Source organism: Arachis stenosperma, chromosome 9 (assembly GCF_014773155.1).
Source record: "Arachis stenosperma cultivar V10309 chromosome 9, arast.V10309.gnm1.PFL2, whole genome shotgun sequence".
In the NCBI taxonomy this organism is placed as follows: Eukaryota; Viridiplantae; Streptophyta; class Magnoliopsida; order Fabales; family Fabaceae; genus Arachis; species Arachis stenosperma.
The window spans coordinates 162,440,290-162,584,468 of NC_080385.1; the positions used below are offsets into that span (position 1 = coordinate 162,440,290).

General features: G+C 30.8%; 11 protein-coding genes and 1 long non-coding RNA gene across 23 annotated transcripts; 8 read left to right on the plus strand and 4 right to left on the minus strand.

Moving 5' to 3' along the window:
* The first annotated feature begins 9,836 nt into the window (after positions 1 to 9,836).
* Positions 9,837 to 13,057, plus strand: LOC130948024 (spliceosome-associated protein 49). 2 transcript variants are annotated; one of them, XM_057876736.1, is made up of 5 exons: positions 9,837 to 10,062; positions 11,018 to 11,141; positions 11,832 to 12,043; positions 12,365 to 12,527; positions 12,666 to 13,057. In XM_057876736.1, exons 2-5 carry the CDS (start codon positions 11,108 to 11,110, stop codon positions 12,794 to 12,796), a joined length of 540 nt encoding a protein of 179 aa, XP_057732719.1. In that variant the 5' UTR covers positions 9,837 to 10,062; positions 11,018 to 11,107; the 3' UTR covers positions 12,797 to 13,057. The 2 variants fall into 2 exon arrangements, with proteins under 2 accessions (XP_057732719.1, XP_057732720.1); XM_057876737.1 differs by having other exon boundaries at positions 12,380 to 12,527.
* Positions 13,058 to 42,164: 29,107 nt separating this feature from the next.
* Positions 42,165 to 46,187, plus strand: LOC130948518 (probable alkaline/neutral invertase D). Of its 2 annotated transcripts, none has more exons than XM_057877268.1 (5): positions 42,165 to 42,545; positions 43,117 to 43,583; positions 43,700 to 44,131; positions 44,429 to 44,990; positions 45,677 to 46,187. In XM_057877268.1, exons 2-5 carry the CDS (start codon positions 43,206 to 43,208, stop codon positions 45,970 to 45,972), a joined length of 1,668 nt encoding a protein of 555 aa, XP_057733251.1. In that variant the 5' UTR covers positions 42,165 to 42,545; positions 43,117 to 43,205; the 3' UTR covers positions 45,973 to 46,187. The 2 variants fall into 2 exon arrangements, with proteins under 2 accessions (XP_057733251.1, XP_057733250.1); XM_057877267.1 differs by having other exon boundaries at positions 42,167 to 42,545; positions 43,152 to 43,583.
* An 8,257-nt stretch (positions 46,188 to 54,444) lies between these two features.
* On the plus strand, positions 54,445 to 55,551 carry LOC130948083 (glycine-rich cell wall structural protein 2-like). Its single transcript, XM_057876788.1, has one exon. The coding sequence runs from the start codon at positions 54,603 to 54,605 to the stop codon at positions 55,044 to 55,046; it is 444 nt and encodes a 147-aa protein (XP_057732771.1). The 5' UTR covers positions 54,445 to 54,602; the 3' UTR covers positions 55,047 to 55,551.
* A 4,982-nt stretch (positions 55,552 to 60,533) lies between these two features.
* LOC130950731 (glutamyl-tRNA(Gln) amidotransferase subunit C, chloroplastic/mitochondrial-like) lies at positions 60,534 to 62,624 on the minus strand. The gene is made up of 5 exons (XM_057879292.1): positions 62,314 to 62,624; positions 62,186 to 62,226; positions 61,735 to 61,790; positions 60,838 to 60,886; positions 60,534 to 60,740 (listed from the first exon to the last, which is right to left on the minus strand). Exons 1-5 carry the CDS (start codon positions 62,533 to 62,535, stop codon positions 60,665 to 60,667), a joined length of 444 nt encoding a protein of 147 aa, XP_057735275.1. The 5' UTR covers positions 62,536 to 62,624; the 3' UTR covers positions 60,534 to 60,664.
* Positions 62,618 to 67,874, plus strand: LOC130950730 (protein GET4). Its single transcript, XM_057879291.1, has 12 exons — positions 62,618 to 62,837; positions 63,620 to 63,699; positions 64,532 to 64,610; positions 64,996 to 65,077; positions 65,272 to 65,422; positions 65,545 to 65,635; positions 66,283 to 66,366; positions 66,539 to 66,585; positions 66,777 to 66,905; positions 67,054 to 67,138; positions 67,420 to 67,497; positions 67,585 to 67,874. The coding sequence occupies exons 1-12, from the start codon at positions 62,790 to 62,792 to the stop codon at positions 67,603 to 67,605; spliced, it is 975 nt and encodes a 324-aa protein (XP_057735274.1). The 5' UTR covers positions 62,618 to 62,789; the 3' UTR covers positions 67,606 to 67,874.
* A 301-nt stretch (positions 67,875 to 68,175) lies between these two features.
* LOC130951929 (uncharacterized) lies at positions 68,176 to 71,336 on the minus strand. 3 transcript variants are annotated; one of them, XM_057880679.1, is made up of 5 exons: positions 71,058 to 71,336; positions 70,593 to 70,643; positions 69,409 to 69,679; positions 68,609 to 68,951; positions 68,177 to 68,453 (listed from the first exon to the last, which is right to left on the minus strand). In XM_057880679.1, the coding sequence occupies exons 3-5, from the start codon at positions 69,555 to 69,557 to the stop codon at positions 68,388 to 68,390; spliced, it is 558 nt and encodes a 185-aa protein (XP_057736662.1). In that variant the 5' UTR covers positions 69,558 to 69,679; positions 70,593 to 70,643; positions 71,058 to 71,336; the 3' UTR covers positions 68,177 to 68,387. The 3 variants fall into 3 exon arrangements, with proteins under 3 accessions (XP_057736663.1, XP_057736662.1, XP_057736661.1); XM_057880680.1 differs by lacking the exon at positions 70,593 to 70,643 and having other exon boundaries at positions 68,176 to 68,453; positions 69,409 to 69,585; XM_057880678.1 differs by lacking the exon at positions 70,593 to 70,643 and having other exon boundaries at positions 71,058 to 71,335.
* Positions 71,337 to 80,668: 9,332 nt separating this feature from the next.
* Positions 80,669 to 82,127, plus strand: LOC130950590 (uncharacterized). Its single transcript, XR_009073642.1, has 3 exons — positions 80,669 to 80,986; positions 81,399 to 81,470; positions 81,778 to 82,127. It is a non-coding gene; the product is annotated as an uncharacterized LOC130950590 (long non-coding RNA).
* Positions 82,128 to 83,159: 1,032 nt separating this feature from the next.
* Positions 83,160 to 90,443, plus strand: LOC130950588 (pentatricopeptide repeat-containing protein At2g16880-like). 8 transcript variants are annotated; one of them, XM_057879140.1, is made up of 6 exons: positions 83,160 to 85,580; positions 85,918 to 85,977; positions 86,620 to 86,635; positions 86,763 to 87,306; positions 88,344 to 88,422; positions 89,561 to 90,443. In XM_057879140.1, exon 1 carries the CDS (start codon positions 83,184 to 83,186, stop codon positions 85,482 to 85,484), a length of 2,301 nt encoding a protein of 766 aa, XP_057735123.1. In that variant the 5' UTR covers positions 83,160 to 83,183; the 3' UTR covers positions 85,485 to 85,580; positions 85,918 to 85,977; positions 86,620 to 86,635; positions 86,763 to 87,306; positions 88,344 to 88,422; positions 89,561 to 90,443. The 8 variants fall into 8 exon arrangements, with proteins under 8 accessions (XP_057735123.1, XP_057735118.1, XP_057735119.1 ...); XM_057879135.1 differs by having other exon boundaries at positions 85,915 to 86,635; XM_057879136.1 differs by having other exon boundaries at positions 85,918 to 86,635.
* Positions 86,790 to 87,182, plus strand: LOC130950381 (ATP-dependent 6-phosphofructokinase 2-like). Its single transcript, XM_057878879.1, has one exon. The coding sequence runs from the start codon at positions 86,790 to 86,792 to the stop codon at positions 87,180 to 87,182; it is 393 nt and encodes a 130-aa protein (XP_057734862.1).
* A 42,348-nt stretch (positions 90,444 to 132,791) lies between the features above and the next one.
* LOC130951277 (LOB domain-containing protein 1-like) lies at positions 132,792 to 134,854 on the plus strand. Its single transcript, XM_057879926.1, has 2 exons — positions 132,792 to 133,192; positions 134,255 to 134,854. Exons 1-2 carry the CDS (start codon positions 132,875 to 132,877, stop codon positions 134,627 to 134,629), a joined length of 693 nt encoding a protein of 230 aa, XP_057735909.1. The 5' UTR covers positions 132,792 to 132,874; the 3' UTR covers positions 134,630 to 134,854.
* A 2,276-nt stretch (positions 134,855 to 137,130) lies between these two features.
* Positions 137,131 to 137,598, minus strand: LOC130950382 (uncharacterized). Its single transcript, XM_057878880.1, has one exon. The coding sequence runs from the start codon at positions 137,596 to 137,598 to the stop codon at positions 137,131 to 137,133; it is 468 nt and encodes a 155-aa protein (XP_057734863.1).
* Positions 137,599 to 137,784: 186 nt separating this feature from the next.
* On the minus strand, positions 137,785 to 139,842 carry LOC130950383 (uncharacterized). Its single transcript, XM_057878881.1, has 4 exons — positions 139,558 to 139,842; positions 138,821 to 139,065; positions 138,574 to 138,724; positions 137,785 to 138,450 (listed from the first exon to the last, which is right to left on the minus strand). The coding sequence occupies exons 1-4, from the start codon at positions 139,840 to 139,842 to the stop codon at positions 137,785 to 137,787; spliced, it is 1,347 nt and encodes a 448-aa protein (XP_057734864.1).
* Positions 139,843 to 144,179: the final 4,337 nt, after the last annotated feature.

The following is a 144,179-nucleotide window of genomic DNA, read 5'->3' on the forward strand; positions in this document are numbered from 1 at the left end:
TTTTAAAAGAAAAAATCAATTTTAGGTACATAAAAATTCAAACCGTGTTACATTTATTTTTGTGGTTTGGAATAGAAATCCATTAAATCCAACTCATAACTAGATAGATTCAAATTGAAAATCAAACGAATAAGCTTCGTTTGGAAACATCAAAAAGTTATTTTTTATTTTTGATTTATAAAAAATTATATTAACAGTGTTTCGTATAATTTTTTAGATAAATTTTTAACTTTTTAAAAAGTTATTTAAGAACTTTTAAAAAAGTTAAAAAATATGACTTCTCCTATTTTCAAAAACTATTTTATCACTTATATTTAAAGCACAACTTTAAAACAAGGGCTTCTAAATGGCTGGAAATAACCCGAGCTGAACCGAACTAGACCAAACTTAAGCTCGGCTCACCAAAATTGAGCTTGGCTCATTAACAATCGAGCCTATTTCTTAAACTCAAGCTCGACTCATCGAAAACTCACGAACTGGCTCAAATAATAGAAACATAAACACAAAATCTATAATTTTATATCAATAAATTATAACTTATATATTTTAAAAAATATTTAAAAAGAACAATTTTATATATTATTTATCTATCAATAAATATAAATTTTTTATTTATATCCTATATCAAAATTATATGTAATAAATAAATATAAAATTTTAAATAATTGAGATTATTAATATATATAATTATATATTACTATATATAATTATATATTACTATTTCATATGTATATATATAATATTAAAAGTATAAACTAAATGTATATAGGATATGTGTATTATATATATATATATAATCGAGCCAGCTCACGAGCTAATAAGCTGAGTTTATCCAAACTCAAGCTCGACTCATTTAATTTCTGAGTTTAATTCCAAACTCAAACTTGGCTCACCAGCTCACAAGCTTAGCTTATCGAGCTATTAACGAGCCAAGCTCGAGCTGTCTCATGAGCTGGCTTGACTCACTTCCAGCCCTAAGTCTTCTATAATAACTTTCCAACACAAAATAACTTATTTAAAAGTTGTTATTAATAAAAGTCCTTATATTTTAAACTCCTTTTTCAAAAGAACTTATTTAAGAAGTTTAGCCAAACTGGCCCTAAGTATATGTTTGGATCACCGTTTAATTTTGTAAATTTGATTTTGATAAAAAAATATATTTGTGTTAAGATGATCTATGTTTGATAATTTTTATATAAAAATAAATTATAATAAAATAAATATTGTTTGGATTATATTATTTAAAATTATTTTTAGATAAAAAATTATTAAAATAGACATCAACTTAAATAACTTTTGTATATTATCTTATTATTTTAATTTAGATATTTAAATAAATCTTATTAATTAATTTTATAATAAAATTAATATTTACTCACTAAAATAAAAATAACATAAAAATTGATAAAATATATTTTTAATTAAAACTAAAAAAAATATAAATTTTAGAGAGTACTAAAAATAATAAAACAATTAAATATGTACTTTGATAATGATTGAAATAAATTAGAAAACTAATGAGTTATAATTCAAATGATCTATAGTATCCTCATATTCACCTTAAGAGGTCGCGAATTTTCAGATAAATAACTCACTGACTCGCTTAAATAATCGTAGCTTTAATAAGTGTTAATAAAGTTTAAATTTTGTCTTTTATATATAATAATTTATTGATTAGTATTAGACTTTTAAATAGAATTTAAAATTTATGTTACATTAATCAATAATTTGTCAAATTAAAAACGTTGAAAAATAATTTGTATTTTTCTCTTTGCTAATCTATGAATTTCAATTTCCTTTAACTATTATTAGCCCTGCTTTTTCTTTTGTTTTATTTTGGTTGAACTAAGTTGGTATAGCTAATGCTGCTTTTAATTTTCTAATTTTCATTGATTTTTCGTTCGAGAACTCATACTTTATAATTTTATTATGTCGTTGATTATTTTGTGGAGTAAATAGCCATTTTTAATTATAAAAGATTTGAATGTTGACAAAACTAATTATAAAAAATTGAAATTAAAATTATATCCATATAAGATAAGTTTCGTTCAACAAAAATGACCAATTATTAAATTTTTGTTTATAATTCTATAAAGAGTAATTACTCAAATTAGTTCCTAAGATTTTTAAAATCGAAAATTTTAGTCTCCTAACTTTGAAATACACAAAAAACTATCCCAATTTTAACTCCGACAGACAAATCAATCTCTAGCAATATTTTTCCGTCAATAACAAACGAAAAACACTGATGTGGAGCCCTAGACTAGCACACGGAACAGTTAGTTGTCCAGGTGTGCAAAAAGATAAATTAGTCCTTAGGCTTAAACTGCGTCGTTTTAGAAATTGGCCCATGTACATTCTGTGTATTTTCCTTTTTTGAAAATCAAAAGACTCAAAACCTACCCTTTCTTCTTTAATTTCCACGGAGAACTGTAACCCCTCTTCAACGTCAAACCTCAGATAATTGCTCACATCATCGCCATCATCCTATTTCATCCGTTTCACCTTCAACCTTCGTCACCCACATTTAACCGTGTCATCCCCAACGTCACCATTCCGTTCATCGCCGTTATCGTTAGCGTCGAGTAAGATGCAACGAACAAGTGGATGTGACCACTGGAGACTTTCATTGAAAAAGGTTAGAAACTCGTTATTTATTCTTGGCTACCATTATAGTAGTAGTGATAAGTATTTTATTATTTGGACTAGTGTTTAAAAATTTGTGATGAAATATTGTAATAGTTTATTCATTTTCTCTATTTTGGTTATTATTATGACATAAAACAAAAAAAAATGAACAAGAAAGTAGGAATTTTTATTAAATGTTGTAGTGGTGCTTGTTTTTAATAAATTATTATGTATTATGTTTAGTGATGGAGAATTTCGTGGTTTCTATATTCCACCATGGTTGAGTCTGACTCTATATTTGAGTATGAGTCAAAAATTTTAGTGACATCAAAAAACTCTGAAGATGAAAGAGAGAAGTATGAGTTTTCACAATACAATAAAGCATTAGGGTTTGGAAAGGTTCACTTTGAGTTGGGCATGGAATTTGCAACAATTGAGTCCTTCAAGAATGCTTTGAAGGACCATGTGATATTTGAGGGGAGAAAGATTAGGTATATAAAAAATGATCAAATTAAAGGAGAGTTAGATGTGATTGTGAACACGGGATTGAGAGGATTAAGAAGTCAAGAGAATCCAATAAAGACAAGGATGCATCTAAAGAGATAAAAGAGTCTAGCAAGGACAATGGTAAAGATGCAATTGATGGTGACTTTGGAAATGTTGAAGAGCTTGCAATTGTAGAGGAGGGACATGTAGAGGTGGAAGTGAAGAAACTGCTAAAGAGACAAATAATTCAACCATTGTAGTATCCGAGACAACTCAGGCTATCAATCCAAATCCTTGTCCATGGCTTATCTATTGTGCTTGGGATAATCAACATAAGTCATACCAGATCAAGATTTGTGTCCCTAATCATACATGTAGCAGAGAGTTTGGGAGTAATATAGCTAATCAGAAGTGGTTTGCCAAGAAGTTAAAAAATAGGCTATTTACTCAACCACACATGACATTGAATGAAGCCTATGAACACATAAAAATTGACTATAATATGATGATTAATGGGAAGATGATTTATAGAGCACTTAGAGAAGTCAGAGAGTGTGTTATTAGAAATGAGAAAGCACAATATAGCAAGATGAGACATTACCTTCTTGAGATTTTGAGGAGTAATCCTGGTAGTACTGCACTATTGGGTGTAACACCAATACCTAAATCTCTTCCGATATTCAACAATCTATACATATATCTAGACGCTTGCAAGAGAGGCTTTAAAGCCAATTGTAGGAAGCTGATTGGGCTTGACGGGTGCTTCCTGAAGGGTTATTTTAGTGGACAACTCTTGTCAGCCGAAGGACAAGATGCAAATAATCACTTTTATGTGATTGCATATGCGGTGGTTGATAGTGAGACAGAAGATAATTGGAAGTGGTTTCATATCTTACTGCAAGTGAACCTTAGAAAACATTACATTCATGGCTGGAATTTCATATTTAATCAGCAAAAGGTCCATTTACTTAATTTTGTTTTAATCCTTATTTAAATTAATAAACAGCATGTTAATCCTCATTTTAAATTAATAAACAACATTTTAATAAAATGGAGATGTTTGAATTTGGTTTGTGTGTATATGTGGTCGACGGTTATTTTACGTACATGCTGCAATGTAATATCTGTTTCTCTGTGTATATAAGATGTAAAATATATTATATCTAGGTAAATAGTGACGTTTAGATATTGTATGGAGCATGGAAAACTTGAATTTTGTTATTCTTGCAATATTTCTTTTATTTTTGAAGATGGGTTGTAATTGTTTTTTTTTAGCCTTGGTTGTATATTTGGTTCTGTTATAACCTTTGAATATTTCATCTTGTTTTCTTTTTTGATCTAAGTTAAATTAATCTTGAGATAGCTGACTCATTATGTAAGATATTAAATTATCTTGTTAATTATTGACAGGGAGATTGAGAAGCTAAAGCTTACTGATATGACTTGTTAAAATAAAAATTTGATATAGTGAATACAAATTTAACCTCTTTGAAATGTGTACTTGTTAAAAAAAATTGATATAGTAAATACAACTTTAGCCTCTTATATTAAAATGTGTACCTGTTAAAATAAATAATTGATATGGTGAATATAACTCCAGTCTCTTATATTGAAATGTGTATGGCCCACGCTCCAAGTGACTTATCAATAAACATGTTTTATTATGTTGTGTTCAATAAATATGTTGTACATTGTTGTCACTGTTTTGTGTAGGGCCTGTTACCAGCTTTAAAGGAGGTGATGCCGCATGCACATCACCGGAACTGTGTCAGACACATTTGAAAGAATATCAGTAACAGATTCAAGGACAAGCGAGTCAAGAACATGGTTTAGAAATGTGCAAAGTGCAAAACTGTTGCAGAGTTCAAGGCAAGCATGGAGAGATTGCGGAGAGTGAATGAAGAGGCATGAGTGTACCTTATGAAATTCTACCCTGCATGCTGGACAAAATACCATTTTAGCTAGGACCTAAGGCTGACAATCTAACCAACAATATTTGCGAAGTTTGGAATGTAAAGATAGTCAACTACCGAGCCAAACCGATTCTCACAATGTGTGAGGAGCTTCTGTGTTACGTTATGAGATGAATGACAAAGTACAAACAGGTGTTACACACATTTGGAGGTACTGACTTGGCTCTTACGCAGCAGAAAAGACTAGACGATATCATCAAGGAGGTGAAGTATTGGCACCCAATGTGGGTTGGTGATGACGAGAGGAGAGTATTCGAAGTCCAATGAGGTACAAAGAAGCTGTCTGTGAACTTGGCTCAAAACAAGTGTACATGTAACGTGTGGCAATTGACTAGTAAAAATCTCCAATAATATACTATATTACAATTGTGATAATTGCATATGTTTGTAACAAATTCTCAAATAATGTTAAATTGCAGGTATTCCATGCGTTCATACTTTAGCTGCTATTGCTAAGAGGGGTGACAGGCCTGAAGACTATCTATATCCATTACTGAAAATTGGTGCAACAAGGACCACATACCAATGCTACATCCAACCAGTGAATTCAGAAGAATATTGGGACAAGATTGAAGTTATTCACCCAATTCCACCTAAATTGAAGAGATCTGTTGGAAGACCAGTGAAGAGAAGAAGGAATGAGCCATCTGAGAATGAGACAAGTGGTTCAAAGGTAAAAAAGACATTTCGAGTTACATGTTCTAAATGTGGAGAGACTGGACATAACCAGAAAACATGCAAAGGTCCTCCCGTTCTAAATAGAAGATCAACCAACTCAAGAAGAAGTACAAATGCTCAGTCAACTACTAGAACCACTAACCAAGTAGCAGAAGAGATGCATGTCTCACAATCAGCACCCCAAATGCAGGTAAACCACCATAAATAATGTACTAAGTTTTTATCGCGGGGGCTAAATTGGGTTTTTAATGCTTCCATAGGGACTTAGTTGGATATTTAAAAAATCATTAGGGACTTATATGTCTTTTTTTAAATTTCACTAGGATTGACTTGGAATTATATTTGGCTAATTTTTTTATTATTTTAGAATATAGTTGATCATCCTAATCCAACTCAGCCCGCAACTAATGCACCAGGTTTTGTGTCTAGTATAGTGAGTAAAATTGGAGTTAAAGATCTGTAATTTGTGTTACTGCACTGTTTGGTTTGTTAACATAGCTTTGTTTACTCTTTGCATATGCTATCTCCTTTATCACAGGGTGCAGCAAATTTTGGAGCAACAATTTCCTAAAGTGCAAGGGTCGAGCAGCCTATCATTAGACCACATTATCTAGCACCAGTCCAGTCTAATACTCCACCTCCTATTCCACCACCTAGACCATGTCAAGGCGTCTTGGCAGAAACAATTGCAGCAGCAAGTAAGGGTACTATATCAAGGATGTTCCAGTTTATTCCCAATTACGAGTTCAAGCATCTAAGACAGAAGTGACTGAAGACAAATGATTATGCTTTTTGATGTAATAGTTTGGTTTGTATTTTGGTTAACTCCCTGCTCATCTACTTCTCCGTGTTTTGTCTACATCCAATACCCATTACGGTAGAGGTGAAATATTATATCCAAAGGTCTTAACCACTTAGTTAGCCCATACTTATAGCACGGACACCTACATATCTCTTGAGACCTAAACAGTTTTATGTTGAAGACATATGCAACAAACGCGCCAACCCCCTCAAAGAATTCAAGTTCTAAACTCCTCGACCACTGTTGTCCCTATCATATATTCACAAACGATAACTTGGAATCATCTTGCAACAAACATCCTAGAATTCATCCAAAAATACAACTTCTTAAAATTTTTAGAAAATTCAGCAGGGTGTCTCCTATAATTAGAATCTCCAACCAAATTCAATTTTCGTTTTCTCACAAACCAAACATGTTTTAAACAATAAAAACAAAATTTTGTCAGAACTTTTCCTTAATATAGAGACATCCACCGAATAAATTTAACAGTTTTCACAGAGAAACAACTGCAACATAAATTAGAGCAAACACGAACTCAATAACACATTAAATCCTAACTGTTCTAGTGCGCAACCCCTTATAACTCCATAATTTTCCAGCAAAGAAGGATTTCGGGAAGGCGTCTCTACACGAACTTCTCCCACTTCCGTCTTAAAACGCTATCCTAGGTAAAGTAAGTTCGGCATAAAACTTAAAAGTTGATTATATTTAGAGATAGAAAACTTACCTGAAACACGGATATACAGAATACTAAAGAAGCAAACTCCAATTGAACTTAGAGAAATAACACCGTCCTAATAAAAAAACTTATTAAATTCACAAGGCAAAACTAATTCGTCAAACTAAACAAAGTCTTCCAACAGCTTGAGTACCATTAATCTCACCCTACTTAACCTTACTTAGCTTAATTTAATTTATATTTATATTATTAACATAAGAAATCCCAATCACAAACTTTATTACACTAATTTAATCAATAATTTGATAATAAAATACCTAACAAAATTCTAAACGCACAAAAAAATTAGAGAAAAAAAAACTAAAAAATCAAACCCTAATCACAAATATCATTAAACTAATTTAGTCAATAATATGATAAAATACCTAACAAAATCATAAACTCACAAAAAAATCTAAAAAAAAAAACTATACCAAATCCTAATCATAAATTTCATTATACTAATTTAATCAATAATTTCATAAACTACTTAATAAATTGCGTAAATGCAGCGTTTCACTAAATCAATATACCAGCGGCTGAATCCGACGGAAGATCCACAGGTAAAGTTGACTCCACTGAAATAAGATTTCGTATCACTAATTACCGTTAGATTTAGTGTTCGAACATAAAATTTTACGTTAAGTAATTCGGAAAACTAATCCTAGCTTGTATCCAACGCAAAATCGCCGCTAAATTCGATGCTAATAATCGTCACTAAATCTGACGGTATTTAGCGTGTTTCTTGTAGTGTGGTTACATTAGATATGACTATAACTTTGTCAAATTTTTGTACGTAGGAGTTAAATATATGACTAATGAGATTGAAAACTAGTTAATTATGAGTAAGCTACTGTTTTTATCCACAAAAATTTTAAATGCTGATAAATCTATCTACGAAACAACGAAATTGAGTTGTACCCATGAAAGATCAGTTCCGTACAACAAAACTATTTAAACCCTACAAAATTACCTAAAAACTCCTAATTACCCTTCTTAGCCTAACCATCCTAATCCCTAACCCTTTATGGCTTTACCATAATTGAAATTCTTCCCCACCAACTCTCTTCCTCATCTACCACAACTGCTAGTACCACCGTTACCACAATCACTGCCGTCACCTCCTCCTTACCACTACCATCCTCCCCTTTTCTTCATTGGCAAAGTCTTAGCTTCTCTAAAAAATTTATCCTCATGGACAAAGAAATCGAAGACAAAACTCATCGATGAAAATGGATCTATTGTAGTTGGATGCTATGGGAAAAAATCCTCACTCCTGAAGCTGATTTAGCTCAGAAGAGCCTCAATGAAGGTGAAGAGGTGCTGTTGAAACTCCTGAAAGCATTAAAATTTTCAAGATGTTTGAGCCTTGGCTACAGAAAGAAAAAGCAATTTGAGATCAAAAGGAAGCTTTTAAAGGCTATTGAGATGCTTTTGGCAGGTCCAACAGCAATGCAATTAGTGCCGCTAAGAAATTGACTTCCATGGAGATAGGAGGTGGATAAGGAGGAGCTCGGGTTGATAAGGGCTCCCACCTCAACTCCTCTTTCGCTGTCGTTCGCCACTCCCTTTACCATGACAATTCCTTCCTCTTCGACACCAGCTCTACCCTCCTATCGCATTCTACTACAAATTCTTTGTCGTTGGAGTCAGCCATAGCCTTGTTTGCATCACTATCAGCCATTATTATCATTCTCTCGTCTTCTACAACCTTTTTCTCTGTCACTATGTTAGCTTCTTGTGACCTTGTCACTACCACTCTCTCTATAGTCTATACTGTCATTATTGCTATCTCTTTTTATCTTCTCAATCAAGATTACAAAGTTGTTAGACTCTCTTGCATGGTTGATAATGAAAATTATCAAATTAAAAAAAGTTTTATAATATGTAGGTCTTTGATTGAATTAGTCTTTAATAATTTTATGAAATTAATTATATTGTTTCTAGTATTTGCAGTGAGGATAGAGAGAAAGATAAGAAGTGAGAGAAATTATGGTTAGAAAAAGAGTAATTTAAAAATTTTAAGTAGTTTTTCAGGGTTTAGATAGTTTTGTTATTTGGAACCCATCTTTCAAAAATACAACTTTAATTTTATTTTTTCATAGGTAAATTTATAAGCGTTTAAAACTATTATAAATAAAAATGGTAGTTTATTCAAATAATTATTAGATTAATGAATCATATTTGGTAAATAGTAGTACTGAAAAATGAAAACTGAATTTCTAAAATATACTGTATATAAAACCAGTTTTAAAATTATATTTTTTATTAAAAATGGTTATAAAATTAGTTTTAATTTTTTAAATCAATTTTAAACTGATTTATTTTTTAAAATTCAGTTTTAGTTTGGTTTACGAAAAGGTGACTTCGTATACTAGAAAATATTTACTTAATTATTAACGGTTAAAAAATTAAAAGAAAGATAAAATTGAATTAATTTATTTTTTAAAAGTAAAATTAAATAAATTAAATCTTAAAGATAATTAAAAAAATAAAAAAAATAAAAAAACAAAACAACACAGAGACGGAAAAAAGGGAATGTCACGCTGGAAGAGGAAACAGGTCCACGCTCACGTCGCTTCTAGAATAATCTGGTCCTCACTGATTCTTCCTCTTCCAACCTAAGTCACGTGTCTAAAAAATTCCGAACCCTAACCCTATTGCCTAATCCCTAATTCCCCAATCCCTTCGAATTTCTTCTTCAGCTTATGTAAGTTCATTGCCGCAACCAGCAATCGCACCCCTGAATCTCCGAATGCTGTTTCGCCCTTCAACTGGTACGCAAGCTTCTTTACAATTATTCACTGTTTAGCTCAATTTGGCACTTACTTAGCTGCTTTATATTATAATTATATTGCTGTTACGCCAAGGAAAATTTGTAGGAATAGCTTTTGTGATGATTGTTGTTATTTCATTTTTTAGCATATGTGAGAAAGTTAGACTCGGCAAGACTATTAAATTAGCTTCAGTACTCCCTTTTTCTTTTTCTGCACTTTCTCTTCTTCATATAGATTGTTATAGACTTATAGGTTGTTTAAGAGCAAGTATATGAGATGTGGCATTTTGTTATTGAATTTTGCTTGGTTATTTTTTCTTCAATACTCTGTTTTCTTAACTTAAAGGAGAAATCTCACTCAAGATTGTAGTTTGTTTGTAGACTTTAGGAATGAAAATATGACTTAGAATCCAAGTTGTTATTATCAGGTAGGGTACCAATCTATAGTGAATTAACATAGATTGAGGGAGGAATGAAATGTATTTGCTTATTTAACCTTGTTAGGTTCCTAAGTATTGAAATTTCTGGCCTCAGAATGATTAAAACATATTGTAGACCTATAAATAAAGCCTTTTTCTTAGAGCTTTGTGATTTGTAGTTTGTACCCTGAGATCTTGTCAGGGTAATTTAATAATCACCTACTAGTAAAAGAAGGGTTGAAAGAAACTCTCATAATCTAGATTCAGAATTTCGTTTATTCTTCCTGTATTTGATGTGCTTACTTAAAAATAAAATTTAAAGGGGAAAAAAACCTTTTTCTCCCATAATTTTTATGAGAATAGATTGCAGAAATTCTATTAATGTTATATGCAACGTTATTTATTTACTTGAACTTCAGTGTGCTGCCTGCAATGATCAAACTCTTTGTTTACTTTACTGATTGCTAAAATCTTGAATACAACTTAAGTCTCTATTAAGAATTTGGTGTTCCCTTTTTTATTTATTTTTTCCTCCAGGTTGTGTGGTATTATTTTGCTGCTGGTTCACTTGTGCTAAATTTTGAGGTTCCCGTGTGCCAGGGCTTGGCATTATATTTAGATACAGTTATGTCCGGCAATACTAATTGCACTGTTTACATAGGTGAGCTCACTAATTTTCCTTCTCTTCAATCTCTTCTGCATCTTTGCACCCAATCTGTTGTGAAATAGGTTGCCTGAGTGTGGCTTTTTGAAAATGTAATTCTTGATTAAAGTGAGATAACTTTTCCATTTGGAAATACATGGGACTTGTGTGTCATTTATGTACTCAACAATAATGCATTTGGCAGGAGATTTTGTTGGGTTTGTGTCACTGTGGAAAATTAACTGACAGTTGGTTAGAAGCTTGCTTGTTCAAATGCCCTTCATAGTTGTTTACATCTTGATATGTTTCTCTTTTGATGAGTGGATGATTTGTTTTACGAAGTTTTTTTCTGACACTTTCCTATAAAATGCATTATATCTCCTTTCTCTTTTAGTTTGTTAAGTTATTAATCTATGTAGAAAAGTCAATCAATTAATGCAAATGATTCTATAATAAACATGCTTCCCAAATTATGTTTGGATGATCTGTTGTGCAATACAGTGTGACAATGGAAAATTATTTCTGTTATTCATAGTTACACTCAACATCTACAGTCGTGTGCCATGTTTATGCACTTTTCCATTCAATCTTGTCTGTCATATATGCTTTTTCTGTTCTGGATAGTTAGGTTTGATTGATGCTGTTTATATGTTTTTTTGTTTTACTAAAATGAGTTTTTAACATAACAATGTCTACTATTTGACTCAGGTAATCTGGATGAGAGGGTCACAGACAGAGTCTTGTATGATATTTTAATTCAAGCAGGACGAGTGGTAGATTTACATATTCCTAAAGATAAGGAATCAGAAAAACCAAAAGGCTTTGCCTTTGCAGAATATGAAACTGAGGAGATTGCGGATTATGCTGTCAAGCTTTTCTCAGGCCTTGTAACACTCTACAACAGAACACTGAAGTTTGCGGTGCGTTCTTGACATCTATGGTTTACATGTGTGGTGCCCTGGATGTTCTCAATCGCTATTAGCAATCATTAAATGTAAATTTGGCTTTGTTTTTTTCGAAAGTTCACGACTCTATTATGTATCAGCATAGTATAGGCTGTAGCTGGATATAATTTATGCTTTTTGGATGCATCCATTTCTGATACTATTCTTTGGGCCATCATATAACATGTTTGAATAGTTTTGTACATAGACTGGTGAACCATGCAGTAAAATAATAAATTCAAATTTTATAATGTAGTTATTTGTCCTGGTGTCGGGCTATGTTAATAATTTGCACAGTCTACTAAAAAACAGATATCTGGGAGAGACAAAACCCCTAACGGTTCTGCCGGAGTTACACCAACATCAAATTCTTCTCAAAGATCAAGGCCTTATCCAGTGCCGTTTAATAACTCAGAATCTGATAAGCTATCGGCACATGACCGTTTTTCGGATTATGCAGGTAACACATGCTTTCCCTCACTCTCATTGGTTTCTTGTCAGCATTGTCGTTTCAGTCGCTAGAAGTTATCTATTGGAATTTAATAATTTGCTTCCTGAACAATTGATTTTGTATTTAATTTTTCGCACCCAACGCCAGCTCCTCGTCGCCGTGTAACTGACCTACCTAGTGGGCATGGATCTTACAACAGTGGCCATGATTTTGAGTTCAGCCGTAGAGCTTTTGGGGCAACATTGGACAGCATAAGTGGTTCTAGGTCTCGCCGCTAGGATAGAAGCTAATCCCTTTAACCCATCTTAGTAGCTTGCTAATATCTTAAAAGATCAGTGAGAGATTAAGATTTCCTTAAACAAGTAGTCTTATATCTTAGTGGAATGTAAATGGGATTGTTCAATTATATATTGGAATGCAGATGCTTTAAGCACTGCCATTGTTGTAGCTGTTGTACCTATGTACTTTATCCTGGTGGAATTAGTGCTTATGAAATTGGATGATTTTAATACCATACCTTCTGGAAGAATAGTTCTGAAGATTACTGGTTTCCTGTGAATGAATGAATGACCTGGGCATTTGCTTGATTAGGGAAACTATCCAGTGTTTCCTTTAATATAGCTTGATGTATTCAATTGAAATTGATGTGTGGTATGGTTTATACCTCGATCAAGGTCCAATGAATGGTCATCTGCTATATTATTATACACTATTAGTATGATATGGTATGTTTCAGATTTTTGAAATAAAAGTTAGTCATATATTTAATTGAATGAGTATACATAGTTCTAGGAAGCAAAGTAACCTCTCTAGGTGGAATCCACCACCTTTTTCTTTATCTAAAGATTTGCAATGTTTCCTAAGATATTTTTTTTAACAATCAATACTTTTTAGCAATTGCAGTGCCCCTTGATCATTGTTTATGACTTTATGTGCAATCAGTGAGTTGGGCTGCGCATCATTGACCCCTTACATTTGGTGGGCTAATTTTTTTTATTATTGGTTGATATTTGGTGAAATTATTGCAGAAAATGGAGGTAGTGATTACTGCAGAAAGTGAAAATAATTTTTTTTTTTTCGAAAAGCAGAAAATGGAGGGGGCGAATTGATGTATTGTGAAGGCGATTTCATGTATAATAGGGGCGATTTGTAAGAAAAAACAAAAAATTCAAATGTGAGCAGGTATAAATAAGTTAGGGGACATTTTTTATATTGGATTGGTAATGGTGTTTTTCTTTATCATAGATTGTTGAGTTGTTAATATTAAATGTGGTACTATTTAATTTTGGACCATTTAATTTTTTCCTAACTTGTTAATTATAACCTGCTCATATTCAAATTTTTTATTTTTTTTCACAAATGGTCTCCACCATACATGAAATCGCCTCATCATAGTCAAGTTGCTCCCTCATTTTTTGCTTTTTTATTTTCGTCTTTTTGTTGCTTTCTACAAATCACCCATAGCATTTTCTTCATGCCTCCAATAACAATGCATTATACCAAATGCCAACCAATATTAAAAAAAAGGTCGACATTTGGTTAGTTTGGGTAACAAAAATATCCGGTCGTATTTGGCAGATGAAACCCAATTAGGTTAGAGATTCTCCCCCTAGAAATTCTCGGGAATCTGGGTACCTTTTATTCTTTTTATATTTTAATATAAAAGTAAAAATTCGGCTATTTTTTTTAATATTAAAAAATTTTGGTGTAGTATTCAATTATTGAATTTGTGATTTTTTTAAAATTATGAGATTGGACAATATACTCCATGTTTATTGACAATATGTCTTTTTAGTATTGTATATTTTAATACGCTCCCAGTGTATTGTCCCGCTCCCATAATTAAAAAAAACAAGAAAACCTTTCCACTATTTTAATTTTTTAAATTTCAAAATAAAGAATAAAAGAAGTTGGATTAAATTATAGTTGATTTTTTAGATTTTTTCTTTTAAAAAATACTACAAAATTTAATAACTGAGTATTACACCATAATTTCACCCTATCTAAAAAAATAAACGGTAAAATCCACCTAGTGAAACTGCAATTGAGATTTATGTTCTCGTCATTAGATGATGGTAAGTTAATAAGATATACTTAGCCTCCTGCAAATATTATTAAAAACATGTGCAAAAGCAGGAGAAATTAATGAGGTAAAGAAAATGGTAGAGAAATATGCAGTCTACGTTCGACATTTGGATTTGTATCTAAATCAAAATGACCTTCCCTAGTTAACGGCTATTGCATAACTAAGCAAACCGACGCATGCCTATGAAAGAAGAACAATAATGTTTTGTTAAGATTTCTTTTTAATAAATGACTTCTAAGACTTTGAGAATTGCACTATTTTTTTTTTTTTTGTTGGCGACAAATACCATCCCCAATTCCCATCAATTCCTCATTATTTCTAAAGTGATGTTATTAAAAGTTAATTTTGTTTCTTGACACCCCAAAAAGAAAAGTAATAAATAAAGTTAATTTTGTTTACATAGTTTATAGTTCTATTATTTTTAAAGAGAAAGTCTAAAATTCAGTATTTTTATTAAAATTTAGGTAGTATTTAATCAATAAAAAAATAAATAATTTTATATTATTAAATATGATTTTATATTATTAAAAATATTAATAATAACTAATTAATAGTTATAAATAATAAAACCTTTGAGAGTTGAGACAGAAGACAAAGTGGCTAATGTTTTTTTTAAGAATAAAATTGATTTTATATGCATCATTGAAGGTAAAAAAAGTGTCCTAGTTTTGCGGGATTGGAATTTTTTTTCCCACTTGAACGGATAAAGTGGGATCTTTTATTATATATTTTATGAATGAGGTAAAAAAAATATAAAAAAATATTAAAAAGTTAAAAATTACATTTTACATCTTCCATTAAAAAAAAATTATGAGGGTACATTCCCAGATGAAAAGAAAAAAGAAGGGTGTTGAACGACCAGGGTATGTGCCAAAATTTGGTCAATGGTCTTTTTATGGCAGGCCATTTTAGCTGGAGAAAATACCTTAGATGGAAAATAAAGAAAGGGAACATAGAAAATAGAACCTTGCAACATACACAATCAGACCCTACCTTATCTGAAGCTAAAAATATTCTACCTACTCCAACAAGAGAAATAATAATATTAGGAAAAAAGACAGATAGGTCTTTCATTTTTTAAATTTTTGACAAATATATTCTTCACAAAATTTAAATATAAAAAGTCCCTGACTTTAATAAACGGAGGATAATTTAGTCCTTCCGTCTATTTGCCTCTCATACACCAAACGGAGCTGGCTGATGTGGCTGAAACGGTGTTTAGGTGTCTGTTACGGTGCCACGCTGGAAGGAGAATAAAGTTCAAAGGACAAATAAGTCCTTGACGTCATTTTGCAAATAAAGTTCGAAGGACAAATAAGTCCTTGAGATTTTTTTTTTCATTATGCTTCTATTATGTTTCTATTATGAGAATTTAGTTTATAAAATTATGTTTATATTTTGAAATCTAGTTAACTTGTTGTATTCTGCAATTTAAATTATTTGTATTAAAATTGCAGAAATTAGACTTATTCTGATTTTACTTTTTTTCTTAAATTGTATTAGTTCAGTTTTAGTGTATTTGTGTATTATATTAGAATTTGTTAAATTGCATTAGTTTATTTTTCATCATATCAGTGGCATTAGTTAGCATCAGTTCATTTATGCATCAAGTTAGCATTAGTTCATTTGTGCATCATTCATGTATTAAGTATATTAGAATTAGTATTTTTATCCATAATAACATTACGAGAATAATTTTTTTTAAATTATAGTTCATTTTATTCTAACAGTATAAATTATGCATGACACAAAAGATTTATAAAATCAAACTACTTTTACAAAAAAGTCGTAAGTTGACAAAAATTTATGACTAAGAAGACCAAGATATCCGCAGATAAAAAATTTAATAATAAGATTTTTAGTTATTATTTTTATATGAAAAAGTCTATTTTTTTAATTAATAATTAATTTTAACATTCGTTATCTAAAATTTAAAATAATTTAATGTGTATACTTTTACATTTAAAATATTTTAATTGTAAAAAAATATCAAATGACATATTTTGATTTGTCAAATTACTAATATAAAATATAATTATATATAAAGTAAAAATAGTAGAGAGGTAAATGAGAGAATTTAGGAAAGGAGTTTATTAATTTTGAAAAAAAAAATTCTCAAGGACCTATTTGTCCTTCAAACTTTACTTGTAAAATGACGTCAAAAACTTATTTGTCCTTCGAACTTTATTTTCCTTCCAGCGTGGCACCGTAACGGACACCTGGATGCCGTTTCAGCCACGTCAGCCAGTTCTGTTTGGTGTATGAGAGGCAAATAGACGGAAGGACTAAATTGTCCTCTATTTCTTAAAGTCATAGACTTTTTTGTATTTAAATTTTGTCAGAAATATATTTGTCAAAAATTTAAAAAGTCAAGACCTATATGTTTTTTTTTCATAATATTATTATTATTATATAGTAACTACAAACTAATAAATAAGCATGAATCTTAGTTGACAAAGAGTTATACTAGTTTAACCAGATGTTTAAGTTTAATAAGTTCTACAAATGTACAATTATATTAAAAATTCAACGGTTAAATCCAAAACTTAACACTTAAATGTCATCTTTTTTATATCATGATAATTAATTATAATTAAAAATAAACTAACAAATTAATTATCGACTTAGCAAAAGTGTGGTAGTTAGATAATTAATTAATAATAAATTTTGAAAAATATAGTAATTAGTAATTGAGCTACGACTAAAACTGTTCCGGTTCACTAAGAACCCGGATTCGGACGCGAACCACTGACCCGAACCAAGAAGAGACCTGCACATCACCTCCTTTTTTCCAGGAATCTGGACAGTTGGTTGAAGTTTTTAAGCGAGTGGGCCTGTTCAGAAGGAGCCCACCAAAATATAAAATATAAAAAAGATGGAACCTACAATCCTAAAGATACGTCACCTTTTTAACCCTAATTAACTGCCTCTTAATATAAATACTGACTTTGACATCAGAATGTCCTTGCAGGTGGTCTTACCCACCGTCCAATCAACATTGTAGTCAGGTTTCGCCCTCCAACTCGTGTTCAAGTCCCGACTCTCCTTCGCATCTGCCCAGACACCACTTCAACCCGATCCGCGAAGAATCCGAGCAGACGAACAAAACCAATCTTATATCTAATCTTGTATGGGAATTGAGTTTATGAGTCCCACAACAAGAAATTAATGGTATAAAAATATATTGTCTAAATTTAAATATAAAATTAGAAGCCCCTTCAAGTGTGGTAGGAGGATACATCATGGTTCACATGCAAAAAGGAATAGTAGTTGCTGATGAGTCATGACAAGAAGATGCAAAACAATGAGTGATGTGAGCATTACTCAAGCAAGATCAAGATATTCAAAAAAAATGGGGTCACCTTTGTTGAACCATTCCATTCAATAGAGGTATACAACAAGTTGGGGGTAAAAGCAAAGACCTTAAGTTATATATATTATGGTTTTCAATTTTTCAAAAGTCCACTTTTTCTTAGGAGTAAAGCCTGCTTAACTTTTTCCCAAGATCTGATTTTGCACTTTCTTGAACGCTTCATTCTTCTTTAATGTGTTGAAGAATGTGGAGACATATACTTTACTTGGTAGCAGGAATTAGGTTCTCAAGGATAAGATTTACATTATCCAACTCATTGCTGACTGTGTATCTTCCATTCCCCAAAATTATAAATATAATATCATGTTTTTCTTTCAATTTTCTAATAGGTTTTGTTATCTTGTATTCTAAAATATATATTAAGTAAAATTTTTACTTTAATAAATATATTAAAAAATTAAATTTTATATATTTTTATAAAAAAATTTAATTAATAACATTAGCATGTATGTTTAAGGATACATGTTAGTTAAAATAATTTCCAATTAACATAATATTTATAATTATAATTGTGTAAAAAAATGACCGAATCATTTACTAATAAATAAATTGCCCGTATTTCATAATGCAAATTTAATTCTTATTGTTGATGTAAGACTATTTTAATAAAAGATTTTGCTATCGGTATCTCTTAAAGATATAGGTTAAAAATATTATAAAAGAAATTGTTTTAATGATATTTATTATTTTTATACATTAAAAATGTAAAAAAAAAATTGTAATAAATAATATTAAAATATTTTTTTATGATATGTTTCACTTATAGACACAAAATAACAAAATCCTTTAATAAATGATCCATATATATTTAGAAGGTCTAAAAATATATTTTGACAGATGTTAGAAATAACTAAATTTTTGTTTTTGTTGGATCTTCTTTGAAAAAATTTACACGGTCATTGTAATGTGAATATTTGGGTCTTCCTTAAAAGTGGGAACTCAGAGATGAGACATACCTACACGTTTCCAGCAAACATGGTTGGATTTTTATATTCCCCCAATTGCAAATAAAGTTTGGATAAACAACTCACGTTATGAATTTATGATTGAAGAAATTAATAAGATTTTATATCATATTTTGGGTAAAAATATTTAATTATTTTATTGCACTAACAAATATAGAATAAGAAAATAAATCATTAGATTATAATTCAGGTATTTTTTTAAATAATTTTCATCGTTTTTATGCACTGTGAAATAATATGCACAAATAAATTTATTTTAAATTTGTATAGCGACGTAAATAGGTTTTATACCAAGAATAACATTCCTACTACAAACCGTGTATTCTTTTTTAAATAATTTTCCAACTAACTTTTTTGACGAATCAACCGAAAAACTTTTGTTTATTTGATTCTTAATATTGTCAAAGTTATCATTGAATTCAAATCCTTCATAACTTTTTGTTTCAAACAAACCTTAAAAGATATAATTAAAGAATTCGCTAAAGATATTTATTAGGGGTAGCAATGTGTAGGGCACGGTAGGGTTTGGAGCCAATCCTAACTTTACCCGCAAGTTGAGAATTTCATATAAATTCAACTCTACCTTACCTGTAGGTTGAGAATATCTCAATCATAACCCTATTCATTCTTAACCCGTGGGTATCCGATCCTATCTGCAGTTACAAAAAAATACAATATTATTATATAACTTGATAATAATTTAAAATAGAAATGACTTTTATGTAAAAAAAAAATATTAAATTATCAATTAATAATCTTCTTTTAGTGGTTAAGGATTTTTTGCATTTAGTGAGAGATTTTTAATTCAACATCCACTTGAAATATATTTTTATATGAGTATATAACATATACATATATAGGATGCGGGTTGGTCGGATAGGGTTGAAGTTCAACCTGTACCTTACTCTACCTGCACGAAAACCCTACCCGTATTCTACTCTATCCGCTGCGGATCGAGTTGGCAATCCTACCCGACCGGATGGAATCGAGTTGAGTACCCACGAGTAGGGTACATATTGCCACCCCTAATATTTATTAAAGTTATTTAAAATAGAAATTATTCACCCAAAAAAAAAAAAAAAAGAGTAGATACTGTATTAGAAAAACAATCAAACCAATATATACTTTGACCGTTAATTAAACTAACTTCTTATAGGCATTGCATCAATGATAAGTAAACCTTCTTATATAGTTATATGTTTTGGATTTGTGGATAGACTAACTTACTAATAACTTTTAACTATTTGATTATATAGTAATTAATTAATAAAGGACTTCCAATATCCAAATAAACTAAAATTCCCATTTTTGACTCTTCCGAGTCGAATAATAATGAAAAAAAATTTCGCACATTTATGGGCGCAGTTTGAATAAATAATTTAATTAATATCTTTTGAAAAAAAATAAATATAAGAATTTATATTAAAAATATATTATAAATAAATTATTTTATATTTTATTTTTTTAGTTATAAAATTATTTATTTTAAAATTGAATAGCTTTTCGAATAAAAAGAATTACTTCTTTTTTTATTTTTCATAAATATTTTAAATAATTTTTAAAAAAATTATAAGTTAATTTTAAAAATTATACCAAATTATAATACGTAATTTTTTATAATTTAAAAAGAAAAAAATGTAATTTTCAGATCTTCTCAAGCAGATCTAATTCTTAAGGTGGAATCGCAACAAAGGAATTTAGACTTATTAGTCTCTATAATGTAATCTACAAGGTTATCACTTAAATTCTGGTCAACAGACTTCGTCCTCATTTCTCAGATATTGTTGGCCCTCTCCAAGGGGTGGTTATCCCAAGAAGAGGAGTTCCAAACAATATCATTATAGCATAGAAAGTTTTTCATTTCATGAAAAAGACTAAGTCGAAGAAAGGAACCTTGGCATTTAAGATTGACTTAGAGAAAGCTTATGACAAAGTCGATTAGAAGTTTCTGAATCAGACACTCGTAAAATTCAATTTTTCTATCCCTACAGTCAAATTAATCATGAGATATGTCACTTCATCCTCATTGTCGATTCTCTGGAATGGTGATAGATTGAATAGTTTTAATCCTCGTCGGGGTCTTCGGCAAGGTGATCCTATGTCACCATATTTTTTTTTTGTGTTGTGTATGGAGAGATTATCCTACTTGATTAGCCACCAAGTTGATATGGGCCGGTGGAAGCTGGTTGCTATTTCTAGAGGGGGTCCGAGAATATCACATATCATATTTCCCGATGATTTGCTTCTCTTCTGTAAAGCGGAGAAGCGTCAAGTCCAAAATATGATGGTAGAATTGGAGAGTTTCTGTAAAGCTTTTGGGATGAAGATTAATTTAGAGAAATCTAAAGTGTTATGCTCCCGTAATATTTTAACAACAAGAAAATAACTCTTTATTAGGGTGTCATCCATTAGATTTGTCCAAAACTTAAGCAAATATCTTGGGATTATTTTTAGTCATGCTAGGATGACTGGAGCATCTATCAATAAGGTTTTGGATAACATATGGGAAAGGTTAGCCAGTTGAAAATGGTGTTTGCTCAACAAAGCGGATAGGCTCTATTTGATCAATTTGGCTGTGGCTACTATTCCTACCTACCGCATGCAAGTCTCTCTATTTTCCAAAGGAATAACAAACTCTATAGCATCCATAATGAGGACTTTTCTTTGAAAAGGACATGCCAATAGTTGCGGACTAAATCTTGTTAGCCGGAAGATGTTGGTCACCCTAAAGAAGTTTGGTGGTCTGTGAATTAGAGATTCATTTTGTGTTAATGTTATTCTTTTTGGTAAGCTAGTTTGGCAATTATTTCATCATGGGTTCAGCTGCTGGCAGATAAATACCATTGTTCTTTGGGTGACGAGTTCAACCACTCAGCATCTAAAGGATCTTATGTTTGGAGGAGTCTGTTTAAAACTTGGGATATTCTGAAGGATGATTTTAAATGGTCCATTGGAGATTTGGATTAGAATTTTTGGTATTCTAAATGGAAGAAAAAGGAAAAACTTTGTAATGAGATGAATTATGTTCATATTTCTGATTCGTATCTTTGAATTTTAGATCTTTGGTCGGCTGAAAAGTGGTAGCTTGAGAAAGTTTATTCTCTTCTTCACCAGATTTTGTATGACAACATTCTCTATTATAATCCGGATGTGCAAGCGGGTTTAGTGGTAGGCTAGATTTGGTTTGAGGAGGTGTATAAAGGTTTATGATGCTCGTAATGGCTATCTTTGGCTTTGCAAGAAGGTGTTTATATGGGAGGAGAGAGGGAATTAGTTTTGGTTTTGGCGTCAACTTGTTCTAGAAAAGATTAAATTATTGGCCTGGCTTTGTCTTCGAGAAGCACTGCCCACATCTATTTTTTGTTTTAGAAGAGGCCTAACTCTTTCAGATAGTTGTCCCAGTTACTTGATTTGCCAGAAAATAGTTTCTTATTGTATTAGAAATTGTCCAAAAGCCAAGCTTGTTTGACAATCTCTGGAGATTTCCTATTACCCTTTAGATTTAAAAAATTGGTTCTTGTTCTACAGCAAAGAACATCCTTTTAGATTCTTTTATGGTCTTTGGTGGATTTAGAGAGTTAGGAATAATGCGATTTTTAATCACCAGGAGCCTTGGACACCCTTTAAAATGGCTCGTATGGCATTAGCCTTAGAGAAAGAGCTTCATAATGTTTTTGAATTGCAACGAGTTTCTATTCTATCTATGATTAGTTGCTCTTGGGTTTTTTCTTCATTGGGTACTTTTAAGATCATTGTGATGCTAGTTATCCTGGTTCTGGTGGTCGGATTGGTTTTGCTTGTGTTAATAGGGACTGAAAGAGAAACTGGCAAGGTGGCTGCTTGGGAACGATTGAGAGCTGCAATATTTTTCAAGGAGAGTTGTTTGCTATTTGGAGAGGATTTCTAATAGTTTAGAACTTTGGGCCAAGAGATGTGATTTGTGAAACAGACTGTCTGAAAACTTATAATCTTGTTACCAATTTTCATGACACTGCTAATTGTATAGATCCTTTGGTACTTAAAGTCATCGATATCATGGCTTGGAAGTAGCATGTTGATTTTCGCTTGATCTTAAAAGATACAAATATCGTAGCGAACACCCTGACAAATACAGCAATGAAATTGCACTCTCTGCATGTCGAGCTTTCAGTGCCTTAAAAGAAATTTGAGTTGAATATTCAACGAGACCGTTCTACTTCTTTTTAGTCCTTCAAAATTTTGTTTTTTCTTTTCTTTTCTGTTTGATTGTTTTTCTTTTTCAGTAATCAACAAAAAAAAATGAATTTTTAATTTTTTTTCTTTTAATCCATTTAGGCATCTCCTGTAAATATATTATTAGTGGTCTAAATTATAAGTATTTTGGTCTTTTAATTAATGATCTTAATTGGATTTAAAATCTTATAAATTGAAATTTCTTTTATAATATTTTAATAGTTGAAGTTTTAAAGGATATTTTGGAGAAAAAATTCAACTCCATAGGAAATTAAATATGGCAAAAAAAAGTTATACATAGATATTGATTAATGGACAAAATATTGAAATATGAATATAAAGATATAAAATTATGTTTGATAAATGAGATATAGATAAAAATATGTATTATAAGACATTAAATTAATATATTTTATATTATTTTATTAAAAAAATACAAACATTAGATAAAAACATAATTTATTTTTTATATTTATTATTATTATTATTAAATTTTTATAATTATATCTTTAATCATTTTGTTTTTAGACAAGTTACTTAAATAAAATGATGGAAACTAAATTTATCAGATTACTTCTAAAACTACATATTTGTTTGCAACTTTTTTTTATCTATATAAATAGCTACCAGGAGCAGCAATTTTCAAGCTAAACATAATCCGTTATAGATATTTGCGGTTTATCGTAAAAAAAATGAGTTGGGCAGAAACTGCTAGAAGTTATAACGATTTTTGAAAAAAATAACACTTTACATACAACTGCTAGCTACAGTGGTTTATGAAAAAATATTGCATAACTCTCAATATGTTGTCACTGTAGCTGTTTATGTAGAGATAACTTCTCTATATATACCAGTATCAATAATTTTTTAGCAAGATTAAAGATAATTATAATATAATTATTTATCAAATAAAAAAAAAATACTATTAAACTAAGAATCGAAGGTAGTGTTGTATGGTAACAACAATAAAATTTTTTTTGTGACTTTTAAGTTTTTTGGTGACTTAACAACAATAAGTTTAATATTGCATATTTTTTAATAAATAAAAATTTAAAATTTTTATTATCATTCAATTAAACTTATTTATCTTTTTACATGACTATGTACGACTGATTATAATTGTACACTTCTTTTATATTTATAGAACATAAAAATTAAATTTTTTTCTTGAATATTTTCAAAAGGTAATAGAAATAATTTTTAATATTTTTTTTAAATTAAATATTTTTTTATACATATTCATGGTTGTTTCTAGAATAAAAATAAAATTTTTAAATTTTACCCCAATAATTTTTTATAAGAATAAATTATTTGGATAAATTAAATTTTAGAATTTTAATATAACATATTTTCAAAGATAATTTTTAAAAATAAATTAAAATTTTATAAAACAAATAATTGAATATTGTATTCTTATTATATAGAGTGCTTAAAAAATGGTTTCTGATTTGCTAAAAAAAAATTAAAAATTAATATTTAATTTTAAAATATATAAATAAATAAATTTTTAAAATTTAAAATTTGCTATAAAAATAATGTAGACAAAAATTAGATGTCAATTCATAAGCATCATATAATTAACAATAAATAAAAAATTAAAAGAAAGTAAAATAATGCACTACTATATAACACCACTTTCGATTCTTAGTTTAATGATATTTTTTTATTTGATAAATATTTCAGCTGTCAAATATTAATTATATTATAATTATCTTTAGTCTTGCCAAAAAATATTGATAGAGGTGTATATAGAGAATTCACCTATACATAAATCACTCTAACAGATTGAGTTATGCAATGTTTTTTCATAAATCATTAAAAGCCAACAGTGATTTATATAGAGTGTAATTTTTTTCAAAAGCTGTTATACCCTCTAGCGATTCCTGTCCAGTTCACTTTTTCATGATAGCGGATTACGTTTAGTTTGAAAACCACTACACTCTGTCTATATAGATAAAGAAAAATTATAAATAAGTATGCAGTTTTAGAAAGTTGTAATATGATAAATTTGGTTTTTAATTATTTTATTTAAGTAATTTGTCCTTTATTTTTTATTATAAATTTCATGTTAAGAATAAAAAATAAATTTGTAATTGTTTGTCCTATCTTATATTCAGTTTATCACTAAATAACATATAAAAATAATAAATTTTTATCTCTATTTTTTGTATTTTATTTTTAATATCTTATTTTGTCTCATTTTTAAAATTATAGAAGCCTATGTGTGGACCGTGGGGTACATTTCTTTTTATATATAAAGGGTAGTGTTTGGTTAGTGAGTGTATACACATAAGATAAAAAAATATTTTAAAATAAATTAAAAAAATATTTATTTTCTAAAACAATTTTTTTTTATTTTATTTTCTAAAATCCGTTTTTTTTTTTTTTTGAATTGGAATAAGTTCACTTATTGCATCAACAAATTTGCAAATTTTGTTAAAGTTCGCCGATTGATGAATTTCATTGAAACTAACAAGTTCGGTGTAGCCAATTTATTTTTATTTCCGTGCAATTTAGATTGTATTTGTATATTTTTGTTCTTTTATTTAATTTACATAATTTTAAATTTTAAATTATAAAACTTTTATTTAAAATATAAATAGAATTAATTTAAATTAATAATTTAATTTAATTTGATAAAAATAAACATAATCGTATTATTGTACTCATATAGTTAATTATATTTATTCGATTTCAAAAAAAAATAATTGTTTAAAATTAGTAATTTTAAATTAAAAAATTAACATACTCATATTATTTTTAAATTAAAAATTATAAATAAAAACACTCTTATTATTATCAAATTTTAAATTTAAATAAATTTTTCGTATTATTTTTTAAAAAGAGATTTCAATGGTCAAATATGACCTTTAAATATTCCAACTAAAGAAATGGATGTATATAATCTTTTAACATGGCCTTTATATATATATATATATATATATATATATATATATACACGATACTGTTATTAATTCGAAAAAATATATACATCAATATCTTTTATTAAGATATTTAAAGGTTATATTTGACTTATAAGATCCCTTTAAAAAAAATAGCACAAGAACATTTATTTAAAATATGGAAAATATGTTTATTTAAAATTTAAAAAATTTAAATAAATCTATTCGTGTTAATTTTAAATTGATTTAAAAAATACAAGTACGTTTATTTAAATTAAAAATTTTAAAATAATAAAAGTGATTTTATTTATAATTTTGTAATCTAAATTTTAAATTAAAAAATTTATAATTTAATATTTTAAATTCTGTTAATTAAATAAAAAAATAAAAATATATTAATACGATTCAAATTGTACGAAAATAGGAACAAATTTGTCGCACCAATAGGCGAACTTATTAGTTTCAATGAAGTTTGCCAATGAAGTAGGTTAATTTTAACAAAATTTACAAGTTTGTTAATGCAGTAGGCCAACTTGTTCCAATTCTAACAAAAATGAATTTCGAAAAATAAAGATGAAAAAATTGTTTTAGAAAATGAATAAATGATCATTTTTTTTTAATTTATTTAAAAAATTTCACAAGAGAGAGATACACTGATACACATTTTTTATTTGGTTGTTAAGACACAAAATTTTAAAAGACATATTAGTATACAAATTGATCCAAATTATACATATTTAGTATATTTCTAATAAATTGAGACACAAAAATTAATATTAAGACACTGGTCATTTTATCGTTGTATCCTTGTTCTATTTTCATATTTTTATTTTTGTCCACTCCTCTCATTCATTTTTAAATCTCTTCATCTCTTCTCCCCGTCTCTTTTTCATTTCAACTTCTATCATTTTTCTCTCCATATCATTCTTTCTGTTTACCTCTTTCGAATTTTTTAAAATAATTTTTTATTTTTTTATTTTTTATTATTAATATTTACTTTTTTTAAAAAAATTGTAGTCTAAATGGTAGGGACAATTTTTTTTGCTAGTTTCTATGCGATTAAAAATAATGTCAATTAATTACTTGTTGTTTAATTAAGAAGATATATATTAAATTTGTTATTGAAATTATTAAAAATTTTGTTATATGAATAATTTTTTGTTATGAATAGAGATGAAAGATAAGAATTAGTCATAGTTTGGATAAATAGTTTAATTAAACTCTTTTTAAAAAAATAGTTTAAACAATAAATGTTTAGTGCTTATTTGGATGTTATTAAATTGATTAAAAAAAAGATATTTTTCTAATGAAAAAGGATTTTTTTATTTTTTAACGTATTTAATAAATTTCTAGTAGTAAAAACACTAGAAAAATAAAAAATATCTTTTTTTGAGAAACTACAATTTACATCTTTTTTTAAAAGATCTTTTTTAAAAAAATATTTTTAAGTAATAAATAAATAAATAAGTAGTTTTATATGGTTATACCCCCAACATAATTGATATATAAAAAGATCTTTTTATATGAAATATCCAAATATAAAATTACTTTTATTTTTCTGTAAGACATTTTGAAAAAAGATAACTAAAAAAAGATATTTTCTTAGAAGTTCACCCAAACAAGCTCTTATATTAAAAGTAACTTATAAATAAGTTATTTTGTGTTTGATTTTTTAGTTCTAAAAGTGTTTATTTTAAAGAGAAATGTGATAAAAAAATTTATTATAAGAGAAGTCATTTTTTTTTTAGTTTTTCATAAGCACTTAAATAGCTTATATTAGAAAGTTACAATTTAGTTTTAAAAATTATACCAGACATTAATATTATTACTTTTTATAAGTCAAAAACTCAAAAAAGTAACTTTTGAAATTTTTCAAACGGACCTTTAATATAGTGGTTGATAAAAAAATGGATTTGGATCTTCTAAAGTTTAAATTTTACTTTAAAAATTAAAGTGCGATCTTTCACCATTTATTTCATAGGTGGAACCAAAAATAAATATGAAAGAGAAATCATTCAAGGGTAGAAGATCACACTTTATTCTTTAAAGTAAAATTTAAATTTTAGAGAATCCAAATCCTAAAAAAATATAGATGATAATAAAGGTAGATGATGAGAATATTATTAATTTTTTAAGGTTTTATATATGTTCTTTACCAAATACAAAATATGTATATATCTTTTGTATCTATGTTTATATAATTTATATCTTTGTGTCCATATTTTACACTATACACTAATCAAACGGAGCTTTAGTGTGTGGGAAACGACCACATGTTATTATAGATGATCACTTCTTGATAAATCTTATGAAATATTATTTTGAAGAATAAATTTTTATATTTAAGTTATAATCCTAATTAAGTCCAATCAAGTATTTTAAATTTACGTACACATGTTTACAATCATCGCTTCTTCTTCTTCTCTTTCAAATTCGCGCACGCAGGTTATCTTCTTCTTATTTTAAATTCAGGCACACACGTCTTTTCTGATGTTGCATCTTCTTCTTCTTCTTTTCTTTTTTCGTTATCGTCATCACCAATAACAATAACATTTTGCTAGCATCTTTATTGGTTCTGAATTTTTCTGGTGCCATTATTAAATAATTTCAGTTTATTTCTTAGTTTATTTGAGATTCGCTCATTTGGATCCAGAAATGAATTTGATGTGTTTTTATTGATGATTGAATTTTTTTACTACTTGTTCAAATTTGAACTAATTTCATTTTATTTGTGAATTAACAGAGGCTCACTTGATGCTGTTATTAAGTATTGACCAAATTTTCATTCCTTAAAAAATTTTGATTCATTTTTTAGTTTAATTTAGGTTCATTTGATTTCGTCTCACTTGAATTTGCTGAACTTGTTCACGTGTGGTTGTTTAGTTAGTTTTTGTTCAAGTCTAAACTAATTTCAGTTTATTTATGAATTAACTGAGATTCACTTGATACTGCTGTTAAGTATTGACTAAATTTTTTATTCCTTAAAAAATTTCGGTTCATTGTTTAGTTTGATTTATGTTCATTTGGTCTCGTTTCGCTTGAATTTGTTGAACTTATTCATGTGTGATTGTTTAGTTAGTTTTTGTTCAAATCTGAACTAATTTCGGTTTATTTGTGAATTAACGAAGGCTCACTTGATGTTGTTATTAAGTATTGACTAAATTTTTTATCCCTTAAGAAATTTCAGTTTATTTCTTAGTTTAATTTAAGTTCATTTGGTTTCTTTCGATTGAACTTGTTCATATGTGATTATTTAGATAGTTTTTGTTTAAATTTGAACTGATTTTGATTCATTTGTGAATTAACTGAGGTTCACTTGATACTGTTGTTAAGTATTTGCCAAATTTTTTATTCTCTAATAAAATTCGGTTTATTTAGTTTCGTTTCACTTGAAATTCTCCACCTCATTATCTTTCGCTTCGCCTTCTTCTTTTTCTTCTTTTTTTCCTCATCTTCTCCTTCTTATTTTATTTTCTTAAAATTCTTCTTGATTTAATCTCTTGAGAGAAATAAAACTAAGAAGAAAAACACGAAAAAGAAGGAGGAGGAATACAAAGAAAGAGGGAGAGAAACACGAAGAAGTAGAAGAAGAAAGAAGAGGAGAAGAGAAACGCAGGAATGTTTACGTTGTTGGAGCGTGTATTCATGCTTCATTAATGAAACTTATTTTTGTTGGGTTTAAACCAACTTGATTAAACTTAGTTGCCAAAAAAACTTGGATGTGTAGCGCATAAATGCTAGACAACCAAGTTTTTTTTCTCAATCAAGTCAAAATTTACCTACGCGCATTTTATTCGTATGTTCTTCTTTTTCTTCCTTCTCATTTTTCTTCATTATCATCATCGTGATCACCACGATGATCATCATCATTATCACCTCCTCTTCCTACACTTTCTCTTCCTTTTCCTTCTCTTCCACCATTATCATCATCATCATTCTCCTCCTCTTCTTCCTTCTTCTTCTTCTTATTCTTCAATGTCATTGTTATCTTCTTCTTCTAAGAAAGAATAAGAAAAAATTATAATATTTTATTTTATGTATTATGTTTAAAAAATTTCGATATCAAAATTAAGAAATTTCTATGTCATGATTAAAAAATTTTGGTATTATGTCTTTTTTTTATATTTTTATATTTTGATTAAGAAATTATCATCATCATCATTCTCCTCCTTCTTCTTGTTTTCATATTATTTTTAAGTTTTCATAATTTTTATTGTTTTACTTTCTAAAAAGAATTAAAAAAAAACAAACAAAGAAGAATGAAAAAAATTACACAATTTTTTGTTTCATTTTTTATTTATCCTTTTGACAATAACTACAAAAACTTTTAAAGAAAAAATACCTAATTTTATAAAAAAATATATACATTTTGCACTAACAAAAAAAAAGAAGAATAAGAAGAAAAAAAAACTGCAGCATTAAGTTTAGAACTTAAAAAAATTTTAGTGTTAAAATAAAAAAAGTCATGTGTCAAAATTAAAAATTTTTTCCGTCACGTTTAAAAGGTTTTAGTGTTATTAACGTGAAGAAGAAGAAGTGTGTGATTTCACGTGCATGTGTACGAGTGATTTTTGTTGAGTTTGGACTAGCTTAATTAAATTTAGTTCATAAAACTACGTAGATGTGTAACAAAACTCTTGAATATATATATATATATATATATATATATATATATATATATATATATATATATATATATATATATATAGGTAAATACCAAATTCGTACCTAAAAGATTCTCACGCTAATAAAATGGTACTTAACTTTTGTTATTGACAAAATGGTCTCTGAAAGATTTTAAAATTTGATAAGCGTATCCTTGAGCTCGTCGAAGCACATCTCCGACAAGCATGATGCTGACGTGACCACCATATTTTGATGACCTAGCAAACCCCTAACCCTAATCCCTCCCTCCCTAGCGCACTCCCCCTTCCCCTCCCTAGTGCACTCTCTTGCGCTCGCACTCTCACTCTCTTGCTTTCTCCAGAAACAGTGATGACGTTTTTGATGACGAAAATGGCGGGTTAGTTATCCAAAGAGGCAATCGGCGATTCCACCATAGTTCTTTCCTCTCTTGGTGTTTTTCTTTCCCTCTCACTCCACCATGGTTCCTGCAGTAATACCCAACCCACACATGCCCATTGGAGTACTCTCGACTATTCTTCTTCTCCGAGATTCTCAAATGATCCATCCCCTCAGCACTTCAATCGCGCCACGCCTCTGCCATCTACGTGCCTCAACCTCTTGCGCTGCTCTCACTGCTAGCTGCTCTCACTGCTAGCTGCTCGATCACTGCCCTCAGCCCCTCGGTGTGGTCTTCTTTGCTCATCCACCACCAGTGCGATCTTCGCTGCCATCTTCAAGAACCATGGTGGAGTGAGAGAGAGGAAGGAAAACACTAAGAGTAGTTTCAAAAATTTAAAGTCCTAAATATTATTGCTTCAACAAAATTTCAAATGCCATCCTTAAGTTTTTGCGGTGCTAATTTCATTTAAGAATTAGAGTATTTTGACAATTTAGAGAGAGAGAGAGGGGGCTGCACGGGTAGGAGTGGAAGCTACGTTAGAAAGGGAGAGAATACGTTGAGAAGATTAGGGTTGGAGGTTTTTACCATGTTAGCAAAATACGGTGGCCATATTAGCATTATGTTCGATAGTGATGTGCTTCAACGAGTTTGGAAGCACGTTTGTCAAATTTTAAAATATTTAAAAAATTATTTTGTCAATAACAAAAATCAGATATCATTTTATTAACATCAAAATTTTTAAGATACCAATTTAGTATTTACCACTACATATATGTGGTTGGATTATATATATTGTTTGTATGTCCAACAACAAAAGGGTTAATAATTAGACATATTATTATAGATTAATCGGAAAGTGCTATGTGATGCTCTCTTGAACCTATCATAAATTACGTACCAACTCTCTCATTGATGCAACTACCTTAGATTCTTTCTTTCCTTTTCTTCTTTTTTTTTTTTTTTTCTTTTACACTTAATTATTTTCGTGAAATTAGAGATATACATTGCATATGTGTAGGACACCATTTTGTTTATTCTAAAAATGTATAGTACGTTATTGAAATGTATGTATAGTACATTATTGATTTCTTAGTTAATTAAAAACATTTTTTTTCGTCATTTTACTCTGTTTGTCAGAAGCGTTGTGATGGAGAAGCTGCAAGTCAAGTCGCCAAGTTGGAATTATATTTGGTTCAAAAAAGTTTAATTTTTTTTTTATTATTTTACGACAATATATTATATTAAAATTAAGAGCAGATAAAATCGATTTCTCTTTCCTAATATATTACACTAATATCTCTTGTGTGACCACCTTTTAAACAAATAAAGCTAATAATGATTATATATATAGTAAGTTCATATAAAACAAAAGATACCATAAAGAATATCCATTCACACTACTAATTAAAACAAAAGGGAAGAGTACAAATTAATAACAAAACGAACAATATATCCGTTCGGATTATCATAACATAAATATGTCTAAATACATTAATCATTTAATGCACTAAAGATAACGATTAATTAAAAGACGAAAGGAGTATGAAAGATTTGACCATCTGACGAAAAATCCGATCATATTATATAAATTAAAATGATCGAGGATATGATTATACAAGCAGAGTTTATATCAATAATTTTCTTTTTCCAAAAATAAATTAAAAGAAAAAGTGAAGGGTTTTATGTCAATAATATAATTTGCATGATTGCAAGAATAAAACAAAATTCCCATCACGAAAAAAAGATGATTACATAAGACATATACGAGAGGCTAAGATAAACAAGAACCGTTGAATAATTGAGAAAATCTCAAATAGATATCTTATCACTTTCACTTATTATATGATTGTCTTTTTTTTTTCTAAAAATATGTAATTACATTGCTTTATATATAAAAAAATAAATTATCTCGGACAAAAAAAAAAAAAACAAAAAATCTTTTATTTTGATAAATACTAAATACTAACAAAAAAAAAAATAACAGAAAAAAATTGAGAATTTATAAAGAACGGTACTCTATAACTTACTCATTTTTTTAGTTTTTTTGTTGTTTTTACAATTATTATTACTGCCAGCTTCTCACCTTTAAAGATCTCTAAATTTCTTGCCTTTCACAATGCTCAACACAGAGATGCAAGGAGGGTCATAGAAGATTGTTCTCTTCCAATGCATCTACTTATCGTTTGCAACCAAACTACACTCTATGATTCTATTTTGCACTATACCATTCACAAAAGGAGAGGAAGACCAAATCTCAGAAGCTGGACTGCATTGCACCAAGGTGTGAAGGATTGTTTCATTGTCATTTCTACATCTTGGTTACATTACTGAAGTATCTGAGAATCTTTAGTTGATCAAATTGAGTATAGGTAATTTTTCATGGGATGCTCTCCACAGAATTTTTTTTTACTTTGGATGGTAATTTTAACCCCCAAGTTGATTTTCAGAGCATTGAATTCGTCATCGCCGTTGGAAGGTGCTCAACTGGTGAATGAAAAAAAAAATCATAAACCACCCAATACCTCGAGGTCACATTATACTGCTTCTTCTTGTTCCAGGTCCATTCAAACTTGTCCTCGCCATCGTCGTTCAGTGGCAGGGAGAGAATTCACGAACTGAGTTCAAGAAAAAAAAAAAACTATTTCAACTAGCTCTTCATTCCATCTTTCATCCACCGTAAGTAAATCATGTACCCAATTGATGTCTTTTACTGGATTGTTGTTGTTAATGAGTCTAAAAAGATAGGGTGGGGGTAACCATGACTCCTCCCAGATACGAACATTTGTGCCAGATTCTATACTCCATCTCAAACCATTTTTTACCACTTTTCTTTTCTCCAGTAGACTTTGCCAACCTCAAGAAGGTTGGTTTTCTTTATCTGCCAAAAAGGAGTTAGTGTATTTATAATATTTTTCTTTGAGCATACACAAAAGTAGCGAATCATGTTTAATAGTAATTCGCTAAAACTGTTTACCCATCAAGACTAAGATCTGGGCTCTGAAATCCTTGAATCCTAATCAGCCGTTTTTTTTTTGGGTCTGATCATACAATCTCAACTAATTCAAGACATCTTTGTCTCCATTCCCTTCTAACTCCACCAAAATTGTCTTAGAATCCTGTATATATCTTCCACTAGAGAATTTAGAAGCTTGAAATATGAAAGCGTATATATTGAAATAGCTTTTCGACAGCTCTGATTAAAACATGTTTGCCACCTGCTGATAATAGATTCCTCTTCCAAGTTTGAACTCTTTTCTGAACTTTATTTTTTATTGCACCGAATGTTGTTCTTTTATATCTCTCAATAATAAAAGGAAGGCATAGATATTTATCTTGGGCTCCCACAAGCTCTATGTTAAGTAACTCTGTTAGCTATTGTCTTATGGCGAGTGGGGTGTTTTAAGGAAAAAAAATTGCTGATTTTTGGAGGTTAACCTTCTGTCCGCTAAGTATCTCATATTCATTGAGTAGAGATTGAATATTGTTGCATGATCCCTCATTAGTCTTTTCAAATAAGATAGAGTCGTCAGCAAAGAAAAGATAATTGACTATTGAAAATCTTATGTAAATCTAAATCCCCTGAATAGACCTGTTTTGTTCTACCTTGTATAACAGATTGGATAATCCTTCCGCACAGAATAGAAATAAATAAGGTGACAAGGGATCTCCTTGCCGGATACCCCTTGTTGGCTTAAAAAAAAGTCATAAGGTTGACCTTCCATAAGAATAAAGTAAGAAACAGTAGTGACTAGTTCTCTGATCCAAGAAATTCATCTGGTTCCAAAACCCATTCTCTCCATGATGAATCATAAAAAACTTCACTCAACTCTAACATATACTTTACTCATATCCAATTTAATAGTCATTTTCACATTCTAATCCGTACCTCTTAGTTTTTAGGTAGTGTAAGAACCAGAAATAATTAAACGATTAATTAAAATAAAATAATAAGTTTAATTGCTCAAAATAGGTTTAAAAAAGTTAAAATATGATTTTGAAAATTTATGGGCGAGATTTGAATCCAGTGAATTTTTTCGAGTGGAAAAATATAATTTTCTATAGAAAATTGCATAAAAATGCGTCGGTAAATTAGTCGGAAGTACCAACTTAAGTCTGTCTGGTACTGCGTAAAAGTAATAAAAACTGTAGAAAAATTTAGAAAAATAATTAAAATTAAAAATTAGCACTAATTCTAAAGGTTTGGCACAAAGTTGAGCCAAACGTGCTAAAAACACTAATGGATTGGGCTAGGCCCAAGTTGGACCCAAGCCCAATATATATATACAAACATAGAAGGCTATTCAGCCTCGTTTTACCCTAAAACACTAACATAACCAGCTGAGAATTGAGGGAGAGGAAGAAGAAGAATACTGTTCACATTTCACACTCTCACTCTTTTGCTTGTAACATGAGTTACGATGCTCTGATTCGCATTCCATATGCGGTCACGTTAAGCTCTCGCCGAACCCGTCAGTTTTAACTAGGATTTTCAGGTAAGATTTCGAGTTTCATACTCCATTCTTTAGTCCTAAGAATTCCGAAAATTTAAGTTTGTATTTTGAATAAATTTTGTGATTTTGGTTGTTTAGGTGCCATCCAATAGTAGGTTATTGTTGATTTGTGCCCCAAACACCATTGAAAAAGGTAAGGTTCCTCTTTACCCTTATAGATTTGTGAATTTGGTGAACTCTATGTATCAATTGTGGTAATATTGGTATGTATAGCTTGAAATTGTGATTATTGGAATTGATTGGGAGCATTAGAATTGAGTTTGGTGAATTGTTGGTGATTATAAGATTGTTGGAATCAAATTTAGTGATTTTGTGTATATTGGGAATCAGTCAATGTATGATTTCAGTTTTTTATGTAATATGTAATGTTTCATGAACCTTAGACTAATAGACCTTAGGATAGGATTGAATTGGTTGTTGATAATTGTTGAATTGATAATGTATGATGATTTTAATGATTGTGATAATTTCAATAAGATTATGATGTTGTTGTTAATGAATGATGTTGATTATTGATTTTGGGGTTAAATGATGATAATGATGAGGATTAATGATGATATAGGATGAATGATATTTATGAAGAGTTGAATTGTGCAAAAATTGTTAATATTGAACTCTTGATTTGGAAATTGTGAGTTTTGTTGAATCATGGTGGAAAGAGGTAAAAAAAATTGAGTGAAATAGGTGTGGAAGTGATTGAAGTGTAATGAAATAGTAAATTGTAGTGCGTGGTAGTGTTTGGTGATGAAATTGAGTAGGTTTTGATTGGTTTGGTTTTGAGATTTTGGAAACTAGAGGACTTTGAGGATTTTGTGTAAAACTTGAATTTTGATGAACTTTGACCAGTTATAACATAGCCTCCGGACCTTTGTTTTTTATGACATTTGATTTAAATGAAAGTTGGGTCTGAGAGCTTTTAGTCGTTCGAATAATGGATGAAAAATTTTTTAAACTGACAAACTTATGCGCGTTTGAAGTTTGGTATAAAAATATGATTTCTGCAACTTACAAAATTTTCTAAGTCTGGGAATGCATGCGTACGCAGACCTGTGCACGCAACACGAGCATTGGCCACTGCCAAGTGCTCTCGCATATGCGGGCACTAGCATGCGTACACGAGCATGTATTTTGAGGCATGCGTACGCAAGTTTTTAACATGCGATGCGAGAATTTTATTCTGTTTTGGATACTCGCATACTCAAACAGGGTCTTGCATACGCGACCATCCTTTTTCAACAATGTGCGTATGCGGGTCAAAAGTTTGCGCACACGAGACTATTGTTTTGCTGAAAAATGATTTTTTCTTTATTTTCAAGGGTTCTCTAACTTTCCAAACTTCTTTAACTTCTAGTTAAGGCTTTTAACTAGTAATTAGACTCTAAGACTAGTAAAGATAAGTTAGTGATTTAAATTGGTGATTTTCTGTTATGAGTTTTAGAAGACGAAGACTTAGATTTATGGAGTACTGAGGATGAACTAGTTGACTTGGGCACTATGACGGAGTACTATATTGATGATAAACTTGAGGACTTGAGAACTGATGATGTTTAAGGCGAGTTTGGAACTCAGAGTCGAGTAATGAATTTGTTGAGTACTGAAAGTGATCACTGAGAACTACTACTATATATTGGTTCAGCTACTTTCATCTTGATTTTTCCTTCCAACAACTTTTTTCTTTTGCTAGCTACTCTTCTAATTTTTTCTCCACCTCTAACACCTTTGGCCCACCAAAATAACCCGCTATCCTCAACTGTTCCAACCTAAGATTTAATTTTTCAATTACCTTATTAGAGTTGGATTTGTTATGTTACTGCCACTGCACTAGACGATGCCTACAACACTTCAATTTCTGTGCCAAAATATACATAGGTGAGCCATTAACTTTCATACTCCAAACTTTCGCTATCAATGTCCTTATATCTAGGGATGTCAATGGGGCAGGGCGGGGGCGGGAGATGCCTCCCTGCTCTCCATCTCCGCCCCCAGATTTACTCCCCGTCTCCGCTCCTGTTCTCCACCGTGGGGGAATATTGCTCCCCATCCCTATTTCTCACAGGTCCCTATTCCCTGCGGGATCCCATTTCCCATCTATCTGATAGTTCTAACTAATTATTAATTTTCATATGAATAGAGATGTAAGTATCCATTCTATACAAAAATAACAAGATTTTATACAAAAAATTTAAATGACAAGATGGTGACTTCTTTCGAAATGACGCAGTACGGGAACGCAACGGCGAGCCAGAGGATAGAGAAGTGGACAAGGTGAGAGATGCTGCAACAGAGAGGAGAATGGACATGACGATAAAGTTACGGAAAGGAACGCCGCAAATAGAAAGCACAACATAGTGAGGATCATGGCACGGTGAGGTGTGACGATGCAGTGAGAAGGGAGAGCGGCGAGAGGGTGACTGCAGAGAGGTTGGATGGAGTATGGACAGCGTTAGGGATTTATGAATTGAAGAAGAGTTATGCAAATGATGATTAGGAATTTTGAGTTTTTATATGTGTGTGCGTGCGTGCGTGCGTGCGTGCGTGTGCGTGTGTGTGTGCGTGTGTGTGTGTGTGTAATGACTAAAAAACATATGTGAGAAATAAACTATTAAGAATAATTCAGTAAATTTATGAACTTCGGGGATTAACGGGGATCGGACGGAGATCCCCGCTCGGGTCCCCGCGCCTGCCTCGAGGGAATTTTTTCCCCCGTCCCCATCCCCACGAGGAAAATTTCCTATAGTCGGATCCCCATTTGGGGCAGTCCCCACAGGGATCCCCGCATCTCGAAGAGTTTTGCCATCCCTGTTATATCCCCTATCTCACACCACCGCTCCTAAAATTTAAATCTTCTTTTGGTAAACTATCTTGGAGAATCTGAATCAAATATGATAGGAATGTGTTTCGAACCATTTTTCGATAATCTTCATACCACCGCATCTACATAAGTCTCCCTTCAGGCCATTCCAGCCATAAAACGATCAAGTCTCTCTCTAATTAACACCTCTCCAGCCCTCCTATTTGACCATGTGAACTACTATCCTATCATCCCAAGATCAATCAATTGATATAGTCAATAAAACCATTGAAATTTTCAATAGAAACATCAAACATCATATTTTCTCCCTCCTTTTCTCCATAATTTGTATTGCATTGAAGTTACCCAACATGATAAAGCTACCTTCAAAGTCAAGAAGAGAGTTCTTTGAATTGATTTATTCGAGTCCGCTCATTAGTGCTCAAGTAAACTCCAACCAACTCTCACTCACATTCTTATTCTCATCTTTAACCGAAGCAATTATGAAAAAAGAGGTTTGAAATAGAATATGTACCTCCACATGATCTTTCCATACCAGAGTCATTCTTCCTGATATTCCATTCGGATCTACTAATGTGAAACTTTGATATCTGCATGATCTGACTTTACGTTTCACCATTCAAGATTGGTTGGTAGTTTCATAGAGAAAAACTATTTCGGGAAAGTGAAATTGGCACATCCCTTTAAGATTGTGGATTATTAGAGTCTCCCCAAATCTCTACAGTTCCACATTAGAACTCTCATGGTGCATTGGGTGCCATTGAATGGCTGGTACCTTCCACCATCTCTTGATCCATATCTCTAACAACTCCTCCAATTTCAACTAGACTATTAATGCAGTTGTGAATAGCCCCCTTTATATCCTCCGCTGACAATTATATTGTATTACATATTATGATTGTCATTTTTAAAAAATTTAATTTTGATAGATTGATAATATAAAATATTTAAACAATTATACAATTACATATATAGTAATTAGAATATTGATTTTAACTCTTAAAATTTTTTGAAATTATAATTTTAAATTAATTAATCAATTTTATGAAATTTGTATTAGGTGTGACAATTTTATTATTTAAATCTTGTCATGATTTCATATTTTAAGTATTTAATTTATTTTTTTAATTTTGTGTAAAATCTCAATTTTTTTACTTTAATTATATCTAATTTTTGGATGATCTTTATTATTGTAGTCAATATAAAAAATAATTAATTTTAATTTACGGATGTAATATTATATAATTAAATATATGTATAAATTTTTTTTATATTATAAGTATATTAAAAGGTGAAAATTCAGGTGAAGTCGATTTACGTGAAGTTAATACCTGAGAGTCGTTAGATGATTTGACTGATTTGACTAAATTTTTATCCAACAACTTTGAAATATCAACTTCACGTAAATTCAACTTCACCTGAGTTTTCACCATATTAAATTTTTTTTTTTCAATACGCTCTTTTCAACAACAATAAAAACAAAAACAACTTCACGTAGTTATTACCACACTCCCTGATAATTTTCTTATACTGACTTACTAGCTAATAAGAGAATAAAAAGTTCGTTTGTCTTTTCATATCATTTCCTCTATTTGGATAAGTAGATCGATATATATAAGTAATAATAAGTTAATAACCTCTCTTTCAGCGAAGGAAATGTATAAGATAAGAAGAGAATTCATAGAAAGCTAAGGAAATGTATAAGATAAGAAGAGAATTCATAGAAACCGAGCTAAGGTTGATTTGAGAAATTATAATTTAATAAATGTAAGAGTAGGAGCAAGGATTCTCTACTCACGTCAAAGCTTATTTGTTTTTTGTTTTTCTTGTTAACTGATATTCTTACTTTCCTACAATTTTTGGATTCTCAATGGAATAATAAAGGACGTGTCACAGCATTCTTCGTGGCATGGTATATTCTCGGTTTATACCATATTTGGAAAACAATAATAATATTTAGAAGATAATAAAAAATTAACTTAAATAATTTAAAATTATCTTATTTAATATTTATTAATAATTATTTTTAAAATATTTGTGTAATTTAAAATATAATAAATATATAATTATGGATGTTATTTGTTTAAAATTATGAACATTATGTTATATAAATTAATTTTAAATAATATTGTCTTTCTAATAGTTGGAGAATAATTTCTATTATTTATATGCAATATCATTATATTTTAATGTCAATTAATGAATGATTGTGATCTAAATTTATTTAATAGGGACATAATAATCATAACATCATGAGACTAGTTGAGAATAATGTATTATTATTAGGAGCAATATGAAAATTGAGCTTGGACTGCTAAAATTGGTAACAAGTATATATATTAGACATGTCAAAAAATCATTTATCCAAAAGTTTATGTAAAAGTCTTTTTTGTATCTGTGTGAATTTTGTATAATTTTTTATTTATTTTATATTAACTTTTTTGTTAATAATAATAAAATTCTATATATTTTTGTGATACAAATTTTGATACCATATGTAATAAAGTTACTTATTTTAAAATTAAAAGCTTAAACTTATGAATATAAATATATATGAATAATTATATATGTTACTAATATAAGTTTATCATAATAAGGCAGTTAGACAAATTTGAAAGTCTTCTAAAATTATTAATACCCGTAAATATTGGATAAGATATTTACTAATAAAGTAATAATTACTACCAGTAGATATTTGGACAAGATATTTAATATCATTACATATTTTATACTAATATACTACTAGTAATTACTAACCAATAAATAAGATTTGGGCAAAATATTTAATATTGGTACATATTTAATACTACTAACTGTTAACGATTTTTTTTTGTTATAGCCATTTGAACTCAAAGTCATTAAGACGAAATAATTAGTAATCAAAATAAATTAGTAAAAAATAGTCAAAATTTATTATATTTAATATTTAGTAATAATTAATGAACATTAAATAAGATGAATTTTGATTATTTTTTTGTTTTTTTAATATTACTAAGATAGATATTCTTTTTCTTTTTTTTTCGGATAGTAGATTACGTAATTTTCTATAATATCGCTAGTAAAAAATATTCTTGAAATACAATTATCAGTCACAACAATATATTTATATATTTTGTAATAAAATTATTAACTATTAAAATAATCAAATTTGACATAATAATAGAATGATATTTTTTACATTTATGCGGCATAATTAATTATTAGTAACACAACAAAGACAAATGGATCTAAATAAATTTACGGTTAAATTTAAAGTAACACACAATAAATATCATTCCATATCCATCCCTGTTTAGTCAATGGGGCCTTAATTTTTCCTTTTATTATGCACTAAATGCGTATCTCTATAACTCAACTATCATATTCGAATTGTAAAAATAAATAAATTATAAAAAGAACACACACAAAAATGTACATATTTTTATGCTTTAAACATCTACAAAGCTTTGTCAAAACTCAAAAGTCAATTTTCTTTCATCTTCTGTACACAAAGAGAAGTCAATTTCCTTCATTTTTTTTATATAGGAGGAAAATTGCAAGTTGAAATGTAGCTGTCGTACCGTGGGGCGTGGCACATAGAATCAGATCAATTTAAGAAATCGACCCACCAACCCAAATTAATGAATCAATTAATTAATTAATTAATTTCCATAAAAAATTAAAAAAATTAATAATATCCCTTTCAAAATTATAAATAGACGCAGACACAAACACACATGCTCCTCGCTACCAAATCAGAAACGAAGAAACGCACGAGTCGGAAAAGAACAGAAGAGCAAAACGGTGTCGTTTTGCTGACGTGGATGATTCCCTGCCGCAACCGGCTAATACCGGTACTCCCCATTTCCCGAAAACGAAATTGTTAGAAAAGAAACGAAACTGGGTGAAACGGTCTCCGATTGGCTACTACGCTTTATCTCTCTTCAACTATTTCTCACTACTTTCTCTCTCTAAATTGCTCCTCCGCGTTATAAATACGAGCTTTCGAGCTCACGCTAAAATTTTTCCCCTCTCTGTTTCCCTTCACTCTCTTCTTCTAAATCTCCGGCAACCATTTCCCGGCGAAATCGCCGGACAATCACCGTTATTGCCACCGGAAAATCTCGCTCCGCCGCCGCCACACCTCGCTTCTCCCTCAGGTTCGAACAACGCGATTCGCTATTCTTTTTCCCGCTGGTTAAGCTTAGATCTGTGTTTTTGGTTCCTTTTCCTGCTTATCGATGAATTGCGATCCTTGAGAATTCGAATCTCCATTTAGAGACATTCCTTGTTTCGCCGTAGTTCGGTGTTCGAGTCGTGAGATGATGTTTCATTCTTCTTTCCACTTTTCTTTTGGCTTTTAGCTCTTGCATCTGGATCTGTTACTTGTTTTTCTCGTTTGTTGCTTCATTTTGTGGTTTAGTTTTTGTTTTAAGTTGTGTGAATTTGTTGATATGTTTGATAGAGTTGAAAGATTTTGCTTCATTTTTTTTTGTTATGCTAACAGCGTGTTGAGGAATTGTTTGGTTTTTCTTTAGATTTTACTCGCATTCGTGGAGCTTTAGTGTTAAGAAGAGTTATCTTTGAAATGTTATTTTAATAAATTGGATCGTGTTGATTTTGACTTCTGACTTCTGAGTGTGCTTTACGTTTCTGATGTTGTTTATTGTTTATTTTATACTCATTTGGGTGATATAAGTAATGTGCTTGTCCTGGATTTGTGTTTGACAGCTTTTCGTTTTCTCAACATTCTTGTTTGGTTGTAGATAATTTCTATTTCTGTATAATATCATTTGGCCGTTGTTGGGGAAGTAGAGAAAATGGACGGGCATATTGGACTAAAGAAAATCGGCTCTCATGCCTCCATCTCTGAGATAGATGATTTTGATCTCTCACGTCTCCTTGACAAGCCAAGGTTGAATATTGAAAGGCAGAGATCATTCGATGAGAGGTCGCTTAGCGAGCTGTCTATTGGTTTGGCGAGAGGGGGCATGGATAACTATGACACTTACTCGCCTGGGGTAAGATCTGGTTTTGACACGCCAGCCTCTTCAACACGGAATTCCTTTGAGCCTCATCCCATGGTTGCTGACGCCTGGGAATCCCTCCGGAGGTCTCTAGTCCATTTCAGAGGCCAACCTGTTGGCACAATTGCAGCTGTTGATCATCAAGCGGAGGAGGTTCTGAACTATGATCAGGTGAATTCCAAGTCTGGATTTCTTGTTATTAATTTTTGGTGTGATTATGGAGGTTTTGAAAAATGTGACTCATTTTAGCTATGGAAACTTAATTGATACACATTTTTCTTGCATAGGTCTTTGTTCGAGATTTTGTGCCAAGCGCTTTAGCCTTTCTGATGAATGGTGAACCAGATATTGTTAAGAACTTTTTGCTGAAGACCTTGCATCTTCAGGGGTGGGAAAAAAGAGTAGATCGATTTAAGCTTGGTGAAGGTGTAATGCCAGCTAGTTTCAAAGTCCTTCATGATCCTGTTAGGAAAACAGATACTCTTATTGCAGATTTTGGTGAAAGTGCAATCGGTAGAGTTGCTCCTGTTGACTCTGGATTCTGGTGGATTATCTTGCTTCGTGCATACACAAAGTCTACTGGGGATTTATCTCTGGCTGAATCACCGGATTGTCAAAAGGGAATGAAGCTTATATTGACTCTATGCCTGTCTGAGGGTTTTGATACCTTCCCAACTCTGCTTTGTGCTGACGGATGTTGCATGATTGATCGAAGAATGGTATGACATAGTTTGCAGTTTATTTGTTGCTTATGTTATATGACAATGAGAATGGTTGCTTTTTGGCTTGTTGCATTCCATTATATATTACAAAGTTGGACCTTGGCTATTTTATAGTTTAAGGTGTTCCAATTTGCAAATGCAATTTATTTTTGTTTCAGGTTTTGCCCTTATTCCTTTATTAGTTATTGTATGTAATTTCCAAGTCCTTGGGAACAAGCATTCACTTATATGTTCTGGTGATTTTTATTTTTGAAGAACCTCCATGTTTATTTATTATTTCTCCAACCTTTTTAGGGCATTTATGGGTATCCTATAGAGATTCAAGCACTTTTCTTCATGGCACTGCGATGTGCTTTATCAATGCTCAAACAAGACGATGCAGAAGGAAAAGAATGTGTAGAACGCATTGTGAAGCGTTTGCATGCTTTAAGTTATCACATGCGGAGTTACTTTTGGCTTGATTTCCAACAACTAAATGATATCTATCGGTATAAGACTGAGGAATACTCACATACTGCCGTCAACAAGTTCAACGTTATTCCTGACTCAATCCCAGAGTGGGTATTTGACTTTATGCCAACCCGTGGAGGCTACTTTATTGGAAATGTCAGTCCAGCCCGGATGGATTTTCGATGGTTTGCTTTAGGCAATTGTGTTGCAATTCTATCTTCTCTAGCTACTCCAGAGCAATCAATGGCTATCATGGATCTTATTGAAGCTCGTTGGGATGAGTTGGTTGGGGAAATGCCCCTAAAAATATCTTATCCTGCAATAGAGAGCCATGAGTGGCGAATTGTTACTGGTTGTGATCCAAAAAATACCAGATGGAGTTACCATAATGGAGGATCTTGGCCAGGTTCTTCCTCTCTCTCACTGCTTTGTTACTTGTTTAAACTTAGAGTTCAGAGTACATTTAACCGACTCTTAGTCAATATAACTTCATTAGTTATTTTAAATGTAGATTATTGTAACTTATGTTGCTACTTGATAAAATATATTCTATAGCTTTGATGTTGACCTAAATTTAGGATGAGTTTAAACTAAATTAATCTTTCATCTTTTTCGATCAACCATTTTACACACAGTTAACTTGGCTTGAAGAATTACTTGTTCTTGTTCGATAACATGAAATACTTATATTTATATGGCCAGTTCTAAAATTATGTCTTCACTCTTTACAAGAAACACTTCTGTGTAGAATATGTATATATTATCAAAAAGCAAGCTATCTATATTCCCTTTTATTTACATATCAAGTATATAACAATAACAATTTTGTTTTCTAATCCCACAAAGTGTGCTGATCATGAATTTGGCCGCAGGGCTCAGGCACAATATGCTTACAGTGGGTTTCAAACCTTGGCACAATATTTTAACTACACTGACAATATTTTTCGATGTATTCTACAGTATTTCCAGTTCTTTTTTCACTGAACGATAGTTGATACTCTGATTCTTATCCTATACCTAGAAGCATTGCTGATAATTCATACATCTGACATAAGTATTGAATTTTGGTGGCTTTCTTTTTCTCGAGTGCAGTGCTCCTGTGGCTAGTAACAGCAGCTTGCATTAAAACAGGGCGACCTCAAATAGCAAGACGTGCAATTGAGCTTGCTGAGAGTCGTTTGCTGAAGGATGGGTGGCCGGAATACTATGATGGTAAACTCGGGAGATATATTGGGAAACAGGCAAGAAAATATCAAACATGGTCTATTGCAGGTTATCTTGTAGCAAAGATGATGCTGGAGGACCCATCACACTTGGGTATGATTTCTCTTGAAGAAGACAAGCAGATGAAGCCAGTGATTAAAAGATCATCTTCTTGGACCTGCTAAAAAGACAAGACGATAGATAAATAGTACAAAGAAAAAAAAGAATAGACACTTAGAAGGTGAGAGATATTATTCTTTCAAATATACATCACTATTCTTGGCAATTTCCTTTCTCGTAGGCTTGATTAAAAGTTTGGCTTGTGTAAAATAGTTGTTGATGAGACTGGGCATCATGCTCTTTCCAAATAAGATAAAGACACTCTCATTTCATTTGCTAAGTTTTCCATGCTTCTCTCTCACTTGCGTGGGATTATTAGTAAGAGAAGAAAGATATGAAACAATCTTCATTTGTTTGATATGCTCCTCTCTCTTTGTCTTGAGAGTTATCAACAAGGTTTCGTTTAAAAAAGGCCGAGAACTGAGAACAGAATACATTATCTTCAGCTTCTTTTTTAACCAGACGAATTTAGGCGCTGTTGTTCACAAATCACATTTAGAAGAAATCCGATTTAGTGTGAAATCTCAAATCTTGACCTCAGTTAAATTTTATTGTTCTGTTTTTCATTTACCATGAATGCTATTTCGGACCACACAGTACGCAAACTCTTCCTTATAGTCTGGTTGTTTCAAAGTTGTATTTAACTATTTCTTGAAAGAATTAACTTGAAATAATTGTTTTCCAAAATCATTACGATTAAAATAATAATGATCTTTATATTCGGTTAAATATTTTAAAGCCGAAACGTGGTTTAGATAAAATAAAACAACTTTTAGAGACAAAAGATACGAGTAATTAGTAAGATTCTATTTTAAAAGTAGTTTTCTTAACATAAACAGTAACTTCAACAGTAACCTTCCCAAAAGCAATTTTTTATTTTTAATTGCTTGACAAATACCTTTAGCTACATAAAAATGTAATTAAACACGTTTGTTGCTATGCATGTCATTTTCATTGTGTCAAACTTTTGGGGGTCCAAAAGGTTAGTTATTACATGAGGAATGATAATTTTGTGAACATGTGGTGACTGAATTTCACTCATTAGTCTATGCTTTTAAAATAATCTGAAAATCATTTTTAATTTTAGTTTTCATATTCCGAAGCCACCCTCTCCACCTACATCCAGCTATGTTGCCCGAAACATTATCTGTCGTTGCACCTTTCCTCATTCTTGTGATCAATAAAATTTTTCCATTGATGCATTATAAGAAACAATACATTATTATTTATGTTTTGCTTATATAGTGGTAACAATTATCAATTGATCAGAAAGGTAGTCCCCAATTTATCAATTTTACATATTCTTGTAAGCACTGAGTGCTAACCAAATCTCTTCTTTGGAGCCGAGAGTTTTATAAATGATTGAAAAAATATATATATTTACTGTCATGACAGTTATGTTGGTTGAGACTAGAGAATTAGTTAATGAAAGGTATGAATGACATAAGATTCTGTTAGTTATTAGTTAGTTAGAATTCTGTTAGTGTCTGAACTGACAACACTTATCAACACTACAGGTATTTGTAGCCCTGGTCAGATTTAACTTTCGTAAGATTTAATGAAAACTGGATTAACGTAAATCTCACAATAGACCGTAATTAAAAATTAATGAAAACATCGACAAAATCTGCTATATTTGGGTAAAACTAACATGAAATTTTCCTGACAATGCCTTTTTCTTTTTCAATAAACTAATAAACAAGAAGAATATTAATGTAATATTTATCACATGGTTATTACTTATTAGTAGTTTATTGACAACTGGCTTGGTCCCTAGACTCAGAATATTTCACTCCAACATGTCAAATGCACTTCATTCGTAGTTCATACCCTAGATACCATTGATGTAATTCTCTCTTCTTTTTTCTCTCTCTCTCTCTCTCTCTCTCTCTCTATATATATATATATATATATATATATATATATATATATATATATATATTCACTATTAAGATAATAAGATTTGGCACAAGATATGCTAGACAAACTTTAGGGTTGTCATCCTCTTTCATTTTTTTGGGCACGTGGATATGAAGAAGAGTATGGATTGATGATACTTTGGGGGGCATAACAGTCAAATGGATGGTACCAAAGAGGCAATTAATGTGAGAGGAGTAACCCTTAAATGTTCCCATGCCCAAATTAGCATTATACTCATTCATCTTTTTTATGTTTTTTTTTTTTTTTTGTGTATTGGTATTTTTTAAGTCTGGTAAATTAAGTATGAATTTGTTGTGGGTTAAAATTCATTTTATTTAAGAGTTTATTATTGTTTAATAAATTATTTAAGTAAACTAATAAATTAACTATTAGATTAATAGTTTTTATTTTTTTATGTTAAAACTGTGAGAGACAATCCAAACTTTTTTTTTTAAATATGATACTCCCTTTTGGACAAAGTATATCTAAGTGCTCCCGTGTTTTTTAAAATTCTCTTTAAAATTTAAAATGTTTTAATTTTATTTGAGTGTTTCTAAAATAAATAAATAAATATTATTGATTTTTAATGAAAAATGTCGGTCATTATTATATATTATTATTCTTAAATTATCGTGAATTTTTTCTCTTATTATAAAAAATAATAAGGATAGAAGATAACTAAAAAAATTACACAAAAAGAGTAATATTTTTCATTACATGGAAAAGATAATCAATACTAATTTTCAATAATACCAATTAGTTCTTTATAATAGCAAACGATAAATATATATATTTTTTGTCTATAAACAATGTGATGCCATTTGAGTTCAAAAATATTGGTGCAACTTATCAAAGGCTAAATGGTGATGAATAAATTTATTCATGATTTTATTAAAAATTTTATGAAAATTTATTGAAGTATTATTATCTTTTAAATTTCTATATAATATTTATCAACTATTTTTTATTTACTCCGAATCCTATTAAAATAGGTAAAGTTTTTGTTCCAAACATTATTATTTACATGATGATCTTTTATAAATAGACGCATCATAATAGTTAACCGTTCATATATGTACTACCATTAAGTTTTACGTGATAAATTAATAGGACATAACATATTTATTGTTTGCTATTGTAGAAGACCAATGCAAATTTGTACTTTTTTTTTTCTTTAAGACTAATTAGTACAAAGTCAAAATTTTCAAGACCTAATTGACATTTTTTATTGTATCCTTTAATTTAATAGATAAAAAATTAATCTATCGTAAATCTCAACTCTATTTAAACAACTTAAACAATTACCCTGTGACAAGACACTAACTTATAATTATTTTCTTCTCCACCCATTTTTTTTTCTTTTGGGTACTACATCTCCGCTCAATTAATATTTGAAAATAGTGTGACAACATGGATAAATAAAAATGTTTGATGCACATGGCTTGGGCCAAAATATACGTTGAAGTAAAATGGGGGGTCCACTTTGGAAGTGGATTAAGGAATCTTGCATCTGGCTGGTGCACTGAGGTCTGACAAATGGGCCCAAAGTCAGTCAAAAAAGTCAAAAAATGGATCAACTTGTTAAGTGGGCTTCTCTCAAAAGTAGCCCAAACTCGTTGGCCACATGCTCCCACGTGACCAACTGCAAAGGCCATTGTTCAGTGCTGCACCAATAGTCTTACACAACAATACCCATATCTCCCAACAAAATCACATGTAGGTAATTGATCTTGATTTGTAGTTTATTATAAACTTTTTTTTTTATAAGTATTAAGTCTCGTTTATTATTAAATTTGGTTTGCTCTAAAACTTGTTAAAAAGACTATATTTTTTATAAAAATAAAAAAATAAAATAATATTTATAAAAATATTTTTTAATAAAAATTATTTATGTATAATATATCAAATTTAATGTTTATAAAAAAATTTTAAATTTTTAAAATATTTAAAATATATAGAAATATTTATAATATATATAATAAATTTAAAATATCTAATAATTTAATTAATAGTAACAAATTATTTATATATTTAAATTATGTTTTAACGGACTAAACAAGCCTAAAAGATCGTTAACGCTAATTAGTGAATTTAGACTTAATTTATTAACATATTAAGACTTTTATACTAATCTGAACATGATCCTATTTTGTAATCTAGACCAAATTAGGACAAATTATAGGTCTAATTATCTGATTTATTTCTACTCCTATAAAAAATTTTATTAAAAGCTCGTTTATCTAATACACATATCTAAAATTTTAGTTAAAATAAAAAAATTTATTTGATAAAATAATTTCGAAAACTTCCAAATTAATAAAAATTTACTATAACTAAAATATCATATCTAAAATGTGTTCAGCAATTTAAATATTTATTATATTTCCACCCTACTAGATGGCAACTTGTTATTATGAAATGCCATTTCTCGAAAAAGAAATTGACAAGCACCCATTTGGGACAGAGACATGCATGATGCGGCCAACAGTGGCAGATATTTTATTTTCAACTTTAATAACTCATATCTAATAACACTCTTTAAAAATCACGAATTAAAATAGTTTTGATGATAGAAAGAATATGTTAAACATATAATACATTAAATTCATTGATGATCTCTCTTAATTCCTTATATTAAGTGCATGGGGAGGCAGTGTATAATCAATTATACTATATGTCTATTAAAAATTACATATTCATATAGAATATATGTTAAATTATAAAATATATATAATATTTTTTATATATATTATATAAAAAGAATTGAAAAAGGGGATCAAAAAGTTGGGAAGATAGTGGCAAGTGGTGGGTTGAATCCATAATGAAACACAAATTATGCCAAACATCTCTCCACTCACAACCAAACCCAAACTGTCAGGAGCCATATACCATACTTTTGGCATTTTCCGGTCTTAGAATATCTCAATCAATATTAATTTAATTTCATTATATTATTCATGAATTAACTTATAAATATAAAATTATTTTGTTTTTTTTATGAGTGATTAATTTTTTATGTTTTTTATAATATAGCATTATATATAAAAAAGGTGAAAACTTATGTGCAGTCAACTTTACGTAAAGTTGATAATTGAGAGCTGTTAGATGAAAATTTAGTTAAATCAGTCAAATTATCTAACGGCTCTCAGTTATTAACTTCACATGAAGTTGACTACACCTGAATTTCCATCATAAAAGAATGTTATGTATAAGTAATTGATTTTGTGAATTATATATAATGATTACACTAAAATAAAGATATGTATTTTAAATTTATTGTAAACTCATAGTTTATATTTCTTTTATGTTTAATAATTACTTGATATAATTATAAAAATCATTTAGGTAATGAAAAAAAGAGTTTAACAATAATGGTACAATATTAAGTTCTTTTCAAAACATTTGAAAAAAGAGTTTAACAATAATTTTGAAACTTACCTAAAATATTTAGGACAGTGTTGAAAGTTGATAATTTATTCTAAGAAAAATATGAGAAAATAAAGGAAAGGGCAACATGCATACACATCGCGATCATGGTCATTCTGTAACGGATAAGATCCCTACAATATCACTAAATCTCAGAAGGTAAAGTCACGGAACCTTTTTTGGCATGAAAAATTGAAAGGGAACTATTATACATTCATACTAATTTCAATTTGTCTTTAAGAGAATTTAGCATTATTTAACATTATAAAATGTCATCAGCACCTACTCCATTACCATTTTAATACATTATTAATATGAACTATATATTGAGTTGGGTTACCTTCAACTTCAACATGTATAGCTTACCATAAATAACACGACACATGATTAATAGCAACAATGCTTTTTATTTGTTTTTCAAAAGATAAGGTGCCCGCGTTTTGCTGTCTCTTCTAGACAATGCTAGAAAGATAAAAAAAAGCTAAAATTTACTTTATTTAATATTTATTAATTATTCTAATAATTAATAAATATTAAATCGAACAAATTATTACTATTTTTTATTTTTTTATTATCAAACATTTTTATTTATTTTTTATTTTCTGATAAAATTAATATTGAATTAGTCCAATTAGAGAATTATATTATAAATAAGAGTATAATGTAATAATGTAGGACAAGCATAATGTGATGAAACTCTATTTTCTCTCTTTGACCCTAATTTTAGTGATTTCTCTTTTATTCTCTCTGATTATCTCTAATTCTCTCTAGTTCTTGATACAAATTCGTATCAAATGGTGCTTTCACTAAACACCATACCAAATTCTCATGGTGATTCACCATACTCAAGTTGAGATCAATTTCAAACTAATTTACAATACTTGGATTCAATTTACAAGAACGGACCAAGATGTTTGAAGAAATTCAAGCAACTTGCACCAAAATTTGTGCAACCTTGCAAAATTATCAACATCTCCAGCAGCCTCTAATATTCCAGATTCAAACCAAATCAGAAACAGAAAATTCAATCCAAATCCAGCAACAAAAAATTCATAAGCTAAAGAAAATTCAAGTCTCAGACCAAGGTCCAGTGCTAGAACCAAATTCATCAGAGGATTCATCATCGGATTTCAAGTTTCAATTTCAACTACAATAAGTAAATTCAGCAGAAACTCCAGATCAAACAACAATTCAGCAATCATTATTGTCAATTTGTAATTACAAAGATGTAGTTTCACAATTTCAGCAACAACAACCAAAATTTTGCCAAAATTCAGCAATCATAGAGGCAACAAAAGAAGAAGAATCAGTGTTCAGTTTTGTAGTTCAACTCGTAGAATCACCAGATATTCTAGATCAAGTAGGATTTCCAAATTCAATTTCAATACCTCTAATTCTAGAGCACATATAGGCGAAGGGGGTGAATCGACCACAGCCAAAGCTACCTTACGCGTTTCCAGATGCAGCAGTCGGCGAGGCTGCAATTCTACTCCGAGGTAGCGGCGCCGAGGACGGCGCCATTGCAAAGGGAGAGCAGACACTCTCAAAAGTCGAGGTTGACGAAGCAGCGACAATAGATGACGACGACGTTACCAATCTGCACAACCGTCGCGACAAAGAATTTCAGTTCTTTTAGTTCATTTTTCTAATTCTAGAAATTTCTCTTCTCTTTTTTCTGATTATCTCTAATTCTCTCTAGTTCTTAATACAAATTCGTATCATTCTCCTTCTTAATTGGTACAGGAAGCTAAGCTTATTAAGGTAACTATATATATATATATATTTGAATTTTGAATTGATATATATTTTGGGATAAAAGTTAATATGAATTAAATAATACGAATAATAATCTCAAAATTATAATTTAAGATCAATTAAACTCGAAATAAGATATGTATAATTACAGTTATATTATTAACAAGAATGAAATTATTAGAATAATTACTCATTATTTTATGAGCCAATATACTTCCAAAAAGAGATATTTTTAAGCCGGCCATAATTTTAAGTCTAATTTGGGAATTAGACGGTATTGAAGTTAAATAATATCTGTGTTAAGGAGTTGACCAATTTAAAATAATTAGTCAATAAAAAATTTAGCCACATTTTTCAAAAAAGAAAAAATGACAAAATTAATTAAATTTAATTTCGGTCGAAAAAAAATTAGTTTTCAAATTATTTGGGTTTTAGTGCAATTTTGGTATATATGAAAGAAAATACAAGCGTCAAGTATATGTGGTGAACATGAAATTAAAACCTGAAAATATCTACATGTGTAGGTTTGTAGGAAAAATAATAATAGTATTAGGCGTATGATAGATGAATCAATCAATTTACCGGTAAAGCCGGTGGTGGAATTCAAGGTCATGCTTGCGACTACTACTCATTTCTGATTATCTCCATATAATAACAATATATATAACATCATGCAATTGCCCCAATAAATTAAATATTATTTACTCATTCCTCATGCACCTTTGGAGATATCTTTTAGGGGTGAGTTAGACTATTTAATTTACATGATATATTCATATCATTAATAGTTTTAGGCATAGCATTTAAGATTTATTATAAAAAAATTAAAAATTATATTTTATTTTTTTAATTATTCTCTTAATTTCGAAATAAAGAAAATTTAAAACTTTTTATTCTTTTCATATTTTTAAAAATAACATATATATTTAAATTTTTAACTATTTAAATTTTAGAAAGATAATTAAAAAAATGAATTAGATTTTTTAAATATCTATACTTAAACATAAAAAATATTACAAATTTTACATCTTTTAAGAATAAGTGTTTTAAAATAATTTTTAGTATGAGATATTTTCATTCCTTAAACTAGTTTTTAAAATAAATTAGAACTATGCCAAATTGACAATTCTAAAATAAAATAAAAATAAAAATAAAAATTTAGATGTAGTTAATTTTACATAAAATTAATAGTTAAAAATTGTTAAATAATTTAATTAAATTGACTAAATTTTTATTTAATCATTTCTAATTATCAATTTTATGTAAAATTAACTTAACTGCACGTGAGTTTTCATCTAAAATAAAAAGAAAAAGGCAAATGGGGTGGCAATGTTGCACTAAGTCATGATCACGTTCACGGGTTTTAATTACAATGTTGTGAGTCATATCCAATTTGATGAGTTATCATCATAAGAAAACCCACTATATAAGGCATCACTCCCATGCATTGTGTCCACCCTCGTGTCAACCCTCACAAGATTCACAACACAACCCACTACTGCTTTTACTTTCCACCAAAACAATATTATTGTAAAACAAAAACCCTACTTTGGTCATAATATATTACTATATCTCAAGACAAACCCAAAACACAATGCTAAAATTCAACACTCTCAAACATTTCACTTTCTTTCTTGTTTTCTTGATTGCTTCCGCCACCGCGGCCGGAGGACGCGGCGGAAGAAAACTCTTTTGGGACATGTCAAGTGGTAGGGCACCCTCGTCAGGGACACCTAACGGTGCCTCTGGGTCGGGTCATGGTCCAAATTGGGACTACAGTTGGGGATGGGGATCCGCACCCGGGGCAGGATGGGGGTATGCCTCCGGATCGGGCCGCTCCCCAACAGGTTTGGGTAGAGGCTTTGGATATGGGTTCGGATCTGGGACTGGATCCGGATCCGGGTACGGATATGGATTCGGAAGTGGCGGAGCTCATGGAGGTGGATATGGGTCAGGAAGTGGTTCCGGTGGTGGTGCAAACAACGGTAACCGATCACCAAATTCAGTATCTCGGGACAGAACCAACCATCATGGCTAAATTGATTGGCTCCTACTATATAGTTTATAGTATATGATAGTAAAATATTTACTATATATATATATATATATATATATATATATATATATATATATATATATATATATTTTGCATGTGTGAGAGTGCTTGGTGTGTATGCATGAAAAAGCTAGTTAGCTATATGAAAGCTTTGAAATTGCTCTAAACCTAATGAAAAAATTAATATAATTTTCCAATTATCGTTTTGGGTTGATTAATTATTTTGTTTCTAATAATCTCTTAAAGAGCTATATATATAGCTAGCTAGCTATTTAGATGCTTGCAAGATTTGGGAATCATACCTTTTGACAAATTGAGCAACGTGCCACTACTACTACTAAAAGTTGTAAGATAGGTTAATGAAAATTTCTTTCTAAATTTTTTGTGGTTCATTGGATATATATGTAGTTTGATGTGCTATCAACCAAAATTCTCATTGTTATTATCAACAGAAATTAAAAAGTTAAAATAATTGGATGTTAGTTAAATGAGGCAGCCTTAATAATTATACCCTGATTATGTTAAATGTTTATGTATCAATATTTGGGTGCAGATAATAAATTGGTGACTTTTTTGGTGCCTATAAAATTGTTGTCTAGCTTACCTAAAAGTAGAGATAAAATGAAGTATGTAGAACTCATCTCTTAAATTTTGAATTTTAGGAGTAAATGTTAGGCACCATAAAAGATGCCTAGTAAATTATTCTTAGTGTTTTTTTTTAATTTTATTTTATGTTGGTCTTACCCAAAATCCGGTCTATATAGTAATAGTAAAGTCACACTGAAAAATACAATAATTTTTAATTGTTTCTTGTGGTACATATGGTGGTAGTAGCAAAGTTGTGGTTGAAATTAAAGTAGGGGTGGCAACATGTACTCTACTTGTAGGTATTCAATTTGATCTCACTCGTTCGGGTAGGATTGTCAACTCGATCTGTAGCAGATAGAGTACGGTACGAGTAGAATTTTCGTGCGGGTCGGGTTGGGTGTGGGTTGAGCTTCAACCCTACTCGACTAACCCGCACCCTATATATATAAATATGTTTTAAGTGGATGTTGAATTAAAGATCTCTCACAAAATTCAAAAAAATTTTAACCACTAAAAGAATATTATTAATTGATAATTTAATACTTTTTTTATATAAAAGTCAATTTTACTTTAAATTATTATCAAGTTATATAATAATGTTGTATTTTTTTAAAACCTGCGGGTTAAGAATGGATATGGTTAGAATTGAGATATTCATAGTCTACAGATAAAGTAGAATTAAGTTTATATAAAAATTTTAACTCATATGTAGGGTTAGAGTTGACTCTAAATCCTACTCTATCCTACCTATTGTCACCTGTAGTTGAAAGTGGTAATTTGATAATAAAACACAATTGAAAGTAAAAGTGATGGTAAAGTTTGTCAATGGATCAGAGTTCACCCTAGTTAATAATTTGGTTAGTTTTCTTAATTAAATATATAGATCCAATCTTTTTTATGTATTTAATTATTTTTATTGTAATTTTGTCGACATCAATATTTCATTATCACAGTTGTTTATTCAATCTTATTTACATATAACTCCAAAAAGTCAAAGAGGGTAAAAAAAATACTCTATCTAGGCATGCATGATGCATCCATAAGGCACATTACACTTTTATAAAATGTGGCAACGAATAATGATGATGATTATTATTATATATTATAATTTTCACAAATGTTGTGCAAACAAATTAAATTGACGATGATAATGTCCACGATGACATGCATATTACTGATATGTTTCAATATGGAATGTGAATAACTTGAATTCCCACTTACACCATGCCATTAATTAATAAGTTATATAATGCGACCAAATCTATGTTCTCATAATCAAAGTGATCAATTTTATGGTTCTCAGCATATACACGTGCATTTACACACCGTCACCACCCTCCACTATTTTTTTTTTTTCTATCCAAATTAAATATAACATAATCATCATCATAATTATTTAGTGCTACTATATGTGTTAGGGTTAAGTCACCAAAAAAAAAATATGTGTTAGGGTTATGGTAGGTAATTAATAAATTTTTAAACAATATGAACAATAGGTCTTGACTTAATTCAAGTAAAATATATTATACTTTAAATTATTTATCTAAATCTTAATATTAAAATAGCTATTCACACATCTAATAAATTAAATATCTAATATATCTATTATTCACATTATTTAATATTTTTATTATCTACCTATACTTTTCTTATGTGTTAATATGAATAATGCTTCTTTTCAAATTAACCCTTCATTTCACCTTGTTTTAGTGCATTCCCAGCACTTGTTTAATCATAAATATGAGGTGAAAATTTTCAATACATCAATCATTTATTGCACAAGTAATCTACATATATGTTAGGTTCGTTTTTGGTAAATTTTAAAAGTAATTTTTTTGAATTTTTGACTTATGAAAAGTAATATAGTATTAATATTTAGTACAATTTTTAAAATTAAATTGCAGCTTTTTAAGAAATTATTTAAAAATTTATAAAAAAATTAAAAAAAGAATAATTTCTCTCATAATACTACTATTTTTTATCATATATTTATAAAATAATTATTTTTAGAACAAAAAATTTAAATATAAAATAATTTATTTATAAATTATTTTTAATATAATTATTTATTATTTAAACTATTTTTTTAAAAAAATTTAATTAAATTATTTACCTAAACTGGACCCTCATAGGAATCAACTTTCAATTTGTGCACTATGCATAATAAGCTAAAATTAGAGATAAAATAAACGGTTCACCTATTAAAAAAAAAAACGAAAAACCCTTAGATAAGGCACATTAATTAACCGTCCAAATATAATGGACTTCAATTCCAACAAACCATGGTGGCACATAATAATTAAGCTGGCCTTGTATTGTCAAATTAAAGATACCTCAACTAGCACTTACCAAACTTTTTCAGGGTACTTATTTTTGCTGGCCTATTAAATTATATAAAAAAATTACGATTATTTTTTTATTATTATTAACAAAGCTAAGTGTTTGGAGGCTTAAAACTGCAACTTTCTTCTTTTTTATTTTTTATTTTTGAAAGAAAGTAATATTATATTAACAATGGATATTCAAGATATCCAGATTACCATGAGTACATATTTCTGATGGGATCTCTGCCAACTAAATTACATTTGGTCTAGTAAGAACTACTTGGGCTAAGGTGTGGGCCACTGCATTATTATTTCTCTTAACATGGGCAACATGAAAAGAGATAAAACTTTTTAAAAGGGCTTTTGCATTAGAAATCAAAAGTCCAAACTGATTATGTGATTATCTGAAGCCAGTAAAGCATTTAAGCCAGTAAAGCATTTCCTGTGCAGCCGAGACTTGGGTCATGGCAATTTTATTTGGCTCACTTAGAGTTACATGGAGTTCAAATCCTCATGGAAAAATCCCCGTCCAAAAAAAAAAAAAAAAAATCCTCATGGAAAAATATATAACTATACTAATATAATAATAGTTGAGGTGGATGTGTGAGTAGGGGTAAAAAAAAAGTCAGGCGGCTTGCCAGGATCTGTAGTCTGGCCTGGCCTGACTGTTATAAAATAGGCACAGACTCATACTTTTATAAAAATCTTATTATGTTAATAGACCAGGTCCAAACTCATTAATTAGCCTTATTGACCTGTCAAGCTTGTCTAGGTCTGTTAATACATAATTATATATATAAATAATTTTTTATTATTAATAAAATTATGAGATATTTTAAATTTATTATATTTAATTATAAATAGTTTTGTATATTTTAAATACTTTAAAATTTAAATTTTGTTATAAATATTAAATATGACATATTACATATAAATATATTTATTAAAAAATATTTTTTAAATAATATTTTTATTTTTGTAAAAAAAATTTATCAAACCTTTTAACAGGCTTCATGTCAAGCCAGACTGAATAACATGTCAGGCTTAGTACTTTAAAAAAAGCCTATAACAGGCTGCAGGCCAAGCTCAAGCTAATTGACTACATGACAGGCTAGGCCTGTTAAGAACAAAGCCTGGCCTGTTTTCACCCCTATGCGTGGGTTGGTATGTGTTATGTAAGACAAAAAAAAAAAGAAACATTTACTGTGAAACTAAGTTGGATTGATCTAATGGTTAGCTCACTAGTTTATTTAAGTGTGGCCAACAGCAACTCTTAAATGAAGTTCAGTATCGTAACGGATTAATCCTTAACCTGCCAGACTAAAGTTTCATTGACGAACAAGTTGTAGCCCCGGCAGAGCTGCGGTAGCTTCCGATTCCCACACTACAGTGTGTGTGAACTGAATAGCATTCACTATTCTCCTTATTCCATGTAACCATATCTTCTGCTGCTTTGATGCTTGCGTTTATGATTGCTTGCACTACTGTGTGTGTGAATGTTAAGGTGATTAGCTCTTGATTCTAATTTTGATTTGGTAAGAGTAGTTCAGAAATTTAAATTGAGTGATTGTGTGAACCGTTGAGAATTTGAATTTCATTCGGTTGAATTTGTTTTATCCAATTGTTCTCTAAGATTTTAACTGAATGCCTCATTCCAATCATTGAAAAAATGCCTTTTTCCAAAACTTTTCTACTATCTAGAATATTTTTTTAACTCTAAGATAAATTATTACCTATTTCTATAAGTAGGAAGGTCAAAAATTTAAAATATTTGCATTGATAGACCTTGTAAAATAGAGAATGAGACCAAAAAATCAACCTCTATTCCTGTTTTTCTAATATAGCCAAGTTAAAGTTCTGAAATCCTTAAAATACAAACCACCTTAATTCTTTAGTCTACAAACAATCCACCAATTAATTCACGACATCTATCTCTGTGTTTTTTTGTCCCAGAAAAGTTATATTAGATGTTCTCTAAAAATATATTGGACAACTTAAAATAGCTTAATGTATAAATAGGCACTGCAATTAACACTGTTTTTATTAAAATTTTTCTGCCACAGTACTGTAATTTTTATAAAATCTTGTCTTTAACAGTGTAACCATGTTAAGTTGGAAAAATTAGGGAGAAGATGTGATGAACTGATAAAAGATTTTAGAGAACCAAATGCATCCCTTGATGGCTTCCGATTTGGTGGACTACCATTCTATGATTATGAAAAAGCATGCTTGGAGGCACAATGGGACTATAGAGTTAATGGATCTTACAACAAGAAGCTCCTACAAGCTATGGAGAAATTAAAGAGTAGTGGTGAGTTATCAAGAAATTTAGAAGATTGGCACATAGAACATATCTAGAATGTTTCTTTCTTTTTGGAGATTAAAAAATTGCAAACAAAACCTTGAACTTATGAAAACAATCAAATGCTCTAAAAAAAACATAGTTTAGTGTCTGCTGCTAGTTTTAGCATCAATTGCTATAACTCTTGCCTTCTGAGAACTAAGGACACATATGATTGTTTTATGAGAATGAGACTAATGGCAGGACACAAACTCATGATGACAAAAATGAATGTTATATAGATTAAGAGCTAGATCATTTTCCAATAAAAAGAACCCAGAAATGCAGAGTACAAAACCATAGTCTTGTTTCCTTCTATCAAATCAAGTAGTACCTTTACAAAGTTTTTAGTCCATACTTAAGACCCTTGGAACTTTAATATACGGTTCCTCATAGCTTGGAACAGCACCAATCATCGCATCCCTGTGAAGCACAGACCGAAAACCAACACATTTGAATCAACAGTTTTTCAACTATGTCCAATTGAAACATAATGATTAATGGATAACTTCATTTTCACCTGTGATCAAATGTTTCCGGAACATTCTCGCGCAAATTGTTTTCGGTCTCTGCAGATATCGTTAGAAAAAACAAGTTTAGGAATTACCAATTATGAAGGCAAGCCAATGATCAATCCTATTTCCATTCCTAGTTTGCTCTCGTGTAAAAGAACACATACCATGGAATGAAAAATTTATTGAGAACAGGAAAACACTCTTAAATGATTGAAAAGAAAAGGATGTATTATATGAACAGCATCAATCACTCCACCATGTAAAACTAGTTGAAAAAATTGGTTAAATGACATCAATAGCATCAAACTTGCATTTCCAACAAATGAATGTAAAGTAGTAACTGCACACATGATAAATAATAGGACGCAATAGCATTATTCGATACATGTAGCCGGCCTTATCTAGTTAGTGGGATAAAGTTTTGCTGCTATTGTCGTTTAATATTAAACAGTAACAATTTATGATGGAACCGGACAACTATTAGATATCCTTTTCATCATAAACTGTAAACATGCTTTTTACATTCTAAATTAAGTCGTATTTACTCTCAATGTCTTGAATTATTAAAAGGCAATCAATTTTATTTCATTTAGTAATTACTAGGATGTTTAAGAGAATCAATTAGGATAAACCATTTCTTAAGCTGCATTTTGTTTTGCAATCCGGGTGGACAAATGATCTTTGAATGCCAAATTCTTGTACTCGGTGGCAACACCTACTTTATCACTATCGGATTTTAATCCGGCATCCATTTAACACTCAAAACTTCTATTTTTCACCACTGGATTAGATTTGGTGTTCAAAAACACCATATTTTTTGGTGTGCAAATGTTGCAACTCATCAAAGTGATAAGCATGTGAACACTAGTAGCTGAAAAGTAATGATGAAGGATATTGAGAACCTGCTCTAATGGAGGGCTCAACACTTTGGAGATCAACATCTTGAAGCTGCCCAAACCTGCAACACAAACCAATCCATATAATCAAACCAAGCAAAATTCCTCTAAGATACAAAAATGTAAAGCTTCCAATATTTGCAACAGTTGCTCAATTCCTCCTTGGGTTTTAGCTATACCATAACTGAATGTTTTGTTCCACACTTTGATGTTTTCAAATAATTTAACACATAAGAAACATAGTTTAAAGAAAAGTAGCAAATTCTCTGGCTAAACCAATGAATTGTTGAACAACCAAATTTACAAACCCTCATAATTTGAATTCAAATGAGTTATATATAACAAAGATTAAGATATCAATCAAACTAAATTCAAATTCCAACATACTAAAACCTAAATTCTAACTGATGTTATCATTGCTTTATCAACAATAGTAAGATTCCGGAAACATACTTACCAGTCAATCACCTGTTGAATCTTTGGAGCAAATTCTTCAACCTGCAAATAACAAACTAATAAAAAAAATGCCAAACTCCAAAATAGTTAAACATAAAACACATGATACCACAAAGAAAGAAAACAAACCTCATCTGGGGTGAGAGAAATTTGAGCTGTTTTTGCCAAACGAGACACATCTGGTGGTTGGAGAGAGGAACATGTGCTCTTTGATGAGAAGCTCCTGAACTTCAACAACTTCTCCTTCTTGTTATGAATGCTAAAGCTTAACCTCGGAGACCTCAAAAAGCTACCACAAAACACAGCATATGAATATGAAGCTCCCTTCACCATAGCACCAACGCCACCCATCTTCCTCCAAAATTCTCTAACCTCGCTCTATCCTCAAAAGCTTCTCCAAAATTTTCATTTTAGTCCCTCGGGTAAAAGCCAAAATTACCCCTTTGGTCCTTATATAAATAGAAAATGTTTTTTATTTTCAAAAGGGCAACTTTTTTTTATTTTTCTCAATTTTTCTCTGGTTTCCATTTGGAAAAACCGAAAAGCTCTAATTTTTCTTGAGCTCCATCAAAAAGGGGATTGCAGGAAAGAGCATCATCGTTGCCATGTCGCGGCATAGATCCAGAAGATTAGAACTACCTCCGGCTCAAGAGGTACGATACCCATCAATCTTCTCTTTTCATTTTTGGGTCCAAACTGAACAAAAGTGAAAATCTCATCCTAGTAAGTTAGCCCTTTTCATGGTTTCATCTTGTGTAGTCTAAGTGGAACGAAAAGTTTTGTTTTTTTATAATTCTAATGCTTATTGATTTTATATTGGTTTTGTTTCTTTAACAACAAAAAGAGGAAACTTTTGTTGTAACGTTTTTTCTGCTGCAGTACCCGATGTTGCATTTGGCTGAAAAATCATGTTTTTGGATGATTTTGATTTGCTTGAATCACAAAGACATTGTTTTGATTTATTATTACTATTATTATGTTATTTTTTTTTTTATTTCTAGCGAGTATGCTTTTGTTGCTACTATATAAAAGGTTTAGATTAAAAGGGAAACAGATTCTGCATAGGATGAGTTACGTTTTACTCATTTACTTCACCTTTGAATCGTTCTCTGGTTTTCTTAAGCCCTTTTATCTTCTTAGTTACTGTTGAATCCTGTGTTTGCACCATGGAGCAGTAGCACTATTCTACAGTAGTGACAATTGCACACTCTTGACGTATTTTCATGCAAAACAATTGGATAAATAAATAATACTGTGGTCCCATTGTGACTTCTTCTTATTTGCATCTTTGGTTGTTCATATTACCTCACACAGTTTCTGCAAATGTCTCTGTTTTTTTAAGGGCTAGGTTTCTTATAAGCATTGTGTTGCATATGCTCTTCTTTTATTGTCATTTTTCTTTAAGGATTTTCCTATTTCTTATGCTGAAATGCAGAATATTGAAAAATTGGAGAAAGTTATAAATGAGGGCAACTGTTATGGAGCTCAACAAATGTACAAATCGATTAGTGCCAGGTTCATACAGTTTCTAACTTTTACTTATTAGTTATTACCACTAATTGTATTCAACTCTCTTTTAAACCACGAGTAATTAGTTTTGCAGTTGTTATTCTCTTTTGTTTTCAAGTGTATACTTTATAGCAGTAGCTCATAAAGCAATCAGATAGCCAGTTGCTTATTGGTGTAGCCGATAGCCTTGAATAGCTAATCCTTTGCAGCTTAATGGAAGGAAGATTTTAACATCAGTAGGAGGCAATTCAGCAGAGATAGAACCATAAATTACTCTCCTTTCAAGAACTGGATAATGTAGTTTCATGTGGTGAACGATTTTGCTATTTTTGGTGAATCATGAATTTGATATTAGAGTTTGGAATATATTCTTATATGCCACTTTAGACTTTAGGGAGGAGAAAAGAAGGTAATTTCTTAGGCAGTATACAACCTATGATGTTTTTGGTGCCGATAGGTGGATTGAGTTGCTGGAATTTTCATGGATCTATAGTCTTTTCCCTGTTATGTCCCTTGTGTAACATACTCTCTACAGTGCTTTGCTAGTCTTTTACTTGATGTTCTTCTTTCTTTTTTTCTTTTTTGCATTGTTATTGTTTCTTTTAGGATATAACTTCCCCTATGCTTATGTATTTTTATTCTCCAATAAAACCTGTTGTTCTTCTAATATGTGGAGTGTACTTTTCTTATATCGTCCAAATAGATATGTGCTTGTTTAAGTCATAAGAGGATAATTTTGAGAAGTTTCATTACTTTGGTCTCCAACTCTCCACTAACTAATACATGTGCATCAATTTTAAGTTGTTAACATTGATGAAGAAAAAATGTCTTGCTGCAGATATGTATCTGCTCAGAGGTATTCTGAAGCATTAGATATCCTACATTCAGGAGCTTGCCTTCAATTGACTCATGGGCAGGTTGTACATCTTCTATATCAATGCCTTTCTAGATATACTTTTATGACCTTTATTTAGGCATATAGGATAACTATTATCTAGTTTCCTTGCAAGTGTATCAGACAAGTAGATGTTGATTGTGCATGACTGTTTCCTTTGTTGTGATGTTTGTGAGAGACTCTATGAGCTCATTTTTTTGTTTTTTCATTTTTGGTGTGGGAAAGGGAAAATGGTTGATGGAGGATCATGAGTCCTTTTATTTAGATTGATTGCTCTATTTAATTTTCACATATTTTAAAATCAGGAATCAATTTTTAATTTTTATGATGAATTGTTCTTCAATGATTTTTACATTTGACAAACGACAAAGCCTAATGCTCCATTTCTCATTTTCTCTATATTTAAGGTTACATGCGGAGCAGAGCTTGCTTCAATGTATGTGGAGACCTTAGTGAAAGGGAAAATTCCTTATGATGAAAAAACACTTGGTGCGCTCTAACCTTGTCTTTTATCAGTGTTTTATTACTCTTTTGTGTCTACGTATGTTGAAACTTAAATAATTTTAAGGTCTCCCTTTGTCAGTGTAGAAAAGAAATATGCATACTTATTACTCTCTCTCTCTCTCTCTCTCAATATTTAACAATGAAATCTGCTACTTATTACTAATGAATCTCAATGATAGATCTTGTCAAGAAAATCTATCAGGCGTTTCCTCGGGTTCCACTGCCACAACACTTGTGGGATGTTGATGATGTGCAGCAGCTTTCTGAAGACATCGGAACGGCAAAGGCACGTGTTGAAGGCTGTTCCTCATTCTTAAAAGCTGCTATCAGGTGAGACTTCACAAAATAGAAATATCCAGCATATGTGCTGTTTAAGTTTATCCCATATATAAAATCACATGTTCCTTCTGAATAATATTTCTGGCTTGGTTGGTATTGTATTCACTATTCAGATGGTCAGCCGAATATGGAGCAGATAGTAATGGATCTCCTGAACTGCACATTATGCTAGCCGAATACATATATTCCGAAAGTCCTGAGGCGGTATGTTTCAAAATGGTGCTTCAAGTGCTTGTTCATTGTCACTCCTCTTAAATCTAATGACCATACCTGTGTCTCTAGAGTTTGTTTCAAGCCCCTTTTGCTTTGGCAACATGTGTTTGAATTTTGTCTTGTGCATGATTTTCGGTGGGGGGAAACTCATGTCAGTGGAGATATGTAAAAGTTCTTCTAGTTTGAATATTTAAAAAATTGACGTAACACAAATAAACATTGATGATTTGGGCTGATTTGTTTTACTGTCCGTCATAGAAATTTGGCAGATGTTAAAATTAAAAAAGAAATTAGGTGTAAGATGAGAGGAGGAAATATAAACTTCACCACTGTACTCTCAGTTTGTTTGAAGGAAGTATTTTTGGAACACAGTTTAGATAATAATGTAAATGCCGATTGCATAGCAGATAAAGCGGTGGATAATGTCTGAAAAGTAAGAAATGGTGGCTCGTTTTTAATTGGGTTTTGAAATAAAATATAATTTACGGTTCTGGGGTTTAGATAGAATTTCTTTTCTGGAAGAGGGAAGCAGCTCCATTTTTATTCTTCTTTGGAGCTGATAGATCTATGAATTTGCATTCTGCTGTGGAAAGCTTCACTTACACTTGAATGAATATCAATACACCTTTTAAATGCAGGATATAGGTAAAGTAACATATCATTTTACGAGAGGAAATGATCCAAAGAAGTTTGCTTCTACTCTGGTGAACTTTCTGGGCAAGGTACACACTTCCATGCCTTTTTTATTTTTCTCCTTGCTAGGAGCTTCACAAATTCTGTTGAGACATGCAAACTTGCAAGCAATTTTGAACTTATCCTTTCTGAAAAAATTAAACATTCTTGGCATAAGCTTAGGAGGAAGGTTAAACTGATATGCTTTCCATAATATTATAGTGCTATCCTGGTGAAGATGATCTGGCGATTGCTCGAGCGGTTTTAAGGTAAAGGCACTAAGAAATTAATTCTCACTTAGGATTCCTTGCCTACATGATCATTTTTCTCTTTCCCTTATGATACTTATACAACGTTTGCTCTTTGCATTGCAATTCTAGTCCGTAGATATTTTTTTCCCCTTTTCTTTTTATGATTATTTATTTATTTATTTTTTCTGTGGTTTCCTAATGCATGACAGGTATTTGTGTCAAGGTAATTTGAGAGATGCCAACCTACTAGTTGAAGAGGTAAAGACACAAATTGAATCCACCGAGATTGAGTTCCCAAAGTCAGAGTTAATGCAGTTCATCACTTATCTTTTGCAAACGTAAGCTGCCTGTGATCCTTCATTGATTCATTGAGCAATTTGTGTTCTATGTTTAGAAATAATGAAGCATACTTTCTATTGTAGTGTTTCATTGGACATGCTACATGTGAACTTTTCTGAATTTTCGTAACTTTCTAATTTGGTGTAGGATGGAGAGAGATGCTTTGCCTCTTTTTAATATGTTGAGAGTAAATTATAAGTCAAGTATTGACAGGGAACCTGCATTCCATGAGGTCAGCTAACTCACGATACCAAGCCATTTTTAGTTTTATCATCTTTTGTTGTTGGCTAACTTGCATGATCCTCAAACACATTTAATATGTGTTCTATGAGTATGTGCAACCAGTGATTCTTACTTTTTTTTAATATAATGTTGATATTGTAAATAAAAGTGAGCGGTTGCGAATGATTTTGGATCACACATCCAATACACTCGAACTCGATACTTATTGATCGTTTTTGTCTTGGCACGATGCTAAAATGCTGCAATTGACATGCAAAAATTGTGATTTAGATGCTAGATGACATTGCAGAGAAGTTTTTTGGAGTACAGAGAAGGAATCCCATGGGGATGTTTGGAGATATATTCAAGGTGAGAGACACTACTCACCGTATATTTTAGTATAAATATCCTCTGAAATGAATTATAAAGTTCCATCTTAATTTCTTTCTTTTGCAGTTGATGGGGTCTGCTGAATGAGTTAGTCATTGTTGAAACACTGCCAGATAGGACAGCAACTTCTATTGAAAATTCTGATAATTATAGCACCTTTATTTTCATTCTTTTTTAGGATAGAGCAATCTGTCTCAGTAAACAAAAGCTGTGTGATCTCTTGATATAGTTTATTTTTGGTGAATTTATTGTGATTTATAAATGCTAGATTCACAAATTTGCATAGTACTCATTTCAAGAGTTATTTGCTGTAAAACTTCTACAGTGGAGATTGATTGCTTTTTATTAGTCTTTCATTTCCGTGTCACAGCAACAATTTTCTTCTCATAGCAACGTATTATGGCATTCTACATCAGATTATGTGCTCTGGAAATAAATCAAAGTAGAACAACTCTTTCCAATATTCATCTTGCAATAAACTAAGGCTTTTATTTGGTCACTTTTTCAAAACTACTGTTATTCACATATTTTGAGAAAGTTTATCTTGATACTAAAACAAAATTGTATCCTTCAATATATTATATATCTGATGACTATTATGAATTTTATGAATGACCCATTTCTAAATTCTATCATAATCAGGGATTCTTTTTCACCATAGACAAGCTCAGTTCTTATTGACGGCAAATCAGAATATACTCTTATTTAAATAGTCAACAACCTCATAGGAAAGCATTTACTCATGTAAAATGGAAGCACAATACTAAAATTTCATAAATTGTACTACAGCATCATGAGTGGTATTATACTCTTATTACATTATACACAGTATACATAATCAGTTGAAATGCTTTGAGGAAGCTATGATATTAATCATCGATCAAAAAGACCACTCCATTATCTTTCTTGAAGCTGTGTGTGGTATGATCAATCACCTGTACATAGAATTAAGTCACATGAAAAATCTACCTTATGCATGAACAAAAAGATAAAATAAAACAATCAAACTTGGCTTCATTTCCCTCTAAATCTTGTGGCTAATCTCAAGCAGAAGTGAAGTCTCAGTTTTAGTGGAAATCCAAAAACTTACATTTGTATTGCTCAATTCCAGATTGTAGAAGTCCATTGCATCTTCTTTAAATATAGGGCCAGCATGCCATGTCCCGCGATTAAGCTTAAGAAATTTGGAGCCAGAAACCTTGAAGATTTGGACATCATCAATGGCAGGAGGCACGTACGAATGGCCACATCGTGATTGCACAATCTTCTTTCCAGCGTTATCCTTGATGTCATCTGATTCAACAATGGATGGCTTAGCAACTCCAAGATACCAAGCATGGCCACCAATAGAACCAAGGCATTGTGTCACACTTGCATGATGTGTAATATTCGAAAACTTCAGCGGACGATTTTCGATATGCATGATGTAAAACCTGTTATATACCAAGTCATTTCAAGAAGTTGGAGCATAGGTTGGAGCTCAAAATCACCCTAAAATTAAGGAATCTAATCACTATCTCAACTGAACTTAACTAAACTAAACTAGTGGACAAACACTATGGATAGCAATGCAGAATCAGAAGTAAGAATTCATGCTTATGTATTCACATATTGCCAATATAACACAAATTGGGAACAGAGATTTGTACAAAACACCTCTCATTGATTAATCAAATACAAGTTAACTAATCTATAGTTGAATAAAACCTCTAATAATACTCATTATCCAAGATTTGCACTTTATATATAGCTAATTAGGCAGACAGAAAAAGATCCAACCAGAATAAACAAGGAGCAAAAGGGTGTATCAAAAGGGAATTAGAATACTTGTGAACTGATAAAAATTGAAGCTTGATTAGAGAGTAAAAAATTGGTGATGGTAAAGGGAACCTGGGAATCCCTTTGGAAAGCTCCAACTGAGCGTCATGGGGGCCGAACTCGTCGCCGTCCGGCGAAGCCTCGATGACCTGACCGTAGTCTTCGAAGGTCGACGGAGTTGCTTCGATTGGCTTCAGCGTCACCACCTTCGTCTCCTCCATAGGAACTTCTGGTTTTCTTTTGCTTTGTCTGCTTTTTTTAATATTTTAGCAAGGTTCTGAGAACCGGACCGGTCATCGAACCGCTCTAATCACTGATTTACTGGTTTACTGTTTCAACCAGTCTAACCGGTGGTTCAACCGGAAAAACCATTTTAGAATAAAATAATATATAAATTATAATTAAACACCCTAGAATATAATTATAGTCTAATATAAATATTAAAAGATCCAAAGTACATCAGCAACCCTAAAACAACACCACCAGTATATTATTGAACAGCAACAATGAAACAGCAACACATTATAAAACACTAAAACAGCAACACCAGTACATTATCAAAACACTAAAACAGCAACACCAGTACATTAGCAACATCATTCAGCAAGGCAGTGATGACACTAAACTAAACACTAGAAACAGCAAAATCAGTACATTAAAGTACTACTAAACAGATACGGTAAGCAATAATAATAATAATAATAATAGCAGAAAGAAATTGCTTAGGTTGTAAATACTAAATATACAAATCTAAAAGCTAAGCCTTATATCAAATGTATGGCTCTGGTTTTTCTCAAGTTGCCATGTACGTTAAATAAATGGTCCACACATATGCACAGGAACTATTCAGCTGCAGCAATTGTAAAAGCAGCAATGGTAAACCATTAGCAGATCAGCAAAAAAAATAGTGACTGAATTGAAGCTATATATCAATTAAAAACCCTAGAAAAGCAAATGAAACATAGAAGTTATTAACAAATGCAACTTCATCCGTGTTTATGAATCTGTAAATGGACTGGAGCAAATTTAAAAGTAACAAAATCAAAATAGGAGGATTGGTAGGCAAGTTATTAATCACAAATGCATTGTTAGCAGCAATTGCTTCTTGATTATTACATTATGAAACAGCAACAAGGAATCCCTAATCACACTAAACCTGAAATTTCAACAGCAGCAAGTAATCCCTAGTCACACTATACCTGAAATTTCAACAAACATTACAAAACAGCAACAACTAATCCCTAGTCACACTGAACCTGAAATTTCAACAGCAGCAAGTACAGCAACAAGTGATAATCACATTGAACCTGAAATTTCAATAGCAGCAAGTAATCCTTAATCACACATTCACACTAAACCTGAAATTTCAACGATCATTAAAACACAGCAACAAGTAATCCCTAGTCACACTGAACTTAAAATTTCAACAGCAGCAAGTAATCCCTAATCACACTAACCTGAAATTTCAACAAACATTACAAAACAGCAACAAGTAATCCCTAACCCCTAAAAAAAATTTCAACAATTATTTGATTTTCAATTTTAGCAGCAACAAGAAAATTTCAGCAAAAATTTCAGGAAGTAAAGAAAGAGCAGCAGCACAAAATCAGCAAAAATGAGCAATTTCACAATTTCACATTAAAAATCAGCAAACAGAGGCTCTGGGGAGAGAAGACTGAGACACGAACAAGAACTGAAGAAGTGAAAGCAGTGACACTAACCTTCGACGGAGACACGGACGGCGACCGGGGAGACGACGGCGAGCGACGACACGGCGAGCTTCTCCAAGCCAATAAACAGAGAAGCCAGGGAGGACGGACGGAGGACGCTGAGCTACAAGAGAGGGCTTGGCCACGGACGACGCCGACAGCACGGACGCGGCAGCACTGCGGCAGAAATGTTGCAGGGAGAACCTAGGGTTTTGGTTTGGGGATTTAACTTTGCTTCAGAGTAGAGTGATCCACGATTTGGTAGGGGGGTTGTTGGGGGAAGGGGTGAGGGTGTAAACTGTAAACGCATTGACGCAACATTGGGTTTTTTTTTTTCCTCAAAAAAATCAAAACAGCGTCGTTTATCAAGAACCGGCGGGTTATCGGTCCGGTCTAACCAACCGATTACTGACCGGTTCGACAGTTTGATGGCGATTTTTCAAGAGACAGTTATTAGAGGCGGACCGGATTTTTTTACTGTCGGTTTCCAGTTGGACCGGTTCAACCAGCCGGTCCAGTCCAATTTTTAGAACATTGTATTTTAGAGGATAAAATAGAAAATTTTTATATACCATAGTTTTTTGATAGAATATTAGTTCTAAACAAATTTTAAACTTCTATTTATGAGATTTAAAATGGATCTTTAAATTTGAGGACAGATTCAATTTGGCCTCTGAAATTTCAATTGATTTAATTTGAACCTTAATTTTTAATAAGTGACTCACGTTAGCTCTTCTGTTAATCTCCATTAACAACACGGTACCTGAAATGTTAAGTGACACGTGGATCCATTATGTGGCCTGATAAAACTTTGCTGACATAGAAAAAAAATTTTAGATTTAACTAGCCCCTTTTGATGAACATAAAACTCTAACAAGTGTCAAATTTTCAAATTGATATTGTTTTTTAGATGTTAGAGAAGATGATGAAGTGATGAAGAGTACTCGCCAAAGTTCCGGAAGCTGCAACAGGCCTCATTCACATGGAAGTTTGGAAAAGAATTCAAATTGAGTTAGAGTTGGAAAGGTTCCACACTGGTATGGCTATAGGATGCGTCCTGTTTTTCACTTATCTGGAACAGAAGCAAATCCAGAGAAACCATTTTTTAGATGTCCAAACTATAATATAAGTTCTTGAATGGCTTCCTTCTTGAATTTTCATCTTCTTTTTATAATACATGCATAATTTATTTTGTGGTTCTTGTTGTGACAGACTTTTGGAAATAAATGGTATGAACTTTTTCTGTAGACAAATGGTAAGGAAGAAGAAGACATGATTCGGAGACATGAAAATGAAAATAGCATTAAGTATTGGAAGATGAATGTGGATTGGAGGATTAGTGTAATAGACACTGAAATAGAATTTTAAAAGTATGGAATAGTATTTTGAGCTTTTCTCTTATTTTATTTGTAGTTGTAGTCATTGGCTATGACTTGAGTGTAGGAAAGTGATGAATGAAATTGAATTAATGTCATTACAATTATATTTTTTTCAATATAAATCTGTTTTATAAATTGTAAGTTGTGATTAAACCTGCAAATTTAGTGAGGATATTACAAATATATACGATTCTATAAATTGGAAGTTGTGACTAAACCTATAAAAGTAAAATGGTAAGGATAAACAAGAGACTGATCAAGTATATTATAAATTTGCAAATAATATTAATGAACTAACTTGTCATATATATACTAAATCTCTGAATTGCAAAATATATAATAATAAACCTTTAAATTTGATTTTATAGGTCAATTATAGTCATGACAATGACCATTGTAACACATGATAAACCAAGAATGATGTCTAGAGTATCATAATTACAAACACAAACAAAAGGACTATTTAAAAGGTTCCAAAATAAAGTCTTGTACAAGACATGACAAAAGACATAAACAACCATTGACATAAACTTCAGCCACAAAATAGGCACAAAATAACCTCAAAACACAACTTCAGATTACATTTATCAATTCATCCACAAAAGACAATATAATTTATCTCTATTTCTTTCTTGGTGTCCGAAGTGGAGACAAATTTCAAAAATTTTGTCAACTTTAACACTGTCCCATAACTAACTCCTTGCGTTGGGTCTACACCTGGAGTTGCTCTTCCTTTATGCAGCAGCTTATCTAGCCTTGTGAGTGGAGGTGGAGGTGGAGGCACCTACATATAATTGAAAGTATTTGATAGTTTAAGAATAAACACATGATATTTTCACAATGTAATTAATTAATGTGTTATATAATGTTACTTGTTCTATAATTTCTAGCGGTGAAACAGTGAGTTGGGTGATGTCAATCTTTGAAGCCTGTGAAGCATCCACAGTTTGTATACCAGCAGTTGCCGCAGCATCATTTGGTGCATTTGTGTTAGCTCCATCTTAGGATTTGGATTTAGCTACAACAGTTGCTGCTGCAGTAGCAAGAGCATAGGCAATATCATCAATTTTTTTATGAGCACAACTTATTTTTGTTTGTCCTTTAGCACCACAATAGGTACAAGTGAATTCTTTGCCGACCTTTTTTAACTTTGTTGTAATTTTAGACTTCTTACTGCTCGAAGGCTCCTCATCAACTCCTTTCTCCTTTTCTTCTTAAAGTTTTCTGACCTTCTCCTTTGGGTTTAGGTTTGATGTTAGTGGTGGTGGAATTGGTTGAGGTGAGCTTGGGTTTAGATAAGTTGTGCTTGGCTGGTGGATTAGGTTGGGCTTGGGTTAGTGATTCAAGTTGGACCTGAGCTGGTGGATCTCTTTGGGCTTGGACTAGTGCTTCGAGTTGGGCCTGGATTGCTGGTTCTTCATTGGACTTCATAGCTGAGACATCATTTGGGCTTCCTATTGGATTTGGTGTGGTGATAGGTGTATCCTTGTCTTCTTCAGGAGCAATGGGAGTAAACTCTATTAACTCAGGTACTTCATCATTATGAGGTTGAAAAACTCTATACTCAAAATATAAGTGGACTCTTCCTTGATTCATTTTTGTAAAATAGTACATCTCTAACAATTTCTTGTCATGTGAAAGTGCTCTCAGTTCACTCTTTAAAGGTCTACTAAGAATAAGCCATCAACATTCAATAATGTCAAATGTCAGTATAACCAAACTCTTTGTAGTAATCCCTTAGTAAAAATACATCCAATCCATCTTCATCCAGTCCAGTTAATTCATCCGTGTTGTCCCTTTCATAAACTAAACTTCCATCATTATTTGTAACAAAGTTGCCTCCGTAATGATAAACAATGGTTATCATTGTTGTCAAACTCTCGAGTTAACTCGTAAACTCGTACGAGTTTACGAGTTTAGGTAGTGGAATCGAGTTAACTCGGAGACAAACTCATTTTTGGGTAGACTCGGACAAACTCGCATAAACTCGGTCAAACTCGCGAGTTTACGGGCGAGTCAGCGAGTTTGCTTTGTTTGGCCTTTTTCGCAAAAATGGAGCTGTTTTGGGCCAAAAAAAGAGAAAAAAAAAAAGGGAGCAACGTATGAACGTAACCCTAAACAGCTAAATCCCTCACATTTCTCGCCGCACTCACTCAGTCACTCTCTTTTCTAAGCCCTCTTCGCGTTTCGTCTGTCCCTCGCCGCCGTTCGCCATTTGCCGTTCCCCAAATAGCTCGTCACTACATCTCTCTTTCCGCTGTTCTCTCATTCTCACTCTCTCATTCTGCTCTCTATTGACTCTATTATGCATCGAAGCTCGTGAACTCGTGGAGCATCTGTCGTCGCCACGCCACTGTCATTCGTCACATCCTCTTTCGGTCGTCGCGTCCTCTGCCGGTTCGTCGTGTCCTCTGCCGGTTAGTCGTGTACTCTGTCGCCATTCGTTCTTGTCTGCTTGCACAGCACAACAATGCCTGGTTCTTCAACTGAGCCTACTCCATTCAGCTATTCAGATTCAGGTATATTTAAAAAAAAGTTTGAATTGCTACATGTTGTAGTTGTTACTTGTTAGTGTTAGTTTAGTCTATTCTTAATTGCTACTTCTTGTAATTTGTAGTTGTTACTTGTTAGTGTTAGTTAATTGTTACTTGTTGCTGAATCTGAATGTTTGAAACTCTGAAATCTCAAATCTAAATTTACCAACTTTGATAGTGGATAACTTTGCAACTGTTAGTGGATAACTATATAATAACTGAAGAATTTGAATGTGTGTTCTAGAGTACTTGTTATAATTGTAGTATTATGTTAATTTATTATGTTTTTTTATGTTGAAATTGTTGAGTTTTAATGCCTATATTTGAGTAAACATATATCTTATACACGATATATATATATATATATTGTAAAAAAATTATAACAGGTAAACTCATACGAGTCTACGAGTCGAGTCTAGGTCAGTTCCACGAGTTTACCTAGACTCGCGAGTTTGACAACCTTGATGGTTATCAAATCACCCATCTACAAATATAATTCAAACAATTAACAACTTAACTTCAATATCCAAGGCTTTTTATATCATGCATCAGCTGACTCTACATTAACATTGTTGGGAATAAGTAGTATGACCACAATCCAATCAATCACGTGTCAAATATTTTGTTATTGTTATTATATTAAAATGTTAATATAATAAGGTCCTTGATTAAATTTAGAGATTTATCATTGTGATAGTGATCATAATATTGAGAGATAAATCTTTTATAATTTAATCTAAATTGTTCTTGGTCATAGGATTATTAAAAAGGATATTAATAATCCAGAAAGATCAATATATATATAATGGTCTTCATTGGATGAAGAGTAATAGATCTCATTTATTAAATTATATATATAGATGGTGCATATAGGGATATGACCATTGAACTGGCTCACTCTGAGAATTCCTAATGGTTATAATTACCGCATATTTGTCAATAGGATATTCTCAAGATGAACATAGTAATAGAGTTTCCTTTGACCTGCGACTGTCATAGTAATTAACAATGTATTTATTATACTTTGATTCCGGACACCTAATACCCTAGGGTGCTAGTTGAATGGATATTGGGTATGATTTAAATGCTTGTAGAATTAATGATTAGTCAATAAGGAATCCGTCAATTCTCGGTAAAGAGTTTGAACTCTATGATTATAATGAATGAGATGAATAAAACCTTGGCCAAGGAGATTGAATGAATAAAGAAACGAGTTTCTTAAGTCATTCACAGTTCATTATAATAATGGTAACAAGTTAGAGTTTGACAATTAAAGCATACTCTAAGGGTTAACCAAGAGCTGGAAAGATGGAAGGAATTATACTTTGTTCTTCTGAGGTTCTTAGTAAAAATATATTACTTCATACTATCGGGTCGTTGAGGAGTGTTGCTAGACGCCAACCTTGATTAGTAAATTTAGTATTACTAATTTACTACCCGTTTAGTATTGAACCTATGGGGTCACACACTAACGAGTGTTCTAATCTTTACTTTAGAATTATTTAATTATTATTTTGATTTGATCAAATAAATAATTATATTAATTCAAATGGAATATTATTATATTCTTTGCTAGCACCAAGAATATAATAATAATATGATAATTGAGAATATTAAATGAGATTTGAGAATAATTAGTTATTCTATTTCTAAATTTGGATGAGATCCTAACTGATTCTGTTTGAAATTGAGTTATGATATGATTCATAAATTTAAAGGATTCAGATTTAGAATTTCAAGATATGATTTAAATTTGAATTGAGATTCAAATTTAAAATCAGTAACAAATCTCATACTATATATATGTATGCCAAGAGTAGAGGAAATGGACGAGGAGAGAATAACAAGAGTTTTATTCTTTTACCTCTACGCACATAAGTGTATGTGAGCCTAATTCTTGGAGAAGAATTTTATGGTGTACAAAGAGTTGCAAAAGGTTTCTCAATTTAGATCAGATGTCCATTGGTCAATGAGTTGACAGCAAAGATTGGTCTCGGTGTGGATACGCATAGCGCCTTCGTACCATCGAAGAAGAAAGTGATTTTTACTAAAGCGTCTAAAGGTATTTAGATCTGATATATATATATATATTATTAGAATAAAGTTTAAGCACAAAATAGATCTTTAGGATTACGTTATTTTCTTCCGTTGCGTGTGTTATGAACACATAGTAATCCTTCAAACATGCCAAGCAATCTTTTTCAGAACAGAAAATGTAAAAATTCATATACAAAAGTGTTCCCTGTAACAATAGCTACACAATTTTTTGCTATCTATAATTAACAGCTACGCATTATCACATTGACAAACATAATCTATTTACACATTTTATGAATTTTTCTCATTTTATATTTTCAAAAAAAAATATCATTATAAAAAACTTAACCAAATTATTTGTCAAAAAAACACAGTTAACACTAATCACAGTAAAAGCTCAGCTATTGAAATCATCTATAAGGAAAAACTGGTACATAAATAAGTGGTAGACTTCACTAACTTGGATGTGCTTTCTTCTCTCTAACACAGTTAACATTAATCATAACCGGTCTTTAAAAAAAAAAAGAATCCTAACAGAAGAGGATCAATAACTAAAACTATCTACTTTTACAATGCATCCAATCCATTTGAGCATCAAATAGAGCACAAATCAATGGCCTGTAAACCCCAACTACAAGAAGACATAAAACATAATATTGAATCCAAACGTAAAATGCTTGTGTTACTAACCTTTTTGGGAGAAACGGTTGTACGCAAGTTCTTCTTCCTCGTCTAGCAAATGGGAACGCGTGCGACGAACTTTGCCGGCAACCTACACTAGCTGCGACATTGATCTTCTACAGTATGGTGCATGCGAGAGAATGAAGAAGAAAAATAAGAGTTTCCTTGTTTGAGTAGTTTGATCATTTGTAATGAAGTGTTGTTGAATTTTAACCCCAAAATAGCTAAAAGGATATCGTTTGAAGAGAGATTACGCGCCAATGAAGAAATGATGTTGTTTAATAAGGTTAGGTGTCAAGCCTGCGTGTCACTTAACGTTCCAAGTAAGCGTGCTGTTAATGGAGATTAAGAAAAGGGCTAACGTGAGTCACTTATTAAAAATTGGGGTTCAAATTGAGTCAATTAGAATTTCAAAGACCAAATTGAGTCTTTCCCTAAATTTTAGGGACCATTTTGAGTATTAACTCTATTTATGATATAAAAATTTTAAATATTTTGGAGATTATTGTAACTTTATTAAATAATAATAGAGTTTAATTTTGATACACGTACATTGTAAAATATTTACAAAATTAATATAAAAAATAATTATTTTTATTAAGGTAATGTTATTAGATTTATGTATAGTGCATCAAAATTAAGTTTATAATAATAAACACTAATCTTTTAGAATATTTTCAATCAATTTTTAATCGAACATTTTAGTTTTTTACAAATTTTAATTTTTTAAATTATTTTTAAATTTTTATTATACTTGGCAAATTAGTCCCGCATTATATTGTTTGATTATATATTGAAAATGAAAAGTAAATTCCTATAATAGTCTCTAAGATTCAGGCCATTATCTGATGTAGTCTTCGATATCCCAATTTCACAATTATAGCCTCCAAATACAGTTTCGGACATTATAGTGGTTCCTAAGCATCTTTTCGGTGATGACTCAACTACCGCAATGCTGACGTAACGTCATCTTGCCATATTGGAGGGTCCAACAACTAGCTTAGTTGGCACGATTCTAATTTATACTCAATTTGATTCCTCCTTTTATATTTAACCCTAACTTTCTAAATCTTCAGAAAAGTTAATTTTTATTTCTTCTTCGTCGGTTTCTTCTTCTTCTCCTTGTTCGTGAATCGTGATATACATTAATGGGTGGTAGGAGTACTAAAACTTTAAGAAAATTGCATATTAATACTTCCAAGAAATAAACAGTTAAACAAAATTTGCACAGTCAACTTTCCTATATTAATGCTTAAATTCACCGTCTACACCAACAGACTAAGGACTAGATTGTTGTCAAGTCTACTTGCCACACTCTGCCTTTTATGAACAAGCTTCGTTGCATTCTGTTTCAACATTTTGAGAATTCTGAACGGTGTCACAGTTGATGGAACTGGAATGAGCTTGATCTTCCATGCTAAGATCACTCCAAAGCTTGCTCCACCACCACCTTTAATGGCCTAGAAAAGATCTTCATCCATGGCATCTCTATCAAAAAACATGCCATTCACATCAATTATGTGAGCATCGATTATGTTATCAACAGAGAGTCCATATTTTCGAATCAAGAATCCATAATCACTGTCATTGAATTGTCCTCCAACTCCTACAGTAATGCATACATCTGCTGTAACAGTAAAAAATTTTGGTTTAGGTGCCAATGCTATAGTAAAGTTCACCAACAGTTGCACTAACTTTAACCCATGATACTCTGTTCTCTACGTCCACTTGGATCTTTCTAGAGTTTATGAAATCAATGATAACAAATGAAACTTGAGAGACGTAGGAGAGGCTCTTATAGTCATGGCCGCCACTCCAAATTCAAATCTGCAAGCTATGAAGTTGGGAATAGATTACGGTAGTTTGAATATGGGGAGGTTGCAGGGGTGTCATGATGACAAAGGATTTGGGAATGTTGTATTATAAAAATCTGAGATTCTAAATGGATAATTGAAGTATTGAAGAGTAAGGTGAATTGATTTTGGTACAAACAAGTTTGGATAGTGATATAGAGTTGTTATGGTATAAATATTGAAGGAGAAGAAGATGGAATTAAGTTTTTTGAAGATTTGAGATGTTAGGATTAAATATAAAAGGAGAGACCAAGTTGGGGTATAAATTAAAATCGTACCAGCTAAGTTAGCTGTTGGACTCTCCAGCATGTCACGTCTATGCTCGACAACTGAGATATTAACAAAAAGATGTCTAGGAACAACTATAGTGTAGGGGTGTTTAAAATTGATCTGGACCGAACAAAATCGGTCAACCGAACCGAAAAAATTAAAAACCGAACAAATCGATAATCGAACAAAACCAAAAAAATTATATTTTGCTGTTTTTTGCGGTTCGGTTCGGTTTTCGGTTCTGATGCTAAAAACCCAAACCGAACCAGCGAAGAAACCTCAAGCCTCAATCCCCACTACCCCAGCCGAACCCCTTCCTCCCAGCACCGTCATCCTCCACCGTCCACAGCATCATCGCCGACTCGCGGGCAGCAGCACAGTGGACAGCATCCTCACGGACGGCACCCACAGCAGCCGTTTGCGTCATTGCCGACAGCACCCAGCCACCCACAGCACCGTTTTCTCCCTCGCGGACAGCACCCAGCACCCACAGCACCGTCTCCTCCACGCCGAGTTTATGGAGCCTCCGAGCCAGGCATTCAATTTTATTGTTCTATATATTTGTTGCTTGATTGTTGATTGTTGTTCATTGCTGATTGTTGTTCATTATTTTATTGTTGATTTTTTGAAATTGCTAGTAATTGATGATTGTTGTTCATTGTTCATGGTTGATTGTTATTCTTTGTTCATTGTTGATTGATGATTGTTATTTATTACTGATTTTTTAATTATTTGTTCATTACTGATTGTTTAAAATTGTTAGTAATTAGGTTGATGAAGGTAGCTATTTTGTAAAGTAGGTCAATATTGTTCTTTTTCCCCTTATAATATTTGAAAGAAAACTACTTTCTGTTTCAGGTTGGGGAGATTATTAGCAGATTTGAGAAGAAGGGATTTTACTTGAAAAGGTAACTTCTTTTGTTTTTGTTACTACTTAACACACGTGCTAACAATTTAGCTTAGAAACTCCACAAATTTTTAGCCTTATGCCTAAAGGCACTATGCTGACTTATCTAAAAAGCCTTTCTTTAATGGATTGGTCTAATACACTATCTCTGGTTCTATTGTTGCCATGGTCTGGGAGGGTAAAGATGTTGTTGCAACTGGCCAAAAGTTGATTGGAGCAACAAACCCCTTGGCATCTGAGCATGGAACTATCCATGGTGACTTTGCCGTTGCATTAGAAGGTAACTATTTACTTAAACTCATCTCTATCTAACTGCATGGTTTCGTATGTGCTTTTCATAGATCTTAATGATAGGCCTGTTAAGTAAATTTCTGGTTGACAAGTAAAATGGTTAATGTTGTAATCTTGTTTTTGAAATAATTGGTCAAATTAATCATAAAATCAAGTGCACTTTAAATAAAGGTTGTAGTGGTCTATGTGTGTGGATCCTTTCTGATTGGAGTATTGGACTATGTCAGTTGTAGAATTTTAACATTGTTAGAATAAGGTAGTCCCTAGAATGGGTCCTAAGAGACGATGCTGAAGATTCGCCTGTGACATGATCAAGTGCTTCACTTCCTAGAACTTTAGGTTTGCTTGCATTTAGTTATCTACCAAAACTTCTGTGTGCTGATTATAGTTGCTTGTTATAGGGGTATTATAGGCGAGGTGCAGCTCATCTTGCTATGGGAAAATTCAAGGAGGCTCTAAAAGATCTTCAGCAGGTAATTATATGCAATTATAAATGTCTGTTTTCTTAAAAAGGTTGCAGCTCATGGCTCATTTAAATATAAAACTGTGGTATTGCTACAATGCTGAATACATATAGGTTGGTACTCATCGCTTTCATTTTTCATGTTTCTAAAATAATATTTCTTTTTGTTTGGTGTTGTTTGTGAGATCTTTAAAGTCATGCAATTCTCTTATTTATTTGATCTGCCCTTTCATAACAACTTTGATTACCTCACTTATGATATTATTTAGCATATACTGTCCGAATGTGTTTGATATGATTTTCTTATATTGAAATAGGTCAAGAAAATGTGCCCAAATGACACTGATGCATCAAAGAAATTGAAGGAGTGTGAAAAAGCTGTTATGAAACTTAAATTTGAAGAAGCAATTGCTGTGCCAGAGCATCAAGGACGTCCAATAGCCGACTCCATAGATTTCCATTCTATAGGTACTATGTTAAATATGGCATCTGTTTAAAGTTTTGTTAGCAATAATTCAAAAATAGAAAGTGTGTTGAGCAAATATGGATACTTGTGTACCACATCTTTGTGCAGACAAAGAGTGGGACTCCAGAAAAGAATTTATGTTCTTAGAGAATGATTAACTTGAAAAGAAAGTTAAGTTTCGTTAATGATGTGGATTGTGTATTTGTGTTGTTATAGTAATGCCATTCAATGAATTAGTTTGGTTTTGTTCTTTTTAATTTGTTCTTGCAACTTTGGTAATTTATAATAGTATTGTAGTATTTTTTTTTGAATTGATTGAAAAAATCGAACAAACCAAATCAAACAAAACCGATTTTAATTGGTTTAGTTTGGTTTGGATGGCTTCGACAAAAAAACCGAATCAAATCGAACCACAGTTTAATTAGACGATCGGATCGGATGACATTTTTCTCAAAAACCGAACCAATCTGCACCGTGAACACTCCTATTATAGTGTTTAAAGTTATATCTTTATATCTGAGAGACTATAATGGTAAAATTGGGATCTCAAATATCACATTGAGTGGATCATTATAAAAATTTACTCTAAAAATAAACTTTAAATTTTTAAAATTTTAGAATTTTTATGTATTTATTAAATAATAATAATAATAATAATAATAATAATAATAATAATAATAGTAATAAAGATGGATTTATTTATCATTTTATCAAAATTTGACCCAAAAATTGATATATATAATAAAACAAACTATTAAAAATTAATTTGATAATTAAAATTTGTTGAATATTAAGTTGTCTAACTAAAAAATATTTGAAAATTGAGTTGGAATATTACTACTAATTTTTTATTAAAATTTAACATAAAAATAAAGTAATTTTAATATATTGTTAGTATAAAATAATTTTATGCGTGTATCTAAGTATGTAACACCATATTAACAAAAATAATCATATTTTATATTAGTCGCATGAGTAGTTAAGAGACAAAAACAAATATGACGGGATAATTTTATATCAAAATTAAGCTAAAAAATTAATGTCTAATTAAATAGAAATTATAAATTGATTTAATAATTTTTTTGGGTGAACCATTGATTTAATAATTAAAACTTGATAAAATGTAGATTGTTAAATTGCACTGTTTTTATTTAAGAGATAAAGTAATAAAAAAAAATTAAATTGAATAAATAAAATAAGGGAAGCAGCTCTTTCCCCGTTTAGCTGATTACAACCCTAAACCCTAATGCGATAAAAATGACCACCACCACCGACGCAGCCGCCGCAGTCTCATCGGAAGCTCAGCTGCTGAAAACGGTGACCACCATCCTCACCAGCCACCGTGACCCCCACACCGCGCTCAAACCCTTAATCCAAAATCTCACCCTCCCCACGGTGCTTTCCGTCCTCTCCTCCACCCAACTCCACCGCACCCACTCCGCCACCCTCCTTTCCTTCTTCCACATCCTCCGCCACTCTCCCCACCCTTCTCTCTCCTCCTCCCCTGAGCCCCTCCTCGCCCTCCTACCCGGCCTCCTCTTCCACCGCCGCTACTCCTCCGCCCGCTCCCTCCTCCTCAACTTCATCTCCTCCGACCACCCCCGCCACTCCCTCCACCAGGTCCTCCTCCGCCGCCCCCGCCTCCCGCAGCCACTCCTCGACACCTCCCTCTCCGCCTACGCCCTCTCCGACCACCCCGACCTCGCCTTCCAGCTCTTCAACAAGATGAAGCGCCTCCGTATTAAACCCAACCTCCTCACCTGCCACTCCCTCCTCTCCTCCCTCGTCCGCCGCCACCCTCATTCCTCTCACTCCATTCACCTCTCCAAGCAAGTCTTTAACGATTTCCTTAAGCTCGGTATAACCCCAAACACCACCACCTTCAACATCTTGATCCATAGTTCTTGTCTTGATAATAATTTTAATGATGCTCTTAGCTTCATGAACCAAATGACTGATTTTGCTTGTTCTCCTGATAATATCACTTACAATACTATTCTTGATGCATTGTGTAGGAAGGGCCAATTGAGTAAGGTTAGGGAGGTTTTGCTAGAGATGAAAGGTAGCGGGGTTTCCCCAAATAGGAACACCTATAATATCTTGGTTCATGGCTATTGTAAGTTGAGGTGGTTGAAGGAGGCTGCCGAGGTTGTCGAGTTGATGAGAGCAAACGACATGGTACCGGATATTTGGACTTATAATACAATCATGAGGGGTTTGTGCGACGAGGGGAAGGTCAAGGAGGCGATTAGCCTAAGGGATGATATGGAGAGCCTGAGGGTGATGCCGGATGAGGTTACCTACAATACTCTGATTGACGGGTGTTTTCAGTGGCGGGGGAGTGTGGAGGCATTCAAGTTGGTTGAGGAAATGAAGGGAAAGGGAGTCAAGCCGAACGCGGTGACTCACAATATAATGGTGAAGTGGTACTGTAAGGAAGGTAAGATAGATGAAGCCGGCTGTGTCGTGGCAAAGATGGTGGAGAGTGGGTTTTCACCGGACTGTTTTACTTATAATACTATGATCAATGGTTATTGTAAAGCAGGAAATCTGGGAGAAGCTTTTAAGATGATGGATGAAATGGGGAGGAAAGGTTTAAAGATGGATACTTTTACTCTGAACACTATAGTGCACAGATTGTGCGTGGAGAAGCTGCTCAAAGAGGCATATGAGTTGACTGTGAAGGCTGCAAAGCGAGGTTATATTCTCGATGAGGTAACCTATGGAACTCTAATCATGGGATACTTTAAAAATGAACAAACAAACAAAGCTCTGAAGCTTTGGGATGAGATGAAGGAGAAGGGGATCATTCCTAGTGTTGTCACTTATAACACTATAATTAGGGGGTTGTGCCATTCTTTAAAAACTGATCAGGCTGTAGATAAATTGAATGAGCTTTTAGATAAAGGTTTGGCCCCCAATGAAGCTACGTGTAACATAATTATTCATGGTTACTGCTGGGAGGGAGCAGTGGAGAAAGCATTCTTGTTCTATAACAGAATGGTTGAGAACTCATTCAATCCGGGTGTTATTACATGTAACATTCTTCTTCGAGGGCTTTGCAAAAATGGTATGTTCGAGAAGGCCTTTAATTTATTTAACACATGGATCATTAAAGGTAAGCCCGTTGATGCAGTTACGTACAACACGTTGATTTCCGTCCTTTGCAAAGAAGGGAAACTTGATGAAGCATTTGACCTCATGACTGAGATGGAGAAGAAAAAATTGGGGCCGGACCGATATACTTATACTGCCATCATTGGTGCACTTACTCATGCTGGGAGAACTGAGGAAGCAAAGAAATTCATGTCAAAACTCCTAGAGACAAGTCCAAATATGATAAGTGAAGACACTTCACAAATGCTTGGTTCAGGCGACATGGATTACTCAGAACAGATAACTAATTTTTGTACTCAAGGGAAGTACAAAGAGGCAATGAAACTATTTCAAGAATCAGAGCAGAAAGGAGTTAGTTTGCATAAATCTGCATATTTCAAGTTAATGGATGGGCTATTGAAGAGGCGGAAAAGCATATCGAAGGCCTCCTTATCAGATTGACAGAATAAATTCAAATTGGCATTTAGATTCCTGATGTTCATTGTGTTGAACCCATTTTATTGGTGGTTTTGCTGTGATGACGATCCATTATTTCATGTAAGTATCCAATTTTCCAACATTATATTAGATTTTGTGGCGTTTGTAAACTGTGACTGTGTAATCAATATTTTTTTCCCTGGTAATTATTATGGATGGTATCCATAGTTAAAGGTTAGAGAAAGTTATTCATGTCCTCAAGAGATGTTTTATATGCTTTATTATCTGCACAAACAGAGTGTTGCTTTAATAGAAATTATAGATCTATTCTCACACTGCAATCCATTATGCAACAGACATGTTAGGGGGTCTGAACAGAGTTCACTTGTTTTTTATTGTTTTAAATGATAATAAGAGCAAACTACCATTTGGAATAAGGTGCGTTCTGTTTTAGCAGGATTTCTTGAAGGATCAGAAGGTCCTTGGTTCTTATCCAATCTGTTGCCTACCCAGCATGGTCTGTGTACTGAATTTCACCTTGTTTGTTCATAAATACAATCGTGAATCCGTCTGATTTTATTGTGTAGCCACAAAAATACTGTATTCTGCTTTTCATGTTCGACTGGATCATTTATTTGCAGGCTGTCTTCTATATGGTTGACTTAATTTTTCTATTTTTAACATGGCGTCTGTCACAGTTTTACTTTTTGTTTTCGTATTTTCCCCTTCATCATGAAACCGAAATTTATAAATTGTAAGATGTCATTGTGCTTGATTTACATGCCTTGAAATGATCCTAGGAAAGTTGATCAACAAAATTATGTGAAATAATAAGTGGCTTGTTCAAGGCTGGTTCATAAGAAATGGCTCTAACTATTAAACTGATATATTAGTCTAACACGATTAAATTGTCTATTAGAGGATTGTGATTGTTAAACTGATTTTAAACTAATCTAATATATCATGGATATTTCTGAACTGAATTCACTTGAAATCAATAAGATTGAATTTCCCTGACTTTCTATGTGTGAGATTGGAGATTTCCAATGTAATCATTTCTAGACTTGATTTGCTTATTGTTAACTCTTGTGTTTTGGCTTTAACCATTCTTCCGAAGATCGCAAGTTCGCAACAAAAAGTTTTCCCTTATCTTCTTAAGCTTTAGTAGGATTCAGGTAATTTAGAATTTAGATAGCAAGTCCTCTTAAATTAATTTTTTCTTCTCACATAAGGTGGCTATATAGCATACATAATAAGGCATCCAGTATTTCTGAAGAACTAATTCACTGGGCACATCAACAGGTGTACATTATAGGTGGCGATGGGACTATGCGAGGAGCTGTGAAGATATTTGATGAAATTAGACGTCGCAAACTGAATGTTGCAGTTGTTGGAATTCCTAAGACCGTGGATAATGATGTGGGAATAATTGACAGATCTTTTGGATTCCAAACAGCAGTTGAAATGGCTCAGCAAGCAATAAGTGCCGCTCATGTAGAGGCTGTGAGTGCGGTTAACGGGATAGGCCTGGTAAAGCTGATGGGTCGAAGTACAGGGCACATAGCTTTATATGCAACACTTAGCAGCCGTGATGTCGATTGCTGCCTAATTCCTGAGATAGACTTTTTCTTGGAAGGAAAAGGAGGACTTTTCGAATTTCTCGACAAGCGACTGAAGGCAAACGGGCATGCGGTGCTTGTGGTTGCTGAGGGTGCTGGCTAGGATATAATACCCAGAACCGATTCACAGAAGCAAGAAAAGGATGAATCTGGCAATCCAGTGTTCTTGGATGTTGGTGTGTGGCTGAAATCATACCTAAACAAGTGGTGGGCGAGGGAGCACCCGGGTGAGTTATTTACGGTGAAGTACATAGATCCTACATACATGATTCGTGCTGTTGCTGCAAATGCCACTGATAATTTGTACTGCACACTTCTAGCGCACTCTGCAATTCATGGTATTATGGCAGGGTATACTGGATTTGTAGCTGGTCTTATTAATGGAAACTATGCATATATTCCATTGGATGATATAGCGAGTGCAAAGAACCCAGTCAATACAAAAGATCATAAGTGGTTGTGGGTGAGATCTGTCACCAATCAGCCTGATTTTGAAAGGAGCTAGAAGTTCAAACATCTAACTTTTCACAGACCCGTCTTGGAACAAAAACTATTCTCATTCTTAGAATATCATCTTATTCGTCTTCTCTGTGATTGTCATGAGCTCTGAACAAAATACACTACTTGATTCCTACATCAATGTTGCGGTTGCACCAGTTCGACTGGATTTACCAGATGTCTAAATTAGGGCCAACTTCCTTCTTTGTGGACTTGTGGTGGCACTCTAATCGGCAGATTGTGTATGAATTTGTAACAGAACAGAAAAGAGAGATTTTTTCAAATCTATTAACACCCTGAACTGTTTATTGGAAGATAATTCAGAGTTTTGGAGAGAAATGTGATAGTGGGTTTAGATTTAGGAGGAAAAAGGGTGTCTTATTGGAGACTTTCTCACTGATTCTCAATACAATAAGAAGATTATATCCCTCCCCCTTTTCCTCCTCTCCAAATTAAAATGCGAAGCTTCTAAATGGATTGGATTACTGTCAATATAAAAATATAAGATAAATTTGCCTTCACAATTACATTTTGGATCTCTGGCTAATAGACTTCCTAAGTTTTAACCATGTCAGGAACTGTAGCATTGTTAGTGTCAGAAGTTTTGAAAATGATCTGTTTGGATTCATGCCATTAAGTGATCTTAAGATTGATTAAAGACAAAACGTTAAAGGAAAAAAAAAAACTCTTCATTACTTAATTAGTGAATAAGCATGTTAAAGTGTATTTTTTATTCGAGTATCCTAATTATTTCATTTATTTGTAGGATAACAGGTTTGGGTTGCCTACAATGAATCTGCATGGCTTTATGCAATACTGTGGACAACTCCATCAACATCTGTCGGGTTAGTTCTCATGATTTTTTTTTTTTTCCCGCTTATTGCTTGGTGATTAGAACCAGACATCATTTGTGTTTTTTTCCTTCTTCGGTAGGGGCTGGGGGGCTGGGGGGTAGGGGAAAAAAATCACACTTAATCACTTTCGTTTTTTTTTTCAAGTATACTCTTGAGTCTCTGATATTGGGATATCAAAATTTGGTCCTTCCTCCAAAAGTAATGTATTATGTATGGTTAAAGAGATGCATTGTCTCTCTCCATCTTTCATATGGCTTTTTCTTTTCAGTGTTTATGAAATCAAGGTCTCTCCTGCAAAAGTAAATGTGTTTTTAAAAGGTTGCATCCTTTTTTATCTTCAATCTTTCTTATAGTTTTCTCTCTTTTTTTGTTTCCACCTCACTTTTTATTACTGAACCCAAAAAAAAAAAAAAGAATTCTATCCAAGGGGTGAAAATAAGCTAGGTTGTCTTAAACAGGCCTCTTGATTTCAAATAGATGGCTTAGGCCTTGCCTATATGCTTAATATAGAGCCTTTTTTAAAGCCTAGAGTGATCATTTTTAAGATCAGGTATTGACCTAAAAGTCTATTAAAAGATCTAGGACCTTCAAACAAATTTACAATTTCAACATTTAACTTTCTAAATCAAATAAATAATGCATTATATATGAGTATAAGAATACTAATATAATATGCATTGTTTAGTTATACAAGTTGGCATGCAAAAGCCTAAAAAAGGCTTTGACACTTTGTAAAAAGTGGTCACCTTGGTGTCTAACATGTTTTATAAATGAATTAGGATCTAGTCCAAACTAGGACAAGGACCTATTTGAGTGCATGGACCAAATATAGGACAATCCCCGTCAGCATTCATATGGAAAAAGGGTTATGTCTTTTGTTTTTTATGATCTTTAGGACCATGTCTCAGTAAATAATAATTGTATTTCTGGGCCTCTTATAATAATTTGATCAGTAAGAACCTTTTATAGTTGAAGATCTTCATTTTCTTTTAGTTCTTTCTGGCAATTATGTATCTGAGTTGTGCACTAAAAGTTGAGACTGCTCCAACCTTGAGTTGCATAATAATGTATAACCAACAATTCTGGCAATTTACTCTGGGGAATGACAGTAATTTACTGTTTGAATCAGCGCTACCGCTTGGTCCTACATCGCTTGGCAGCTGTTCCGGATATCTCAGCCAGGGTCCTCTGTCTAGCTACCTTGTTTAACATGTGACAAGGAAGTGTATACAACTTGTATATTTTGAAGTTTGATTTTTTTTTGGGAGAATACTTTCTGTTGAGAAGTTAGTTGGATATGGTACAGCAGCAGATAATTTTATCGCCGCCACTGCCCACCGATCACTTTGCCATAAGGGTCAGCAGAAGCATCAAGGGTCATCTTTTCCAAAGTTGTACTACCACTTTACTGATCATAGTTTGCTTAGAACTTTAATAATTTTGAACAGCAGGCCAGAAAGCAAATTAAGGGCCCTTGTTTGTCTTTATGAGGTGACATAGCAATGGTGGTTATGAGCTAAAAGGCAAGTAAGGTCCATCTTGTTTTGTCCTTGAAAATATGACCATGGATTCTCGTATTTACTTCCATTGATATTCATAGGGTAAAGCACAAGAACACAGAATGAAGAGGTTATACATGATTATGTGAAAGATCAAAGAATTCCATCTTTGTAATTTATGCATCATGATCTGTACTTCATTCCTGTTACATATGCTCAATTAAGAGCATTAAGTTTTGGTTGAGCAATGAAAACCAATGCTTGGCAGGAAGAAGCAGAAACCATTGATAACTGAGGATCTACTAAGACAGATAAAAACTATAATTGTAACTGAAAGTGTTTACCATAGTAATTGATTTACTGCAGAGCATAAACTAAAACTAACCCTAAAATTAAGCTAATTAATGCTAAATCAGATCCTAATTAATTTTGTTCTCTAACATCATGTACTAATACCAATCTACTATATATATAAGTTGTACACATTATTCCAATAGCAGAAATATTTAACTATTTTAAAAGTTCAACAAATTTAAGTATCAGAATGCAAGTTATTTGTTATACCCAATAATGATAGAACTATTAATCATTGTTTCTGACCTCAGTTAATGATAAAAACTGGTTTGATTGGGTTTGGTTCCTAAGACATGGATGAGGAGACTATAGAAGACACCAGAATGTTTGTGATGAGAGAAAGCAAGAAAGAAAGAAAGATAATCCAAGAACTATTGGCAATCAATAATTATCATTCCCTTTTAACAAAAGTTGCTTGTTTTTAAAAAACAGTGAAAATGGTAAAAAATAATTAAGGCATCTGTGTCTATCATATGATCAACCATAAAGTGCTTATTCTGTATAGCAGTTACCTTTACTTCTATGCAAAATTCTACAACATTCCATGATTCATGCATATGATCTGAAAATTTGTTCTTATCTCAATGCACAGCTTGGAATAAGAGAACAGTGGTTAATCAGCAAAATGCTTTATATTTAAAAAAAAAAAAAAAAAGAGAGAAAAGGATAGACCATTAATTAACCATTTGTTGCTAGAGCTCTAATTATATTGATCATGATTTGATTTACGTACCCTACCAAATTATGCCATATTTGTCACACAACCATATAAATTGTTACGCTCTCATAATTCTTATATGAATATGACTTCTCACAATATCTTTAACTCGACAGATCAATAATTAATCTGTTACAGATTTAAATTTAATTAAGGGTTTGTTCTTAATCAATGAATTATTACATATACAAGGCTAACTTCAAACTCTTCGACACTAATTTAAGTAAACAGATGTGTCAACCACTCAACTAATTCAAATGGGTTTAATTAGAGGACACAGATTGCAAACAAAGAATTTACACTATTACTACATCACGAATAAACCCATACGAATATAAAATTTTGATTATTTTTAGCAAGAACATTGCATTTGGAATCTCAACTATCTTGGCCTTTACGTAGAAAAAGTGTTTCAATTTGATGTGACAATATTAGTTATGGGAGCATCAACCATGTCCCATAAAGGGTACTTTTTTTGGTCTTCCTTCATAATAGAGAAGTAGTTCAAGTTCATTGCTATCCAAAAGCTAGACTTTGGTTGATTATTTTCCAAATTCTTAATTGTTCATGTCAAAATGATTCTCATTTACACAAGAAAGGAAAGTGTTTGGATTCGTTTTTGGGCCATCAATTAATTTGATATAAGGTATGGTAACCTTTATTAGTATGATTAGAGAAAAAAAAATGGTCCTAATTAATCTCATTGTGTACTACCCCATCTTTTGGGGGGTCTCATTACTGTTATAAGATTCCAAATATGTATAATTTTTGGACCCAGTAATCTTATAGAGATCTTGCATCAATCTATTGATTCATTTCATGTTTCAATTTTCAAGCAACCACAAACCCAGAATATTGGGCTTTCTGGCTTGCAAATTTCTATAAAAACCCTTTAGCATCTTTTTTTATAATATTCAATGATTTAGGTTCATATCACTTCCTTTCTAAGAAAGAGGGGGAAAAAGGGTACTTAATGCAATGTCGGTATCTAATCATTTTTGTAAAATTATGGTTGAAATGATTAATCTCTCTCTTTTCCTGCCCCTCCCTGGTTTTTATGATCAGAAACTGAAATATACACTTTGTTTTGTTGCACCTTATTCTCTTTTTTTTTATCTGGATTTGTACTATATATGTCTATATATATTGTAGTACATTTGAAGGAATTTCTTGTTTCATATTATTTAAATATATTTAAGGTATTATATATTAATATAGTATCTAAGTATATTTCTGATTAATTTTATGTTTATTTAATTTGATATTAGATTGATTTTGTTGTTATGATTAAATTGTATCAAAACACTCTTTACATAGATACAACACAATGATATTTAATATTTATTCTTGAATTATCATCATAAATTCTAACACATATAATGAACAATGATATTTTAGATGATCAAATTAATAACATGAAAAATAAATAAATAGTGACATGAACAAAGAAATATATGAACCACTGATGACTAAATGATCATTAGGGTTGTCAAACGGGTTAGTCTAGCTCATTTAGGTCCGATCCATTAAACCCGTGATTAAATGAGTTGGGCCGTTTAAACTCGTTTTATTCGCGAACCATAATTTTTCAATCCAGACCGTTTATGGTCAGTCCGTGGGTTAAACAGGTCAACCCGTTTATTCTTTTATTTTATTTTTTAAAAAATATTTTGACAAAAAATATTACTTTTAAGTCAAAAACTTTTAAAAATAATTTTTTTTAGTTGATGGATTGAATTTTCGGGTCGAATCGAGGAAAATATCGACTAAAAGTACTACTTTTTTTAAAAAAATGTAAAAAAAATTTAAACAGACCACCTGTTTAGCCCGCGAGCTAGCCCGTTTAAACCGTCATTTTTTTAGGTTAATCGGGTTCAACCCATTTAATCCGAAATTTAAACGGACTTAATTTTAAATGTAAAACTCACCTATTTAAATAGGTAAATGGACTGACCGATAAATTTGATCCATTTTAACGACCCTAATCATCATGTTCAATAGTACATGTCAAAATTTTTTTTCTTAACCGAAGAAGTTGATGTAAAAAAGATAAATAAAATGGATAATACTGGAAAATCACCAAGACATAAAATTGTCTTCAAATATATGAATAAGAACAACTCATAGGCTTTTAAGTTAATTATTGACATGATGCCAATGTTTGTTGTTTTAACTTTTAACTTTTAACCTAATAGCTACAATAAAGGAATCTTGCTCAAAATAAAAATAACTAATATAACTTGATTACCATGTTTGTTGAGCCTAACAACAAAAAATGATAAATTTGTGAATGATTAACATAACTTTCCTGTTTGTTTCTTCTTTAGAATTGTTTAATTAATTACCAGCACAATATGACATTATGTTTTAGATTCTGCCTAATGTCCCACCAAAGGCTTTAAAGCTAAGATATTTTAAACTTTTATTTATTTATATGATTTTTTCATGTGGACAGGGTGAGATTGTCAATCAGAACAATATGCACTGTCTCAACCTAGAGAATCTATGAGTTTGTCAAACTGGGGGCACACTTAATTAATTTGTTTTCCCTACATCAGTTTTAGTTGCCAAACCTTACTCCACTACTACTACTAACCCCTTTCTAATAATAATAAATAAAGATAATAATTAATAAAAATAAAAATATTTTTTGTCCTTAATATTTATAATTTTTATAAAAAATATTCTTAATATTTAATTTTATTCAATTTTTTAATATTTTTTATTTATTCAATTTTATTCCTAATCATTTAATTTCAATTTGTATCAAAATTATTTCTGAATATTTTTTATTCTGTTCTTAACTTTTTTATAGAATTAATATTTAAGAATAATTTTGACACAAATCAAAATATTAGGAATAAAATTAAATGAAATTAAATATTATAAAAATTAAAAAAAATTATAAATATTTAAAAAAATATACTTTATCTTAATAATAATAATAATAATAGTAAAGGCCCTTTTATAAAATTAGTTTTAAATTGTGCATTAATGTCTCCAATATGCTCTAACATTGTGGCCTATCTTTCGTCACAATCAACACAACTTCTATTTTATTTATTGATTTACTTTGCTTGGAACTAAATAATGCAAATTCTAATTTCAATTATCTTTTTTTTTTTTTGAGGTACAATGTCTTTTATGTTTGACCTGACATTAACACCATGAAATTAAATACCAATAATTTTTCTGCTCTGAATTTAGGATAGATATAGATGGAGGACCCTAGATAGATAATCTTTATCACAAGATAGAGCTCTCTCATTAATAATTGCCTCGACCACAAAAGTCGTTTCCTTGGTTTCACTATTATTATTATTATTATTGAGAGGAAAATAAGGGAATTGCAAAAATGATAAGAAAATGTGATTTTAATTGGTAGTTATTTTTCAAAGCTTCTATTACATGAATATAATCTGGTGTTTTATTATTTAATCTCTTAATTAAGAGATTTAGAGTTTAAATTTCATTTTATCATGTGGAATGGAACTAAGTTAAAAGAGGTTTCAGCTTTAAAAGGGGTGAGACAGGAAATTCTATGTCATCTTATTTTTTTGTTCTTTGTATGAAGTGGTTAGCCACTTTTATTATAACTCAAGTTGGCTATGGTAGATGGGAAGGTGTGGCGGTTTTTCGGAATGAGCCGCATGTGTCTCACCTCCTGTTTGTAGATGATCTTTTCATGTTCTGTAATACTAGTAAAATTTAAGTTCAAAATGTTATAAAAATTATGCAACTTTTTTGTAAGGCATTCGATATGGAGGTTAACCTTAAAAATTTTAAAGCGGTTTGTTCCAAGAATATTTCTAATAGTAGAAGATGGATTCGAACGGGAGTTTCTCATATTAAGTTGACTAATAACTTAGAAAAATAATTAGAGGTCAACATTGGGCATCCTATAACTTCAAGAGCATCTTTTTCGGATATTTTGAACTGAATCAAGTCTAGATTGGCAAATTGGAAGGAAAGACTCTTCAATAGAGTAGGTAGACTTTGTTTAATTAAATCAGTTACTTCTACTTTATGTATTTATTATATGCAAGTTTCTCTTTGTTTTACTGTTCTCTGCAACAAAATTGATGTTGTTATGAGAATTTTTCTTTGGAAAGAAAAAATTGATGAGTGGTGTCTTCACTTAGTTAAGTAGAAGAAAGTTATTAATTAATCCCCACAAGTTTAGTGGCCTAGGTGTTAAAGACACGAAGTGTGTGAACTTGGCCTTGATGGAAAATTTTTTGTGGTAGTTTCTGCATAATCTCCATAAACATTGGGTGAGTAAGCTAAATATACTCCCGATGCTTTGATGGTGGATACTGTGGCCATTAGTAATGCTTCGGGTATTTTGCGCAACATCGTGAAGAAAGGATGCAAGAGGGATTATTTTAGAGCACCGGTCTCTTTTTCAATCCTTATGGTCGGTTTATGGCACCCGAATTACTGTCTAGCTGAGCTTATTCTTTTGTTCACATCTCTGATACAACCTGAAGATGGAGGATGTATAGTCTCGAGACCATTGGAATTAGAATATTTTTTGCACTCCTATCGACAATGAATTTAAAGCCAGGTTGTCTTTCATCCAACCAGCCTTGCATGGTGATTTCGATCCTAGATGGGTGTGGAGAAACTCAAGCACAAAGGTTTACTCGGCTAAAAGTGGTTATGATTGACTTTTGCAAAAACTTACTCACTAGAATCCTAATGACAATTACCTCTGGCTTTGGCTTCTGCGAGTTCCAGAAAGGATTAAGCTTTTTATGTGTTTTGGGATTCAAAATGTGTTGCTGACCGATAGGTAGTAACACCATTCACTACAAGAAAAATGCTAAATACCATCGAAATTAGCATTAGACATTAGTGGTGGATTTACCGGAAGATTTACTGGCGGATATGGTAATAAATTTGAAGGATAAAAAAGTTACCGTTGGATTAGATTTTTGGACGATAAATTCGCTGGTAATATTTGGAGGGAAAAAAGAAAAAGAGCGCGAGCATTACTGTCAAAATTACCGGCGAATAAATCCGCCAGTAAAGTTCAATTAATGGAATGCTGCATTTTGGTCATATGCAATGCATTATTACTGTCGAATTCATCCACCGATAAATCTGACGGTAAACCTGATCTAAATTCAAAATGCGCAACCCCCTCCCGTCACTTTTAAGAACACTCTTTTCTCTCCCCATTCTCTTCTCTCTTCTCTCTCCCCTACAACTACCTCTGGTAGCCACTCCAGCCACCCTCCGCCAGTGCTGTCCACCTCCATTCTCCTCCAAAGTCTGTGTAAAGTCGCCTGTATCGTGTTTTGCTGTCTCAAACGGAGTTGTTCCCTCTGTGTCCGCCACCATTGGAAGAGCTGCCGCTGCCACTCCCTCTATCATCGGAGTTGTGTCTCTCCTCCGTTGTCCAGGTAGGTTGCCCTCATCCATCTTCCTATTCCATCTTGTTTTCATTTTTTTAAATAAAAAATCCTAACCCATTTTTGTTCTAACCTCTTTTTTGAACCACCATTCAATTCCACCTTTGCTTCTAGTTCCTCTGTCCGTGGCTACTTCAGTTACTGGCTAAACTTATTTTGATCTTTTGGCTCTAACATTTTTTATGTTTTTATGTCTTGACAAAGCAAAGAATTTATAGATTTTCAGCTTGTTTGATTGCTGGTCTTGCTTGCATATTACTGGTAAGACTATAAGAGAAACTGTGTGCTATTTTTATATTTATTTTGTGGTATTTATGTATTTTACTTGCCTTGTTTGTATGTTTTTATTTCACCAAGTATAAGTTTACTGAGAAAAAAAGTATATAAATAACGTTTGTCTAATTTAGAATATTAAAAACAAAATAGTTAAAGTGCAAAACTTTTTCAAACTATTGGAAGCATAACGGCTTTTGATATTATATTTTGTTATTTTATTACTATTCTAGCTATTTTTGTGGTATTTTTCGTTTATCATATAGCACCTCCATCTGAGAATAAGGATCTCTTGACCACCCTCAAGGAATGTTTTTCTTCTTTTTTTTAATGTTACTCTAACTCAGGACTTTATAGTATGAAGATCCATTAATTAATCTTAGAAACATTAAAGCTTGTACATAATGTAAAAAATAATGATATTTTTTAAGTGATAAATTTTTTACTATTTTCATGTTGTCCATTATTTTTAGCTTTTTTTTTCTTCAATTTTTGTACAATATAAACTTCAAATCAAATGTTGAAAACTGAATACATGATATTTTATTTTTTATTTATCTTTCATTTTTTCTTTCTATTTTGCAGTTAATGATTGTTTTTGCCAAACCCATCAAATTTGCATTATTATTTACCTTTGGAAATGTATTAGCAGTGGAAAGGTAGATTCGATTTTTTTAGACTTCTGGTTGTGTTAGAGTTAATTTTTTCTTAGATTGGATTCAATTCAATGCACTTCCTAATTTTTGTTTTTTATATCTGACAGCACATCCTTTTTTCTTAGACCTACACAACAACTTAAAATGATGTTTGATACTGCTCGTGTTTTCGCAACAGCCATATACATTGAATGTGTGGTTATAGAACTCATATGTGCGCTCTAGGTAAGTCATATACTATTGATAATACACCGTCATTTCTTTAATATTCTGACAATTTTGCATGCTTTAATTTTCTTGAGTATTAAACAGTAGAAATGGGTAAAAGGAAGAGATTTGATGACTAATTTTTTGTATACTCGCTTAGTCTTACCACGTCATCACTTAAGATTGAATATGACCTATTTTAAGTCTAGACAAACTCTATCCTATGGTGACAAGGTAATATTTCTCATGTTGAATAATCGGCAGTAACCTTTTTGCCGTTGTCTATTTGCCCAATTTAATAGTGGAGTCTAATCAATTAGTATTGTTTTTCATAACAATTGATATCCTTTTTTTTTGTAGATTCATGACAAGTTGTTAACTATAATTTTATACCATTTTATTCAACTTTTGTAACGAGGGTTTGGTACATTTTAAATTTAATTTTCTTGTTTAATTGAATTCTTTTTTTTATTGATAAACTTTGATATTTAAATTTGTTTGTGAACTTTCAACTAAAAATTATAGACAAATTATTATAAAAAATATAAAATTTTGAATTTTGTTAGTTTAGATATTATTAAATTTAAATATTAAAATTATATATTAAATTTTCAAACAATTTTTTTTAAAAATTTAAATTTAAATTTATTGTCGGATTTACCATCGGTTAAATCCGCCGATAACTATGAATTTAATTATTAATAATAAATAATATATTATCATCAGATTTATCAGGAAAAAATCCGACCGTAACAAGCTCTAGAATTTTGTCATTTAAAAGTTTATATCTGCCGGTAATTAGCAGCGAACGAAAAAATCTGTTGATAAACAGTTGCTGGTGAGGTTTTTACCGTTAGATTTATTACGCTGCTAAATCCGATGATAAATAGGTTACCGACGAATTTTTTTAATAAATCCGACGATATTCAGCGTTTTTCTTGTAATTGTCGTATAGCCTTGTTGGCTCCCCTATCTGTCAACGCTGCAACTTGGTAGAGGAAGGTATTTTTCATTACTTTAAGGATTGCACAAAAGTCCTGCCAGTTTAGATCAGAATCATTTGGGTTTTGGTTAGACGGTGGCTAATCTTGGCAGGAATTTATATAGCTGGATCGAACATAATACGCATACGCGAGAGTTTCTTTTCTTGATCGGCGGCTTTATGGTAGATTTGGCGTAACCGTAATAATAACATTTTTAATACTGATGATTCCTAAAATACTTCAAAGGTGGTTCATTTAATAAAGCACAAAGCAAAAGATTATCATCCGAATTCTTCTCCCTTTTTCTAAATTTCTCCCTTTACCTCCATGATTAAATTTAATTATGATGCTAGTGTCTTGGAATATCAACGTGTGGCTGATTTTGGGGGTATTTTTTGGGATCACTTGAAAAATTGGATCAAGGACTGCTCTGACATGTTTCCAGAGGGTGACATTGTTTGGTGCGAATTGTAGGCCATCTCGTGTGACCTTTGTTTGGCTTGGAATTATGGTTTCAAAGAAATCATTTGTAAAACTAACTCCATTGAAGCATATATGTGGATAGCTGAAACATGTGTAATATGAAAGCAGATTGAGATAATGGCATCAACATGGCAGTTGATTAATTAGTTGAAATGGGACATGGCAACATGCATGGGACTGTATCCATATATGTAAGTGCTATCCAACCGTTATTATTATGGAAAAGTCTAGAAACCATCAATTTTATTAAATTCTGAACAGCATGTAACAAGCAAAGAAAACTGAGTCATTTGATGAAATTTCATACCAATCTCACACCACTAAAATCATTATTGATAGTTATTTAGGTAGCGTTTGTTTTCAGGTACTGAGACAGAGACTGAGAGACTGAGATTCAGTATTGTGTTTGTTAGTTTAGAGACTGGTACTAAAATTTCTGTCTCTGTCTCCAAAATTTCAGTATTTCAGTACCTCCAAAAAATAGGGACACAGGGGACTGAAATTTTTAGAGATGGAGACTGAAACTTTAATAACATTTTATACCTAAAATACTTTCATTTCAATTAATTAATTCCAATTTTACCCTTTGTGCAAATTAAATTAGAGTTTCATTCTTGTTTCAATTCTTGTCTCCCATTTTGCACCAAACAGAATACTGAGATTTGTTTCAATTCCTGTCTTTTAGTCTCTGTCTCTCAATCTCAGTCTTTCTGTCTCTGTCTCTCCACCAAACGCTACCTTAATGACTACAAATTACAAAAATTACTGTCCCCTTAGTACTCTTCTATTTTATTTTATTTATTTATTTATTTAATTTTCACTGACATATATGCTGCATATATAGTTCTGGAATGGCACTTTAGCATTCAGATATACCCATCACTACTTTTTTTCTGACATAGACAAAAAAAGTTGCGAGTGAAAAATTTTAACGAAAATAATTCATCACTTTATGATGAGATAACAAACACATGCATCTATTAGTTGTATGTGTTAAGTACATAGTTTTTATTCAATAATTCATTGTAGCTTTTGGTTTTGTGTGCTAACCAGTTGCACACTGGATTTTTTATTTTTATTTTTTAAATTTATGTGCTGTTATTATTTCATGATCAGATACAATAAAGTCAAAAATTTAGAATTGTCTTATTTTATATTTATTAATTATTTTAAAAATAAATACATAATATTAGATATTATATATATAAAATTATAGATGCTTAATTAAATAAAATAATTTTATATTATTATTTTTCTAAAATTTCTGCAATAAAGTATGTGGTCTTCAATTCTTTTGAATGTCCAATAATCTCTTTAATTAAGTTTCTCAGTAATTAATAAAGGAGCTAAGCTAGCACATTAAAACAAAAATGTATTATATTCAGTTTGGGTAAACAGTTTAATTAAATTTTTTTTAAAAATAACTTAAACAATAAATAACTATATTAAAAATAGTTTATAAATAAGTTATTTTGTATTTGAATTTTTAGTTCTAAAAGTGCTTATTTTATAGAATTGTGATAAAAATTAGTAGTATTAGGAGAAAAATTATTTTTTTTAACTTCTCTATAAGCTTCTAAATAATTTCTTAGATAGCTACAATTTAGTTTTGAAAATTACACCAAATATTAATACTAATACTTTTCATAAATCAAAAGCTCAAAAAAATTACTTTTAAAATTTTTTAAACATGCCCTTAATAAGTTAAGTATTTTCTCAGAGAAAAGAGATATTAATCGTCGTTAAGATAGTTGATAAAAATTAAATTTATATAGGTGTTTTTAAAGCTTGAAAAAATAATTAACCTATGATGATCGGTGCTAAACCTAGCCATATACAATATTTTACAGACCAAAAAATAAAAAATAAAAATCTTAATTAGGCACAAATAGCTTCCCTAATCAGTGACTAGTTCTCCTCTGATTTGGGCATGGGAAGGGACTAATTTGATTAAACTTTACTCCAAACTTTACAACCACATACCCTTTAAATTTAGATATAGCTTTTACCCGTTCTTAGTTAGTAACGAACTTTGGCTTTTCTTTTCTTTCTAAAAGCTTTGTAAAATGAAACTTTGTACTGTTATTCACAATTAGAAATTATACAAGAGCTAACACTTAAATGAAAAAGTGAAACTATATCTAACAGGGAAAAAAAATAGTAGGGTAGTTTGAATCGAATTTGAAAAAATAAAACTAATTCAATCCGAAATATATAATTTGTTGTGGTTTGAATTGCATTAGATTAATTTATTTTATTCTTAAAAAATAAATTTTATGATTTTATTATTAAAAATAAAAATAATTTAATAAAATAAAATAAATAAATACATCTCATTTTATATTCACGCAAAATGTTCGTTAAAATAATAAAATAATAATATTATATCACATGTGTGATTTTGATTGAATTAAACTGATTTTAAAAAATAGATTTAAAATTATATTTAATTCATGCAGTTTAATTTATTAAAAATATAATTCGATTAAATTTAAATTAATATTTTTTATTATTTTTATTTAGATTAAATTAAATAGACAAATTATTTGGATAAATTTAAATTCAAACAATCCTAGAATAAAAAAAAAGAGAGGCATAGCGTGGAAAATGGATCATTTTCAATTTTTTTAACACTTGACAAAATTTAGTGTAATCTCTCACTATTAATTCTATAAGTGAGATCAAATATAAACAAAAGAGAGAATAATAAATGATTAAATTAAATACTGCATATCATTTAACCGAAGAATATCCACTCACTATGATGAGTGTGAGTGTGAGCAAAGTCAACTAGTCCAACTAAGCAACAACGCGTGGACCATATTTTTCTATGCTAAACCCATAAATATATCATATATTGGAATCCAGTTTTCTTGCAATATTGGTGTCATATATACTAAGTCCATTCAAAGTGGCTCTTATGTTCAAGGAAGAACTTGGAAATTGCATCACATTGTTCCTTCTTCTGGTGACTAAATCAGTTATGGCAGCACTTCTTTTTCCTCCAAATAAGTTAAGTTTGAAAATAATAATGAGAGCTAGGTACTTGCTTGATTTTGGAGCATGCAATTGAAAACACATATGCACGTTTAATTTGATTTATATATAGAAGTATTTATAAGGATCTATTTTTTAAAGATAAAATATATTTTTATCTTTAAAATTTGTCACAAAATTTAAAAATATCTTAAACTTTTATTTTATTTTAATTTTATCTTAAACATTTTTAAATTTATATTAAATACACTATTGATAGTTAAATTTTCAAAGAATTTAAGATAAAATTTAGTAATAACACTTACAAAATTATTGTTAAATTAATCTTAAAGTTTTTTGAAAAATTAGTGGCTAAAAGTATATTATTTGAAGCAAATTAAAAATTTTTGAAACAAAAATAAAACAAAATAAAAGTTAAAACTTAATAGTACTTTTAACAAATTTTAACAAATTTCAAAAATAAAATTATTAAATGAAAAATTTTAAATGAAAAATTTTAAAATATTATATTAATATAATAGTCTTATCATGTGTTTTTACTTTTTAGAATACATGGTATCTAAACTTATTTTTTTATTAAATCAATGTTAGCTCATCAATTACAAATTTAATTAATCTATTATAATAAATTATTTATTATTCTAGTAGTTAATTATTTAATTTAAAAATTATATAAATTAATATAAATATATGTAATTAATTTAATAGCTAATTTTTAGTGTTTTATAAATTTTTTTTATACCTTACAAAATTCAGAAATTAATAACAGAATATTTTTTATAGTACGAAAATTTGGAGGCTTTATCATTCCTTTTAAACATTATTGTAAGTGGAGTATATGAAAGTTGAATGATTAAGTATTATTTTGTATTTTTCAACAAAAGTCTTCATGAGCTAGTTGTTCCTGATTTTTGTTTTTTTTGGTGTTTTTAATAAATTTGGATCTCCTAAAATTTAAAATTTTACTTTAAAAAATAAAATATAATTTTTTATTATTGAATGATTTTTTTATTTTTTTTTCGTCTCATCTATAAAATAAATAATAAAATATCACATCTTAACTTCTAAAATAAAATTTAAAATTTTAGATAATCTAAATCCGACTTTAATATCCGTTCTTACTGATTAGGAAAAGTATAGGGTACCAACATATTATCTGCCAACTTCTGCCAACTCTTATTTATATTTATGTTTCATAGAAGTGTGTTCATAGATGTGTCTAATAATTAATATATTTTAAACACATATATAAAGAGACACATCCAGAAAATATATCTATAAAGATATTTCTATTAAACACAGTTATAAAAAAGACATTTTTATTAGACACATCCACGAACACACTTTCATAAAATATAATTATAAATAAGAGTTGGCAGAAGTTGGTAGATATGCTGTTAGTAACGTAGCGGAATCGTACCGATTAATTGCGCGTATGATCTCGCTGCTGCATTAATTATTTGCGGATTATTACGAATTTCAATGTCGTCTCATCACACACACAGAGTATATATATACATGTCATGATCCTATTGATCCATTAAATAATTAATTGAGGAATGTTGGTTTGTCTAACTTGAATAATATAATATAATACTTCATCGTGCTCTTAAGTCATCCATGCATGATACACATGATGTTGAAATTAAATTAGCATCTTATAGAGTTAGTACGGTGTTGCTCTATTAATTATAGTGACGCTTCTACTTCAAAAAGTGTTTTATATATATTAAGTTCTAGATAATTTAGACAATAAAGTAAAAACTATATAATACGTCATTTGACGTCTTAGGCATAATAATAATAATAATAATAATAATAATAATAATAATAATAATAATAATAATAATAATAATAATAATAATAATATTTTATCGGACTTTGATATGTATAATTTTTTTTTGAGTAATAATAAATTTAATTTATCATCTTTTTAAACTAAATTAATAATTATGTTTGGTATTTTTATTAAAATACACTAGCAAATTATTAGTAATAAATAAAATAAAATAGATATATATATATGGTACATTAAAAATTAAACCCATAGATAGTATTTTTTAATATAAAAAATGTAAATTAATTAAATTTTTTATCTATTATTAAAATTTAATTCTTTACATAGTATAACTAATAATTAAAGAATGATGATTTATAATAAACTTCAAGAGTTGTTTGTATATATATATAATCATATACAATTATTTAAATTGAAATATATATATATATATATATATATATATATATTTATAAATATAAACATCATAGTATTGTAAAAAATTGACTAACTTTTTGTAAAGCACTTGTTAGTCAGCATTGTTTTGATTTGATGTCATCACTTCCCATCGTCTTTTATAGTGTAACTTTCATAGTTTGTTTTTGAATAAATTTGAGTGTTTTTACATAATAATAATAATAATAATAATAATAATAATAATAATAATAATAAAAGGAAAATATTACTGTTTAATTTTGAATATTAAGGATGTTGTCTGGTAGTAATGCATTTATCAAAAGGAAGTGTTTGTCTAATAGGGGGAGACAGTTTCTTCTCTTGTAGGTTAGGTTAGAACTTAATTAAGAATCATAATCATTACTACGATATTAATGAAGTTAGTTGGATTAATGTTTACAAATTTCTTGCTATAGAGTTCAATTATTTGAAACTTAGAAGAGGTTTATCACATAAAAAGTCCACACGGGAAGACTTTATTAATTTTCATAAAAGTGCTCTTTACACTAAAATTGGTATAGCTAAGCTAAAAGTCTAGAAGATTGTTCTTGAGCATGTTTCAAATAATTTTTATTGGAAATATTTGGTAAGTAAAGAAAATCAGCCAAAAATAATTATAATTTATTTTATTTAGTATTCATTAGTTATTGTAATAATTAATAAATGTTAAATAAAGTAAATTTTGACAATTTTTTTTGTCTTTTTAATATTACCGAATTTTCATCTTATATTAGATTCATTCATTTATTAGCATAATGTTAAACTATGTGTTTGGTCAAAATTGAGATTACACCTTGAGTTAAACAATCATAAAAAAAAGCGACTGATAATAGTGTTCTGACTTCTGAGAGTTATCTAAAATTCGATTGTATTTAGACTTAGTAAGGTGATTTTTAACTTGGTCTGCGTCAGGCAGTCATCGTCCAAATTATTTGTGGAAAAATGGGAATAGTACCTGTAAAATACAAAGATGCCTAAGTTAACAAGGGTCTTAGTAGATTTAAATGTATTAGAACTTACGATACCTGAGGGTGTCAGTGTATTTATCCACTATTAGAAGTGAAACTTTAACTACCATTAAAGTAGTTCTACTTCTGATGGTAGATAACTGTCCTTTTATTTAGGAATTGTTGGGATCTCTCTTTTAAAAGTGGAGGAGAGATATTTAGGATTAGTTGTAACTCCCTCAATGAAAAATTGTCACCCTGTAGCGTTTTGTCCGACCTCTTAAGAAGTCAGTTATGTGGTAGATATCCTTTGGATTTTTATGCGTTTTTGAATTTGGTTTATGTTTTGAGTCAGATATGAACAAATAGTATTTAGGGTTATAAATAACTATAGCCCTCACGTTCCTGTTAAAAAATTTTTTGTGAAATTTTACTGAAAAATATTAGTTATAAATAACTATCTATTTGTTTTTATCTAATACTTAAAATAATTAAATAAATAATTTTATAATATAATACAAAAATTTTCATAACAAAAAATTTAAAATTTAATTTTTGATACTTTATGATCTTTAAATAATTTTAATGTAAGGCCAAAAAATATGCTTAATTTCACACTTCAAGTCTTCCTAAAAAAAATTACGTAAAAAAAATGTGATATAATATATTTTTTTATGGACTTATACCTGACAGATTATTAAGTCTTCGAAAAATAATTTCAAAATTTCTCCGACTATATATATATAAACCAATATGTATTTCTAGAATAATCGAAAGGTAGAGCTTAAAGAATAAGGAATAATACAAGTTGGAGCAGTGCATGATGAGTAGAGACTACGTTTGGGAATGAACTGAATTAAAGGCTTGAAGTATGGAAATACTGAATTATTTATGATGATGAAGCTAAGTAAGCCTTAAAGACAACAATGAATGCGGAATAATAATATTATTAATAATAATACTTGTGAGGAGAAAATTAAGTACTCTCAAATAATTACCAATGCCTCTTTACTTCAAAATCCATGTTATAGTTTATAGATAGACAAGTAGACTTATATTTTTTTCAATTTATTGAGAGAAAAAGTGCGGAAATTACTATATCAATAGATACTGTGTTAAACAATTTCACAATTTTTTGGGGGTTAGATACATGATTTACTATTTTTACTATTTTAAAAATAAGGCCGTCACGAAATCAATTCTTTTTGCAGTTTAAATTGATTGAAAGAAATAAATAAATAATTATATTTTTAACGTATTTTTTTTACGTAATAATTTTTTATTTGTGTAAACAAATTTTGCATGAATTTTCTTAATTTATATTATATTAATTTTTTTTTAACTTAATAAGAATCCAACTCTAATTTTTTTTTTGTTATAGAAATTCTAAAATTATGTAATGAAATTAATTTTTCCTAAAACTTAAGTTTATATAAAAAAATACATGAATTATAATATATATATATATATATATATATATATATATATATATATATATATATATTAGGAGTATTTAAAACTGATCAGACCAAATAAAATCGAAAAATTTTTGTTATTTTTTTGCAGTTCGGTTTAATTTTTTGTTTTGACACAAAATTTTAATCGAATCGAATCGGTTCATCTAAAAATCTAACAAAACCATCAACCCAACCCCCCAAATCAGATAACCTAACTTTCTAAACCTAGCGCAGTTGAAGAACCTTCCTCCAGCACTTCCCACCAACGCCGAACCCCTTCTTCCTAGCACCTCCAAGCGCCGAACACCTTCCTCCTAGCACCGTTGTCCTCCACAGTCCACAGCACTGTCACTAAGTCGTCAAACAGCACCCTCGCAAAAAGGACCCTCGCGGACAGCATCCACAATATTGTTTTCATCCTCGCGGGCAGCACCGACAGCACCGTCTCCTCCATGCCGTTTCTCTCAACGTACCAGGAGGAAGGAGTTGTCATCGTCTTCACGCATATCAGCTACCGAGTCAGATATGGAGTCTACGAGTAAGGTATTTTCAATTTTTGTTCAATCTATTTGTTCAGTGTATTTGTTCAATATATTTGTTGTTGATTGTTGTTTATTGTTTAATATATTTGTTGTTCATTTTTTAAAATTGTTAGTAATTTTATTTTGTTTGAATTTTTGCTTATGTTTTTCTATGATTTGTTTAGTGTATTTGTCCAATGTATTTGTTGTTGATTTTTAAAATTGCTAGTAATTTATTTTGTTATGTTTCTGCTTCTAATTTTTTAATTATTTGTTCAATGTATTTGTTATTAATCTTTTGAAATTGCTAGTAATTTTATTTTGTTGTTCAATGTATTTATTTATACAGTTTAATATCAGTTCAAGTGAGAATATAGGTGACACTGCTGGAGGAGCAATAGGAGATGTTGTTACTCTTTCAAATAAATCTGCAAGCATCAGATCTTCAAATGTATTGTCTGCTGCGCCAGCTCCTCGTAGAAACACAAGGAAACTTGCTAATAGAGGCCGAGAAAAGAGATGGGCTGTTAAAGAAGCTCCTGTTGATGACACCACTGAAACTGAGATCGACAAAAATAAGAGAAAACCTTATAGACCTAGGTCTTGGACATGGGACCTCTTTACTAAAGATGAAACTAGTAATCTACAGTATCCTAGAGCTAAATGCAATTGGTGTGGGTCTAGCTATGCTTGTGATACACATAAAAATGGTACAAGTAACATAAAAAACCACTTGTTGTCGCAATGCAAAAAAATTTTGAAGGATGTATTAGATTCTACTCAAAAGATTTTTTGTTTTCAAGATCTGATCAAAGATCATAAAAAAGGGATAGGTAGTTTCACTTTTTGCTATGTCTTTTGATATTGATTTTTGTAGACAAGCCCTTGTTAGAATGATTATTGTGGACGAATTGCCTTTTCACATGTTGAGGGAAAGGATTTTCGTTATTATATGAGTTGTTTGCAACCCAAGGTTCTAATTTCTGGAACTGGAATGATCACAGTTGCTAGGAATTATTGGAAGTTTTATTTGAATGAAAAAATTAAGTTAACATCTATTTTTAATCAACCAAATCAAAATATTTGTTTGACAATTGATTGTTGGTTATTTGTGCAAAATTTGAACGATCTTGCCTTAACTGCTCATTACATTGATGCTAATTGAAAATTGCAAAAAAAGAATTTTGAATTTTTGTGCTATCAAAAATCACAAAAGATAAATAATTGATAGGAAGATTGAGAGATGTTTGTTGGAATAAGAGATATCGTAGATTTTTTCTATAACTGTTGATAATACTTAGTTCAAATGATGCTATTATTTCTTACTTGAAAAGTAGAATGGAGGATTAGAACTCACATCCACTGAAGGGAGAAATTTTGCATGTTAGATATTGTGCTCATATTTTAATTCCTATTATGAATGACGGATTGAGAAAAATGCATGATTAAATTTTAAAGATGCAGTTAGGCATGTGCATGCATCATCATGTTATACCGAGAGATTTAAGGCCATGATTAAGGAAGCTAAAATTAAAAAAAAAAGGCACTGTGTATTTAAATATTCCTATCAGATAGAACTCTACTTTTTTAGTATTTGAAAGTGCTTTAAAATTTTAAAAAAACATTTAACAATTGGGGGAGAAAAAATATACTATGATGGCTGGCGAAATCCCTAAGTCTGAAGATTGGGAGAATGCAAGATATTTTGTCAAGTTTTTAAAAAAATTTTATAATATAACCAACAAAATTTTTGGTTCAACATTTGTTACACATCTTCTCAACATTTTAATGATTTTTGTAAAATATTATCTACACTTAAGTATTGGATGAAAAGTTTAGATCTAGTGCTTCAGATATGGCTAAGAAAATGAAGTCCAAATATAATAAGTATTGGAGAAACATAAAAAATTACAAATATGATCATTTTTATTACGGTGGTTCTTGATCCTAGGTATAAGCTTCAGTTGGTGAAGTAGAGTTTTGAGAAATTGTATGAAAAAGAAGATGCTGATTTCTTTACTTTAAGGGTGAAGTTGACAATTTTTAAAGTATTTGATAGCTATAGGTTGTTTGGTAGGATTAGTAACTATCAAAGATCTATTCGTTAAGATCCTCCTGAAATTCGCACACAAGAGCTTGATGCAAATAAAACTTTTTTTGTTATGGAATTTGAGAAGGAAATGCAATTCAATTAGAGAGTTAACTGGAATGAGGTGTATTTATATTTTATGGAGGTCTTAGAGAAGAGTGGCGTGTAATTTGACATCTTAAACTAGTGAAAAGTAAATTCCATTAAATATTCCATTCTTAAGCAGATTGCAAGCAGGGACGGATCCAGAAATGATATTATGGGGGGGCCAAAAACACATATATTAAAATGTAAAAAATTATATAATATAAGATGTATTACAAAAATATACCGACAGAGAATATATTTAAAGTAAAAAAATATGTATACTTTTATTAACGAAGTGGTCGAATCTTCGTATTATAAAATTCACCAATAATAGAATTTGTGTCAAATTTTAAGTAATTTTCTTTTCAATATAACTAAAAGACAATTGGCAAGAAATTCATCTTTATTTTATTTCTAAGTTATTTTCACAATATTCATAGTTGAAAAAGATCTCTTAATTGTAGCAGTTGATATAGAGAAAATTAATACCAAATGAATAAAAAAAGACGGCCACAAGAAGAAAAAGAATTCACTTTATGAGATTTGAAAATTTTATTAATTAAAAAATATTAGTAATAATATATTTTCAGATTTCTTTAATATTGTTACTTACTTGTAGATATTAAAAATATTAATATTTAAATTAGACTGAACTTTTATTTATACTAGACAAAATAATAAATAATTTTTTAAAAAAAATTAAATTATACATAATAACTTATTACTATTAAAAAAAGTTTGGGGGGCCGAGGCCGCCACTCGCCCCCCCTTATGTCCGTCCCTGATTGCAAGAGATGTCTTAGCCATTTACAGTAGCTTCAGAATCGATATTTAATACTGGAGAAAGGGTATTAAATAATTATAGAAATTCTCTAATTCTGATGACAGCTAAGACATTAATTTATATACAAAATTGACTCCAAAACTCTTCAAAATTTGTTCTTGAGGAGCTCATCGAGAATTTGGAGAAGTTGAAATTTGGTATGCTCAAGTTTCGATTGATAATTTTTTTTATTATTTATTTTGTAGAAGTTGCACCCACTCTGAATCCTAAAAAAAAAATTCTAATGTTGAGTCTAATTGTATACATCTTGTCATGATATAAATTATTCTCTTTAATATTAGAATATATAACTAGATTAGAATATTTTTTTACTGGTGCTATATTATTATTATTATTAGAGTATTTATCCAAATTTGTCTTTAAGGATTTAAAAGCAAGCATGTTAGTTCTCAAGAAAAATTAATACACACAGATTAATTTCGAAAGTTTTACTCTGGCAGATAAATCAATCCCCAATTTATTTTCTGGTAGAGTAATTACCCAAATCAATCTCCAAAGATTTTTAAAGCGGACATTTTAGTCCTCAAGAGAAATTAATACCAAGATCAATTCTGAACATTTTTCTCTGTTAGACATAACAGTCTCCCGTCTATTTTACTTTTACTATATGTCAACATTTATTATTATTAACTTAGCTTTGTGTATGTCAACGATGACACTAGCATATTAATACACTTTTTTGTTGAAAACAAGTAAGGTGAATAATGATGTTTTGAAATCTAAATTAAAATATTTTTTTTTAACACAAACATATATTTTAAAATAAGACATCTTTTAATTATATTAAATACAAAAATATCAAATAGTTTTAACATTAAATTTCTTATAGAATAATCTCTGATAATTTTTTGAATATTATTATTATTATTATTATTATTATTATTATTATTATTATTAATGAGTGAATATATATATATATATATATATATATACTTTTTATATTATATAATACATACATAAGAATTTAATGAATAAATTTATTATTATTTTTTTCCAAAAAATATAAAAAATTATGGTACAGTATTATTGTGTAATTAAAAATAATAATTATTATTATTATTTTATTCTTTTTTTTTTACGGAAGACGGTTATGTATGATGAAAAAAATGTTAGATTAATCTGTGTATTAATTTTTTTGGAGACTAAAATATCTGCTTTAAAAATTTTTGGGGACTGATCTGGATAATTACTCTGACGAAAAATGAATCGGAGACTGATTTGTCTGCCGAAGTAAAACTTTGAGAATATTTTTATATATTAATTTTTCTTATGGACTAAAATGTCGGCTTTTAAAATTTTTGGAGACTAATTTGGGTAATCAGTAATTACTCTTATTATTATTATGTAACTACCTTTTGATTTCAGGTTGGTTGCTTAAAGAAGTTTTATTATTTTGTTGGAGAGGACACCAAAACATAACTATTTGTTCTTTGAAAATTTATTATTTTTTATTGTATTGACTATTAAACTTTAAACTTTTTTAGTTGTCTTATTTTAATTTCTTTTTTTCGTTGAATTTTATTATATCAAGACTTTTGTTAGTTATTACGTATTTGTGTTATATGATTTTAATGTTATGCCTTTATAAAATAGCATGACAGATTTTTCTTTGAATGGATTAAAAAAACTTAACAAACCGAACCAAATTAAATCAAACTGATTTCAACGAGTTTGGTTTAGTTCGAATGATTTCGATAAAAAAATCGTACCAAACTGAACTACAGTTTAATTAAATGATTGGATCGGATAATTTTTTTAAAAAAAATTAGACCAAACTGCATTTTACTAAATTTATAATTAAGTCTTTATATATATATTTTTTAATTAGATTCTTAAATTATTTTTAGTTTTATAATTAAATTTTTTGTTAAAAAATATTAAAATTAATAAAATATTTTAAAAAATACTAGTCAAAGATTTAATTAAATTTTTATTTGTAGATATTTTCAGTTTACAAAAAAATAATGTATTAGCTCTAATATTTTTTATATGGATAAAAATCTAATTATAAAATAAAAAATAATATATAAACTTAAATAAAAAATAATATAAAAATTTAATTATAAATTTAATAAAATTATAAAAATTAATAGAATAATTAATTTAATTACAGTCAAACTTATATATCTTAACAAAAACGATAAAATAATAATAATAATAATAATAATAATAATAATAATAATAATAATAATAATAATAATAATAATAATAATAAAGCTAATTAGGCATGCGTGCCTTGCTACTTTAAATTTTCTCTTTTTCCCAATTGTACAAAATTAAAACAATTAAAAGCGTTGTTTTCTTTTAACACAAAGTTGAGTGTCTGCCCACAAAAGAGGCTCTACTAAAAGTTTTTTACCCTATTTATTTTTATGAACCATAATTGATTATATATCATATAACTTTTTTTAAATATTTTAAAAATATTAGTATTTTAGTCATTTTAACTATTAATTATAGTTATAATATATATATACGTATGTATTAAAATTTAACGACTAAAATAATTAAAATACCTATTTTTAGAATATTTAAAAAATTATAATATATATATAAATAGGGTGCTATATTAGGCAAGTAGGTCATTGTCAAAGGAATGGCACATATATAGCATAGGGTTGTAGTTGATAAAAGAATATCGATGTCTCTTACGTGGCGGCATTTACAACTGTATACTCATATGACGTGGCTAATACAGTTGTCTTCCTATGTCTGTATTTTATGGCAACTAACTTATTACCATTCCTGCCATTTCTATTCTTCCAACAAATAAACCAAATGCTATGTAGAATTTGAATACTGGAGATGAAAGTGTGTTTTGTTGGATCACAGACACGAAAAGTGTATCGCATAAAGTGAAATATCAATTGCGGTCAACTTTACATAAAATTGATAATCGAGAGTCGTTAGATATTTAACTGATTTAACTAAATTTTTATTTAACGACTCTCGGTTATCAACTTTACCTGAAGTCGACTGCACTTGAGTTTCCATCATTACAAAATTATAAAAAAAATAAAAAAAATTATAAATTACAAATTTAAAAATTAAATTTATGTTTATAATTTTTTATTATTTTTTAAATTACAAATCTAAGAGTTAAATTTGTATATTAATAAAATTTTATTATAAAATCCGATCTTCAAATTTTTTATTTTTATATTAAAAAAAATAAATACGCAACTTATTCATCCCAATAAATAGAACTTTATATATACCAATAAATAGAACTTTATATTTATCTATTTCAAACAAAAATTAGCCGTAGTCTTGTAGTAGTGATCCTAATATATAATGGGATTAGAAATCGGTTTAACTTATATAAATTTTTTAAAACAATTTTGCATTATATATTTATTAAAATATTAGTAGTTTTAAATTTAAAATTTATTTACTATCCTTACTATTTTATATTATTAATTAATTAATATTATACATATTTAACATATAAATAATAGATTAATATAATTGACACTAAATAAAAGAATATATAAATTATAATTAAATCTTAAGTGGATCAACCGTAGATTATAGATGTATCTTGTTTCATTTGAGGAGATTGAGTTGGCCAGTTCTACTCTGTCAAAAAGCGGTTAATAAATAAAAAAAAAATACTTGATAAAAACTATAAGACAATAAAAAATTAAATTAAAAATATAAAAAAATTTAATTTTTTGTTTTTATGTAAAAAAAAAGACAGGAGTCCATCAGCTCACTTCCACTAGCCTGTCAAAGCCCGAAAATTAAGTGGGACAAATTTGGTGGACTTTTAATTTTTTCGAGCTAAATTTTTAAGTCTGGCTCACCTTTTTTATGGAATAATAATAATAATTAATAATATATTTAAATTTTCTCTTAATCTTTATATTTTTTGTTCTATTGTCAGTCATATATTTACTATATATATGCAAATATTACCACGTGCATATTTTTCCAAACAATTCCGCTATACTTTATCTTTTCCAAAATGGAACGTAACCCTACACGGTATTTTGTTTTATTGTCTTCTCTAACAACCCAACACTTATTTATGGGTCCCCTATTAGAACACTAGAAAAAAAGTTTAGCTTTGAGAAATTTATATCCAGCTATCTAGCTAGGAGGTACATATATAATGGTTATAACTTAGAACAATTCCGCATTATTTAATAATTAATATTCTCGGATGAATAAATGTGTTTTCGTCATTTTATCTTTCTTTCTATTTGTTTTTTCATCAAATGAAATTGGAGATTAATTTATGCATTCTATAAAGATTAAAGAAGTGATTTATATTTTTAAGCTGGGGAAAAAGTATATTCTCTATACTATATATAATGCTACTATACTACCAGACTTATGAGAAAAACATATTCGTTATACTTTGGAATAATACTATACTAGACTTTAAGTAATAATGAAACCATGTTTAGAAAGAGCCTCTAATATATCATTATTGGGAGAACATGTTAATAAGAGCCTGGCCTTTAAATTCGTTGAGTTTGGAAACTTGAAATATAATGATAATCAAATATTGTTAAAAATAACTAATTATAAAATTATTAAATTAAATTTTAATTTAAAATTAGTTGACTAATAATTTTGTTAATTTGCAGATATTTGTTGGGCCAAAAATCACATTAAGCCTAATGTAATATTCAGCTTTGTATAAAATTCTATTTGATGAATGGCGCGTTGAATTATTACTATGATTAGTTGGGCCAGAAAATTATTGAGTAAGTCCAATTAAATCTTTGTTACAAAACCAACAAGACTTGGTCCGAATTGAAAAGAAAGAAGGATTAAATAGTGCATGTTTGGTTAGGTTACCTACTCCCCTCTTTGAATAGAATTCAATTTTATTTAACTAGTTTTAAATGCATTGGTTACATAACAGAGAAAGTTTACATTGATTTGATTGCCATTAATGCATTATACGTTACTAGACATGAGGGTTTGGAAAGTGAAAACTTAACTCATTTTAATTTCTTTCATTACTTCCATTGAAAGCTTTTCTCTCTTCTCTCTTCTCTCTCTAGTTTTCGGTCACTTCACTAATAGGGAAGAAGCTTGTAGATGCAAGCTATCAGAGGAAGAAGAACAGAAGCTATGAAGAAGCAAGCGGCCAAGGTGATGATGGCCCTTGCAAAAAGAAGATTTATAGTATGGCGTGACTGAGATCTTTTCCACTAAAGGTAAGAAGTGGAGAAGAAGCCTCAAGATCACCATGCCAAAAATGGTAAAAATTCATTTTGGGCAGAGAGGAAGATCTGTTAGGTGAAGCTCGTCTCTACTTTTTGTTCATCCATCACAGAAGGTAGCTATTGTAGCTACGTGGAGGAGAAAGCAGAAGTGGACCAAATAGAGTTGTTAAGAATTAAGTGTTCATCAAGGGTCAAAAATCCTTCTTGGGGACCAAGTCAAGATGGAAGGCTCATATTGATGAAGCTTGATGAGAAGGGATGAGAGAGAGGTAATTGCATATTGGTTTTTGCTCTCGGTTCCCTCTCTCTTCTCTCTGTCCGAACCGGTTTTGATGTTGAAGAAGAAGAAGTTGGCTCGGTTGAACCGTTTCAACCTTGGAAGCTTCCCCTTTTTATAATAAGGGTGAACGGCCAAGGCTTGAGACAAGGAGAGTAAGCACAGAGTTCTCATAGCTACCCAAGCTAACAGAAGTTCTTCTCCTTCAATATTTTCTATTTTGTATTTTCTTTAAGTTTTATCTGTCTGAGTCTCATGGTAAAAATGGCAAACAGTGTGAGGTTTGTAAGAAAAAGTCAGTGAGAGAAAAAAGGCAGAGTGTACAAAATTAAAAAAAAAGTCATAGGTCTCTTAGAGGTTCTTTGTACATCTATGTGTTGTGTATCATGATTCTATGAAAATTTCCTTGCAAGTTAGGTTAGCACTTAGCAGTTGAAAGCCTGGTAGGTGACCAAGTCAAGTTCAGGATTGGGGATAGATTCTGGACTTGTCCCGAATAGGAAGGGTAGTTCCTAGGGAGAATTGGTCTTTGTAATCTGTATGATTATAGTGAAATTCCATCATTGTTGTGATGGAGACTAGATGTAGGCTGCATTACACTTAGCAGCTGAACGAAGATACTTTTTGGTGTGACTCTCTCTCTCTTCTACTCTATTTCTGATTTTGTTGCATAGGAGACAAAATTAAAAATATCTCCTGACTGGTTATGAGACAAAAAGAAAATGTCTCTTGACTAGTTATAAGACAAAAAGAAGAAAAATCTCCTGAAACTATTTCAAAGGGCAGAAAGTAACACTTAGCACAAAGAGGTTAAGATTTAACCCCTCATTCTCTTAGCCACTCATTACCATCAAAATTTTACAATAAATTTTAATTAAATAAAATATTGATAAATTATTAACATTGATTACTTGAATAAAATTTGGTAGCTAATTTTGGTGGATTATTTTATCTTTATGTTTGATTGAAGAAAATTAATTGACTGTGTAGTGGATCAATTAAATATTTTAATTAACTAAAAAATTGAATATCAGATATATAACAATTTATATGTCTTTTTTTATTAGTTTAAATTTTTGAAAGAAGTTATTTTATGATATAGTATTAGAATTTTTATAATTAAAAAGTTTAGACTTTGATTTTTACTTAATCAAAAGAAAAAAAATATAAGGCAAAAACAAAAAAAAAAGAAATAATATTTATGTAAAAATTTAAACGAACTTAAAAAATAATTCTTGTTTGAAGAAATATATTAAGGATATAATTATTTATATATTTTTTTTATTTGCTTATGATTTTGGATGAGTGATTTTATGACAAAAAATAATTAAAAAAAATTGATCAAATTAAAACCCTTAATTGATTTTGACTTCTTCGGAAACATCCAAGTGAAATCGACTATAGACTAAAATTAGTATTATTACATTTTTATTCAAACTTTAATTTTGTGATGAGAAATGTTAGGAATAATATTTTTTATTAATATTAATTAATATTTTATTTTTATATTATTAAAATTTAGAGTTAATAATTTAAAAAATGAAATTAAATATATAAATAAAAAAGTATTGATCAAATATTGATAAAAAATAAAAAAAATGTTGGTCATAACATTCTCTTTTGTGATTCAATCGTATTCCGCTAAGTGAATAATGAAATATGCAAATAACGTGAACAACAAGTCGCATTTTAGGTTTATTAGCCATTTAATTTCATTTTCATCTTAAATCCACCACTTTTACCTAATTTCACTTTGATCTAATTACACTCTTTTTTTAACCCAAACCCCTTTTCATTACAACCACCTGTCCATCACCTACCCCAGCACGTAGTCCCTTTCGTCGGCGACAAAGCTCCCAAGCGCTGCCGTCTCCTGCCGTCACCAACCTCGAGTGCAAGTGAGTTGTTATGTATTAAGAACAAACATCCCATTTGCATGAAGAACAAGCATCACATTCGCATTACGAATAAACATCCTATTTGCATAAAAAATAAACATCCATATACGCGATGGAGGACGAAACTAGGCTGCATGCAGTGGTGCGATGGAGGCGTGATAGAAGACGAAGTTGGGCTGCTGCAGTGGCACGATGGAGGCGCGACGAGGCTGGGCTACGTGTGGCGGATGGGGAGGCGCGACAAAGCACAGATGCGTGCGGCAGTTCGGATGCACAAGGAAGTCAGAATGCGTGCGGTGGTTCCCGAGAGATGGTGGGGGTTGTGGAGATCAGGGGTGGCACTACAAGAAAAACGTTAAGAACCATCGGATTTAGCGTCAGACATTAGCGGCAAGTTTTTCGTCAGATTTGTCATTGGAATTGGCAATGAATTCATCACCCTAAGATATTATCATCGGAGTTGATGTTCTGACGGTAACGTCGACTGTAAAAATTGGAGGGAAAATGCTAAATTTTTGCAGGCCAGCTACCGTCGGATTACCGGCGAGTAAATTCGACGCTGAACCTTGTTTAGTGAAATGCTGCATTTTGATCACATACATATTGTTACTATCGAATTATTCTGCTGGTAAATTCGACGGTAATCGTGCTCTAAATTTGAACCGCATACCCTCTTCCCTTCATTTTGAAATTGATTTCTCTCTCTACTTTTTCTCTACTCTCTCTCTAACCTCTCACCCTTCAGTCAGTCTCTCCAGCCCCCTGTTGCCACTGCAAAGACCACCGCCGCCGCCGCCACTACTGCCCTTCCCTGCCGCCGCTAGAAAGACTGCCGCTGCTGTTGATTGAAATGTCCCTTTCTCTGTCTTTTGTTCTCCCCGTTGCTGCCCTGTCGTCGCTGCTCGAACCGTTCATTTTTGTTCCAAGTTTTCTCTCTTCTCTCCTCTAATTAGTTTAATTAGATTGATTTCTATTTTAGTTGATTTTAGGTGGTTTGGGATTTTCATTGAATTAGTTTTCATTGATTTTAGGTAGATTAATTTCTGCTGTAAATTATTTTTAGGTGGTTAGATTAGGATAAATTAGTTAGATTGATAAGTTCTGATCTCTGCTCAATGTGTTTGGAATTATTATATGATATTGTTGATTCTTGTTGCTGGGATTATTTGAATTGATCTGAATCATTAATTCTACATTTTACTGTTAATTTGGCCTAAGAATTATTGCTGAATTTGTTTGAGTAATGCTTAACTGTTTTGATGATTCGCTAGTTGCTGTTGCTTTGTTAGAAAATTACTATTTTAACACTTATTTTGCTAATTCATATTGCTGTTGGTTTATGCTGGCTAATTACAACATTTTGCCGTATGCATTGCTAGTGATGTTTCATCATGTTATTTTGTGCTTTCTTGAGTTTACATAGAATAATTTTTTTATTGTTAGAATGCTTTGAAAGTTAGAGTGTTTTGAAAAATTGTTAACAAAGTTAGAATGCTTTAAGAGTTAGAATGCTTTGTTAGAATAAAGTTAGAATGGTTTGAAAGTCTAATTTAATTATTTTGAAACTAAAGCACTATGTAATTTCCTTTTCTTTTTTTGATTTACTAAACTAAACCACAGTTTGAATTATTTGTTATTTCTTGAGTTTCTTCTTATGTTATTATTTGTTAGTATTTGTTATGTTATTAATATATTCACTACTGTATAGACATGACGACAGGCAGCAGAGGTAGGTCGAGTGGGACACGTGGTCATGGTAGAGGGAGGGCTGCCACTGAATTCTCCAGGGCTGCCCAGTCATCTCCCTCTACCCTGGCTACCCCATCAACCCCTATGACATCATAGGCGAGTCCATCGGACCAGCAATTTATCATGGTCCCAGACCTAAACTGGGTGCCTCCTTCTGCTACGTCATCCGACTGAGGATTTGGCCCAATGACATGCAGTTGTGAGTTCAATTTTTAATATTAAGTTTGTTTATCTTATGTTATTGTTACTGTGCGATTTGTTCTCTGACAGGTTTGCACCGAACCCTAATGCTTGCACGCAAGAGATTTCTGAGGTCATTAAGTCCATGTACGACCACTCATGGCTAACCTACACGCGGATTTCAACTAAGACCAGAGAGTGCTGGTTACAGAAGTGGGCAGTAAGAATCCAAATTAGTTAGAATTAATTTACTGTATTTCAACTGTGTTTAATTTCAATTAACTAATATTGGTGAATCACTTTTTGTAATTAAAATTCATATGAGACACGGAGCATAACCTCATGATCCGAAAGATCTATGACCACCGGACAACCAAACATTTTCAGTAGATGATGAGAAATGTTCGTCAGGGAAAAGATCACCTGACCTCGTGGATCCATCCAAACATCAAGCATGACCTAGAGGCTCATTTTAGAGATAACGAGGGGTTCAAGCGTCAACGTCTGATGAACATTGGCAACAGGGCTTTGCCCAGGTCGTGAGGTATACGGGTGGATCGACGACCTTCATGAAGATGAAGATGAGACTAGTAAGAATTTTGGCATTATTTTATGTTATAGTAGTTACTTGAATTAGTTAGTAGAGGTCACAATATTTACTTTCCTTTTTCATTATCAAGTGACCCAATTTAGTTAGTAGAGAGTTTGTGGTGTTTTAATTTTCAGTTTTAGTGGATTAAAGTGGTTAGGATAGGTTAGAATAGGTTAGATTAAGCTTTGAGATTGGTGAAAAATGTTGGATCATTTAATTGTATGCTGATTTCTATTGTTAAAATTGTTTGGAAAATGCTTGACTGTAAAAATAATGATGTTAATTTGGTTTGGATAGAATCTTTTAAGGGTGGCTACATCCGAATTTCAGGAGAGACTTTGTCGACATATTTATAAGATTTTCACTTAAATCGAAAAATTAAAATTATGTTTTCGAAATTAGAATAGAGATTTTCTGCTTCATATATATTTGTTTGTCATTGTTTAATTTGTTCGTTTATTTTATTGTTTAGTTGATATATTAATTTGTAGTCTAAGTCATTGGATCATGAGACGACGCTGGCGCAGACCTTCAAGTATACCTATACTTTGAAGCAAACAATGAGAAATTTGCTGACGAGAAGTCGGTGGCCCATTATGTGAGTTTAAATTAATCCTAAATTTCAGCTTTATTTGGTTTAAAGTAAATTATTTAACTGTTATCATAATCACAACTAACGTGTATGACGCAAGAGGAGTATCAGCAAAAGGTTGGAGGCCGCGACTTAGCAATCTCAGTCGCCTGGTGGAGCCGACAAAGACGGCTTCGAGACCTCAGTCGTGATCTCGACAGATTTTGGTGTGAAACTGCCTCTGAACCCCACAAGAATCGCCATTTTGAGTTGGGCTCGTTCTTTGCCAGTGGCCTCCGCTCCTTCGCGTTGGTGGCTTCCTCTGTCTCTGCCTCTGCCACCAGCCTTGCTAATCCCTAGGAAGTTATCGACCTGAGGGAAGAGGTGCAGAAGCTAATATTGGACCTTCACCAGCAGCAGGAGCAGTTTTTGCAGAGGTATCGAGAGATTTTTGTACGCATTACCGCCAACTCGGACCTGACGGAGAAGTTGGAGTATCTCGAACAGCTGCGACAGCAGATGGACGAGTACAGCCAGCAAATGCGCGCTGGAGGCAGTAGTTGTGCTGCTTCTAGCGGAGTTATTGGTGGGGCACCGACGGCAGCACCTACTCTGCCGCCTTAGCAGGGTGATGACGACGCCGCTGCCGACGACGACGATTATCAAGATTTGTAGGGGTTAGGGTTTTATGCATTTTTGTTTGTTTAGAGTACATTACTCTACTTCTCTGACATTTTATTGTATTCATATATTTATTTTTAATAAAATAATTTGTTGATTTCTGCTATTTAGATTTCTTATAATAATTTTGTTAACAAGAGTTTTAATTTGATTTGACTGTTAGTTGTGGTTAAACTGTGCCAAAACAAAATAAAAAATAAAAATTCTACCGTCGGATTAAGTTTTGGTACCATTTGAAGTGAAATGATGCCAAAGTTACCGTCGGATTAATCTGACGGTAATCATCAACCCAGAGTTGACAATCCATTAAAAACATCGACAGCAATTAGTGTCAGACTAAAAAAATACACCGATAAAGGATTTCTAGCGTCGTTTATACGGTCAACTATAGGACGACGATAATGTACATAACGGTAGATTTATTTGATTAATCTGACGGTAAACTTTACGATAATTAGCGTTTTTCTTGTAGTGTGAGGTGCGATACGGATGTGGGAAGAAGAGTTTGTGATTGTTTAAAATCAAATTTAAAATAAAAGTTATATCTGTCAAAAATAAGAGTTTGGCCAGCGATTCATTTTAGAAAAATAACCCATTAATGTCGCACGCATTAGAGGAAAACCTCGTCACTCACGACAATTAAACAACGCAACATAATAATATTATTAACATGGGGAGTTCCCAAAAACGATGTGCGTATAACCTAACAAACGAGGTATATAGGTAGCAATGTAGCATGCACATGTATGACATGAAAACTTTGTTAGATTCACGTACATTGTCTCAAGACATATTTTCTTATAACCAAAAAAAAAAAAAAAAATCTGCGTTGCACGCCAACTTCCTTTCAAAGCAAGAAACTAAAGTCTTAATTACATAACACGGCTTGTTATTACTAGCACCTTATATATTATTAAATGTATATATTTATATGATACATACAAAATAAGAATAAACCATTGAATATAGTGATAAATTTAGAAAATTTTTACAATAGAGATAAAATATATATAATATAATAATAATTTTTGTAATAAAATTATTATGTGTATATAAAAATTAGTTATTAAATTATTTATTAAATATTATATATTTGTGTATAAATATATATATTATTTAATTTATTTTTAATATATATTTTATATTTTAATATATATTTTTTACTAGTATTTTTTTATATACATAGAACATAATTATTATTATAATTGTAAAATATGATTAATCTTTAGAAGATCTAATTTACAAATTAAAATACTAAAATAGTAATTTAAATAATAAAATATAATTTAGAATTCTATTTTTTAGGTTTTATATTTTAAAAAAATGAGTAATTTTTTTAACAATACAATTGAAATATCTCATTTCTATATATATCACTAAACAATTATTTAGAAATTTATTTCTCATATAATTAGAAGTCAACTCTTATTGATATTCATAGTTGAGAAAGTTCTTTTAATTAATACAGTTACTACAGGAAAAACTAAAGCTAATTTTAAAAGAAGGTAAATAATACTCTTTTGAATTGATTTTTAAAAAAGAACATCAATTTCATTTTAAATTGAGAATTAATTATTTCTAATAAACATCTAATATAAAATTTTTAAATTAACTATTAAGTACTAAAAATTGAGTAAAAAATTATTATGAGATTAAATTCAATAATTTACTAAGAACAATAAATATTATTATTATATACTACTCAACAAAATTTCAAATTTTAACGAAAGTACTTGCTCTCACAACAAAAAAGATAGATTCGTCCCTGATTGTATAGTAATTAGGAGTTATACGCAAATAATTCTTATAGCCAAACGTATCAATCATAGTTGTTAGAGATATAATTATTCTATACATGTATTTTTTATTATTAAATTAAATTTTAGAAAAAATAAATTTATGATATAATATTAAAATTGTTATGACTGAAAAATTTAGAATTTAAATATTGGAAAACATGTGTTTGATATATATTAGTGATTATGAAGTTCAATTATAAATTTATTAATTATTATTATGAATGGATTACCACACACCACAAACGCACATTTCAAATGTGCCATTTTAACTTTTCAAAAAGAGACATAGTCCTAAACCCTAAAAACTATACAGGGCAATGCAGTAACTACCATGCCTGTTCCTTCCCTTTAATTCTTATGTTTTAATTACTATAATAATCCATACGAAAAATAAAAAGTAATATACAATGTGCAACCTTTATTTCCAGCCAATTGCAACTGTTTCCGTGTCACAATAGTGTTAAGTCCTGCAAAGTTTCAATATATGCACATGCATGCATGAAAATTTTGATATATTATTACGAATGGGAAACCAAATTAAAAGAACTACTATTAATGGCATCATGTTTTTGAAAATGCCAAAATTCAACACTGTTGTGGTAAGTGAAGACTAAACCGATCATCTTATTTGAACTATATAAATTAATTAATTAATTATTTAAGAGTAGATTGAAAGCTAGATGATCATCTATATCCAATAATAACAACTAATTTAAGGGTTTTAAGAAATGAACATGCATTGCAAGCTAAGATGCAAAGGAATAAACGAATCATAATGATATATCACGTTTATAATGTATTTAATTTGACCTTTTGAAAAATTGGAGAAGAAGCTAATTAATTAAGCAGCATATATATATGTGTATCTATGGATGGCACGTGATTTTTAGAGCGACACCTTAGCTTAGCTTAGCTTGCTGAGAGTTGAGTCACGTGTCCTACATATATTATTCGCGATTAGATAAGATTGATACCCTGTACAATAATGTATAGTAATCGTTTACACGTGTTATCTTGACTTTAAAATTTCATGTTCTGCATGTATATTATGTATATGTGTTGCACACTCGTAGCAGACCATAACATTCTTATTTTGGATAAATTATAATTTTTGTCTTTAATATTTAAGTTAAATTTTAATTTTATTCATATTTAAGTTTTGAAGATATTTTAAATAAATTTAATATTATTTTACAGTTAAATTTAACATGAGTAATAATTAACATATTGAAAAATTAGAAAAAAAATTATCTGAAAATATTAATGATTTATTGCTAAAATTTAAGATTTTGTGAAAAAAAAATATCTGAAAGTATTAATAATTTATTGCTAAAATTTAAATAGATTTAATATTATTTAGGTTTTATTAGACTAATTAATAACAATAATGTTAGGCGACTAAATTATTTGATATATAATTAAATCGGTTTAATAACTTAAAAATTTTAGTTAAAAAAAACTAAAGAGTGACTTTAAAAAAGATTTAATTAAATTTAATTACAAAAATAATTTATTCAATTAAAATTTCTCAATTAATAAATCTGATTCGATTAAATATAATTAACTCAATAATAGTACAGTAACAATAATAAATCTAAAAAACAACATCAATTCAATTATCTAATTTAAAAATCAGCCAACAATTGAAAAGTGATGTATATCAAAAAAATATTCAAAAAATTAAAAACAATAAAAATATCTAAAATTTAAATAAAAATTTAAAAATAAAATAAAATAAAATCAATTTAAGTATATAATTTATAATTTAAAGTTTAAGATTTAAAATTTATAATTTAAAATTTAATATTTAAAGTTATATGAGACAACTGGATAACTATTAACATTGACAAGTAGTAGTTGACCCGTGATATGTAGGGGGTGGTACAATAACTCGCATAAAATTCGCCTTATTTTTACCTGCAGGTAGTAAAACGTTGAACTCTAACCCGCCCTTATAATTATTAAAATTCAATAAATAAAATTAAATTTCAAAATTTATATAGCTATCATCACATACATAATATAAATTAAAAAAAATTTAAATATGATACAATATTATTAATCATTTACTAATTATTTTACATATATTATACATATTATATATTAAAATTATATATTATATATATAGCGGGGCGTGTATTACCTAAATCCAACCCTGACCAGCCCCTTCCAAAAATCCGTCCCGCTAAAAATCCGTCCCGAGCGGATAGAAATAAAGTGGATACCCACAGATTCGGGTGGTATTATCATCTCTACTAATATATAACTAGTGGTGATGGGTGAAATTGTGATATTGAGAGAAAAAAAAAAGAGAAAGAATAAAAGAATAATCTCAAAAGAAAATAGTGATTGATTAAATTTATTTATTTATTGACTGAAATATATTTTTTTTATTTCAAGTTGGACTTAAAACATACTAAATAGCATGAAATTAAAGACTTAGTGATGAGATCATATTCATGCAATATGATAGCACATGCTTCACATCAATTTATTATTTATTTTTAAAAATTCTCACTTCTCGAAGAGTTTATGTTTTAAAATTTTAGATTTAAATTTTAAATTTAATATTTGATATTATTTAGAGTTTAAAATTTATGATAAAAGAATTTTAAAAAATTTTAAGGTTAATAACTTTTAGTATTTTTTTGTTATTATTTGACCAGCATAAATACAAATTATTTTTAATAAATAAATTCTATTAATTTATGTGTAGGTGTAAATTCTGAAAAATATATATAGATACAAATTATATTGATTTATGTATGCAAATTTTGATAAATATAAATACAAACTATATGTTTTTATGTACAAAACTCTATAAATATGAGTATATATTATTATTATTATCCAAAAATAATATTTACTGATCATGTAGTATTATTTTAAAAAAATTTAAATAATCTCAAAAAATTATTTAATATTGACTAAAAAATAATTATTTTCCTAATTTAATAACTTAGTATATATTTACATACCTCTATAATTGAAAATTGAGCATGTATCCTTATAAGCTAAGACATCACAAAATAAAACATATAACATAATGTAAACAAATATACAAGAACAACGTTGAATAATATTGAATCCTCAAAATAATGGTTTGTGAAAACTAATTACAAAGGAAAAACAAAAAGGACTGTCCTGAAATACATATATTTGAAGTTATTAAATTTTGTGGTCCAAAAAATAATGAAATTAATTAACAGCTAATTAATAATATTATATTATTGCAATATTGCTTGTACCTGGTACCTGCCCTTTCAGAGTGTGATATTCCAGTTTCCACATTACTTTACTATTTACTAAAAAAGCCAAAAGCATATGAAATGTATGACCTTTTTTTTTTCAAAATATGGTAACGGAGCATTTTTTTTTCTTTTTATTTGATATATGCAAGTAATTTAATTATAGAACACTAATTTAGAATTTCAAATTTCCTTCTACTAAGGGATGACAAAAACAAAATATTAGTCTATACAAAATTATTCTATTGCCATGTGGAATCAGCTTATTATAACAAGTTAACAGCTCAAATTAGACAAACATGTGCATTCATCACTATGATTCAATGAAAAGTAGTTTGAACTTACAAATCAATAAAGCTTAGATTCTAATAATAATAATTCCTCCAATATTCACTTTACATTTTTCTTTTTCACATAGTGTTCACTAATTGAAATTTGGGACAATGCAACTATATATGAGAAAAATAAGCAATGGTTTTGGACTTTGATATGTCTATTCCTTAAAAAGATACAACACAATGTCCTAAAATTATTGTAAAATATAACCATTATTAAGTAACAAACAAAAAACAAGGCCACATGAAAAATATAATAATAAATAGTAGAAAATTAATTAAATCATCACCATCATCATATGAGAAAATTTTGACCTTCACCTTCTTCAATTCGTCAGTTCAGTTGTCACTATAATAGTTACTATTGTTTTTTCTAATATTGTTATTATTATTAATTATCACCATTTCATGATTATTACCGTTATTGTTGAAATAAACATCATGATGATAACATCTAACTATAAATGATAATTACGTATACATAATTCATCTTGATCTATTAAAAGCTCGTAAGAAATGAAAAGGTAATTGAATTTCCAAAGAACAGAAAGTGTACCATTCTTACATTAAAATGCTGTTAAATATTACAACAACTTATATTACCATCTCAATCAAAATTATCGCCTGTCATATAATCACCATGTAGCCTATGCTTTAAATGACTTGTTACATATTCACTCTAAATATTATGGTTCATGAAAATTTTCACTTTTTTTTTTTAAATATTCAAGAAATATCTTATCGAACCCACTATTTTTCATTTTTTTTTTCCTTTTTTTTTTCTTCTCTTTTCCCATTGTTTGGGTCATAGTCATACAAAACTTAAGATTAAGGAAAAGTTTTCTACAATTTAGAGTATTGCAACATTAGCTTACACTACAAGAAAAATACTAATTACTATAGAATTTACTATCGTTTTATAGATGAAGGCATAAATTTCACTTGAAATGACGCCAAAATGCACCGCTAGAATTCTACAATAGTAATTTTATTTATTTATTTATTTGGTACAGTTTAGCCATAGCGAACAGTTAAATCAAATTAAAACCATTGTTAACAAAATTCTTATCAAAAATCTAAAATTAACAGAAATCAACAAATATTTTATTAAAAATAAATGGTATTAATACAATAAAATGTCACAGAAGTAGAATACTGTACCCTAAACAAATAAAAATGCATAAAATTCTAACCCCTACAGATCCTGATAATCATCGTCGTCATCGTCAGCATCCTGGTCTCCCTGCTGAGGCGGTGGAGTAGATGCTGCTGTTGATGCCCCACCAGCAGCGTTGTCGCTAGAACCAGCAGCACCGCTGCCTCCAGCACACATCTGCTAGTTGTACTCCTCCATCTGTTGTTGTAACCAATCGAGCTGCTCCAACTTCTCCGTCAAGTCTGAGCTAATAGTAATGCGTGCAAGAATCTCTCGATACATCTGCTCAAACTGCTCCGCCTACTGGTGAAGCTCCTGTATTAGCTTCTGCATCTCCTCCCTCAGGTCGATAACTTCCTGGTGATTAGTAGAGCTGGTGGCAGGGGAAGCCGTCAACGGGCAGGAGTGGAGGCCACTGGCGAAGAACGAGCCCAACTCGAAGTGGCAATTCTTATGGGATTTAGAGACGGTCTCGTGCCAAATCTTGTCGAGATCCACGACTGAGGTCTTGGAGCCGGCTTTGTCGGATCCACTAGGCGGCTCAGATTGTTGGGTTGCGACCTCCAACCTCTGCTAATACTCTTCTTGCGTCACACACGTTATTTGTGATTAGGATAATAGTTAAATAATTGACTTTAAATCAAAATAAAGTTGAAATTTAGGATTAATTTAAACTCACATAATGCCCCGCAAACTGCTTATCAGCAAATCTCTCCTTGTTTGCCTTCAAAGTATGGGTATACTTGAAGGTCGCCGCCAATGTCACCTCACGATCCAACGACTTAGACTACAAATTAATATATCAACCAAACAATAAAATAAACAAACAAATTAAATAATGATAGATAAATATATATGAAGCAGGAAATCTTAATTCTAATTTCGAAAACATAATTTTAATTTTTTTTATTTCACTGAAAATCTTATAAAAATTTTAACAAAGTCTCCCCAAAAATTCGGATTTAGTCACCTTTGAAGGATTCCATCAAAACCAAATATCCATAATTATTAATACAGTCAAGTATTTTTCAAACAATTTCAGCAGAAATTAACTAACAGTTCAATAATCTAACATTTTTTAGCAATCTCATAGCCTAATCTGACCTATTCTAACCTATCCTAACCACCTAAATCTACTAAAATTGAAAATTAAACTAACTAAACTCTACTAACTACTTAAGTAACCTGATAATCAAAAAGGAAATTAAACTGACAAAATAGTTCTATACCAATGGAACAAGTAACGTATAAAATAATTGAACAAATTAAATAACTAATTCAAGTAACTACTATAACATAAAACAATGTCAAAATTTTTACCAGTCTTGTCCTCATCTTCATGAAGGTCGCCGACCCACCTATGTACCTCGATGACCTGGGCGAAGCCCTCTTGACGATGTTCATCAGACGGCGACGCTTGAACCCCTCGTTATCTCAAAAATGAGCCTCCAGTATACGCTTGATGTTTGGTCGGATCCACAATGTCAGGTGGTCATTTTTCGGTTTAACATCGCTCATCATCTGCTGAAAACGTTTGGTTGCCTGGTGGTCATAGAACTTCCAGATCATGAGGTTATGCTTCACATCCCATATAAATTTTAACTGCATAAAGTGATTCACCAACATTAGTTAGTTGGAATAAAATATAGTTCAAATACAGTACATTAATTCTAACCAAATTAGGTTCTTACCGCCCACTTTAAAAACCAGGGCTCTTTGGTCTCAGTCGGAATCTGCGTGTAGGTCGACCACAAGTAGTTGTACATGGACTCAATGACCTTGGATATCGCATGTGTTCAAGTATTGGGGTTTGGTGCAAACCTTTCAAAGAAAAAAGCGCACATTAACAAACACATAAGATAAACAAACTCAAGATAAATAAACTTAGCATAAACAAACTTAATATTAAAAAATTGAACTCACGACTGCATACCATCGGATCAAATCCTCAGCTAGCTGACAGACAGTGATGGAGGGGCATCCTGCTCAAGGCCATTGGAGCTATCACCCAACGAAGCTCTGTCGACGTCGTCGCTACATTTGTAGGGGGTGTAGTAGAAAAAGGTACCCAGTTCGGGTTTAGAATCATGATAAATTGCTGGTCTGATGGACCTGCCTGTGATATCACAGGGGTCGATGGGGGTAACCGAGGTAGAGGGTGATGACTAGGCAGCCCTGTGGGATTCGATGGAAGCCCGCCCTCTACTACGACTACGTGTCCCACTCGACCTACCTCTACTGTCTGTTCATGTCTGTACAGCAAGTATATTAATAACATCAAAACACTAATAAATAATAACATAAGAAGAAACTTAAGAAATAACAAATAATTCAAAAAGTGGTTTAGTTTAATAAATAAAAAAAGAAAATTACACAGTGTTTTAGTTTCAAAATAATTAAATTAGACTTTCAAAGCATTCTAACTTTATTCTATCTTATTTTCTATGTTATTTTCTTTTCAAAGTATTCTAACAAAGCATTCTAACTGTCAAAGCCTTCTAATTTTGTTAACAATTTTTCAAAACATTCTAACTTTCAATACATTCTAACAATTTCTCAAAGCATTTTAATTTTTTAAAGAATTCTAACAATCCAAAAAGTTTGAAATTCAAACTCAAGAAAATCACAAAATAACATGATGAAACATCACTAGCAATGCATACGGCAAAAGGCTGCAATTAACCAGCAACAATATGAATCAGCAAAATAAACATCAAAATAGTAATTTCCTAACTAAGCAACAGCAACCAGCATATCATCAAAACAGTTAAGCAATGCTCAAACAAATACAACAAAAATTTCCTAACCAAATTAACAGTAAAATGCAAAATTAATAATTCAGACCAATTCAAATAGTTCCAGCAACAAGGATCGACAATCTCAAATAATAATTCCAAACACATTGAGCGATTGAGTAGAGATGAGAACCTATCAATCTAACTAAATTATCCTAATCTAACCACCTAAAATCAACTATAACAAAAAATAATCTACCTAAACTAATTACAAAAAATTAACTAACTAAATGAAATTAAGATTAACTAAGCAGAAATTAAACAGCATAAAAAACAGATTCAATGAAAATTCCTAACCACCTAAAATCAACTAAAATAGAAATTAATCTAGCTAAACTAATTATTAAAAATCAACTAACTGAATGAAATTAAGATTAACTAAACATAAATTAAACAGAGTGAAAAACAGATTCAATGAAAACATGAAATGCAAAGCAATTAGAAGAGAGAAGACAGAAGTGGGCAGTTCGAGTAGCGGAGGTGGCCGCCTTTCCAGTGGTGGCGGGAACAGAGATGAGAGAAGGGGTCGTTTCAAGTAGCGACAGCGGCGGTCTTTCCAGTGGCGACAGGGCAAGGCAGCAGCGGCGGCGGTAGCAGGGGCTAGAGAGAGACTAAGAGGTGAGAGGTTAGAGAGAGGGGGGAAGTGAGAGATTAAAGAGAGAAAATGAATTCGAAATGAAGGGGAAGAGGGTTCGAAATGAAAATGAAGTAGCACGATTACCGTTGGTTTTATTGCAGATTAATCCAACGGTAACGTGGTGCATGTAACCAAAACACAACGTTTCACTAAACAAGGTTTAGTGTCGGATTTACCTGCCGATATATCCGACGGTAGCTAGCACGCCAAAGTTTCTTTTTCCCTCCAAATTTTATCGTCAACGTTACTGCCGGAACATCAACTCTGACGATAATATTTTAGGGTGATGAATTTATTGTCACATCTGACGGTAAATCCGACGGAAAACTCGCCGCTAATGCTTAACGCTAAATCCGACGGTTCTCAAAATTTTTCTTGTAGTGCTAGTATGTATGTCGAATATTACCCTCACATGTTGATCAATTTCGATCCAAAATATTCTGTTAATAAACCCTCCATTCCGTAGCGCTGATAGAAATCTATATGCAACTCTTCCAACCCTCTTACATGATTTGAATTTGGCTCAATAGGTATAATTTGATTTGATTTGATTTAATTATTAGTTAAAAATATCTTAGTTGCCTATTTATTCATAAATTTATTATTTTGATGACTAATAAATTAATCAAATCGATTAATTAATACACATAATTAGTATAATTAATTTGGTTCAATAAATTAAAATAAATAAATTAAAAAATATTATCAAAATAAATTGATATATATTATAATAATTATGTGATATTTAAATATCTAAGTAAATTAGTTAGTTAATATAATTAATTTAGTGTAATAAATTATATTTAATGAATTAAAAAAATAAATCGAAAAACATTCTCAAAATTATTCTTATATAAAAATCTGATTTTATATAGCGAAATAGATGTTTTTCTAGAATTGATATTTATAAAATTATTTTTTTTTGTTAATGTTTTCTTTAGAAGTCATAAATTTAAAATTGATTTATTCTTCTAATTCATGAAAATCAATTTATAAGTTAAACTAAACTAAACAAATAATTATTATAAATTAAAGTACAGTCTGCTGTTTGTTTTCCTGTTCTTAGAATCGATATTCTTGATTTTTATCGCTCGTTAAATTTGAATTGGAGTTAGGCCATTAACCTATTAAGATAATATACTATTAGTTTTTTACTTAATTTTTTTATACTCATAATATATAAAAAAATTTAAATCATTAAATGTATATATTATATGTTAAAATCCAAAAAAAGAAAGTTACATGAAATGAATGGCCATTAAAATAATATTAAATTATTCTTATATAAGTCATAAAATCTCTATATAATCCCCATCATATATACTTAAAATTATTAACAGTAATCTTAATAAGCACGCTGGATTACACATTTGATACGGCTTTACAGAAGAAGATGAAGATTAATTTAGCTTGTTAAATACGTAGTATGAAGTCAGCAATTTTGACCCCACACCAATTTGGTCCTCTATAAATACCACCCCCACACCCCTCTCTCTCTTTAAATCCTTAAAACCCAGAAAAAAACACTCCTCTGTTTTCCATCTTTTTTCTCTCAGACAAATAATCAAACACATACCATGCAAAACAAAATGGAATACAAACTCAATTCTTCTTCATCGATTCCAATAATCCACGTCCCCACAAAGATCTCAAATTCTCCACCTCCTCCCTCTTCTTCTCCTCCTCCCATTTCACAATCTCAATCTCCAACTTCCTGTGCTCCGCCGTCGCCGCCTCCACCTGTGGTGGTGAGCCCTTGCGCCGCCTGTAAGATCCTCCGTCGCCGCTGCGTTGAGAAGTGTGTTCTTGCTCCTTACTTCCCTCCAACTGATCCACTCAAGTTCACCATTGCCCATAGAGTCTTTGGAGCAAGTAACATTATCAAGTTCTTGCAGGTACCCCACATATCAAAATCTCAGTTTAATTCTTTCTTCAAAGAAAACAAAGAATTTTAGCAGTTGAATACATCATTTCAAGAGGGGGTTTTTGGTCAAAATATGTACCTAATTGATGGACATCATGTTGATGATGATGGCTTGTTTTCTAACTTCCTAACACAAATCAAAGTTTGGCATAATAATTCCCCTCTTCTTTCAACTCTACCAAGTAGAAATCACTTTTCCTTTCTTCCTTTTTTTTCTTTTTCTTTTTCATTAATTTTAAACAAAAAAAAGAAGAAGAAGAATGGGTTAGTCAAATAATAACATGTTAGGTTGGTGCTTAATTCAGCTCTCTTTTTCAGTTTTCTTTCTCAATCTCTTTTGGTGCTTCCCATGGTGTTACCACTATATGGGATCATAGGTCAAAATTAGGTGCCCACATTTGGAATCTATCCACTAAAAATTATGTATTTTTTTATTATAAAAGATTTGAGTCCTAATAATTCTCTTTATAAAACTTAAATTATCTATCACATAGTGAATCGTCAGATGAATTAATATATTTAATTGAATTATCTAATAATTCATGATGTGAATTTCATGTAAAAATTATCACTAATTATTAATATTTAATTAATTTAAATATTTTATTATTAGAATTATCAATGGCTCAACGCTTAAATCTTTTATGATTTAAAAGGAGTAGTTTACTTCGAAAAAGATTAATTTTTTCAAAAATTTTGCTAATAAATATAGAAGAAAAAAACTTATTGAAAAAAATAATAAACGAAGCCTCATACAAAACAAGGGGAGCAATGACCTTTTTCAACTATCAAATTTTTTTTACAAATTATGCATAAATTTTAGTTTAGCCTCTTAAAAATTTTTATTTTATTTTTTGTTAATTGTAAATTTTTTCTTGGCCTCTCTATAAAAATTAATCTAGTTCCAAATATAATTTTTAACAAAAATGAGTATTTTATCCAAAAGAGGTTGCTAGCTAGTTTTCAAAATATGCAAGAAAGAGTTGAATGAATTTCTTTGCAACTAAGAAGAAAAATTGGATTGAATTTTCAGGAACTACCAGAAAGCCAAAGGGCAGATGCAGTGAGTAGCATGGTGTATGAGGCAAATGCAAGAATTAGGGACCCAGTTTATGGTTGTGCAGGAGCAATATGCCAACTCCAAAAGCAAGTGAGTGAGCTTCAAGCACAATTGGCAAAAGCACAAGCTGAGCTTGTTAACATGCACTGCCAACAAACCAATTTGGTTGCACTCATTTGCATGGAAATGAGTACTAGTAATACTCATCAATCATCTTCACATCAGGAACAACACCACATGATGATGATTCAGCCTCAGAATAATAATAACAATAATAATCATGTTGATATGTCTTGCTTCATTGATGACAACAATCTTGCTTCTGCTTGGGAGCCTCTATGGACATAATTAACTAATCATCTTCAAACTAATAATAATCATTCAACTATATATGTCATATTCTTATTTATATCATTTATAATATCATGCTTCTTAGAGTTGTTTATATGTATTATTATTATAGATAAGATTAATTTTATTCCCTAGTAACTGTTATTAAACTTTTAATTAATCTCCCCAAGTGAGGGGAGGGGGAAAAAAAGAAAAAAGAAGAGAATCATAGTGAGACAATTTTCAATAAAAAGTCACAAATTAGTTGTTTGGTAGATATGGGTCATCACCGGTGCTTGCTGCTTCATTAGTCATTTCAATAGCCAAACCTTTGACAATGAAAAGATATAAAAAGAGGATGATGAGATAAAAGAAAATAATTAAAGGAGGAGAAAAAAAAAGCTGATAATTATTCCCCCAGTATCATTATTATTCAAGGAAGAAAAAAGGTTAATAGAAGATGAAGAAAATTGAGTACTAGATAGAGATATGTTGTTTGAGACACCTAATTTTATCTTTAATAATTTGAGAAAACGAAATTTTAAGTCAAACCAATTTTGCACAACATTTAATTGGAAAATGCTATGTAAAAAATTGAGAACCATCCCGGCAAATGATTGTGTGAAATGTCACGCATTAGAATGCACATGGGAATTACATGTATATAAAAGAGCATATTAAACTATTACTTAAAAATATTTATCAATATAAATTAAAATTGCTGATTCTCAAACTTTTTTCTAGTGCAAAAATGTCACATACTAGAATGTACATGAAAATTATGAGAATATAAAATTAGGATTTTTCATGGAGTCTGAAACATAAATTTTTATTTTTTGAAGAAAATTTTTTTACATAATGCAAAAGATATTTTGGTCTTTAAAAATTTTAATTACTATATAAATTGAGAAAAACTTACTTTCATTAAATAGATTAGTTTTTCTGTAGTTTTCAATCTAATTTTTAGTACATTTGTTAGATAAATAAAATTTTAACAAATTATGTTATAAGATAATTAAAAAATAAACATGATTGAAACCAAATTTTCAATCTAAAATTTTTTAGAGAAATTTTAAATGTATTTACTCGATTTATACTATTCTTTTGTCCAAAAAAAGCTTTTTATTATAGGTAAAAAAAGTATATTTTAATATTTTTCTTAACAATTTTTTTTTGTAAATCACAAAAATCATTTTATTATTATTATGTTCGATAAAAAAATTTTGCAGAAAAATATATTTTTCTCATTTTTTTAGAATACAAAACGAAATAACGCCCATATTGCCATAGATCATCTTATATAAAATTGGATGAATATTTATATTTATATACATATATATAATTTAATTTTATTCAAATAATTTAAAATTTTAAAATTACAAATTCTTAATTTAATATTTAGATAGAAATAATTCAAACTAATGATGTAATTTAGTTTAATAAAAATAAAGGTACTGGAAAAAATTAATAATTTAAAAATTTTAAATTAAAAAAAATATGAATACTTTTTATTTAAATTAAATTTAATAGTCAATTAAACTGAATTTAAATAGAGAATACACGTATTTAAAATTTCAGCATGAAGGCTGCAAGAGATGAGCATGCACATGTCTTCACCGAGATAGAGGCAAGCTGCAATTCAGAAGAAGGAGAATTCAAGTTGTGAATCCTGTGTATAGGTGGTCTCCTATTTCATGAGTAACTTGTTTTATATACATAATTTAACTTCTACTTGTTTTTAAGCATGGACTGACAAACTACTAATAGATCTTTATCTAGCAAAGATATCATTAAAATTTTGATATTCATGTCAATTAAACTGAATTTAAATTTTAAATTTGAGTACTGCCACAATTAAATTGAATTTGAATTGGTAGTGTTCATATTTAAAATTTGGACAGCCGGACTATAAGGTTGAAAGATTATGGTATGTACCTGACCTCGTTTCAGCCTCAGATGATCGCACCGGCAGATCTACATTATCAGTCTCAGCCTCGTTTACATTAGTATGCCACAGTTCCATCGTTCGGAGGGTTCCAGCCATATCATGCTCAGCTTCAGCAGGATCCGGCTGCCCCAGTCGAAGATCCTCGACCTTCTCGACCTCAGCGCCAGGCTTAGCCTTCGCCATGTGGCACCGAGCACAGGCGCCACTACCAGGATCCCCACCACCGATGATGATTGCGTATGTGGATTGGAGTTATTTTTGTTGTATTTTACCTTAGTTGGATTGAGGTTATGTATGTACTTTTGTATTTTAGTTGGATTGTACTTTAGTTAAATTGTAGTTATGTATATTGTTATTTATGATGGTGTGTTTTCTTATGAGTATTTCCGTATACCTTACTATTATAGTGTAGAAAAATACAAAACTATCATAAAGTACAACTAAATCATAAAATATTGCAGTCGAAATTAAAATATTACACTTCCAAAGTTACTAGAACATAGAATATCACACTACGAAAAAAAGAAAACAATACATGCCAACTACAGTAAACTTAGAAACATTGTACGATCTAGGCATCTCCCGTGGGCTGATTAGGACATCCCTTTCTTGAATGACCGACTTGCCTGCAGAGGCCACATCGCTTCTCATGTCGCTCGGTCTCCTCCATATCATTTCGGAACCTGGTGGACACGGGCCTTCCAGTCGCCTTCCGACGCATGACTGGGTTAGGACGCAGCATCGTCCCATGCCACTCCGCCCACGACTCGTTGGGAATAGGGAAAAACTCAATCTCATACACCTTGAACACAGCTTCTTGTTTGTACACTTGATGCACATATGGGGCCCACTCAATGCTAGCGGCGGCGCACCCAGCTAGTGCGTGGCGGCACAAATAGTAGAGAGATTGGAATAAGCCACAATCATACGTACCATCCGATAACGTAACACAAAAGGAACCCCCCCCCCATCCATCGAACGGCTCTAACTCCGCCACTACAAACACAGAGGCCCGCCTATCACAATGAGTGATACGCATCTTCGGTATCCCTTCTCTGTTCTTCTCAATGGTGGCCAAGAGTCTCTGCAAGAAGCGGCATCCAGTCGTCAGCTATGACTGTGCCTCCCTGCCCTTCGTCACAAACAACTTCTGCAATCTTTCGTACGTGATGCGCACAATGGCAGAAATCAGCAAGTATCGGGTCCCCTTCAACACTGCATTGATTCACTCGGACATATTTGTGGTCATGTGACCAAATCGTTTCCCGCTGTCGCAATGTTGTAGCCAAATCTCCTTTCTGAAATGACCCGCCCAGTCCACCATCGACGGGGAGACTCCTCTCAAGGCATCCATGTACCACTCGTACCCAGCCTTGCTTGGACTGTAAGAAGCGTTAATGAGGTATCTCTTGCCCTCGACTGACTTGAATCGAGTCATGAAATTCGTAGCCATGTGTCTGATGCAGTAAGCATGGAAGGCTCTTGGGGGATGCCAACCACTATCATCGAAGCTTAGCGCGGCCTTGAAGGACTGAGATCTGTCAGAGATAACCAGCAGGCCGTCTTGTGGGGTGCTGTGGCATCTCAGATTAGTAAGGAAGAACGACCATGACTCGGTGCTCTCGGACTCCACAATGCCAAAAGCAATAGGCAGGATGTTACTATTCCCATCTTGCGCCAACGCAATAAGCAACACTCCATCGTACCTGCCATACAGATGCGTGCTGTCTACAGATACAAAGGGATTGCAATGCTTGAAGGCCTCGACACATGACGGAAAAGCCCAAAATACCTTGTTGAACATACTGCAGTCGCGTATCAGGAGGTGTCTATCATAGAACGGTTTGACAGGTAGGTCACAAATGGTACCAGAAAAACAGCTCTGCAGTGCCTGTAGCAGTTTTGGCACCTTATTGTACGACTCTTTCTAATCCCTGTATATCTGTGTGATTGCTTTCTGCTTGGCCATCCACACCTTTCTGTAGGACGGTTTGAAGTGATAGCTTGCCTATACCGCACCTTGCAAAACCTGAATGCTCACAGAGGGGTTGGACTGAATCAACAGCAAGATGACCCTGCAGATCAGACTGCTGTCTAACTGATGATGGTCTTGAGACATGGTGGGTGCTAGACAACTGTGCACTCCACCAACCCTCCGAACCTCCCTGAACTCAACAAAACAGTATTGTTTTAGCCATGTCTCAAACCTACTTAATATATCGTACAGAAGTACTGAAAAGCACAAGTAAAGTTGAGCTTACCAGTATCCGAGGTTCTGCCGAAGGGCCACACGGAGGCTCCATTGACACCCATTCTCAGCTTGATGACACTGCACATGGTACTTTATCCGATCCGATTCGATGACCAAGTACTCCGCACTCCTGCGAATACTAAGCGTGAGCACGGGTCGGTTTGGTTCGGATTTGTGTTTTTTTGTACATGTATCCGAACCAAACCAAAGATTAAGAACGGATTGGTTCGATTCGGGTAATTGGGTACCCGATAACTTTAAAATTCATAAAAAAAAAATCAAAATTTTATCTTAAAAATTCAACAAGTACAATAAACATGTAACATCAATATAAATAATCCAAACATGTTAAACACCAAATACATTAAAAATTAAACTCATTAAAATCCAAACATATTAATAGTGAATAATCTTTGTCTAATAGAAAAGTCATATACATATATATATATATATATATATATATATATATATATATATTATTTTTTATTTAATTAATATATGATCGGGTTCGCTGGTTGGTTCGGGTTCCACACCCCTAGAACCGATACCCGAACCAATCACTAACAAAGACCATTGGTTTGGTTCGGATTGGACACGATTACCCGTTGGTTCCAGAACCAATTTAATTGGTTCGGTTCTGGTTCAGATGGATAATCGGGTACCCGCTATCCGTGCTCACCCCTAGCGAATACTGTAGTTCTTCACACCCTAAAGCACTGCCTCTCGGCTTCTAAACCTGTGGCCGACCCGAAACTCTACACTGCTGTCTTGGTTGTAATCCTCTTCACCAGTGTCAGAAAATGGAGTTTTCTCATACATAGCATCCAGATGCAGACTGTGATAGTGAGATGGCACTGCCGATAGCGCCGGAATTGGGTGAGGTGGAGGCAGGACATGGCGTGCCACATCATCCTCAGGACATGTCTTCGGAATACACTCATCCTCATTCCCACCATCGGACGAGTCACTGTCCGCACTGTCCGCCACGTAATCCTCATCCGATTCCTCCTCGCCCTCGTCTGCCTCATCCATTAGAATGGCGACATGAATGGGCGGTGGTGCGAGAGGTCGGTCATCCTATATATAGGTCGAGTGTACAGAACTCCCACCACCACTGTGTCCCACCTCTGCGGAAAGCTCCATTACCTGCTCCATCATGATCCTCCCATGGATGTTGAACATCAGTCGCACATGCTCGTCCCCTTGAAGTTGGAATAGTCGAAACCGGAAGACTCCGTTACCCATGGGTGCCAACAACCTATACGCCACCCTTCCGATTTTCCTCACTTCTGTACCACCGAGCTTGCTCAATATCAAACTCTTCAAATCCGATAACGTATCCACACGCTGAGTGCGAAACAATATCGGATTCTCACACTCAAATGTCATTCCGTTGTCGCCATTTCTCATACGACAATTGGGATAAACAAGCACAACTATGTATGGATTATTATTGGCCATTGATGCCTTGTATTCATGAGAAATACGAGACAGAAAAAGGATAGAAAAAGTTTGTGAAGAATACCAAGGGTTATACATCCTTTTATAGCTGCTGTAGTTGTCTTCTATATATCTTGTTTACATTGTAAACAATGTATATATATCTCGTTTATAGTGTAAACGAGATAGACACGTTACAGTTGATGTGTCTTATCTCGTTTACACCGTAAACGATATACATGAAATGCTATCTCCTTTACTATGTAAACGAGATAAGACTAACAAATTTAAATCGATAAATATTTTTAAAATTATTTATTTTGATAATTATTGTATTTATTTTATTTATTTAAAAAAAATCCTACTATACTGACTCAAATATTAAAATTTTCTCATCTATACTGACTCAAATATTAAAAATTTCTCACTCCAAAGTTTTCCAAAATTTTCTGATTTTAAAAACTAACGCGCTATGTTTTTTCAATCTTTCAATTTGCATCGATAACCTCTATTATTCCTGAATGTTGTTTTTTCTTTTCTTTTCTTTTTCCTTTTCTCTAGTTACCCAAAAACCGCGCTGCAAACTCTCAAATTTCTCTATAAGCCCCTCCCAAAAACGAAAAATGTATCTGACTATCTGTGTCGTTTTATTCCACGTGCCTTCTTTCATGTCACGTGCATCTTCCAAGTGTGGGCAGCAGCACTGCAGCCTTCATAAAAAATAAATTAAAAAAAAAAGAAAAAGAAACATCAGAAAGAGAAGGGAGACACAAAAGTTAAGAGAGGTTTCATGCCTTTTTAAGGGATAGATTGTTTAAATTTTACGCTAAAGAAAAATATATATATATATATGTTTGATAATTAAGCAACTGCTTCATGATCCGATACCCATACTCATATCTTATCAGTTATCACCAAGCAAATAAAGTGGCTTTGAAATCCGAAAGCTCATACATATATATTTGTGGGATAGAGTCGCCCAAAATTATACATATTATCATACCATTTGTCATAAAATTATACTATATATTCAAATTTCTTTTAATAACTAAATTCAATTAAATTAGTTTAAACTAAAACAAATTAATTTTTTTAGTAAAAACGTAAATACATACTCTAACTACTCTAATTACGTGAATATTTTTGTATTTTTTTTCTTTTTTTTTGTGTTTTTTTCATATTCTTTCTTCTTCTTTTTCTTCGCGTATTTTTTTTCTCATCGTTGTTCTTTACGGATGAGAGTCATCATGATTTAGTCAATTTACAGACTCAATAGATAATTACTATTTTAAATTCTATGATAGTTGATCATGAAATAAAATTCGAACGTTTGGTTAGACAAGTTGAACGAATTGTCCGAATAGTCAATTATGGTGAAGATGATTGTCAAAATATAAAAGTAGACCCAAAAAACTTGGGGAATAATTTTAGGAATAGAGATGATAATATGAATCTTGATGGAGATATTACTTATGTAGTTCGACGTGGTCAAAATGCAGATGAAATGGTGGCTAGGATGCATATTAATCAACGTAGTGAACGTTATCAGATAACAAGAATCGTTGAGGATATTTTTAATAAGGTTGAAATCAATGTAGAATTTATAAATCAATCATATTTTGTTTCTGCATTTTTTGCTGTGGTACAGATGACAGAAGTGTCTAGGGAGGTGAAGAATTCTAAAATAATAATAAAATTTGTTGTATAAAACATATAAAGTTTATCACGATAAACACAAAATTTGAATTGATCTGCCATATTGTAAGACAATACATCATTTATGATTTAGGAATATACAATTCAGCATTAAAACAAATTTATTTAGATAAAGTTTTCTATTTTTTAAAATAAAATATAAGATATAAAAAAAGTTATATTAATAACAAAATATGAAGAAGAAGAAGAATTATAAAAAAGAAAAATTTAAAAAGATAAAATATGAAAAAATAGACCAAGATATGTGAAAAATTTCGGTGTGACAGTTTCAAATTAAAATTTTGGTGTTTTTTCTAACTTTTGATTAGTTAAGATATATTAAAAATAATTAAACAATACATGTATTTATTATAATAAATTAATAATTGATTTAGTGATTATTTTTTAGTATATAGATAATATTTTTATTATTAATTATACTACACATATATTTTCTTATTTAAAGATATTTATATGTATGTATATATATTTCATCCTCTGGAAAAAAAAATAGTTTAAAGATTAAATTATCAAAAATATTTTGAACGAAAAGCCAGTTGAATTTAAATACGAATTAGATAGATAATATTGCATAACAAACCGATAGTTAAAGATAAGATCCCAAAACTAATTTTAAAATCAAACAAACCCTAATCAAATAATATAATGCATGTATTATTAGGATGTTGTATGTTGGCTTTATTTCTTTGTGTAAGTTTTGTCTATCTTGCTTGGGTCTTTTTCTGTTTTTGAAATTCAAGGCTTATCTAAAAGAAACACAATTATTTTCTGTTAATTAAATATTTATTTCAATAATAATTTGTTAGAAAAATATTTTACAAGAGACAAGGAAAAATATTTTACAAGATTGAAAGCTAAGACACCTTCACATACATATAATTATTTCATCGATAGCATTTAGCTATCAATTGATTAAGATTAGAGATATGTGTAACACATAATTCAAAGTCAAGATTATAGACTTGAATTTGTACAATTTGTGTAGTATAGTCACTGTAATTAACAATTCGGCTGTTTTTTTTATACTTTTCAAAACCCATGTAGGTTGTAGCAAAAATAATAATGAACTAACCCTATCCCCATTTTAATTTTTTCTTCCACCGCCAACCAAAGATGTAATGAATAATAATAATTACGATCTAGTTTTAATTTCCACCTTAACTCAGATACCAAATCATTGGAAATTGAACTTGCAATAATTTGGTCCATCTTTATATCATTACTAGCTACTCACAATTATATAAATATATAGTAGTATTAATGTATTATCTATATGGAAATTGACAACCAAATTAAGTTAAAGCTTATGAAGCATTGAATTATGTCTACCAAGCTGGAAAATCTCAAGAAGTTAACTTTGGACAAAGATTCTTATTTATATATATTTCTTGTCCCTCACACTTTCGTGGACTATAAAATGGAAGCATCGATTTCACACCAACGAACAAATTAACGAGATAAAATAGGATAAGACAACAATAGCTGCGTTTGTTTATAAATATAGATTATTAAGACAGAAACATAAAAAAATAAAATTATATTTAATAAATGAGATAAAAATAAAAATATTATATTTAAAAATATTAAATTAGTATATTTTGTGTCTTGACAAGAAAAGAAAAATACAGAGATATTAATAAATAACAACTTATTTTTTTATTTTTTTATTATTTTTATTAATTTTTTATAATTATATTTTTTATTATTATATTTTACTTTTTAAAGTTTTTGTATAAAAAAATAGAAAGTAAACTAAACTTATAATTTCTTTTAGTTTATCATCAAATAAAATATTAAAATTTTAATTTTTGTATCTCTGTATGTTTTTTATATCTTATTTTTAGTATCTTATCATGTCCTATTTTTAGAATTAATCTGTTCTGAGGATTACTTAAAACTGGGTTGCCTTTGGGCTTGTAAGTAAGGTCCAAATCCTCAATGGAGCGAGTTCCGACTTGTCCCATGTCGTGTGCCCGTCGTCCGAGTTGTTTGTGAGAAGGTGGGGGTGGTACCTGCAAGACACTCCGATACCTAAGTTAGCAAGGGTTTAGCAGGTTTAAGTGTGTTGGAACTTAAATGTACCTGAATGTGTCAAGGTATTTATAGGAGATGAACCAAAAACCACCACTGAAGTAGTTCCACTTCTTATGGTAGATAACCACCCCTTTATCTTAGGGTTGTTGGGATCGCTCTTTTAGAAGTGGGTGAGAGAT

What these genes read in the sequence shown, in the direction of transcription:
- LOC130948024 (XM_057876736.1), top strand. Translation starts at nt 11,108, where the DNA reads ATGTCCGGCAATACTAATTGCACTGTTTACATAG. An exon ending in TAATTGCACTGTTTACATAG is followed by an intron (nt 11,142 to 11,831) that starts GTGAGCTCACTA and finishes TATTTGACTCAG; the next exon opens with GTAATCTGGATGAGAGGGTC. An exon ending in ACAGAACACTGAAGTTTGCG is followed by an intron (nt 12,044 to 12,364) that starts GTGCGTTCTTGA and finishes TAATTTGCACAG; the next exon opens with TCTACTAAAAAACAGATATC.
- LOC130948518 (XM_057877268.1), top strand. Translation starts at nt 43,206, where the DNA reads ATGGACGGGCATATTGGACTAAAGAAAATCGGCTCTCATGCCTCCATC. An exon ending in AGGTTCTGAACTATGATCAG is followed by an intron (nt 43,584 to 43,699) that starts GTGAATTCCAAG and finishes TTTCTTGCATAG; the next exon opens with GTCTTTGTTCGAGATTTTGT. An exon ending in TAATGGAGGATCTTGGCCAG is followed by an intron (nt 44,991 to 45,676) that starts GTTCTTCCTCTC and finishes TCTCGAGTGCAG; the next exon opens with TGCTCCTGTGGCTAGTAACA.
- LOC130948083 (XM_057876788.1), top strand. Translation starts at nt 54,603, where the DNA reads ATGCTAAAATTCAACACTCTCAAACATTTCACTTTCTTTCTTGTTTTC.
- LOC130950731 (XM_057879292.1), bottom strand. Translation starts at nt 62,535, where the DNA reads ATGGGTGGCGTTGGTGCTATGGTGAAGGGAGCTTCATATTCATATGCT. An exon ending in TTTCTCTCACCCCAGATGAG is followed by an intron (nt 62,227 to 62,313) that starts GTTTGTTTTCTT and finishes TGTTATTTGCAG; the next exon opens with GTTGAAGAATTTGCTCCAAA. An exon ending in TGAGCCCTCCATTAGAGCAG is followed by an intron (nt 60,887 to 61,734) that starts GTTCTCAATATC and finishes CGATATCTGCAG; the next exon opens with AGACCGAAAACAATTTGCGC.
- LOC130950730 (XM_057879291.1), top strand. Translation starts at nt 62,790, where the DNA reads ATGTCGCGGCATAGATCCAGAAGATTAGAACTACCTCCGGCTCAAGAG. An exon ending in ATTCCGAAAGTCCTGAGGCG is followed by an intron (nt 65,636 to 66,282) that starts GTATGTTTCAAA and finishes TTTTAAATGCAG; the next exon opens with GATATAGGTAAAGTAACATA. An exon ending in ATCACTTATCTTTTGCAAAC is followed by an intron (nt 66,906 to 67,053) that starts GTAAGCTGCCTG and finishes AATTTGGTGTAG; the next exon opens with GATGGAGAGAGATGCTTTGC.
- LOC130951929 (XM_057880680.1), bottom strand. Translation starts at nt 69,557, where the DNA reads ATGGAGGAGACGAAGGTGGTGACGCTGAAGCCAATCGAAGCAACTCCG. An exon ending in CTTTCCAAAGGGATTCCCAG is followed by an intron (nt 68,952 to 69,408) that starts GTTCCCTTTACC and finishes GGTATATAACAG; the next exon opens with GTTTTACATCATGCATATCG. An exon ending in TGGAATTGAGCAATACAAAT is followed by an intron (nt 68,454 to 68,608) that starts GTAAGTTTTTGG and finishes TTCTATGTACAG; the next exon opens with GTGATTGATCATACCACACA.
- LOC130950588 (XM_057879135.1), top strand. Translation starts at nt 83,184, where the DNA reads ATGACCACCACCACCGACGCAGCCGCCGCAGTCTCATCGGAAGCTCAG.
- LOC130950381 (XM_057878879.1), top strand. Translation starts at nt 86,790, where the DNA reads ATGCGAGGAGCTGTGAAGATATTTGATGAAATTAGACGTCGCAAACTG.
- LOC130951277 (XM_057879926.1), top strand. Translation starts at nt 132,875, where the DNA reads ATGCAAAACAAAATGGAATACAAACTCAATTCTTCTTCATCGATTCCA. An exon ending in ACATTATCAAGTTCTTGCAG is followed by an intron (nt 133,193 to 134,254) that starts GTACCCCACATA and finishes TTGAATTTTCAG; the next exon opens with GAACTACCAGAAAGCCAAAG.
- LOC130950382 (XM_057878880.1), bottom strand. Translation starts at nt 137,598, where the DNA reads ATGCGTATCACTCATTGTGATAGGCGGGCCTCTGTGTTTGTAGTGGCG.
- LOC130950383 (XM_057878881.1), bottom strand. Translation starts at nt 139,842, where the DNA reads ATGGATGAGGCAGACGAGGGCGAGGAGGAATCGGATGAGGATTACGTG. An exon ending in CGGCAGAACCTCGGATACTG is followed by an intron (nt 138,725 to 138,820) that starts GTAAGCTCAACT and finishes TGTTGAGTTCAG; the next exon opens with GGAGGTTCGGAGGGTTGGTG. An exon ending in TTCAGGTTTTGCAAGGTGCG is followed by an intron (nt 138,451 to 138,573) that starts GTATAGGCAAGC and finishes AAACTGCTACAG; the next exon opens with GCACTGCAGAGCTGTTTTTC.